We start from the raw sequence: 144,179 nt of genomic DNA, 5'->3' as shown, positions 1-144,179 counted from the left end.
TTCCCCCGGCAATATTTTTTTGATTTTTGTGACCCCACTACAATAGCCTTGTGACCCCCCCCTTTTGGGTTGGGACCCCCAGTTTGAGAAATGCTGAACCAAGCCTGCTTTGGGATATGTATGTGGCCTACATGGCATAATCAAATTCTGCAGTATCTCAGCATTTATTTATTTATTTAAAATTTATTGCCCTCATAGTTGCAAAGATAAACTTCCAAACATGCACCAAGGGTGAAGCAGTGTTGTCTTCCTGAGTCTGCAGATAATCTGAAACAATAACCCTGGCAGCTCTGAGTTCCCTTATCCCCCAGTGAGATTAATGGGGGTGCTGGCTCTAAAGCCTAACGGTGACACATTACTGTGTCATTGCTTATCATTTTAATGACGGAAGGGAGTGGAATTTGACTCTCATAGGTAAATCTACACAGCAAATAAAGGTTTGACTGTAGTGTGGGTAGGCATAGCTGCTGTAGTTTTAATCTAGCCCATGCAGGTAGTAAGAAGTGAAGATGCTTTGGCTCAGGCTAGCTACCTGAGTCTGTACCCAGGTTCCTTGGCGGGCTTATACTAGGGCACTTACCCCACTGAAGCCCAGGCAGTGACATCTTCGCTGCCAATGTTCTCTGAGCTAACTAGATTAAAGCTAGCATGGGTATGCCTTTCTGCATTACAATCACCTCTTCATTTGCTTTGAAGACCTACCCACAGATGGTAGGAATTGGCAGTCACTGCAACAAAAGGAATGCAAAGGGGGGAAAAAAAGGAATGTTTGTGCATGTGCGTATACACACACATAGAAAGGAGGATCAGGAAGGAATGGAAATTAAGGCTGAGCAGTGGTGATACTAATGCTAAGCATATTTTCCTGAGCATATTTTTGAGTTAGTGATGCTGAATGTATCAGTAAGATCTCCTTATTAAATAATAAATAACTGTAAAGTGGGAGTTGTGCTGTAAATTGAGTATATTATGTAAATCTGAATCTCTAACCTGGCTGATGGACCATAATTTAGACCTCAGTGCAGAATGAGTTTGAAACTCTTGAGCTCAGTACTTTTTTTTGGTTCTTTTTAAACTGACAGGTTTCAGAGTAGCATTTTAGCCGTTAGTCTGTGTTCGCAAAAAGAAAAGGAGTGCTTGGGGCACCTTAGAGACTAACAAATTTATTTGAGCATAAGCTTTTGTGAGCTACAGCTCACTTCATCAGATGCATCATAGTATGCTAGTTCTTGACATTTTAGTCTGTGAATTGACACAGTGACTCAAACTACCTTATTTTTTTTAGGTATTGCTAAGGATTTAGATTTTTGACATGATAGACCATAACTGCTTCTTGGAAATCATTATTTTCTCATACCTTCTGGGTCTCACCATTCACCTTGATTAGCTGTTGCTTGAAATCATTTAAATGCTAATATTATTGACAGTTCCAAGAAACACTCAATTGATGTCAAGCCTTTGGGCAAACGTCTCACTTTTTTGGTAACTTTGTGATTTAAGTGTGGTGTGGATGTACAGGGGTGTAAATTAATTGGGTATTCTGGAGTTTGGAACAGTAAGGCCTGGTCTGCACTAGAAAATAGGTCACCATAACTATATTGCTCAGAGGTGTGAAAAATCCATGCCTCTGAGTGGTGTAATTAAGGTGATCTAAGTCCCTGTTAGACAGTGCTAGGTTGAGGGAAGAATTCTTCTGTTGCTCTAGCTACTGCCTCTCAGAGAGGTGAATGACCTATGTTGATGGGAGAACCACTCCTGTAGGCACAGGTAGTGTCTACCCTGAAGTGCTACAGTGGCGCAGCTGCAGCAATTCAAGTGTAGATAAGCTCTGATTAAAATTTCTTTCCCTATCTTAATTGTTGAGGTTTGTCTCAGTCTTGTCATAATTTCATGAGTACTCTAATTGGCATAGAATCTTTTGGGGGTAGACAAAGCCTTGGTAACAAACAAGTAGAACCTTTTTCTTCAGTTTCATACTATCCTTAAAGGAGAGAGAGGGAGGAATCCCCCTTTGCCCCCTCCCCCCTCAAAAAAACGAAAAAACACTCTTCATTCTGTCTTTATACATCAAGAAGCAAAGATCACAAGCCAAAACATTTTTTCTTCTTTTGAAGGTCACCTTTAACCATGTTTCACCCAAGTTTCCATCATGGTTCAGACATGCTTTCTGTAAAGGCATTAAGCTGTTTGTCTAGTATTAGTATTTAAATTGTTTTCATTAGCTGTTTGAGTGAACCTTTTCTGAAAGCCATTTCCAGTAGTGCTTTGATTTCCTAAATGTAGTCAAAGATGGTGTGACAGCTCTTATCAACTGGAAGAACCTTGCTGCATCTTTTCACCTGGGCTAGGCTAAAACACTATTTCTTAGCATAGGTAGGGCTTGTCTACATTTGAAATGCTACAGCAGCACAGCTGCAGCGCTTCAGTGAGACACTCGTAGCAACGGGAGGGGTTCTTCCATGGGTGTATTTAATCCATCTCCCTGAGAGGCAATAGCTACATCGATGGAAGTATTCTTCTGTCGACCTAGCACTATCTACTGTGCTTGTTAGGTGGATTTGTCACACCCGTGCGTGACGTCTGGGTGGACTTAGATTTTGAGTGTAGACCTAGCCTTAGAGTTATGTTGTCCCGTCCATGCTAGCAATAAATGACCATAATTGCACCATTGGTTACTCAATTGGTGGAGTGGCATTGGTTTAAGTACCAACAGTGCAGTGTCTACACTGCTGCTATATTTGAATTTTTGCTGTATCCATGGTTGTTCTGTACTGCACCATTGGAGCTGCAGTGACCCCGGACTACTTATCTTGTTGTTTTTGACACAGCTCACTGATAAGCAGTGACTAGAAAATATGTGGCAAGAAGAGGTGAAACGCCCATAAGTCCTTGGGTGCCAGTGCTATTTCTTAAGTATTTTTCTCAAAATGGAGGCCAGGATGAATGCTTGGCTTTTGCTCTTTAGTTGATAAAAATGATTGCTGCTGCAGTTCTTTAAAGGCATTCAGACAACAGAATGATGGGTTTTTTTCTAGCAGTACCTGTGGAGAGCCAGAGCCCTCAAAAGTTGGAGCTATTACTGTAGGAGTGGTGCACATCTTTTTTCCCCTGCTCCCACTGGTAAGCTGGTTCCATGCAGCACTTGAGGATGGTGTTAACCAGATGGACTTTTATCAGGAGCATGGCTGGTAGGGCTAAGTTGTTCTTGAGATTGGAATATGTAGAGAGCATGGATGGTGGGTGAGTGGGGAAGCACTCTGAGTTGGGTGGGTGTGGAACAAGTGGACATATAGTGGCCATGGGTGGTCCTCCTTTGTTGTCTGCACCATAAAGCCCTTCATTTGTACCCACTACTTCTAGAAGACTCCTTAGCAGCAGTGCCTGTTGTGCTGGTCTGATAGCCTTTGCTGGGTCAACGCTACTAGCCGGTGAAACCATAAAGACTTGTTGGCTAATAAAGTTATCTTAGGAGCAGAGCTGGGAGCTAGAGTTGGTTGAACGTTTTCCCTCAGAATAATTTTCTTATGAAAAATGCCCTTTTTGCAAAACCAAATTTTTCCACAAGAAAATTTTAGTTTTACCAAAAAACTTTAGATCGAGTTGTTTGTTTTTGGTTGGGAAAATTGAAATGATAGAAGATGAAATTGACAAGAGCTACCAGCGAAATTGACAAAAAACTTGCCTAGATGGTTGCCAGGTAGAGAGCCCAGGGCACTCTGCCTCCCTGCTGCCTTTCCCCCAGCTCCAGAGGAGCCGGAGAGACAGCAAAATCCCATGTGTTGGGCTGCTTGAGGCCCGGGACTCCAGTCGTCCAGGGTTTGTATCTTCAGGGCAACCATACCCTTGCAGGACTTCCAGGCCTGCTGCCACAGGAGCATGAGCCTGGAAATCCTGGGATGGGCTCCCAGGGTCTGCACTTCCTGGCTAGCTCCACTGTATGGACTTCCTCAGACCAAGGACCCCAGGGCTTACAGACTCTTCTGCCAGCTGGCACCATCTGGCGCCTCAGAGCCCCTAGTAGCTGCTGAGTGAAATTGACATTCTTGTTGATTTTCAGTGCTGCTGTAGCAGGGAAACACCACAAGAATATCAATTTCACTAAGCAGCTGTGGGGGGGATCCTAGGGAGCAGATGTTTTCAAACTGAAATTTTTTCACAATTCCTTGTTTGTGGCAAATTTAGAAAAATCTGGTTTTGTTCTGAATTGTAGTGAAACCTTGTTTTAAAAAACAGATTTCCTGTGAACTGAAAATCCTGTGATTTGGCCAGCTCTAGTGGAAACCTCTATACTTAAGACAACTTCAGGTTCAAAGAAAAGGAGTATTTGTGGCACCTTAGAGACTAACAAATTTATTTGAGCATAAGCTTTCGTGAGCTACAGCTCACTTCATTGGATGCATTCAGTGGAAAATACAGTGGGGAGATGATTTATATACACAGAGAACATGAAACAATGGCTGTTATCATACACACTGTAAGGAGAGTGATCATTTAAGACGAGCTACTACCAGCAGGAGGGGTTGGGGGGGCGGGGGTGGAAGAAAACCTTTTGTAGTGATGATGAAGGTGGGCCATTTCTAGCTGTTGACAAGAATGTCTGAGGAACAGTGGCGGGGGGGGGGAATAACATGGGGAAATAGTTTTACTTTGTGTAATGACCCATCCACTCCCAGTCTCTATTCAAACCTAAGTTAATTGTTTCCAATTTACAAATTAATTCCAGTTCAGCAATCTCTCATTGGAGTCTGTTTTTTTTGTTGAAGAATAGCCATTCTTAGGTCTGTAATCGAATGACCAGAGAGATTGAAGTGTTCTCCAACTGGTTTTTGAATGTTATAATTCTTGACATCTGATTTGTGCCCATTTTTTCTTTTACGTAGAGACTGTCCAGTTTGACCAATGTACATGGCATAGGGGCATTGCTGGCACGTGATGGCATATATCACATTGGTAGATGTGCAGGTGAACGAGCCTCTGATAGTGTAGCTGATGTGATTAGGCCCTATGATGGTGTCCCCTGAATAGATATGTGGACAGAGTTGCAAGGATAGGTTCCTGGGTTAGTGGTTCTGTTGTGTGATGTGTGGTTGCTGGTGAGTATTTGCTTCAGGTTGGGGGGCTGTCTGTAAGCAAGGACTGGCCTGTCTCCCAAGATCTGTGAGAGTGAAGGGTCGTCCTTCAGGATACGCTGTAGATCCTTGATGATGCGTTGGAGAGGTTTTAGTTGGGGGCTGAAGGTAATGGCTAGTGGCGTTCTGTTATTTTCTTTGTTGGGCCTGTCCTGTAGTAGGTGACTTCTGGGTACTCTTCTGGCTCTGTCAATCTGTTTCTTCACTTCAGCAGGTGGGTATTGTATTTGTAAGAATGCTTGATAGAGATCTTGTAGGTGTTTGTCTCTGTCTGAGGGGTTAGAGCAAATGCAATTGTAGAGCGTGGCTGTAGACAGTGGATCGTGTGGTGTGATCTGAATGAAAGCTGGAGGCATGTAGGTAGGCATAGCGGTCAGTAGGTTTCCGATATGGGGGTGGTGGTTATGTGGCCATCGCTTATTAGCACCGTAGCGTCTAGGAAGTGGATCTCTTGTGTGGATTGGTCCAGGCTGAGGTTGATGGTGAGATGGAAATTGTTGAAATCATGGTGGAATTCCTCAACGGCTTCTTTCCATGGGTCCAGATGACCTCGTTCACCTGCGCATCTACCAATGTGATATATGCCATCATGTGCCAGCCCCCTCCATGATCAACAAAGAGTACCCACTCTAGACTCCTGGCTCCTCAGCCATCAACTCTCTTGGACAGAGAGACACGTCTCCCTCCCTCCTGACCTGGTTTTTTTCCAGATTGCATAGTTCCCAGCCTACACTGTGATATCCCCAGCAAGGCAGACTGCCTCAAGCAGCCAGCATCTGCTCTCTGATTTCTTTTCAAAGGCTGTGATAACTAATTGCCAGCAGTCCCAAGTTACCACACAACTCTTTTTAGAAGGAAGAACATTTATTCTTAAGGTGAAAGCATTACAGAGAGAACTTATTAAAACAATAAAAAATATGTACATGCATTCTAATAAGCTTACCAGGAGTCTGATAGGAGTCAGTCCTTCACAAGAAAACAGCTTTGTGGGGTTTGATTACAAATTCAAAACAGCCTTAGCTCAGAACTAGCACAACCATGAGTAGTTCAGTCTTTTCTTCTTTTACAGCTTGGGTCTTTGGTCCTTGCCTCCTGTAGCAGGTGATCAGCAGACTAAGGCCGACTCCTCAGGGCATAGCTATGAAAGGCTGGGTTTTTGCATAACTGGAGGTGGGGAATATGCATTCACCTCCTCTTACATATTTCCCAGGAAACCCACTTCACACATATTGTCGCAAAAGACCATTCTTGTCTGTGACATTGTTCAATATAGTCCTTTGATTATTGAGACACGCAATAATATATAACCTTTGAATTTAATACAATGGATTCTGAAGATTACTAAGATTAGTTCACTAAGGTTTTTCAAGGATATTGCAGAAAATTGCCCTGTCACAGAGACTTTCTATGGGCTATTACTTGTCCCAGAATCCCTTGTCAGTGCTCATTTGTACCTTCAAAAATCCAAGGCAACTTCAAAGACTGCATCCCCTTTTTAATTTTTATGGAAAGAGCAAATACACTGAGCTACAGAAAAGGTTTTAAAATCTGTCAAAGGGAAAATTTCACAGTCTTAACTTTGTTACCGCTACCATGCCTCCATAATTCTTGACATTTATAATGGTTTATGTGTATGAAGTGCAACATACAAAGGCACTAACTAATCAGATTCACAAGAATTCACACTTAATCGCTTCAGCTATGACTTGCCATATTAATGGAGCATTCTAGTAGATTTTTTTAATTTCAGTTTAGACATAATACCCGTATCCCAGGATCTAGGCATCCAAGCATCTGTTAAAAATATAATGCATAGCATGAAAAGAGAAGCAAACACCTCCCTACTTAAACAATCAGTAAGAGCTTGTCTACCCATAGTTTTTATACTGATTTAACTGTATTAGTTTAGAGACAAATATAGTTGAATTGATGCAACCGGTAATGTGGACATAGTTATAATGGTATAAAGGGGCTTATTCTGGTATGTCTTATTTCCTGGGTGTCTAGGTTTAAACCAATATAATTAAATTGGAATAAAAACTATGCGTTGGGCAATCCTTAGAAAACAAAATCTCACAGGCCTTATCTTCACTATGAAAAAAAGGTGTAGTCTTAACTTGAATTAACTAAGGTAAGGAAAATCATGACAAAGACAAGGCAGTTTGTAGTTTTCACCTGAGTTAGCAGGCCAAGTTGAAGGTTACTTTGGGTTAACTCATGCACACTTTCTCTTCCTCTCCTATCCCCCAGTGAAGAAAAAGACCTATTCCCAAAAGAAACCCTGCAGTCTGTCTACACCACCACTTTACAGCGCTGAAACTTTCTTGCTCAGGGGTATGAAAAAACACAACCCTGAGCGATGCAAGATTCAGCGCTGTAAAGTGGCAGTGTAGACTGCACCAGTGCTGGGAGCTACTCCCTTCATGATGTTCATGTTGTTGTTTGTTTTTTGGTTTTTTTTAAGAGCTCTCTCCCAGCGCTGCACAGCCATGTTAAAGCACCGTGTTTTAACATTGGTAGTGAAGACATATCCTAAATCTCAACCACCTCTGCCCTCCCCAAGTGCCTGTTTAGTTGTGTAAGCAACAGGTTGCTAAGTGTTTTCCCTTTGTGCTGCACTCATTTGATTACACAACTGATCTTTTCCTGAGCCCTGCTCTTGAGTAGTTCAGTATCACTTCACCCAGTCTGACTTCATGTTTGCAGAATGTCTGTCTTCTCTTATCCTCTAAGTGCAACTCTATCACCACCTTTTCCTCCACATTTCCCCACTGCTACTGCACTGGATCTCCTAGTAAATTGGTTGCCAGCTGCCTCCCTACCCAAATCTTATTCTCTTCCTTTCTCCCTGATTTCCCTTAAGAAACCCATACATTTGACTCCCAGTTACAGTAGAATTTGGCCACTTAGCTTTTTTTCAGGATATTTGCTGCTCATCCATCCATTAACTTCCATGTATATTTCCTCGTGATCACCTTCTATAGCAATTACAGAATGGCAGTTTATTACCCAGGTAGGGAATGGGTACATGACTTTACATATGAAGAAACATTGTTAATATCATTAGGTTCTAAAATATCACTCCCTTAGGTTAAAATAATATATTATAGTGTGGTATGTAAGGAGGGCACATTTTGAAAACTAAAATGTGTAAGGATTCAATTCAGAAAATCACGGTTACATGCATTTGGAATATTGAAAAGAAATTATATGTGTGAAGTGCTAATTTTCAGATCTCTTAGGGTGTGTCTGCACTGCAATTAAACTCCTGCGGCTGACCTGTTCCAGCCGACAGGTTTGGGTTTGTGAGGCTCAGGCTAAGGGGCTGTTTAATTGTGGTGTAGACAGTCAGGCTTGGGTTACAGCCTGAGCTCTGGGATGCTCCCACCTCGCAAGGTCCTACAGTGCAGAATCAATCCTGAGTCCAAATGTCTACACTGCAATTAAACAGGCCCTTAGCCTGAGCCCATGAGCCCAAGTCAGCTGTCACTGGCCAGCTGCAGGTTTGTAATTGCAGCATAGACATACCCAGAGTATGATTTTATTAAAGGTGAGTAGAGGAGTGTGTTTATTTTTCTGATTTTTCTTTTAAAAAATATAGTCCTAAACTGCTATAGCAAGTTTTTAGCCTTGAAAATTTTATATGGCAGAACTTAAATAACCAGACAGACTAGGAAGTAGTTATACAGTGTTCTGACGTCAGACCTACAGTGGTAATACCTTTGACCTGGGGTTCCTGCAGTTTTTTGGTATAAGAGTGGTCTCATTTGAGCTCAGTGGGAATACTCACGTAAGTAAAGATTACAGGATTGGGTCCTTGGTCATTATACTGAATCTTCAATTAACTTATCCCTGGTCTATGCTGGGGGGGGAGCGGGGAATCGATCTAAGTTGCTCAACTTCAGCTACATGAATAATGTAGCTGAAGTCGACGTACTTAGATCTACTCACCGCGATGTCCTCACTACGGTGAGTCAACTACTGCTGCTCCCCCGTCGACTCTGCCTGCTCCTCTCACAGCAGTGGAATACAGGAGTCGATGGGAGAGTGCTCAGGGATTGATTTATCACTTCTAGACTAGATGTGATAAATTGACCCCCGCTGGATCACTTGCTGCCCGCTGATCCAGTGGGTAGTGTAGACATACCCTCAGAGGAGTTATACACATTCAGAGACTTAGCTTAAGCCACATCCTTCGCTCGGCTCCATGCAGAACTTCCCATGCACAGCCCCAGTAACTTTACTGAGGCTGCATGTGGATGCAAGTATGTGCCTGCATAAAGCTGCTTGAAGTGTACGTGTAATGTGCAGTTAATGTTTCAGATCTATATTTTCTATAGAGAAGTAGATGCATTGGTAAATATTTTTTAGATTTGATTTCAGACTATAATGTTACAGCAAATATTTGAAGTTAATTTTTGTACTCAACTTTCATTTGTGTGCATTTTTGTTTTGTGCTTAGTAGACCTTATTTTTAATTGCATTGATATTTAATTGCTTCTTAGTCCAGATGTACACTGTCTGCAAAAACTATACCTTTCAATAGTTATAGATTTTTTTTATTTAACTGAAATATTTAATCCTAGATGTTTTTAAAAAGTTGAGTTGACTGAAGAGTCAGAGGATTAGTCAACAGTCATTTGATGTATGCAAATGGGAATGTTGTATAACTACTGCAGCTTTAAACATTTTGTGACATTTCAGACTTGGGAAGTTGGAGCAAATGGCATGCAAGTTGAAGCAAATAGGTTTTGAGATTAAACACTGACCTATTCAAAGAGGGCTTTGTAGAAGGAAAACAACTGTAAAGGAAAATGAGTATTTTTAAAATGTGGTTCAGTATATATTTATTTGAGACAGAGATTCTTGCCTAGACTTGCTTGTCCTCAGATAAGGGCATCATTTTAGTGTTAAAGTATTGTGATTATAAGGAATATTTCTGATGTCTCTGATAGTTGGTGTGGATGACTACAGCTCAGAGTCTGATGTGATTATTATACCTTCAGCCCTGGACTTTGTCTCTCAAGATGAAATGTTGACGCCTTTGGGAAGACTGGACAAGTACGCTACAAGTGAGAACATATTTAACAGGTATGCTTTTTAAATGTCCTCTTTCTGTTTAAAGAACAAGGTGCATATTGTATACTAATCTGATTTAGATGTCTGATTAGAGTTCATCTGTGTGACATGTAAATGTTTTAAAAATTTCTTTTAAAAATACATTGTCATGTTAAAATTCATACGTTAATCCCCCCTCCACATACAAATCTCTTCTCTCTCCCTCCCCGCAAAAAAACACAACAAAAACAAAACATTTTTTACCTGTTAAGTAACCTTAATTCTCAGAGATTCTCAAAGCTTTTCATAAAGTGGACAATTTTCTAATAGGTTCCTGTGGATACTTCACCTCCCATTAACAATCACATAGCAGTAGTTGCCACCAGACTGTCATAATTTATGTGGAAAAGTTATACTAGGAAAATATTATTTATTTAATGAAACGTAGCAGCTGCAAACAAGGAGCGCCAGTGTCAGCTCTCAGCAGACCATCAAGTATCCTGTGGGCCACTGGTAATCCACAGACCACAGTTTGGGAACTGCTTCTTTAGGGTATTAAAACTGAAAACATTTTAAAAATCTAATTTGCTTTTCCCCCTTTTGTGCACTTGGTTTATTTTTCCGACTGTGTGTTTGATGATAATGCAAGTGGACTAGTTATTTCATGTTTTGTTTTTTGTGCAATAGTATTATGTATGCTCTAGTGTTTGGGTTTCACATGCTGCAAGGGAATGTTTGAATCCAAACCAAAACCTCTTTTTTTTGTTTGTTTGTTTGAATTTTAAAAGATCATGAACATTTTGATATTAATATAAGTTACTGTAAAAGTGTTTTTGGTGTTTTATTTTAATAAAGCTTATATTTTAAACCTAAACTACCTTTAATAATGTGTTTAGGTGCAGTTCTTAATTTTTAAGCTTGCTTTCGATATACTTTTCAGTCACGTTGCAGATTAGCCTGTTAATTTTGGTATTTAGGGCCCTGTCCTTTAAAGATTTACACGTGCTTAATATTAAGTATGTGAATAGTCCCTAAAAGTGACATGCCCCCAGACTGGGCCTTCATTTTTCAGACTGAACTAAAGTTTTTAAATGTTATAGCTGTGAAAAAATTTCTTCCGCTTCAAGTGTCTTGCATTTAATAGTTCATGGTGTTAGTTTAGGTTTACTTCTGTGGAGAAATCCCTGACACCCAATGTTTCCTCACAGTTTTGCAATTGAGGGTTGAATCAGCAGATCACCAAAGTAGTAGTTTTTTAAATAAACTTTCTAAGGCCTATTGTATTTTATTGTGATACGTAATAAAAAACAGTTAGTGAGGAAAACAAAACTTTTGTAAATGTCAAGTCTATGAGGTTCAAACTTAATAGGAATAATTCTTTTCTTTTCCCCCACATGCATTCTCAAGAGGTTTTCAACTCCACTTAATAAAATAAAGTAATCTTTTCTTTCTTTTTTTCCCTTCAAACTACCTTCTTCCCTACACATGCAGTATGGGTTTATTTCTCCCTTATCCCTGTGACCCCATTATGGGTTGATAAGTACATTTTCTTATAACTCTAATTAATGTTATTAAGTGTATACATTTCAAATGAAAATTATTCCATTTCTAAGGAAAGACTGCTAAAGTATACTTTATCTTCAAAACATAGACCCAGTTTATATTAGGAAGGTGTGTTGAAATGATGTCAACAGCAGTTGGAGTTATAGATTTACCATTGTTCTCAAGCCTGTGTTAGGGGTCTTAATTTACTTTATAATCACTTCTGATATTTGCCGGGGGGTGTGGGGGGGAGTATTAATCTTTCCATTCGTAGTGGTACACTGAAGTTCAGTGTAAAATTGGGAATTGATGCAGAAACTCTTTTAGGTTTGTTTGACAAATATTTTAATTACTAGTAGTAAAGTCCTATTTTTTTGTAAACTTGAAAAATCTTCCAAATAATGATTTAGAATGCCTGCAGAAAGCAAATGGCAACTTTTTTCTAACCTTCCTTTATTTTTTTTTTTCTAAATGTGTGCTTGTAGGATGAAATTCATTTCTTATGCAAAGCTCTGGTAAAAGAGTCTTGCACCACTTATACCCTGTGATAGAAATTAGGGGAAGAAAGGGATAAAATGGCTGTGCATAGGAAGTCTCTGCATCACCTGTGCTCTGTGGAGAAGTCTCAGTGCTGGTTCCAAATCGGCAAGCGGTTATCTATGGTTCTTCAAGTATATAACTGTGGATCCAACTGTAGGTGCGTACTTGCCTTGTGTGCACAAGATAGGAGTCTTGTGAATAGCCGTGTTCATCGGGGCAGCTGTGGCAGTTACTATAAGAAGGACCTCAGGGCTTCAGGCATCAAGAATTCCAAAGGAGGTGCAAGCCACCATAGAGGACCTATCCTGTGAAGGGATGGAGTTGGTCAGCGATCACACAGACAATGATCTGAATTCTTTGAAGGCTACCGTGTGTTCCTTTGGAATCTATGCACTGTCTCTTTATCAAAAGCCATACTGTTAACACACCTCAGATGAGACGGAAGAGCCTGTCCTATCGCATTAGAGAGCCCAGTTATCCACCAAGGAAAAAAGCCCAGATACATCAGGAGGTGTCAGTCTACTTCTTCTCAGTGACACATTCTGCAACAGTGGCACATCAGCGTATTTGACAGGACTGTTGGGAGCCACATCAGAGCAACTTTAGTGAACATAACCTTTGGAAACCACCTTGCTCCTTGCACCAGTCGTGGTCTGCCACCAGAAAGAAGGGTTTCAGGATAGTTGTTGGTGATGGTTTCTATCAAATTTCATTCCTTAGCCTGCCTCCACCTCATTTCCCTCTCCCTCTTCAGGGACTTCTCTCACAAGAACCTATTACAGGCAGATGTGGTTTAATTGCTTTGTCTAAGAGCCAAAGGAGGTGCAACCCAAATCAGGCGAAGAGGCTTCTTTTTCTGTGTTTCCTCTTTCTTCTGAAGAAAATGACTCTTTGTCCTGTGGTAGATCTATGGAGGTAATACATACATTACCTCAGGTTCAGGATGTTAAAACTTGCTTTCCTCATTCCATCTCTACAAGCTCAAAACTGATTAGCGGCTCAACTTGCAGCACATATACTTCCATGTAGCCATCCATAGGAAGTATCTATGATGCACAATGGGTCCCAGCCATTACCAGTACAAGGCACTGCCATTTGAACTCTCCATGGGATCGATGATCTTGACAAATTGCCTATTGGTATTAACAGCAGTACACTTAAGGAGAGAGGACATTCATGTTTACCTGTACCTAGACGATTGGCTTATCAGAGGCAGGAGTCTAAATCTTGTCTCGTTCCATCACAAATGATAAGAGTTCATATGAGCTACAATCAACTCTCCATTGGTGAAAGCCTGTCTCCAAAGGACAGGTTCCACTCTTTCCGATCAATAATAAACAATCTCAAGTCAAGTTATGACAGTGTAGACTTGCTGAGGTCTACTAGGCCACTTGTTTGTGTGCACATAAATGACACCACTTTCCAAACTTCACCGTAGGTCTCTACAACTTTGACTGAGGAGATAGTACTTTTTGTCCAAACATCACATGAGCAAAAGGGTCACAGTCCTACTCCAAGTTTTGAGAGAGTGCAGTTGGTGGTTAAACCCCAAGAACAGACAAAAGGATGTTCAATACTCTGCCCCCTCTAACAATGATACTCATTACAAACACACCAGGAACAGGATAGGGAGCCCATCTAAACCATTTGTAGATCCAGGGAACCTGGTCCCAAGATGACTTGAAACATAAACATTCTGGAGCTCATGCCTATAGACTGGCTTGTATGGCATTTTCTACCCTCCTATGGAACTCAGTGGTACAGATCTTGATGCTCAATACACTATATAAATAGGCAGGGAGGAGCTGGTTCATTACCCCTTTGATAGGAATCCATCAAGCCGTGACATGCTGCCCAAATGGGATAACTCCATTGGCTCGTTCTCTTCCAGAAATCAGCAACAGCCTAGCAGACTTCTTGAACAGACCTGCAATAGCCAACAATGGGTGGTTGCTGTGGAAATCCATCACCGAGCTGCTATTTGGTCAATTTGAGATTTCTACAGTTGATCTTTTCGCCCCCAAGAACAGTGCCAAATACCCAAACTTTTTGCTCCAGAGGAATAAAATGCCCAGTTTCGTTGCCAGACTGCTTCCTGCAACAATAGACTCAAGTCCTGAATCTGCTTCTGCCAATTTTCCCCCTGATCCCCAGGTTGATAGCCAAGGCCAGAAGGGGCAAGGCCACATTGATCCTCAGAACTTTTTACTGGATGAAGCAGTTTTGGCTTTCAGACCTATTGCAGGTGTCCATTTGGCACTCTATCCATCTCCTAGGCTGCCCAGACATAATATCACAGAATAGTGGTCAGATTCTGCACCCAGACCTACTGTCATTGCACTTGATGACTTGAATATTGGCTGTTGAAGCACTACTGACAAAGACTGCTTCCAGCAATTCAGGAAATTCTCATACAGAGCAGAAAGTCATATATAGGAAAGAGGTGCTCTTTTTGAAATGGAAGAAGTTCTCCATTTGGACAGTCCAGTGCAGTCTGGACCTGGTAGAAGCCACGATACCTAAGATTGTCAACTACATGCCACACTTAAAGCATGCTGGCCTGCTCTCATGGTTCACCTCGCAAGAATATCAGCACATCACTCTGTGGTTCAGTCATGCTCCATTGTTCCCCCAACTGTATCCAAGTTCTCAAAAATCTTCTGCATGCTTAACCACTGGTTAGAGATCCGACTTTGGACCTGCCTATGTGTTCTTTCACAGGGACAAAATTGTGCTATATCTGCATCCCAGGTTCATTCCTAAATTGGTCTCAGAATTCCACCTAAACTATTCAATCAATCTGCCCAAAATCTGACTTGACACAGGATAAAAGAAGCTAAGTACTATGAACATTTCCAGAGGCATACTCTATTATATTGACAGGGCCAAGCCTTTTAAGCCTGTCCCCTTGCCTCTTTCTGGTTACGTCCATCCCTTTTGAAGAACCAGGCCATCTCATCACAGAGAATCTGTATGGATCATGCACTGTATTTCCATCTCTTTTTTTTTTTTTTTTAAATCAGATTTTTGGCCACCCTCTCCTCCAAATGTCAAGGCTCACTCCACCATGGCACAGGCATTGTCTTCTGCCTGCTTCAGGAATATGTTGAGATCTGCAAGGTAGCAACATTGGGCAACTCCCTGACCTTGACTTAGCAACTAGGTCAGATGCTGAGTTTGGGAGAGCAGCACTTCGATCACTATTTGAGTAATATAGCTGAAATTCCTTGTTCGCACCACCCAGTGAGGCCACTGCTTTCCAATCAACAGTTACACATAATTGAAGAAGAAATCACAGTCACTGTAGTTAAGTAACTGTTCTTCCATCCCACTCCCAAGGTGTAGTCAGTGTGGTTCTCGTGACACATCCTCAATACTCACTTTAGGGAGTCCTAAGCAACTACGGGTTTTGAATTGAGGGAGGGTCTTGGCTGTCCTTCCCTTTATGCCATTGTGTGGGACCACAGGGAGGCATAGCGTGCATTCATGGAGTCAAAGGACCCAGCTATTTAGAAGATATTAATCTTTTGTGCATGAGGTGCATGTCCATTCTACAGTAGGATCCACACTGAGTACAATATGTTGAAGAACCATGCACTGTAGGGTAAATTAATCATTCTTTCCCTATGATTCTCTGTCTAGGGTTCCAGTGGTCAATGAAACCTTGGGGAAAGGATGTTATACCAATAAAATAAAAACCAGCAGGATCTTATTAAAGGGGAAAAAGCAAAATACCACATTTATTGTGAATACAGAAAGAATCATAGTTAGCAGTTATAGCTATAACATTCCATTCAATCTCATATTTATTCACACACACACACACACGTTCGGCAAGGTTATCATCATAGTTACCAGCCTTAGAGTTGCTCATGCCAAGCCACTGGTTAGGTGGCCTGGACGTGAGGAGGGAGCAGGGCCTTGTCAGATGTACATCTGATGCTCCTGGAAGTTGGTTTGCAGAATCAGACCCCAAAGTTCTCACTTTCTAGAGTCCATTTTTATAGGAATTTCTTCCTATGCCAGTCTATGGGAATTGCTTCATCATGCTGTTGCTGAATCAATAAGCAGATGGCACATTCCTGACAGCTCCGTGCTGCCAGATGTTACCTTGTTCTTTGGTTCTCCCATTCTTGACGTTGTTGGGTGGATTCCAGTCTTCCCTCCGGGGATCCTCTGGTTTATTTCCATTTGACGTCGTCTTCAGCCGATGGACACTGGATTCTTAGGCTGGCACCTCCCTGATCATTCAGTTGTTATCCACACCAAGCATCCATCCACATACATCCTCTATCTCTATTTTAATCACAATTGTTGTTAAAGCGAGATGAATACAACAAAAGGGTGGGGAGTCTCTGGGTGCTGTTTCTGTTGTTACAGAGTATTGCTTTGAGTCTCTCTCTGTGTGAGTAGTTGTTGTTGTTGTTGTAACAAAGAATTGCTTTGAGAACAGACTCTGTCTTAGAATACGAGGTGCAGATGGATGCCCTAATAGTCGGAGCCTGGGCGCTTGGGACCCCTGCAACGAGCGTGTGCTGTGGGCCTGCAGGATCAGTCGACGGTATGCATGGCTCATGCGGTGCCTCATGGTCCCGGACACAGTCGATGGTCCAGGGACATCTACATCGAACACATCACCGGCCATTGACAATACCAGGAGGTGTGAGCCGGTATGACATCTTGCATCAACAATGGGAAAGGGACTGAGAGACTTTTTTTCCATTGGACCATATGAACTGGAACCATAAACTCACTGAACATTAAATCCCACCAAATGAGGGTAGATCCAGCCTCATCATCGTATCCGCACATTATACTCCACAACGAACATAGTCATTATATGGACAACATAACCCCATCTCTCAATGTCTGTAGTTTGACCTGTTTAAACTTTTACCCCCAGTCGGGGAGATTGCAGATTATGTATTCCTTATGCCACCTGCTCCTAAACTGAATTTCGCACCCCTTGATAATCTCTACCTTATTCCCTGATAACCAGAAACTTCTAGGCCTAAACTCTGTACTGTTTTCTTTTTACTTCAACATTATCTTAATAAAATGTACTAACACAATTAGCAGCTTGCAAGTTTCACACAGAGAGGAAGAGAAACAGTACCAAAGACCAAGAGACCTCTTAACCAGTAATACCCTGGAATTCAAACAATGGGGAATCAAACTCATTTGTGACTTTAATACAGAACTTCTTTAATATGATCCAACAAGGATACAGAGTGGCAGTGGTAGGGCTGGGAGATGGCAGGTGAAGCCTGTTGCTTGCCTGCTAGTTAAAGGAAGGGAGGTCATTTATATCCCTCACAGAGTTTCTTACGCACAAGCTGAGTTTTTAGGGTAAATTTACCCTTTTATGAGCACTACATGGATACTTCTGGTCATTTGAGTATAAAAAATGTGGACAAAGCATGAATCCTGATCAAGCTGGAACTTTTTTGTTCCATTATAGTCAATGAGCATATTTTTATTAGCTGTTTCTCTATTTAGAGATGTATAACACTTTTTTTTCCAGGTTGAAACTTGGCATGGGTGATCTCATTTCAAGAGCAGACTTGGAAAAAGTGAAGCGTTTCTATAGTTTGTTATATTTTTAAAGAAAATATACAAGAAAAGTTTCTTAAAATTTTTTTTCATTTAAAACAGTTTTGCAGATCGTTTAGTGTGTAATATCGTGGAAAAGTTTACCCTTTTTAATTCTAGAAAGTTTTAAATGGTTGTTAATGTTGAGGTTTTACATTCATGGAAATGGTCTGTATTTTCCTGGCTCCAGTTAAATGAATTGCAAAGTTCCTAAGGCCCTGTGTATGTGAGAAATACAACCAGTGTGTGACACTCTTATGTGATGTAGTTTTAATTATGTGGTTGGTTTGTCTATACAGCTGAATTTTTTTCCTGGCCCTCCCATTTGTCAGCAAACTTCTGTCCACAACTACATCACTATGTTTGTACCAGTCCATTCTCGGAATATCTAGGTGGTTATCCCTTACTGTGTCAGGAATGGGATAGGTTGCTTGAAGGACATGCACAAAGAGCCAGCAGCCTGTGGGGGCAATGCACTCTTGTCTGGGATTCCTTATTATATAGAGAGATAGAGGACCATCCAAACTTGTGATAGTTGTGTATATCCCATCTATACTGCCAAAAAGTGCAAAACTGGTTTCAGAAAGAAAATCATATGCCAGTGTAGGCTGCTTACAAGGAGGAAAGTTGGTAGCGGCTACGATTACTAACCAGTCTTTAACCATGTTGTCTGAACACGTGCCGTTTAGAGCCATCCATGTCACTAACAAATTACAATTTTAGTTAAAACTTGGATCTTGTCCTTTAAATTTCTAGTCTAGTCTGTAGTGTCAATATTGAGATGTTTTGGGTTCATTATAAAAATGTTATGAGTTATAAGTAGATAAGGTGGATCTGATTTACATGAATGCTTCATATCTCTTATTCAAGCATAAACAGAGCTGTACATGTGTTCCGTTTATTTTCATAGTACATGTATATACTTTGTGTATGCTTTGCACAAAATGCAGCATTGGTTATCTTTAATTTTGGCTATAGTTAGTCTTTACTGAGTTCTCATACTTTCATTAGCGGAAATAAAACCTGTAGTTGTATCAAAAACTGTTTAAAAGCAAGGGTCTCACCTCACCTTGCCTCAGTCAAGTAGGGGAATTCAGAGTTGAGGAGGAAAATCTGACTTTCAACCCCCAACCCCTCCCCGGAGGATGGGGAATAATCCCAGGTTGTTGACATCCCCTCTGATTTCCCTTGTCCTTGTAAATTGAAGGACGTTAACATTAATTCAACTTTTTATATTTAATGTTAATAGTTCAGATATTTATCATAGCTCTAAAAATCCTTAGGGTATTTTTAAGATTATTTTAACTGAAGTTATTAATTTAAAACTATTTAGATCCATTTTTATCATCTGGTTAGAAAACTTGTTCACCCCCAAGAAATATTGAGTAATCAAAAACGTTATGTTACTGCTTCCAAAAATTGTATGATATTTCTTCTCTTATGAACTAGGCAAATGGTGGCTCGAAGTTTGCTGGACACTTTGAAGGAAGTCAGCGATGATGAGAGAGATTGTATTGCTGTGCTGGAGAGAATCAGCAGATTAGCTGATGATTCAGGTATGTAGTATGAAAGATCATAATGGGCTAATGGGGGAAGATCAAAGCTTTTAACATTAGATCAGTGTGTTTTCTCTCCCTTTCCATATTTAAAATAGGTCTTCAGAATTTCATAATATATTTTGTGATTTTTTTTTTTTATTGTTTGTTTTTTTTTCCTCAGGAGTCTTTCTTCCCCTCCCCTGCTGTTTTTTTCAATAGCGCTTTACCAAAACAGTTGTTAATACGTAACTCATCTATAGTGCTTTTCGTTAGTAGATCTCAACAAAAGTTTATATTATGTAATCAGGTATCCCAAATTTACATGGTACTTTGCAGTTTGTAGATGAAGATACATTCTCTGCCCTAAAGAGTTGTCAATTGAAGGGAGCCTAATCCTGTAAACCTTCTGTGCAAAACTCCCATAGGCTTTAATAGGAGTTTCACAGGCAGAGGACTTGCAGGTTCAGGCCCTGTGTTGGTCAAATCAATCACATTATACCACAAACTGCTGAGGTAAAGGAGGACATGAGAATTGATGAGGTGGAAGGAAGGATTTTTTTTCTTGTAGTAGTAGTAGTAAGGGCTTTAGAAGGAATTTGAAGGTGGGGAGAGGGCTTTGCTGATGGAACATATTGAAACTTTTGGATGTTTGAGATGCGAAGTCAAGAATAGAAGGAAGAAAATGAAATAGTGAGGCAAAAGGAGTGGGAAGAGTGTAGGGAGTGGGGTTGAATAAAGAGAAATGCGAACAGGGAAGTAGGTGCAGTAAAATATATGTGGGGCTTTCTCAGTGAGCATGTGTAGATTTAAATTTGATGTGGTAAGAAACGGAAAGTTACAGAGATATTGACATCTGCAGAGATGATGCTGCGGTTGAATTAACGAGAGGAGGAGGATTTCTGCAGCATTATTTATACTTTACAGCAAGAATGCTGTGGAAGTTTGAGAAACCTGTGTAGATCTAACATGAGGAGAAAATTGCTTTTGGTCTTCACCTCCCTTACTCCTTTTCTTTCTTCCAGAATCACAGAAGAAAGGCAAATGGTTCTACCAAGGGCTACCATGTTAAATTTAGAATGCATGTTTTTGATATTTAGAGGAGCAAATAGCCATTCTGAGTAAAAATAAGATGATCGTATTATTTTAAAATATAATATACAAAATAGTGGTAAACCATTGTTTCTAGGACACTTTCCGATTTGGTTTTGCTTTTGAAATCTATGTATCTATAGGTGCAATTTGCCTATTTTTGTTTTTCCAACTGTGCTGAGCACTAGCATCTCTCAAGCCCTCAGGTTAATTTGGGGTTCTTAGCACATCTGAAAATAGGACAGATGTGTCTGGGGTAAATAGCTTCATGAAGAGCTGTGTACGTTTTGGTGCAGTAATATCAGCAGTCTTTATTGCTATCGTGATGAGCAAGTTTTCAGCCTAAAGCTTTCATGCATAACTGTCAATTTGACATATCCGTTTGTAGAAGAAAGACTGAGTACTGAGACCTGAGCTCAAATCTGCTTTGTTTCCTTTATCAATAGTAGTGTATTTTTGGTCTGGACTGGTATTTCGCTAATTAGCAAAAGCAGCATTTCAAGCTTTTTGTGCACTGTAAAATTTCAGTTTCCAGTGCTACTGGTTTTGTCATACTGTAGGCCTGATTCTGCAGCTGCTCCGTGAATAATACTGCCATTAACTTCATTGTGAGTTTCATGCATGGTACAGGTGTACTATCAGGCTGTAACCTGTTTCTTTAAGACAGTCAATTTGAACATTCATTGTGCATCTTAAAACAAATGAAAAACTTCTGTTACAAACAGAAATAGATCTGTCTTGTTGAAGCTGGTAAAAGAGAGTATGAATACTTGTATCTTTTCAATCTACACTGTAGCATTAAATAACATTACTAATTTTGTATGGTAAGAAGTACTATTTTTGTGACAGTTAATTTTTTTAAACTTGCCTTGTAAAACTTATAAACAATTGAAAATTTTAAATTATTTGTGCTTTGGACTTGTTTACTTTAACTCAAATCTTTTATCTGGAGGTACTCTGGCTTCATTGTTAGAATTATACTAGAACCAATCCCAAGTATCAAGAAAAGCCCATTAGCATGTGAACTGCTGTGAGATCAGACTAAACTAATGTAGACAACTTCTCATTTTTTGACAGCTGATTTCCATCACTGTTACACTTGAACCATGATGATTGGTTTTCTTCTGATTTTTACCATCTGTCAGCTGGCTCAAATGAGAAACTGAGGCAGTTCTTTTTATTGTGTGTATATTGTATAATTAAGTTTGAAGGCTATTCAAAAGGCTATCACGGAGGATTTCTGTGACTTTTGGTGACCTCTGTGACTTCTGTAGCAGCCAGCGTGGCTAGTTTCAGGGCTGCCCGAGCAGATCAGACAGCCCCTGGGCCAACCACACCGGCCACTGCTGGGGCAGTCTTGGGCCACTGTGCCCCTTGTGGCGGAGGCAGTGAGCTGAGGCCCCCAGCCTTCTCTCCTCTTAGGAGCTGCAGGGACATGCTGTCCGCTTTTGGGGAGATGCGCAGAGTCAAGTAGGGAGCCTGCAAACCCTTTTCCCCCAAGGATCAGTGGGGGTCCCGGGCCGCGCACTGTCACCTGCCTCCCCACCAGCAGGGGTCCTGGGCCAACCCACCACTTCCTTCCCCCTCTGCATCACCTGCAGCACCCCGGACCGTTCTCCTGAGAGCACTTGCGGTCCCCCAGCCCAAGCTTTAATTAGGGGTAAATAGGACAAGTCATGGACAAGTCACGGGCTGTGAATTTTTGTTTACTGCCCGTGACCAGTCCATAACTGTTACTAAAAATATCCGTGACTAAAACGTAGCCTTAGCTATTGGTAATCAAAATATAGGTATTACAGCTGGAGTGCTAGAAACATCTATACCAGGGGTTCTCAAACTGGGGGTTGGGACACATCAAGGGGTCGCAAGGGTATTACTTGGGGGGGGGGGTCGCGAGCTGTCAGTCTTCACCACAAACTCCACTTTGCCTCCAGCATTTATAATGATGTTAAATATATAAAACGCTGTTTTTAATTTATAAGGGGGGGTCGTACTCAGAGGCTTCCTGTGAGAAAGGGGTCACCAGTACAAAAGTTTGAGAACTATTGACCTATACTAAGGTTGTCTAATAACTTCCATTACAAACCCGTATCTTTAGATACTCCTACTGTTAAGTCCATTATTGGGCTGAAATTTTCCAGTCATGGTCTCTAGCCTTTTTTTAAGTTTGAACCAAAATGGTTCAGCTGTGTGCCTGCATTTGAGTACAAGAATAATGAGTAAAAATATGATTTTTATTATAAAAATTCTTATTCTAAGAACACAGAAATTGCTATACAAGATCAGACCAGTGATCTGTCTTGTCCAATATCCCGTCTCCAACGGTGGCTAGTAACAGCTACTTTAGAGGAGAAAACCGGGTAGTAGGCTGATGTGTATTAATCTGCCCCAAGGAAAGTTTCCTCCTAACCCCCAGTAGTTTAGAATTTGGTGTCCGTCCCAGAATTTGAGGGTTTCTATTCCTTTCAAAGTTTTTGTTGTTGTTTTAATATTTACTACCATAATTGTGGGGAGGGTGTGTGTTCCAGGCAGAAGGTATTGTTTGTTTTTTGTATCCTGCTAAGCTCTTGACCTCACTGACAATTTGTGGTAAAGAGTTCCACAGACTAATTATACTTTGCGTGGTAAACGTATTTCCTCTTTCGAATTTGCTGCTTTTCAGTTTTTGTCCCCCTAGTTCTTAAATAAAAAGCGCGAATAGCGGTTAATGTGAAAACAAATCTGCCTTGTGTATACGTATGCACTTGTGTGAAGCCCATCACCATAGCATCTGAATGCTTTACAATCATTAATTGATTTATCCTCCCAACATTCTTGTGAAGTATAATGTATTCACCCTTGTGAAAGTTAGTATTGCAGTGAAGCCACTGGACTGGGATTCAGGGGTAACATCCCAGCTTTGCCACCGTCTCCTTTGTGGACATGGACAAGTCACTTGTGCCTCCTTTTGCCATTTTGTAAAATGGGAATAATTGTACTTCTCCACCTCATCAATAATCACGATACTCTCCCTACCTCGGTTATTTTTGTAACATCTTATGTTTTGTTTATCAAACATGGAGCCTGATGCTGCAGGTCCAGTGTCCATGGAGTGCCATTAACTCCCTTTTGAAGTTAATGTTTCAATTCCCATTGAAGTTGTTGTGAATTTTGCAGAGTGCCTGTAGCACTGGGCCCCCTTCAGTTGTAACATCTATAAGACAGGGACTGTATCTTCATCTATTTTTGGAAAGTACCATGTATATTTAGGGTACTATAAAAACTACTAATGTAATAAACCTTTTTAAAGGGCTATGGGGGGAAATGCAGGTTGGAGATGAAAGTCTCCTGCTGGAAAAATATTATATATTTCACCAAACACGGAGATTGCTAGAATACTGTCACCAGAATGACAAGCTAGTTAGTTTTCTAGATACATCTGTCTCAAATACAACTTACTTGATAAACTTAACGTGTTCCAAAAACTTATCATGAGACTAATTTTGAGGCTGTAATCAAGCCTAGCATTCTTTTAACCATAATTAATCAGTAACATATATAGTAAGCCGAATGTAAATAACTTGTCTGCCATCATTCCAGATTCGTGCATACTGTGCATATTATTGCTATGCTCAGAAATGACTTCCAGAATTTTTTCTTCAGCAGATTTATGGGATGACGCTAAATCTTTCTGAAAACATATATGGATGTCAAAAGTAATGTTGAAAAGCCCACTTTAAGTAACAGTTGAGATACTGGCTCATAGCCTGCTGACAGCTTTACTAATGTTTCTTTTAGTCTGCAGCTCACATTGTCCTTAAGATTTTGGAATAACTGAAGTGCTTATGTGTCCCCATCCCAGCTGCCAGCAGTTCCACACCCTTCCACTCCATCTTCAACTTGTCAGAAAGACCTCTTCGTCCCCTAATTGCTTCAGCATCTCCTTCCCCTGCCAAAAGTCCCTCTCACTTGGCAGTTACTAGCAAACATTCTCTCCTTGAATGGGTAATCCCTAGTTTGGTCCACTCCTGGCTGGTTAGCAAGGCATATGAAAAGAGCAAAGCATCACAGCTGGCAGCCTGAAGGGTGACCATTGAGAGCACAGGAAGGGCAGGCTCCTTGACCTCAGTTCTGGTGGCTGGCTCCATTCTGGCTCAGAGTAGCTATTAAGGGGAAAGTGTGACTACTCCCCTGTAGTCCTGGCAGGAGTATGGTCAGTTGCTCTGTGGGGATTGTGCAAGCACGGTCTGATCAGCAGTAGGTTGGAACATGTTCAGTCACAGTCTGGTTAGTGCTCGGAGCTCTGAGAGGCACTAAACATGCTTAGTGAACATGTAATCTTTGATTTTTAGCAGCTAAAAATCTCAGATGTCTGTACTGAGCATGTGCAAACTGAGATTTCTCAAAGGCTCATAATTTAGCATGGATTTTCACAGGGATGGCAAAAGGCACACCACTAATACAAAGGCCCCTTCCCTGCCAAATGTGAAGTGCCTGCCCCGAAGCATGGGGAAGCAAGAGCTTTTCAAAGAAGAGGGGCCAGAATTTTTAACATGAGTACTAACTACGTATTTTCTCCAAACTTCTTTCTTGGAAACAGCTGAACAGTTTTGGCTAAAATTTTCCAAAAATATTCACCCTGAGGAAACAGAGTCTGGTGGCACCTTAAAGACTAACAGGTTTATTTGGGCATAAGCTTTTGTGGGTAAAAAACCCACTTCTTCAGATGCACTCTGAGGCAGACACTCAGTGTATAATTTCATCCCAAAGAGTTCAAGTTTGGCAAAGTTTTATAAGCAATTGAAAAACAGGGTCTCATTATTGAGAAGTATCAGGCAACATCAATAGTAGCTGGTGCTATCAGCTGTGACTATAATGCTACTCTGTAAACTTTACAATTTGCATATACTGAATTTTTTTAATTATAAATTTTAAGTTATTTAAACATTTTGTTGTGCTTGTATAATGTATTGAAATGGATAGTCTCTTTGGCCGCTCAGTTTCTCTTCCTCCTTCTTAATGGCTGCTTGGCTCACTGACATTGTTTGTACTGCCAAAAATGTGCACTCAATCAGTAAACTGAAGTCTAAGCTTTTTTTTTTTTTAATCTGTTAATGTTCACTAAGTCAGTTCTGATGAATGACAGGTTTCAGAGTAGCAGCCGTGTTGGTCTGTATTCGCAAAAAGAAAAGGAGTACTTGTGGCACCTTAGAGACTAACAAATTTATTAGAGCATAAGCATTCGTAAGCCAAAGCTCACTTCATCAGATGCATTCGAACATGAAACAATGGGTTTTATCATATACACTGTAAGGTTCTTGTTAACTGCTGGAAATAGCCTATCTTGCTTGTCACCATGAAAGGTTTTCCTCCTTCCCCCCCCCCCCCCCCCCGCTGCTGGTGGTGGCTCATCTTAAGTGATCACTCTCCTTACAGTGTGTATGATAAAATCCATTGTTTCATGTTCTCTGTGTGTGTATATAAATCTCCCCTCTGTATTTTCTACCAAATACATCCGATGAAGTGAGCTGTAGCTCACGAAAGCTTATGCTCAAATAAATGTGTTAGTCTCTAAGGTGCCACAAGTACTCCTTTTCTTTTTGCAAATACAGACTAAAAGGGCTGCTACTCTGAAAACTGTAAGGAGAGTGATCACTTAAGATGAGCTATTACCGGCGGGGGGGTGGGGGGGAAGAGGAGGAGGAAAACCTTTTATGGTGATGATCAAGGTGGGCCATTTCCAGCAGTTAACAAGAATGTCTGAGGAACCAGTGGGGGGTGGGGTGGGGGGAGAAATAACATGGGGAAATAGTTTTACTTTGTGTAATGACTCATCCACTCCCAGTCTGATGAAAGTTCAGATTTAATACCTCAAAAAGATTTTTAGGGTCTTATTTTTAGGCATTTGTTTGGTTGTATGGTTTTTTTGATTTGTACATGTGTCCAGAGAATCTTCTTTTTAAAGACATTTTGTTTCTCTTATACAAGTGCTTAGTAATGTCATATGAAGAGAAACTAAGCAGCCCAAAACTGTTCATTTGCACTTGTCTTCTTCACTGTCCAATAGTCAGAACAGCCAACCAACTTGATTATTTTGGGACTTTCTTAAGTCCAAAAAATGAATTCTTAGGAAGAATGCACAAAAGTATTTTCTAACTTCTAAATATGTGTAGTACAAAGAAATGTAGTGCTAGGCAGAAATTTTATTATTTTACCACTCAGAACCTTTGCTTCTAATCTACACTATGCAGCATTAGATTTGCTCTATCCACCACTGGATATAGTAGTGCAAATAGCAAATTTTGTCTTGCTCACTCAGGTTTCATTGCAGCATGCAATTAGTCAGTATTAAATATAAATAATATCCTCCCTCTTAGAGTAAGGACTGCTTTTTACAACCACTCTATTTTGATGATTGCTATATGTTATATAATAAGATTTACAGTGAATATGTTCAACAAAATGAGAAAAGTTAGTGCCATATAGGCTTTACCTGAATGGTTCATGTGTGAATTTCTAATAAGGAACAAATGGTAGACTATACACCTATGAAAGAATATTACACAAAGATTTTTAATCAAAATTACTATAATTTGAAGGTATTGTCCTTTCATTATGTGTGATTTTAACAAATCTATTCTCTAACAGCAGCTACAGGGATTGAAAAATTCTGGAGAGGCAGATTTACCCAGTGGTTAAGTCTGAAATAGGTTGTTTTCTAGGCAAATGGAGTATTGGGATTCAGTAATGTCCTACTGTCTATTAAAATCGAGGATATACAAAATACCCAATTTGAATTTGATCTATATATCTTCGGAGAGATGTGAATCCAGTATATGAAGATATTCAGATCAACTCAAGAAGTGTCCCACTTCCTCCACAAAAATGATGTAAATATACTGTAAATGAAAAATAGAATGAATAGCTATTAAACACTAAAAGAATTTTAGAAAAAATGTTAGTAATTGTTGCAAAAATTAAAATTCCAAAAGGAGCTGCTGTGATCATGTGATCACTACTAGATGCTCTGTTGAGCAGGGTCTTATCAGAGATATCTTAAATTCACAGCCAATCAGGTTTTCTTTTCTCTTCCAAATAACTTGAGTGAGTCATCTTGGTGGCGGTGTGTCGCCGTATGAGTTTTGTCCTCTTCCCCCAAAACAAGTCCTCCCTGTCCCACCAGTATCATGGAATTGAAGGGGTTCATGCGCCAATATTTTGAGATTACTAATCAAATGAATGTGTGAAGCAAGAGTGACAGTGTAAATGTGAAGCTTTTACAGTACTCTCGTTTTTGCCCTGATGTGGAGAGGAGTCACCTTTCCATAAGATCTGTTCTGTCACTTGCTTTGAGGAGGTGAAATATCTCTTTCCCATTCCAGCTCACACACTGTATTTGAAAAAGCCTCTTACTAATGGAGAAGGAAGGACTATATATTTTCCCTTCCCATTCCTCAGCTCCCACCATCAAACCTCACTACAACCTAGCTGTCTTGAGCAGAGGTGCCTTCTTCAAAGGAAAGAAGGTTATGAGCAGAGGTGCCTTCTTTAAAGGAAAGAAGTGACTGGTAATTCCATAAAACTTCAAAGGTGGAACTTGAATAGCTGCCATCTTTGGATTTGTGATATAACAGAAAAAACATCATCCACTATAATGTGCTTATAAAGCGCACACGCACAGAGACAGTGCAGTAACTCCTTGCTTAACGTTATGTTCCTGAAAAATGCTACTTTAAGTGAAACTATGTTAAGCAAATCCAATTTCCCCATAAGAATTAATGTAAATAGGGGGGTTAGGGACCTTTTTTCCAGGGACCTTTTTTCGCCAGACAAAAGACTATATTTTATAAATACACACACACACACACACACACACACACACACACACAGTATAAGTTTAAAACAAACATTTTAATACTGTACACAGCAGTGATGATTGTGAAACTTGCTTGAGGTGGTGAAGTCAGAGTGTGGAAGAGAGTGGGATATTTCCCAGGGAATGCTTTACTGCTAAATGATGAACTAGCATTCGGCTGAGCACTCAAGGGTTAACACGTTGTTAATTTAGCCTCACTCTATAAGCAGCGCGAATGGAGGGAGGGGAGACAGCATGGCAGAGAGAGACAGAGACACACACTGTGTGTGTGTGTGTGTGTGTGTGTGTGTGTGTGTGTGTGTGTGAGAGAGAGAGAGATGCGCATTACCCCTTTAAATACACTGATCCCACTCTTAAGTACATTGCATTTGTAAGTAGATCAGCAAGTTGAGACAGCAACTGCTGCCAGGAATCTCCCTCTGTCCTGAGCTCTGTTGTGTCCCCCGCCATGCTCTGTGGAGATGGGGTAAAGGAGCAGGGGGAAGGGGGACACCCTGACATTAGCAACCCTCTTCTCTGCCCCGTCCTTGCACAGCAAGCAGGAGGTTCCTGGGAACAGCTCCAAGGCAGAGATCAGGAGCAGCACATGGCAGTGGAGGGAGGGGCAGCTCAACGCCCAGCAACTGATGGCTTGCTGGGCTGGGTGTGCTGCTGCTGTACAGGGAACTTAGGGGACCAGGGAGCTGATGGGGGGCTGCCGGTCCACCCTGGTTCCAAGCCCCCACCAGCTAGCTCCAATGGGCTGCTCTTTCTGCAAGCAGTGGACAAAGCAGGCGGCTGCCAAACAGCATTCTAAGGAAGCACTGTGCAACTCTAAATAATCATGTTCACTAATTGATCAACAACGTAACAATGTTAACCGGGATGACTTTAAGTGAGGAGTTACTGTACATCAGAGTGTCACATTACCAAAAAAGTGAGAAGCCGGGTACCAAGAAATCCGGGTCCCTTCACATCTTTGCTTGTTGATGGCTTACTCTGCTGTGCTTTGGCATCTATTTTATATTGCTAACAGTACATGTTGGGATCAGAACTGTTGTTAGCTGGCATGCAATTTTGATGCCACCGTGTACCTGAGAATCATAACTGCTATCTGATGACTTGAGGAAGTTCTTATTAGGCATCCATTGGAGTGAAAATGTGGAATTTCTACATTCCTAGTTTTAAATGTATCTTTGCATATTTACTTCTATGGTCTGTGTGCATATTCTGAATGATAGAAATGCTGCTAATCTACTTTTCTCACAGTTCTATTTTTTTTTCTTGGAGTAAACAGGAAAATATAAGCTCTAAAGGGGTGAGTGTGCAGGTGGGATTTATTTGGAAACTCTAATGCAATTTCAGTTTTTTTTCAACAATTAGGTATTTGCCCCAGTTATACTGTATCTTGTCACTCTTCTCCCACTCATTCACAGTATGGTCCCTTAGGATCTTGTCAACTGGCTTCTCACTCACACATGGAATCCTCTGGTCTGGATTTTATTGTTTGGTTAACCGCACCCACAAAGGCTGTAGAAGCTGCTGAAATTTTGTTTGGTGCCCAAACTGTTCTCCCTATTTTGAGTCCTGGAACTGCATCGTGGCCTGATCTGTTTGTTTCTATGCCATAGCAAACAGCTTCTTCTGCACTTGGGAGCTTCCTTCTTCTCTTTTTCTCTTGCCACCTTGCTGTAAAAATCTGGGCCCAGACTGTCAGCAGGTTCAGTGATGCAACCAAAATCTGCACCATGGGTTGTAAAAGGGTAGTGGTCACCTCATCAAACTGTTTTTTTTTAGCATAAATACATTAGGATGTAATTCACCTGAACAGTATTGTAAAAAGAGTTTAATATTATTGCAAATACAATTCCTTTTTTATTTTATTTTATATTTGACATTCTTACAGAGCCAACTGTGCGAGCAGAACTGATGGAACAGGTCCCTCATATCGCTGTGTTTTGTCAAGAAAACAGGCCTTCAATACCATATGCTTTTTCCAAATACTTATTGCCTATTGTGGTGAGATACCTTGCAGACCAGAATAACCAGGTAAGAGTCATTTATAAACAGTGTTATGTTCTAAAATTGAATGGATAACACAATTTCTCAAATAGGATAATGCAAACATTTTACACTAAGTAAATAAGGTTTAGAGCAACAAGAAATAAATCGAAGTCTGAACTTATGCGAAAAATGAGTTTGATATTTTTATAATAGGATCTGAGCTGGTCTTAGGCATCTGCGGCTTCTCTTATGTAGTGCTAAAGCACCACTACCAAAATAAAACGCATCCTTTTATAGGCTTACATATTATAAATTTCTTGGAAGAAAGAGAACAAATTTTTAGTTCATAGAATTTAAGGTCAGAAAGGACCATTATGGTCATCTTTCATTTCCCACATAACAGACTGTAAAACCTCACCCAGTTATTTCTGTCTTAACCCCATAGCTTTCGTTTGAGTTTTAGCATAAGTTTTAGAAAGGTGTCTGGTCTATTTGTAAAGACTTCAAAGGATGAAGCATCCACCATGTTCTTAAATAAGTTCTTCCAGTGACTTATTAACCTCAGTGTTAAACATTTGGGCCTTTTTTCTAGTCTGAATTTATCTAGCTTCATATTCCCATCATTGAATTTCATTATGCCCTTTTCTATTAGATTAAAGAGCTGAATCTCTTCTCTATGTAGGCACTTGAACACTGTTATCAAACCAGCTCTTTACCTTCTTTCAAGAAGCTCAATTTAGTTTCTTGTAGTCTGTCACTGTAAGGCATGTTATCCAGACCTCAAATCATTCTTGTAGATCTTTTTAGAACCCTTTCCAATTTTTCAACATACTTTTTGATGTGTAAATACTAGAACTAGACATAGTATTCTGGTTATAGTCTCACTAATGCCATATAGCCATATACAGAGGTAACATCACATCCCTATTACTTGATATTAATCTTCAATTGCTTTCTCGTGTTCATTCCAATAGGTGTGTGCATGCGCTGCGTGCACAACTGTCTGAAAGTTTTCCCCCTAGTGGTACCCGTCAGGTCTGTTGTGGAGCCCCCTGGAGTGGCACCCTAATGGCGGTGTATATAGGATACTGCCGACACACCGCCTAAGTTCTTTCTTACCACCAGTGACAGTCGTTGGAGCTTCCTTCAGTCTCTTGCTTCACAAGTGCCTACCTAGTAGTTACAGTCTAGTTAGTTGTAAATAGTTCTTGAAAGTTGTAGTTTAGTAGTAGTTAGCCTCTTTTGGGAGGTTCCCCCCCACCTCCATAGCTTCCCTGACCAGGGTATACCTCGGTTTGAGGGGTTTAAGTCCTGCGGACACTGAAGAAAGCCTGTGCCCAAGGGCGATCCGCATGTGTTGTGCCTTAAATGTTGGGGTGAGGGCCATCGAACAGATAAGTGCTTCATTTGCAGGAGCATTAGATCTAGGATGAAGAGAGAGCGGGACTGTTGGCTCAAGCTCCTTTTAATGGAGGCTGCTCTTCACCCTGAGCTGGCACCAGAGTGACACTGGCAACATTGGTGCGGGATGCCTTGGCACCGAAAAAAGGCTACTCCAGGGAGCATCGACACCGCTCCCTGGCTAACAAAGCAGGTTCGAGCATGTGGCATCACTCTCAGTCCCTGCTGCCGCATAAGAAGAAAAAGGCGGACAGGGGTTGGTCCCCTGTCAGGAAACAGCACAAGGATCCCAGCAGAGTGTGTCCTATGTCAGGGCACCTACGGCCTGGCCCTCAGATCCCGGCACCTGCTAGAGGCTCCATCAAGTCTCGTGTTTGTGGACTCTCTGAGTCGGGAGGAATTGGAGGACGAGATTGATCTCCCCACCACACTGGATGCTTTTGAGACTACACGGGACCTTATTGCCATGACGACACAGTCCCTGGCCCTTCAGGCATGAGCACCAGTGCCAGTCCAGGCAGCGGAGCAAGGCCCAGCACCAGTGACGGCGCAGTTTGCTGCACTAACGGGGCAAGCCGAAGATGCTCCTTCGTTGCTCCCCATCACCGCGGTACCATTCCCAGGCACCATCGGGTTCCACCCCTCCATCATCTAGTTCAGGCATTTGTCAGACCCCGATAATGACTCGTCGATATCCCGACATAGTCAGTACTGGTCTCGGTCCCGGCACCACAGAATACGGGATGTGCTGCCACCCGTGGTCTCCTGGCCCCCACAGTGGCAGAGGCAGGTACAATAGCCCTTTTGGACTCCTTGGGCCTACCATCAGGCTCAATGGCAGGACTCCAGGGCCACGTGTCTGGTGTCTGTGCCCCGTGCTCCTTATTCAGCCACATTGGTACCATGCCATACTCCCACAGCACCTGAAGACACCCCACATGACGAGGACCCTGTGTCCTTGCAAGTGGGTGCAACTCTTGGGCCAGCACCCCATGTGATACCAGCGCCACAGTCTACCCCAAATAGGGCAGACATACCCGAGCCATCCTCCAGGGAGCCTGAGGGTCAGGAGGACCCGGTCCTCCGGGCCTCGTCATCCTCTTTGAGGGATGAGGCGGTGGCTGGCACCTCCACCACCACGCTCCCTGCGATGGACAATAGGGTGCACCAGGACCTTCTTAAGAGGGTGGCCCAAAACTTACACCTCCAGGCTGAGGAGATTCTAGAAGACTCAGACCCAATGGTGGACATTCTTGCCCCGGAGGGTCGTTCTAAGGTAGCCTTGCCCCTTATAAAGACCATACAAAACATCACAAAGGTGCTATGGAAGACCCCGGCTCCATGCCTCCCATGGGCAAAGGGGTGGAAAGGAGGTATTTTGTGCCGCAGAAGGAGTACGAACACCTTTTTACCCACTCTCAGTCTGGAACGTTAGTAGTAGATGCGGCAAACCACAAAGAGCAGCAAGGTCAACTGGGTACTGCCCCAAAGTCACGGGACGTTAAGAAGCTGACTCTTTCGGCCGTAAAGTTGATTCGACTGGGGTTCTCCAGCTTTGCGTCGCTAATCAGCAAGCAGTGCTCAGCCATTAAGCCTTCAATTCCTGAAGAGCGCTGGCGAAGTTCCAGCAATTGCTCCTGTCAGACTCATGCACGGAGTTCATAGCCCTTCTTGAGGACGGCAAGGTGGTGTCAAGGATCTCCCTGCAGGCTCCCCGAGATTCAGGTGACTCTGTGGCTCGGACCATGGCCATAGCAATCACCATGAGACGGAGCGCCTGGTTACAGGTTTCGGGCATACCCCGGAGGTTCAGAACACCATTCAGGACCTGCCCTTTGACCGTGTGGGCTTGTTTGCTGAGAACACGGACTCGCACTTGCACAGTCTGAAAGACTCGAGTGCAACATTCAAGTCCCTGGGGATCCACACCCCAGAGGAAACCCTTCACACCCTGGTCCCCCTCCCGCTTCTACTCTGGACCCCGGAGTCAGAACTCAGCCAGGAGAAGGGGCAGGAATAATAGGAGGCGCCAGTCACAGGCACCAAGGCCAGGGCTCGTCCAAACAGCCCCCGGGGCCGAAACCTAACTTTTGAAGGTGTGCCTGAGGATGGAGCACCAGGACTCAATCTGAATCCTTGCCCTCTCTTTGTGAACCAGCTATCCCACTTCTACCGTGCTTGGTCCTAGATCACAACAGATTGCTGGGTTCTGAGCATGGTAGGGGTGGGATATTCTATCCAGTTCTGTTCCCTCCCGCCTTCCCACCCACCTTCCCCGTCCTTCTTCAGGGATCCATCTCATGAGCAACTCCTTCTCCAGGAAATGCAACTGCTCCTCGCTCTGGGGGTGATAGAGGAGGTTCCTCAGGAGTTCAAGGCCAAGGGATTTTACTCCTGATATTCCGTTATCCCCAAAGCCATGGGTGGACTGCGACCTATTCTGGATCTGCGAGACCTCAATGCATTCATCAAGAAAGCCAGGTTTCGCATAGTCTCCCTAGCCTCTATCGTTCCTTCCCTGGATCTGGGGGACTGGTACGCCACCTTCAACATGCAGGACACTTACTTCCATATCTCCATTATCCCAACCCACAGACAGTTTCTTCACTTTGTGGCCAGCAGCTAGAACTACCAGCCCTGTTTGGGCTCTTGACTGCTCCAGGGTGTTCATGAAGTGCATGGCAGTCGTGGCAGCCTTCCTCCGCAAACGTCAGGTACAAGTATTCCTGTACCTGGATGACTGGCTTATGAAGGCCAATTTGCAAGCACAAGCGGAGGTGCATGTGGCCCTGGTCTGCACCATGTTCCTCAGGCTAGGCCTCATACTAAACATGCCCAAATCCACGCTGGTCCCTATACAGAGAATAGAGTTAGTAGGGGCTCTCTTGACCTCTGCGCAAGCCAGGGCATCCCTTCCGAGCCGTGCTTCCAAGCCTTCAGGGACATCATCGAGAACCTCCGCCAGTTGCCCACAACAATGGCTAGAAACTGTATGAAGCTGCTGGGGCATATGGTGGTGTGCACATATGTGGTCCAGCATGCCAGACCACATCTCGGATTCCTCCAGGCATGGTTGATCCAAGTGTACAGACCCAGCCGAGACCCACTGGACAGCATAGTTACCCTTCCCCCTCCCATTCTCGAATCTGTACGCTGGTGGTTACAGCCGCAAGTGGTCTGTGCGACAGTTCCCTGGGCCAAACCGCAACCTACCATGTTGCGGGTCATGGACGCCTTGGCTCTGGGGTGGGAGGTGTACGTAAGCAGTATCAGAACTTGGGGCCTATGGTCGTAGGCAGAACTATCACTGCACATCATGTTCGGGAGTTGAGGGCGGTCCGTCTGGCCTGCCAAGCCGTCCAGAACCATCTTTGAAGCAGATGTGTGTCAGTGCTCACAGACAACACCACGGCAATGTTTGTTTTATATAAATGAACAGGGTGGTGCTCACTCCTCTCCCCTGTGCCAGGAAGCCCTAGAGTTCTGAGAATTTTGCATTGCCAACTTGATACATATACAAGCATCTTACCTCCCAGGGGTGCAGAACGAGCTAACTGACTTACTCAGCCACTCGTTCCACAGTTATGAATGGTCCCTCAGGCTGGACATCACCCTTTCAATTTTTCAGAAGTAGGGCTTTCCCCACATGCTCCATGTCATGAACAGGTCTAACAGGAATTGCCAGCAATTCTGCTCCTTTCTGAACCACAGCCTGGGCTCCGTTGTGGACTCTTTTCTCCTTACGTGGATGAGTCACATGTTCTGTGTGTTCCCACCCTTCCCTCTCATACACAGAGTCCTCCTCAAGGTCCGCCAGGACAGGGCTTCGTTGATCCTCATAGCACTGGTGTGGCTCCACCAGCACTGGTTCACCATGCTGTTAAGACCATTGGTCGACAGACCACAGTAATCCTTCCCTTATGCCCAGACCTCATCACTCAGGGCCACAGCAAGCTCCAGCACCCCAACCTGGAGTCCCTCCACCTCACGGCATGAAAACTCCATGGTTAAACCTGATGGATCTCCAATGTTTTGGACTTAGTGAGACAAGTTTTCCTGGGAAGTAGGAAACCTTCCACCCAAGCAACATATCTGGCAAAGTGAAAGCGGTTTTCTATTTGGTCCCTACAGAAAGGTATCCCACTGCAGCAAGTGCCAGTTCCTCTTGTTTTGACTACTTACTGGATCTGAAGCAACAAGGGCTGGCAGTATCGTCTACAAAAGTGCACCTGGCTGCCATCTCGGACTTCCACCCAGGGGCAGCAGGTAGATCAGTCTTTGGAAACTCCATGGTGGGCCAATTCCTGAAGGGCTTGGACAGGGTTTATCCCCATGTGCGGCAGCCCATTCCCCAGTGGGATCTCAACCTAAACTTGTCCAGGCTATGGGTTCTTCATTTGAGCCCATGGACACCTTCCCTCTCTCCTACCTCTCTTGGAAGGTTGCCTTTATGGTGGTTATAACATTGGCCAGAAGGATCTCTGAGCTCAAGCGCTTACCTCTGAGCCCCCCATACCGTCTTTTACAAAGACAAGGTCCGGTTGTGTCCTCATCCTGTGTTTCTACCCAAGGTGGTCTCCGGTTTCATGTGAATCAGGACATATTTTTACCAGTATTCTTCCCTAAGCCTCATGCCACTTGCAGAGAGCAGATACACCATTCCCTGGATGTCAGGCGTGCCCAGGCCTTCTACATTGAATGCACAAGCCATTTCATAAGTCACCACAGCTCTTTATTGCAATTGCCGGAGGGCTTCCCATCTCATCCCAGCACGTTTCGTTGTGGATCACATCCTGCATTAGAATGTGCTACGACCTGGCCAACGTTCCGCCCCCACCGTTGATGGTGCACTCCAGAAGAGCTCAGGCTTCGTCCGCAGCTTTCCTAACACATGTCCCTGTTCAAGACGTATGCAAGTCAGCAACATGGTCTTCTATCCACACCTTCACATCACACTATGTCAGGGGTCTTAAACACGTGGCCCGCGGAGTTATTTCCTGCGGCCCACCAAGCTCCCCTGTTTACGTTTATTTTTTAAAATCTGTCAGTTAACCAATTTACACTATTAATATGTACATTTTGATTTTTGAATAGTGCTACATTTTTCTTATCAGAAGGCCATAAAGGACAAAGTCAAATGCCTTACAGATGTCTAAGTACATTATGTCAATATAGTTATTTTTATCAACCAAACTTGTAATCCTTTCAAAAAATGGAATTTGTTTGACAAATACTTTCCATAAAACTATGTTGGGTTGGCATTAATTATGCTCTCCTTCTTTAAATATTTACTGATAGTGTCCCACACCAGCCTTCCCATGATTGTGCCTATTTTGCATCACCATTTTGACTTTCAGGAAACATTCTTGCAGTATCTGTAGTATTACAATAATTTACAGTATATAAGTGTTCCTGGACACGACATTTTATTTTTTAATGTTATAGTTTGTAGAAGAATTTAAGAACACGTGCCCTCAACCTTGACGGGCTATGAGGGCGTGTCTGTATATCTCCCAGTGTATATCTAAAAACTGTCTCCTGTAAACTCTGGTTTCCACTTTGTTTTTCCTATGATAGGTGAGAAAAACAAGTCAGGCAGCATTGCTAGTTCTGTTGGAACAAGAACTTATTGAGAGATATGATGTAGAGACCAAAGTATGCCCTGTTCTTATAGAATTGACTGCGCCAGACAGCAATGATGATGTGAAGACAGAGGCTGTGGCTGTGAGTAAATCAGTGAAACTGAGCTTTACGGTCTAAGGTTTGAGTGAACATTTGGTGTTGTAACATACACTCATTCCTATACATTTGCTTTCTACAGCTAACTCTCTGTATAACTTTTCATGAGTGATGTACCTGAGTATTTAGATTCTCCTATCTAAACTGTATCGTTAAATTTATTCACCTAAATTTGGGTTGTTTCAGATTATGTACTATATGTATTTTATTACTTTTAAACCAGATTTTGTACTTTTGGATAATCTAAGCACTATACCAAGATGTACAGACACTCTTTTTTTCCTTAACCTGTGTATTATATAATTTTTAACATTAGCTTTAATAAAGGTACTTGGGTATTTCTAAAGCACTTACTATTGTGATTCCTCAGAGAGAAATGGCTGTCAGTAAATTAATTCTTAGCATTCTTTGCACTATATTGCACATAATCAGGGTCATGTTTGAAATAAATTACTTTACATTCCATAAAAGAAGAGAGACCCAACTGGACAAGAAACTCAGGAGATTAATTGTATTATCTGATAAAGTGTTTTCTATTTTGGGAGCTCCCTTTTATGGCCATTGACAGTTGATTGTTTTTGTACTGTGTTCCTTTCTTTAGTAGAGAATTCTTGGTACATGAATTGTGTTGACCTTTACTTTGTGGGCTTATTCTCCCTTTTATCAACACCAGCATCTCTGAATGTAATGCTCATTCAGACAGACTTGAATGAATTTTATCAGATGGAATTTAGAGTAATGGATGGACTAAGTTCAGCAACTCAGTGGTTTAAACCAGTACAAATTTATTAAACAGTCCTCTTAGATTGTACGTGTTTTTGAAGAATAAAAATTAATCATTTAACTAAACCATTTAACGAGTTAATTTATAATAGTATAATGACACGTGATTAAAATCCTCACCTTCTGCCAAATGCATTGTAAACCACTCTATTCATTCTAGATTTTCTTTTTACACTATAAGAGCATAAGAACGGCCATACAGGGTCAGACCAAAGGTCCACCTAGCCCAGTATCCCGTTTTCCGACAGTGGCCAAAGTGCCCCAGAGGATAGGAACAGAATAGGTAATCATCAAGTGATCCATCCCGTTGCCCATTCCCAGCTTCTGGCAAACAGAGGCTAGGGACACCACTATCCTTGCCCGTCCTGGCTATTAGCCATTAATGGAGTTATCCTCCATGAACTAATCTAGTTCTTTTTTTGAACCCTGTTATAGTCTTGGCCTTCACAACATCCTCTGATAAGGAGTTCTACAGACTGACTGACTGCGTTGTGTGAAAAAATACTTCCTTTTATTTGTTTTAAACCTATTATTAATATTAGTATTAATTTAATTTGGTGACCCCTAGTTCTTATGTTATGAGAAGGAGTAAATAACACTTTCTCCACACCAGTCATGATTTTATAAACTTCAATCATATCCCCCCCCTTAGCTGTCTCTTCCAAACTAAAAAGTCCCCGTCTTATTAAACTCTCCTCATATGGCAGCTGTTCCATACCTCTAATTTTTTTGTCCTTTTTTGAACCTTTTTTTGTCCTTTTTTTGAAACTTTTCAATATGAGATTTACAAGTATCAGAAAAATTCAGGATCATGTGCATCAGGATTTAGCTTGACTGTAGTTACAACTTTAATAATACAAAAAGGTCATTATTTAATGCTTGTGAAACTAGTTTTTCTGTTATATAGGCATTCCTAATCAGTGTTTTCTTTCTTATTAGATAATGTGCAAAATGGCTTCCATTGTGGGGAAAGACATCACAGAGAGACTCATTCTTCCTAGGTTTTGTGAGATGTGCTGTGATTGCAGAATGTTTCATGTTCGTAAGGTATGAATTTTTCCCTGTCTGGTTTGGTTCAGCTGTTTACTTTAGATTTAAAGGCACATAGTCAACCTAAAAACCACATTTGTGTGAAATTATTTTTATCTTCTGTTGTTACCTGAAATACCGAAGATAACTATAAATGAAAGAATGAGCAGGTGTGGAAATTGCTGCAGAATTGTATTCTAGAATCTTGGCTTTTGTTTAAAAATTAAAACTCTGCTTCTAGCCCTTATGGGTGTGGAGATTACACTTGATTCATGTTTTCAAGGTTAACTGATGCAGTTTCGCTTGCCTGACCCACAGCTCTCTGGGAGAGAAGGAAGGGTATATCAAGGCAGAGCTGGCACTGGGCATAAGCGGACCAAGCAATTGCTTAGGGCCTTGAGCAGCTCAAAGGGCCCCCCACCTCACTTTTTTTATTATAAGAACTTGCTTGTTTTAGTGGGTGGGTGGGGGTGTGTGTGTGTGTGTGTGTGTGTGTGTGCGCGCGCGCGCGCGGGCACACAGGAAATATTGCTGCTTAGGGCCCCTGTTTGGGCTAGCAGTGGCTTAATATCAGGGTATTAAAATAAATTAATGCTTCCATGGAATTTAGACATTTCAGCTATGTAATTTGGTTCCATTTTGTACCAAAGAGTACCTGATACTACAGAAGAAATTTTCTCTAATTTTTTTTTTTTTTTTAGTTTTACTGTGTGTATTTGATAACACTTTGGGTATAATAAGTTTCACTTTTTCCTTTGTATCTAGTTAGTGTCCCACATTCTTTCATATGGAAGAAGGGGAGATAAAACATTTACAAAAAAAATAATAAATTGTGATTTTTAAAACCACACAAATTGGCAGGTGTAAGGTGTAGTACCTGAAATTACTACTAATCGTTTTTTTGAAACTGACTTGATTTCAGGTTGACTTTATTATGGGGAGTATATTAAAATTGTGGTTGTGCTGGCTATTACAATACCTTTGCAGATGATGAAACATTGCAATGATCATAAATCAGTTATTTTTAATGAATGTAATTTACTTATCTCTAATTTTTGTCTGCAGGTATGTGCAGCCAATTTTGGAGATATCTGCAGTGTGGTTGGGCAGCAAGCCACTGAAGAAATGCTTGTAAGTCTTTGTACAAAAGTCAGGTTGTTGAGTTATGGCTGTAGGTGTATATATATTCTCCTCACCCTTTCAACACCTTCCTTGCAAATAAACTACCTAAGAGAACTCGAAAGTGGGGAAATGACTAAGTTAAGTTTGCACATGCACCTGAACTCTGTCCTTTTAAAGAGTGTATTGCAATACATTTACACAATTACATAACGTTATTTATGCAGAACCATTGCCTCTTTCATCACTCATTCTCTGAACATTTTGTATTTAATGACTTTCATCAATTCCGTCTGAAGTACATGGTGCTACAGAATATTTTTTTCACCTCTGCAACCTCGGATACATGTGTAAGATGTGGAGTTGTTTGAAAAATAGTATGTGATCATGAAATGATCAAATGCTATCAGACCTGCGCATACGCGTGTAGAGTTGAGGTTGCCTGCATATCCTCAGCTTGGGCTTTTCATGAGTTTTGAGTGCTAGCACAGCTTGCATGTACATTTAATATAGTTTTTAGTAGGGTTTTTTAAAAAAAAAAAAAAAAATGGAGAGAGAAGGTGGTGGGACAAGAAAGGAACTTACGCTGCAGGACTGATAGCTCTTCCAGCTTTTAAAAAATTGGCAGTAGAGTCATAGAAATGTAGGGTTGGAAGGGACCTCAAGAAATCAAGTCTAGCCCCCTGCACCGAGTCGGGATCAAGTGGTTGCTTACCTGAGATGTCAAGGGGTGCAGGTCTTCCCGTATTTTGACAACTGGCTCATCAAGGGCAGGTCTCGGGTACAAGTGCAGAGGAGCCTTGATCTGATGCTTTCCACCTGCCGCGAAGTGGGTCTGTTAATAATAGGGGCACGGCTCGACTCCACGCAAGCCAGAGCCTTCCTTCCGGCAGCATGTTTTCAAGCCATGTTAGACCTGATCTCCCATATGAAGAACCACCCACTCACCACGGCTCTCGCCTGCCTGCAGTTGTGGGGCTACATGGCTGCATGCACGTAAGTGGTCAGTCATGCCAAGCTCCATCTCCGGCTGTGGCAAGGACCCTGGGTTGGTAGTTGAACCCTGGGTTGGTGTTGGAGGAAGCTGCCTTCATGGCCACAGCTCCGTCACTGACCCTGGTCTCTGATGCTTCAGACCTGGGCTGGGGAAACCACCTGGGCGAGCTCAGTACCCAGGGCTGCTGGTTGCGGGACAGTCTGGTCCTCCATATCAACGTCAGGGAGTTCAATGCGGTTTGCCTGGCTTGCCAGGCTTTTTTGCCCGACTTGAAGGGCAAGGTGGTACAGGTCCTGACCTACAATACGGCTACAGTGTTTTACATCAACCGACACAGTGGAGCCGGTTCGTTGGCCCTTTGCCAAGAAGCTCTCTGCCTTTAGGACTTTTGTGTGCGGCATGCCATTCATCTGGTAGCCGCGCACCTACCCAGGACCAGAACATATTAGCAGATCGCATCAGCAGGACCTTCTCATCTCGCCATGAGTGGTCACTCCACCCAGAGGCGATCAGTGTAATCTTCCGGAAGTGGGGGACTCCCTAGGTGGATCTGTTCACATCCAGGCAGAACAGGAAATGCCACGTATTTTGTTCAATCCAGGGGATGGACAGGGGTTCCCTGTCGGATGCATTTCTCCTCCTGTGGTCGGGGGCTCTGATGTACACCTTCCCACCAGTGCCGTTGATTCACAGAGTCCTAGTGAAGATCAAACGGGATAGGGCAAAGGTTATCCTAATAGCCTTGCCAGCACTTGTTTGGCATGCTATTGGATCTTTTGGTAGCTGCCCCACTGCAGCTACCCCTCTGGCCAGATCTGCTGTCCCAGAGCCATGGCAGTCTTCTGCACCCAAACCTGGCAGCACTGCACTTGACAGCATGGCTACTGCATGGCTGAATGTGGACGAATGGGAATGCTCGGCCCGGGTTGGGTAGCAGAAAACCCTCCATCAGAGCGACTTACTTGTCCAAGTGGAAAAGGTTCACGTGGTGGGCCTTGGAATGACATGTCTGGGCTGAGAAGACTTCGCTGCAGGAGACCCTGGATTATCTGCTGCACCTCAAACTCCAAGGTTTGTCTCTGTCATTGATCAAGGGCCTACCGGCTGCTATCTCGGCTCTCCATCCTCCATTCCAAAGCAGGTTGATCTTTGCTCACGACATGACGGGCCAGTTTTTGAAAGGTCTGGAGCGTCTCTACCTGCATGTCTGGGATCCTGTCCCTCCCTGGGACCTGAATCTCATGTTGTTGAGGTTCATGGGGTCTCCCTATGAGCCACTGGCTTCCTGCTCTCTCCTGCTTCTTTCTCGGAAGGTTTTGTTCCTGGTTGCAATAACATCAGCCTGCAGGGTGTTCGAGATCAGGAGGCTTATTTCAGAACCACCCTACATGGTCTTCTACAAGGATACGGTCCAGCTGCAGCTGCACCCAGCATTTCTGCCCAAGGTTGTTTCCTAGTTTCATACTGGCCAGGACGTATATGTACCTGTCTTCTTTTCAAAGCCTCATACATCAGAGGAGGAACGCAGGCTGCACTTGCTGGACATCAGAAGAGCGCTGGCCTTCTACGTAGATAGAACAAGGTTGTTCCTTAAGTCAACGCAGTTGTTCGTTGTGATGGCAGACAGAATGAAAGGTCGCCCAGTGTCTGTGTGTAGTGGGGTGGTTACCCGCTCCTGCCTGGTGGGGCTTAAAAGTAGCCCTGGCAGAGAGCCAGGGCTGAGGGCAAGAGAAGTTAGGCTGATTGGGGAAATGGCCGCAGCGGGGCCATGGCCCAATCAGGCCGCAGCTGGGCCTATAAAGGGGCTGCTAGGCTGAAGCTTAGAGTCTCTCTCTGCATTCAGAGAGAGAAGGGCCTGGCTGCAGGGACCGGAGGGAGTACTTGGAGTGGAGCAGGGCAGGGGAGCTCCGACCTGGAAACCCCCAGGCTGCGAGGCCTAGATTAGGGCCTCCTTAGGTACTGGGGTTGCAAGGGGTAGCCTATCAGTAGACAGAGGCAGCAGGTCCAAATCCCCTTGCTTGTGAGGAGTAGCTGATACACTGCAGTCTGCCCTGTGGAGCAGGGCTAAGCAATAACTGGCAGTAGCCAAGACTGAGGCAAGGTGGACGTAGTGGGTGGGGGTTCCCCAGGGAGGGGAGACCCTCGGATATTGTTGGGGTTTACTGCCCGGGGACAGCACTGGGTCCTGGGAGGGACTGGGGCTGGCGGTAAGGTGGATGATCAGACGGCAGAGGGCGCTCCAGAGGCTGACGAGCTAATTCCCAAGGGCAACCAGCAGGAGGCTCTGTCGGGTGAGTCCGGCTCTATTACACTGCTCAAAGGATTTCGTCCTGGATCACGGCCTGCATCCACTACTGCTATGAGCTGGCAAAAGTGCCTCCACCAGGAATCCTGGCAGCACACTCGACAAGGGTGCAAGCGTTGTCATTGGCCTTCCTGGCGCAGGTGCCAATCCAGGAGATCTGTAGGGCCGCTACCTAGTCTTCTGTCCACACGTTTACATCTCATTATGCACTTACCCAGCAAGCTCGAGACGATGCTGGCTTTGGCAGAGCAGTGCTGCAATCGGCATGACTATGAACTCCGAGTCCACCACCATGGACACTGCTTGTGAGTCATCTAGAATGGAATTGACATGAGCAAGCACTCGAAGAAAAAATAGTTACCTACCTTTTCATAACTGTTGTTCTTTGTGATGCATTGCTCATGTCCATTCCCATTACCTGCCTTCCTGCCCTTCTGTCGGAGTTGCTGGTAAGAAGGAACTGAGAGGGCGTAGGGCCAGTGGTGCCTGATACACTGACGCGTGAGCGCAGCACTCAAGGGGGCACCACATCCAACCCTAGGGATACTGCTAAAGCAAAAATCTCCGATGACCGCACAGTGGGCGCATGCACACCTAGCATGGAATGGACATGAGCAACACATCTTGAAGAGCAACTGTTACGAAGAAATAGGTAACCATTTTTTCTCCCTGAACATCGGGACCAGTTCCAGACTTTTAGAGCAGAGGGTTAGCTCTTAGCAAGGATATCACTGTACGCCTCCCTAGATGAAGCACACACCGCAACTTGTTGCATCTCTGCTGCTGTCGTCATCCATCAAGGATCTTGGCTGCAACTGTTGGGATTTCCTAGGGAGGTCCAAAGAACCAGAGAAGACCTTTCTTTTCGTGGATTGAAACTTTTCAGTGAGTCCACTGATGAATCCTTGCACACCTTGAAAGATTCCAGGGCCACACTCGGGTCTCTTGACATATGTACACCTGCAAGTAAAAGAAAATTTAGCAGGTATGAAATGGCAGAATGGTGCCATCCAGTCCAATTCTCTGGCTTTCGTAGACCTGTCAAACCACTTGAAGGAGACCTTCCACCACGACCACTGCTACCACACAGGCCACCTCCTTATTGAAATGTCAATTTTGAGGGTTTGGTTGAGGGTCCAGAATACCTCCACCTCAGGAATCTTCAGCTGTACTACACTACTCGACCTCTTTCCTTGGGAGATACTCTTTCCCATTTTTGAAGTGCATGGGAGAAAATTGCATTTGGTAAATAAGTTTTGGAGGTTATAACATTTGGTTACTCCATCCATTTCATCCCCATCCTATTCGTCACCCCATCTACTCAGGGACTCTTCTCACAAACACATTTGCCGAGACAGGAAATCATCTCCATTCTATCTAGTGGGGCCATAGACCCAGTTCTAGTTCAGCACAAACAGAAAGGATTTTATTCCAAGTAATTTAGTGGTTGGTCCAAAAAAGAACGGAGACCAAAATTATATTTGAATTCTAAATGCCTTCATGAAACACAGAAATTCAGGATGGTAACTCTCTCAGCTGTAATTCTATCATCAGATTCTGGGAATTGGTTTGTGGCCATCTACCTTCAGCATGCATACTTTCATGTCTCCATTCACTCCCTTGCAAGAGGTTTTTTCATTTCAGAGTTGGCCAGGATGACATCCAGTATCAAGTGCTGCCCTTTGTACTGTCATCTGCTTCAAGATTTTTCTCCAAAGTCCTGGCAGTAGTAACTGCTCACTTCCATCTGTGGAGAATAATAGTCTTCCCCTATCTTGATAATTGGCTCTTCACGGGCCAGCCATATATTGAAGTCTTCTCTGCAGTACAGACAACCGTGAGCCTATTCTGCAATTTAGGATTTCAACTCAACATCCAAAAATCCATTTGACTCCAGTTCAATAGGTAAACTTCACAGGAGCTTCTCTGGATGTCCTAGTGTCCAGAGCTTACCTTCTTGCACACAGATTTATTACACTGACAAGCCTTATCATCAAGATACAAATAAGCCCCCAGTCAATAGCAAGAAATTGCCTTCAACTTGTTGGTGATATGGCAGCTTGTAATTTTGTAACACAACATGCCACAAAAACTTCACTGCTTCTAAGGGTGGCTCAGAACAGTCTGTATCCCAATCAAGCTGGTGTCTGTCCATCAGGCGCTAGACTTGCTCAGTAGGTGGAAGAACCCATCCAGAATCTGTACTGGAGTTCCTTTCACTCACTCTCTTCTACTATCACCATAACTTTTAGATGCATCACTTGTGCAAAGGGACGAACACCTAGTGGGGGACACTGTCCAAGGCAAATAGTTGCCTCCAGAGTGTCTCCTACAGATCAACCTCTTAGAATTAAGAGCAGTCTGGAACACCTGTATCCACATCCTTTCCTTAATCAGGGGCCAGTCCATCAAAGTCATGACAGATAATATAATCTGTACATTCTGTATAAATCGTCAGTGAGGGATATTTGTGCTGAAGCAATAAAGCTGTGGAACTGGTTTATAGCCAATCACACCCTCATTTCAGCCTCTTATCTTCCAGGCATTGCAAAACACCATGGCTGATGATCTGAGCAGACGTTTCTTCCAATATTATGAGTGGGAAGCGGGAACTGGACTCTTGGATTCTCAAGTGTTTTTTTTCCAGGTTTCTGAAAATGGAACTCTTTTCGATGCCTGCCAACAGAAAGTGCAAGAAAATTGTGCTTGAGAGGACTGGGTTGTCAATCCTTGGGAACACCTTTCTCGTTCCTTGCAGGAGAGGTCTTCTCTATATCTTCTGACATTGTGGATTCTGAGGGTGTTAAACAAGATCAAACAAGACAAAGATGGAGTCGTTCTAATTTCACCAACTTGGCTGAGGCCGGTCTGGCATACTTACCTAATTTACTTCGCCTCCTGTCCAGCATTGCAACTTCCAACCACTTCCCATCTGCTGTCTCAGAACGCTAGTTGGACTCCTCCATTCCAACCTGGCCATCCTCTGACTCAACGCTTGATTCTCAGAGAGAGAGAGAGATTCTGTTTGACAGGTCCTATTAAACAGCAGAAAGATCTCTACTAGAGATAATTACTTTCAACAATGGAAGAAATTTCACCATTGGTGTATCCAGCAACTCTTGATCTCTTCATTCTTCTCTTTCCGCTGTTCTTGATTACTGATTGGATTTAAAGAAGTCAGGTCTTTCTGATGAGTTCTGTCAGAGTTCATTTGTCAGCTTTTATAGCCTTTTAGTCCCCAGGGGTTCTCGGTCTTTGCTCATCCCACAACAGCAAGATTCATGAGGTGATTGCTTAAACTTTTTCCCCAAATCAGAGAACCTGTGTCTGTATGGGATTTGAACTTAATCCTTAATTGTCTTATGAAACTTCCTTTTCCGCCACTCGCTGTGGTCTCTGCTGAACTTATCTATGAAAATGGCATATTAGTGGCCATCACTTTTGCTTGCGGAGTCAGGAAATTCGGCACAATGATGGCTGATCCCTCTCCATCCCATCTTACTGTTTTCTTCAAGGATAAGGTACCATTACGCCCACATTCTAAAATATCTCCCAATTTCCACATTAACTAAATTCTTGATCTTCCTGTGTTTTGTCCGAAAGCCACATCAGACTAGTGAGGAAGCTGCCTTGCATACCTTGGATGTTAGAAGGGAGTAGCCTTCTATTTGGACAGATCAGACCATTTAGAAAGTCTACAAGACTTTCAGTTGCAGACAGAACTAAAGGATCCACAATCTCCACCCAAAGATTTTCAAAGTGGGTTTCCAGTTGTGTTCTTGTTTGTTACCAGGCTGCTAAAGTTCAGCCTCCTTTGAGAATAAAAGCCCATTCTACAAGATCCCAAACTAGCTCCATATTAAAAATGTATCAATTGCTGAAATTTGCCAAATGGCAACCTGGGTATCAGTGAACACTTTTTCCAAACACAATATCCTGATATATGCCTCTAGATCAGAAGCTGCTATTGGCACAATAGTCCTTTGTTTATTGTTGGATCCAGCTCCAAAGTGCTCTCCTCCTCCAAGGGATACTCTTGGATGCCTGAAGTGGACTACTGATAGGGACACTACTCGCAGAAGAAGTCATTACTCACATTGTGCAATAACCAGAGTTCTTTGAGAGGTGTCTCTCTAGTTGTGCTCCACTACCCACCCTCCTTCCCCTCTGCTTCAGAGTTTTGTCTCACAGGACGGGTGTCTGGAGTGTATTTTCAGGCCGAACGGGCAGTACTACTGAAAATCTCTGATCAAAGGCACAGGTGCCGCTGAAGTGGAGCACCCATAGGGGGACGCATCTCGAAGAACTCCAGTTACTGCATGAGGTGAGTAACCTCTCCTTTTCTTGCACCAAATGTGGAATTTTTCACAGAAGAACCAGGATGGGCAGTGTTCTATAGATAGGCAGGGACAGGTTTAAAGTCTGATGTTCACAACCTATAAGAGCTAGCAATGGGAGTTTTATATCATTAGAAAGGAGAGATTCTCCATTTTCTGAAGAAGTCCATCATTTGATTTTAACTGGGAATCTTCTCTTTCCAATGGTTATAGTAATCTTAAATGTTTTCCGACAGTAGTAGGTAAAGTTGTCAGAGACTAATGTGATTGTGTCCCTTTTAATATTACCTTTTTCAAAAGGAATTACACAGTGAAGAGTTTATCTTTTGAAATGCTTTTTTAGTTTATGGACAGAGTTATTTGTATATAGGAGAAAGACAGTGGTAAGAGAGAATTAAAGGAAAAATTTAACCGTCAAAAAGAGTGTTTTGCATCCAGGTGCAAACCTTGATGTCCACACACTTCGATGTCCACACACTTCGATGTCCATCCTTCAGATGTAATTTGAGGGGATCTAATTAAGAGGATAGTAGAAATGGCATGCCCTTTTGCTTTGCAAAACCTATATTAACAGATCCTGTTGTGAGCAGCAGGACAAAGAATCTTAACAAGGGAAGTAGTGAGGTAAAGGAGCATAAATTGGAACAAGTAACCCCTATTAAAGCCTTCATAAAAGTTTATTTACTGTGTTTTATATAGCTACCAAGGTTTTTCCAGCTCTGTTCTGATAATGTTTGGGGAGTTCGGAAGGCTTGTGCAGAATGCTTCATGGCAGTTTCATGTGCAACATCCCAGGAGGTCCGGCGGACAAAACTGTCAATGCTTTTTATCAGTCTGATCAGTGACCCGTCACGATGGGTAAGAGTTTTATTTATCAAATAACTGTTTTTCTGTTTGCTTTTTCTTTGATACCCCATGTTAATTTTTTAGAGAGAAATATCTTCTTCGGGTGCATGATTTTGTCAAGTAATTACATATAATGGTTTTGCTGACTGGAGGAAGGCAGTTCTACATTATTCTGGTAAAATGTACTGGACCCTTCCATTGAGAAAAGGTATGTGGAGCTGCAGGCTTCCCTGCTCTTCAGTGTTGCCAAAAGTCTGCTTATCACAAGGAATATCAGAAAATTGCAGATGTAATTAAATTGAATGTATTGAGATTTTTTTTTCTCCATGCTTCACATTCTCTCCTCTCCCCTCCCCCCTTGAAAATCCATCCTTCAAATCTTTGTTAGGGTTGTCAATAGGGTACTCCTTCTCAGAGGCAAGCCTTAGTGCCCCGGATCACCAGCTCTTTGGCTCTGAGAAAGCATGTGAGCCATAATCAGGTAGAATGAAAGAAGTAATAGAAATGGAGGTGAGAGAGGCTCACCAGAAGTAAATGGAATTCAAGCCTGTGGTTCTTATTGAATCAACTTAAATTCCTGACAGTGTAAAATATGGTGTTTCCACTAAACCAGCATTTTTTCTTTCCAGTCACTTGGATCCTCCACTTGGTTGGCGTTCAGACTTACTCACTTTAAACATTGAAATAGCGTGGGAGGGTGAAGCATGCTGTCAACCACAGTCAATGTGAAGATGTGTACAATGATCTGTGAATTGACCACTTTGTCTGCCTCCTGTATTTCATGTCTCACCCCAATCTTTGCCTGCTTAAGGGTTTTTGCCTGGCACTTTCCCATATCCAGCTTATTGGCACTGTTCCCAGATGCAAGTCTCTCCTGTCACTTTCCCCAGTGCCCTTACAACTCTTCCCATTCCTAACAACTGGTGGCGTATTTATACATCAGCTGTATTTAAATTATTTTCTCTGGAACCCATTACTCTAGGTCCGCCAAGCTGCCTTTCAGTCTCTGGGGCCTTTCATATCAACTTTTGCTAACCCATCCAGCAGTGGTCATTTTTTTAAAGAAGAAGAAAGTAAGAACACAGAGGATCATAGATCCACAGAGGAAGATGGGTATGAATTTTCTTGGTTTTGTAGTTTTCATTTGCATATAGATATTGTTGCTTAGGAGACTTTAGTTTTTCTTTTAATTTGGTACCCACATTGGTAGTGAAGACACCAGAACTTTTGCCAAAAAGTGTCCAATGGAACCCTCTTTAGCTAAGTTGTTGTTCAGTTATTTAGGGTACTTCACTTAGGTCAGCTATCCAGTAAGTAAAACTAATTCTATAAATACTAAAATAAGAACATGACTATAAACTTTCATAAGTGTCTAAATTTATAACCAGTATGTTGGGTTTTTTTAAAACTCATGCCTATTTTCTTTGACATCCAACAGTGAAAAGATCAGGGATACAGAAGATGTCACAACAGAGGATGTACATAGCAGGATAGAGAAGCCACCTTCAGATGCTGATTTTAGTGATTTTACAATAAAACTTGAAAACACCATGGAAGACCATAACCCTGTGCCAAGTAATTCTCAGAGTCAAACTGACTACCAGACTGAGACATTCTTATGTTGCACTTTGTCTTCAGAATCTTGTGGGGAAATAGCTGATGAGAATGATCAAAGTTCTAGCTTCTGTAGTATAGCAACGCTGCAGGAATCTGGGTTGAGGTCCCAGGAAACCTCCATCTCAGAACAGGAATTGTACAACTCTTTCCATTTCTGGAGGACTCCGCTTCCTGAAATAGATATTGATTTAGAGCTTCAGCAAACTGATCAGATAATGTCCGACCCAGAAATTTGGGAAGGAACAAAAGACGTGATTGTGCCAGTGTCTTCAAACATTACTACGGCCACAAGGAAGGAGCTGGAAGAAATGATAGAAAATCTGGAGCCTCATGTTGATGATCCAGATGTTAAAGGTATAGTGAAGATATTTTTGTATAGTTAGTGTCTGGAAATGTTTTTGTAATAATTAATGTTTTGCTGTGGAGGTTTTAATTTTTAACCTTTTGAATGAAGCTTTTTAAAAAAATTCAGAATTAATGCTTTTGGAGTTTAACAAAATTGGTTCTAGCTGTTTTAATTTAACTGTGAAAAAGGATGACAAACAAAAACATTCTTATTTTTGAGAAGCAGCCTCTGATTGTACAGATGCAGTTTTGTTCCCATTGTTTATTGCGAGTGCATAACTCAGGTACAATAATTGCACCTGTAATTCTTAGTACTTAGATATCTAGCTATTTGATTTGTCAGTATAATCAGGCAGTCACCTGAGTGCTGTGAATCATCATGCTCAGTGTTGCGTATGCAGTTACTATGTGCAAAATAGGAAGCCAGATTGAGGCGCTTTTGAAAAATCAAGGCCTGAATGTAAGAATGTTTTCACCTTCTGAACAATCAAGTTTATTTTTTAAGAAAATAGCCTTACGGTATCCATGTTTCCAGAACCTCTTCTATAGCAACTTTCATTGCCTGCTGATGTGTGCCAGGATTATGATCAGGACAAGGTTAGAAGTGACCCAAATCTGTCCAACTCTTAAATGCACACAAATCTTGTGAGATTGAAATGTAATGAATGTGCTGTCCCCTACCTTCTTTTTAATAATCTGCTGCCCTTTATGTGGCATCACAGATTTGTTGGGATATCAGCAGTGGAGAAGTCTTAAAGCATGCCAAATTCATAAAGGGTAGCAGCAAATCCGGCACTGTGGCTTGGAAAGTGGCTATGGAGATTGGAGTATTCTTGATCTCAAGAATCCTGCGGGCTAGAAGAGCACGCTCTTAAAAAAGGAGGGAAGTAAAGAGGGGTGGGAAACTCCTGTCAGAATAAGCGGCAATGCTTGGATGCTTTCCTGAAACTTTGGTGTTTCTCCTATCACTAATTACACAGGATACACACTGATGGCCTAACTTTAATTAGACTTGGCCTGTTCCTGTTTAATCTACTGTAAAATCAGCAGATGAAAATCTTCTGCTTTAAGAAAACTCTAGCCCATTGCTCTGTAAGGGGTGGATAAGAAGGATGGGGTCTAGAAAAAATGTACTAGTTCAGTTACTGGTGAGAAGCACATTATTTAAACTTATCTCTTAATAAGCACATTAAACAGTGCTTTTTAGGTTTGACTCTAGAGACTTGTTCTACACAGCTACAAAATGTATATTAAACTGTTTCATGAGGATCTACATAGCTAATGCATTTGTATACTCAGAGGTGCTCGGTATTACAAGATTGTTTCTGAATCTATGCTTTGATGTTGGCTGGTCTCATTCCAGCAATTCCATTGTCTTGCTGCACTTTAGGATGGTATCAATGTAAAAAAGCTCACAGGTGCAGTTCTGTGTGTGTGTCTGTCTGTCTGTGTGATCCAAGAAAACTACATGAAAAGAAATCTAAAGATGCAAAATCCAAATACTCAGAAGTTAGGAAATACCTGAACTAGGGTGTCTGTGCAGTAACAGTTTGACCCCCTTGTTCATATTCATTCTGATACAGTTGTTAATTATGTGATCACATACTATTTTTTTCGTACAGGTCCCCTGCCTCAATCAGGGGATGGGTAGTTACTCGATATTTTCTTTTTATTCCCCTCATTAAATGTATGGCCTTAGAGCTTATTGAATGTACACCATCTAAATCCTGCACTGAATACAAAATTATTAATTTTATGGTCGCTTTCACTATCATAAAAGAGTGTTTTACAAATAAAAGAAATGAATTTATCTTCACAACACGCGTGTAAGAGTGGGTAATATTACTTTCCCCATTTTACAGATGCAGAATTGAGACAGAGAGATTAAGGCCAAAAGTGTCCACTAATTTTAGATGTCCAATTTAAAACACCTGATTTTCCAGAATATTTAGCATTCTCCATGTTCAGAGCACAGCACCAGCCAATTTGAGTCGATGCTCAGTATATGTGCAAATGGGGTTTCTCACGTTGGGCACCCAGAAAACTAGGAAGATGCTATTTTAGTGGCCACCTATGAAAAGTGAGGTTTAAGTGACTTGCCCAGCATCACACAGGAACTCTATACCAGAGACAGGGATAGAATTCAGTACTCCAAGGTGGAATTCAGTTTCTTTAATTGTGACCTGCAGTCCCCTGCTATATCAGACACATTCCAACTTCTGCAACAAATAAGCCAGGGGTTTTATAGACAACAGCTTTATTAACTACCCAACCCTTATTCATTCCAGAGCACTGTCTTCCTATGCATGGAGGGGGCAAAGGTTATGTGGAAAACCAGTATGTCTCAGGAAATTAAAGACTATATCATAACACAATGATTCCCAAACTTTTTATTAAGGTGACCCACTAAGTGCATTTTGCCTTTTTTTTTTTTTTTTTTTTTGTGTGTGTGTGTGACCCACCTAGGCTCCAAAATATGGGGAGGGCCCCAAAATCATAGGCCAGCATCCTTCTCTTCTGCTGCTGTCGCCTCCACCTTGCCCTTCTGAAGGGACACTGACCACCTGCAGCAGCCCCTCCACCCTAGCACTGCAACCCTATCCTGGCCTGGTGTGGAGGAGCGGCCCAGAGGGGTGGTCAGTTGGAGAGAGAGCTCACCTCGCAGTGGCTGGGCTAAACCTGAGTGGTGTCAGGTCCCAATTTCTGGAGTGGGGAGCCAGGTCCAGCACTGCAGGACGGGAGCCACTGCTGCGAGGTGAGTGTGGGGTAAGTGGAGGCTAAGCTCTCCTTCCACCTCCATACCCCTGGGGTCACCCATCTAGAACCTTTACATGACCCATTGGTCATACACATACACACATGGGGGCCAAATTAAGGTTTCACAGGCAACCCAGCTTTAACGTTTTTTAATGTAGTGTTATAGGAAATTTCCTAATGGGGGGGGGAATGAAAAGAGAAATTCTAACACAGGGAACCATATTGACGCACAACTTAAGTATCAGCAGGGTTCAGACCTCTGGACTACAGCATAGCTCTCCAAGCACTCTACCTCACAAAGTAGCTGGCAGTAGTAGACTGTTACCCTCTATTGGACCAGCCAAGAGAGGGGGATGAGAAACTCACTTTGCCAGTAGGTTTCACAGCTATTCACTAACAGCAGAGGAAGGTAGAGATGTAGGACACCTGATTTCAATTCCAGTTTCTATAGGGGAATGTTGTCTAGAGGTTACAGACCATTCTGTTCCTGTGCTCCCAGCTTGTCACTGTCCCCCTCTGCATCTGTGTACCTCCTAACTCCCTCTCAATTGACTCGTCTCCCTCTTCCCCGGGTCCTCCCCATCCTCTGGGTCCTGCAAACACCCCTGCCCCTTCGCATTCCAGTATGATTGCTTCCTCCTTCTCCATACACTGGGGTGCCAGCATCAGAAGTACAGGAGAGAGAATCTCCTGCTCTCAATTCCTGTGCCTGGTGCCGCAGCAGCCGGGAGGAGCAATTGTAAGGGAAGTCCTGCTCAACTCCTACAGCCATGAGCATGCACAGTGCAAACAGAATCTTCAGAGAACTTAGCTGCCAAACAAGCCTCTTTTGAGCATGTGCGAACTGCAATTTTTCAGAGGCTTATAACTTGGCTAAATTTGGGCAAATTTTCATGGGGACAGCAAAAGGCATATACCTGTCAACAAACCAGTCACCCTGCCAAATTACAAGTCCCTGCTCCAAAGCATGGAGGAATTAGAGTTTCTCAACACAATAGTTATAAGAATTTTTTTAAAATATGGGTAAAAACATTTTCCCATAATCTCATTCTCAGAAATGGCTGAATCATTTCAGCTGAAACTTACCCAAAACTTCAGTTTGAAGCAGATACCTGGCATGGAAAATTTCAGCCCCCAGTGAATAGTTTGGCAAAACCCCAAACAACAGAATATAGAGGTTTATAATGGAAAATATCTTTCAACCTTAAGTATGTGTGACTCTACTAGATCCACCTATAATAAATATCAGTTAGTTAAAGTTGGGGAAAAAATTCTTGTTTGTGTGTTATCATTAGAGCAGCCTCAAAGGAATTTGAAATTCCTAATAGGTGTTTCAGGATAGATTTTTTTTTCTTCTTCTTTTTTTTTTTAATACAGTACCTGCACCATTATAGCACTTAAAAGCATTTTTTTTGGTCTGCTAATAATGAGTGAACACCAAGGAAAAAAACAGAAAGCAAAAGAGTGAAAACAAGAGAAGCAGAAAAGAGAAACTGCAGAAAATAAAGAGGGAAGATGTGCTTCCATGTAGACAAATTTTTTTTCTTCTGAGTTATTTATGTATTTTTCTGTAAACACACAAATTTGAAGTGTCGTGCATCTATATACATTATTTATTTAGAAAAAGACCCTTAATGTTCCTTTAATTTTAACTGAAAATGAAAGGCCTATATTTTGATGTTGGTTCTGGTTATGGGGGAGGAGAGGAAAGAGAAGTTCTTTTAAATGTGCAGTGGGATAAAGTTCAGTTGAATTATTTCTCCAGTTTTTTTTGTCTCACAAGAATCAACTCTCCTGAAAATCTGGAATAACGTTTCATGCCTAAATAGTCTGATAAGAGCTAGTCATCGCTTTCTCTTTTAAATTTATAGTAGAAACTCATTCATTTTGTTTATCCATATATCTATTGTTCATGCATTTTAAAAAAAAAGGGGGGGGGGGGTCTTTCCCTCACTTCTCAGTAAAGAAGAGACAACTGAATGCTACTGTGAGGTCTCTAATTATCAAGTTCTCATTAATTTTACAAAGTTTACTGTAAATAACTTAATAGTGTTATATGAAATATGGTATTAATTAAAACTAAATTATACTTTCTAACGAACCTGATGCATTTCATGTCCAGTATTAGTTCTTTTTTGTTCACTTAGTAATTTGTAGTGGGCTTCCTTGTCAGTATGGATTACTACAATCCTACTGTAACTCTTTTCTTTCAAGTATTTTATTAAATGCTTGTCAGTTACAGAAGTGGCTAGGCTACATAATGACCAAATCCTTACTCATTTACCCCTGCTGTTCTTACCCCCATCTAGAGACCATCCCAGAGATATAAGACCACATGTGATGTTACTTACTTGTCCAACACTATTGTGTGTGTCTCAGTTGTTTAGCTGTGTGTTTAGTGTTTAATATTGTTCTGAGTTGTAATTCTGCTTTATGTAACAGTCCATCATAATTGTAAAAAAAAGTTAGGTGTGCCATACAAATTAATCTGTCTTTTGATAAATTCTGGTAGCCTTATGTGAGTAAATTTATGTGCAAGGATAAATGAGACAAAATTCCAAGATGGGAGGTAGAGCGAGGCAGATGATAAAAACAGATGCAATTGTTTAATTTCAGAATGTGTACACAGTATTGGAGAGGCCTTGAAAAAAGGATGAGTAGAGATTTAGCTCAAGCAAGTGGGCTGATTTGGACTGGAGAGCCACTTGCTCCTTCCCTGGAAGGGAGGGAAGAGAGCAGCTCCATCACCGCTTCTTTGACAAGAGCGGAGAAGTGGGTGTGGAAGGCAAAGTAGAGCAATCCCTGAGTCACTTGTTCCTTTCCAGGAAGGGAAGGTGATAGGCAGAGAGCAGAAACGCAAGTGCTGCTGCTCTTTGAGGAAGGAAAGGAGAGAAGCAGGGAAACACCAGATAGTTCTGGCTTCACATCAAGAGAAGGGGATTGAGGAGCCAAATGGACTATACGGAGAAGAGTTGCTGGGAGGCCAAGAATCTCCTGTTTGTCCTGCAGTCCTAGAGAGTGTCTGCAAAGAAATAGAGGACCCAGTAGTTCCTCTGGAGTAGGAGTTGTAATTCCCTTCATTTGGAGGAGAAGGAGAGCCCGGAATTCATCAATAAGATTGGGGAGGTATGAGAGAGAGAGAGAGAGACACACACACACACACACACACACACACACACAGAATTAATTAATTTGTGGTGGGGAGACAAGTGGCAAGAAGGGCCAGATGGAGTGAAATTTCATTTTTATCTGTTTTCAGAGTTTGATCAAAAATTTTTAAGTCCTGAGACTTACAATTTTCAGAGTAGCACCTGTGTTAGTCTGTATTCGCAAAAAGAAAAGGAGTACTTGTGGCACCTTAGAGACTAACAAATTTATTAGAGCATAAGCTTTCGTGAGCTACAGCTCACTTCCTGTGCATCCGATGAAGTGAGCTGTAGCTCACGAAAACTTATGCTCAAATAAATTTGTTAGTCTCTAAGATGCCACAAGTACTCCTTTTCTTTTTGCGAATACAGACTAACACGGGTGCTACTCTGAAAATTGTCACTGAATAACCTACTCTCTCTTATGCTGCGTCTGCATTTCCAGAAGAGTTGCTTTGTTCAGAATTAGTTCAGCATAATGGGACCAGTCAACCTTCTAGCAATTTGCACCGTGGGAGCATCTGAATGTGTATTTTCCAGGACCCCAGACCTACCGTTATATTCTCAGTTGGAAGATTTAGCAATCCTGCTCTCCACTTAGATTTACAGGGATGCAGCTAACTGCATTTTTGCAACTCCTTCATTTAGTCCCCAAAAATACGTTCCGCTGATCTCATAAAATTTAAAAGTACAACTTTTTAAATCAGTCGATAATAGTTTAAAAACTAAAGTCAAACCTATTCCCACCCTTTACTTGCCGTATTCTTTTAACTATAATTGCCAATAAACTGTTGTGTGTGTTCTGCCTGTTACAGATTGTGCACACATCTGTTTATTTACCTAGCCTCAATATAAATAGTTTGTCACATTTTTGTAAAAGATACTTCTTTAAAGATACTGTTGCCTCTGCAGCCTCTCGTTCTTGGGTTTCCTGCCTCATACACAGATATTCTCTTAGCTCCAGTGCTGTTTTGGCCTTCTGAGGCAATGGCAGCTAACATGAGACTCCCTCACCTACCATTTTCGCTGGTTTCCTCTATTGCGGGATTTACTAACCATTGATAATCTGAGTAGGAAACTTTCAGCTTCCCTCTTTGGCTAGTCCATAAATTAAAAATTATTTTTCAAAGGTAGTTGCCATCAGCATTGTTGTTGATGTGTAACCATTCTTTCCACATCCATTAACGTGTTTCACTTTGCATACAGCACAAGTGGAGGTGTTGTCTGCTGCACTCCGAGCCTCCAGTTTGGACCCTCAGGAAGAGACAACGGCAGGCATTGGCAAGGGAATGGACTCTCAAAATGAACTGAGCATCAAAGACCAACTAAATTATAAACTTATTCACGATGATACTGTGTCTTTAATTAGCAACACTGTTGAGGTAAGAGACATGGCTCTGTTTGGCATACAAACAGTTTGATTCAGAAATACAGGGCTACAGTCAGAGAGAGAGCTATATTTTACACTCTTGCAGCAATCATAGCTAAACTGTTCCCACTTCAGGCTGAAATGATGCCAAGTTTTGTTTGCTAATTTTGCAGCTCTGCCTATTTCATAAAGTAAAGTTTATCCTCACAACGTTCTGTATTTTTACATCTGAATCATTTGAGGACTTGAAGTTAAACTTCAGTCCTGACTAATGGTCACTTTCAGCAGACTGCGTTACTATAGTTTGCTGCAGTGAAATAGTCTTACTGGAAACTATTGCCCTTCTTAAAATAAGTTAACTGTTCCTTTTTCTGTTTGGAGAGAGAGATACATTTTGCTTATGGTGGAAACATTTTACTGCAACAGGCAAAACACTTTTACGACCAGGAGACAATCAGGACTTGAGGCCATGTTGCAGTGGGCCTCTGGCAATATCTGGCCTCTAGAGAATGAGGGCAGGTACTACCACTCCAATATCATTTTGAGTTTTTACTTGTGGCTCTTCTTTCCACTTTTTCCCCATCCAATCAAACAAAAGCATTTAGTACTGGTTTTCTGTTCTTCATTATGTGTTGTGGCAGAAATGTTGTGACTACTCCACTCCGATTGGAGGCACAAGTGTGATGGTCTTTGAAACTCCAGTGCTAGAGAAGAAGAATAAAATCTTGATGCAACCCTCATGGATTGTTGCTTGCCAGTTGGCACTGGAAATAGTTTTCAGATTATACTCTGCAGCCATTAACCTGCTACAGTTGACAGCATTGCTCATTGTGTTGATAAGAATCTCCTTACATACATTTGTATATGTGTAAAATCTGACTCTTTAAATTTGGATTGTCTGATGGAAGATGCGCAGATTGCCCTCCTTCCAAAATCTTAGCAATACCACCGTGACATAGATATTGATGTACCCTGCAAGCTCTCTTCTATATTGAAGTTCTTATCTTTTTAAAGTGAAGTTATGTTTTGAAAAGTACCTAGGTAAAAATGGCACCTCTGTCAAAGTAAGTGGGGGGGATCTATCAGGTGTTCTTTGCCCCTGGCCTGAGGTATTGGTGCCGTGATGCACCTTGCCTAGGGAAAACCCACTCAGGACTATGTACCAAGAAAACTTAATCCTCCAACAGTGTAAACTGGCTGGTAGGGGACACTAACCAATCAGGAGCCAGCAGGCAAGTTCAGAAGGCTTGTCTGCTTCTTCCCAGGGGCAGTGATGGGTGGAGCTAGGACAGGAGGGGAGTTCCTCTGTCCTAACCCCAATGAGCCTTCACTGCATCAGTGGCCAGACAGGCTGGGGTTGACACCACCCCTTGTCTGAATGGACCATCACTAAGATGCGTTATCTCCTGGTGACTAATTTCTACTCCAAGTCCATGAACCATACTTTCAATATAAATATATACATCTCTCAATGATTATGAATCTTGACAAGTTACAAGCTTTTTGTAGATCCTTAAATGTTACTCTTTATGGATAAATATCCTGTAGGACATGTTTGGTGCAGTGTGTGTGTCAGGTCTGAGGTGAGCGATGTTGGCAAAGAGCAAGGGACTCTTTGCCAAGGGGTCTCTGTATCTTACCCACCTTATAGTAATTTCATCAGATACCATATTTCCATACTTTGCTTATGAAAATGTCATGTGGACTGTGTCAAAAGCCTTCCTAAAGTCAAGATGCGTCACAACCACTCAGTCAGTAACCTTGTCAAAGGAGGAAGTCAGATTAGTTTGGCATGATTTGTTCTTGACAGATCCATGCTGGCTATTCCATATAACTGTATTATCATCTAGGTGCTTACAAATTTGTTTAATAGTTTTTTCCAGTGTCTTTCCAGGTATCGAAGTTAGGATGAAAGATCTATACTTTCCCAGGTCCTCTTTGTTCCCCTTTTAAAGATAGTTACTGTGTTTGCCCTTCTCCAGTCCTCTGGGACAATACCCATCCTCCATGAGTTCTCAAAGATAACCATTAACGGTTCTGAGTTGCTTAAGTACTCTAGGATGAATTTCATCAGACCCTGCTTACTTGAATACATCTAACTTGTGTAAATATTCTTTATCTTCTTCTTTCCCTATTTTGGCTTGAGTTCTTTCCCCTTTCTTGAGAGAACGCCACGTGACAGGAGTTATTGCTTATTGCATTAATGGAAGGCACTCAGATAATATGGTGGTGGCCATGGTGTAAGAATCTGTATAGAATAGAATATGATTTAATATTCAAAGCATACTCAAGCATCTTTATTATTTTGAATCTAAATAAATAAAAGTTGTCCAATAAGATTTTTATTTTAATTTGGGCTACAGCAAGGATATGCTGAAAATAAAAATACATCTCTGGAATCTTGAAGAAAATACCCACAATGTGAGGCAACCTTTCATGGTATTTAAATTCAGTGTGTGCGTGTAATCCTTGAATGTCCCATTTTGTAAGTGACCTTTTTCCCCCCTCCCCATATGCAGAACATAGATTCTACTCTCCGCTATATTCATAATGATTCAGACTTGAGCACCAATAGTAGTTTCAGCCCTGAAGAGGAAAGAAAGTCCAAAGTACAGGTAAATGAGAATTTTTTTCCCCTTGTAATTCTGATTTAAATTGAAACTTTATAGGCAGAAGATAATGATGGAAGATTCACCTTTAGTTATGTAATCTATTGGCCCACTTTGCTATAGTAATTTTCAGAGGATGTGAAAGCCTCATTAGTAGGTCACTGTATAATCCAGCCTTGAGTTGCTGCAGTGACAGTGGTTATATTGGCAGTTTATTCTGCTGCAATTGACCATTCCAGTCTTTTTTTTAAAGGAAGTAGTGTAGCTTTGACAGTAGAGCTGTTAGTCAAGACTCCCAAGCTATTTATTTTATTTTTTCCTCTGTCGCTGACTTGCTGTACAGCTTCAGTGACTTATTCACAGAGGCAGTTGAAAATTTTCCATTAAGACTGTGTTTTTCAGGGAAAAGCTGTTTTTTTTTGTTTTTTTTATTGAACAGAATTTTTCACAAAGTGTGTTGTCCATTGAAAACTTTGACTTTAGCAGAAAAAAAACAAATTTAGATTTGATACCAGATGAATTATTTTGGCTTAATTTGGTGTTAAACTATATCCTCCTGAACCACGGATGGGAGTTGTAGTGTGGGAATCTCATCCGTTCATACTTCTCTGTGGGCTGGGTTCTACCTCTCCCATGAAGCACTGCAGCAGCTCAGCAAGAGGGGAGAATGTGGTGCATCATGGGAGAAGTAGTTGCAGGCAAGGAGCCCAGCCCATAGGGAGAATCAGGGCATGAGGCACCCAAATGCCATTCCTCTGAGGCACTTCAGCAGCTCAGGCAGGCACAGTTTAATATTGAACTGACCCAAAATGAAACATTTAAATTTAGTTTTCATTTTTTGCCATATGGTAAAAATTTTCTGGAAGATGGGGAAAAACATGTACTGACAAGCATTAGTCATTTCTGTTTATGTATTTTATGTATTTGTTAAACAGGCATAAAGTTTGCCAGTCTCACAGGATACTGAGTTTTTAATGTTTGTAAGAGTGCTGAGCAATGCTATAGAAGTCTAAGTTAAATGGTTTCTTAAGTTTCAAACACTGCTCCTACTGTGTTTCAGTAATGTGAAAGTGATCCACCTGTTCATCCTTGTTACTTCAGTCTGGGTATTTACAAGGACTAATCTACCTTCTCAGTTAGTTATTTTGTTTCTGTGTTAATATTCTTAAGTAACCTTAATATTTGCTTAAAATATCAACTTTAAACAGCTAAAGTTAGTCTGATTTTTGTATATGGTACTTTTATGAATTATTATATTTACATTCTTAATCTTACAGCATTTTTGTCCATTATTGTGAGGTGAGAAAAATTCTCTCTCTTAATATGTAACCTAGTTTTATATAGTAGGTTGTATGAAAATACCTGAAAATGTGGCAAACTAAGGCTTGCTCTCTCTCTAGGATGTTGTACCTCAAGCCTTGTTGGATCAATATTTATCCATGACTGATCCTTCTCGTGCACAGACGGTTGATACTGAGATTGCTAAACATTGCGCGTATAGCCTGCCAGGTGTGGCACTTACGTTAGGTAGACAGAACTGGCACTGTCTGAAAGACACCTATGAGACACTAGCATCTGATATGCAGGTATGTTAAAGCATTTAAACTCAAGCAGTTTTGAAAACAAATTGTATATACACTTTTTTATAACTGTTTCTGTATAATGGGCATTTTTGAATTTATGGTTTTCATATCCTATTGCTGGTGTTGGTAATTTAGTAGGTGATGCTCTTCCTCTGAGTAATAGTTTGACCATTGTCCCAGAACAATGCTTGGGCACCATGTTTGTGAGGTGCTCAGATACTACGGTAATGGGGACTATATAAATACCTAGAATAGATGCATAAATGTTGCTGAGCCTGTCACCTTGTGGGTAGATGAGAAACCAGAGGTCTTGATCACTTCAGGTTGCTACAGTTCTTGTGGTACTTTTAATGAGAATAGGGGTATCTACTTTGATGCACTGGCCAGTTCCTGAAAGTTGGTCATAAAGGATGAACAGTACTGCAGTATCACTGGTGTGTTAAAAACGAATGTTAAAATATTGGAAATGGCTGTTGCTTTCTTCTCTGTTCCTATTTGCTGCTAAGGAAGCAGTTTTCAGTGTATGGACCATTTTATTTTGTTTTAATGTTTTTGTTTTGTTTTTGTTTGTTTTTTAACTTTCCACTCTTTTTTCTTTCTTTTTCAAAGACACGCTTCCTTTTTTGAGTAGTGATTCTTGATCCACTTCACCCTGATAAACTAATTCACTGATGGATCAGACCAAAAACTCACTGACATATATTTTGTTTATACAATATATTCCCAATTTTCCGACTGTTTGGATAATCAAGAGGGCTCTATTTTCCAAACCATCGCATCATCTGAATCCCTTCCTTGTCCCCAACATGAGATACATACTGCAGAGAGCATATAGTTCATGTATCTCATAATGGGGGACAAGGAAGGGATTCAGGTAATGCGGAGCTTTGATAACAGAATTTTTAATAAACTGGAGAATATTGTATATAGTATCAGTCACGTTTCCCAAGTGCGTTACAGTAATGTGGAAAAAAAGTAGCACACGTAATCAGTAAAGAAACTAAAAAAAATAAATATTGCTAAGTTTGCAGTTTGTTTAAAATTACTTTGAGAGTCTGCCACAAGAATAATGTGGGAGAGAACTGCATCACTAAAATAGGATTAAGGTTGGAAAGTGCTGGTCAGAGGGGGAAAGTTAGGTTAAATAACGATACTTATTTTTTATATAATTGAAAATACATTATCCATTTGAACAATGTGTCATGTTCCCTCCCTCTTCTCTTTTCTCCCCCCCCCCCCCCAAAAAAAGACCACATAGAAACTAAAAGGACCTAACACCTCTTAATTGGACCAGTGCTTGTGCCAAGATGTCTCTTGGAACAAAATATTTGATACTGTGTGTGGATGTCAGATGTTGGCTTCCCTGAGAGGGAAAGTCTCTTGTAACTCTCTTGGATTTACAGTTTCCAATCAAAGTATAGCAGAGTACCTTCTTTCTTCTTCTACTTTGTAAAGTGCAGATTACAGAAGCTAGAGAGGAGCAAGAATTATAACATTCAATATGCATAAGAAAAAATTGAAGCAAGAAGAGAACTGCACAAGTGTTGATATCCAACATCATTTTTGTTTTGCTTCTGCTAATTAAGAACACAATAATTTTGTTACTTGTTAAGTTCCTGGATATGCAGATGGAACAAATGATCCTTGAACAATCCCATTCATGTCTTTTTTTTCGCTTTTGAAAAAAATGAGTTCTGTTTTACTTAAAAAAATGAGTGAATTAAGTGGCTGTACTGAGGATTCCAAATATTAATGTTGAACAATATAAGAAAACTAATCCTAATGTTAAAACTGTTGTTTGGAGATAATTTATTAATAAATGCATTTGTATTTTTTTGGCAGTGGAAAGTTCGAAGGACATTAGCATTCTCTATACATGAGCTTGCAGTTATCCTGGGAGATCAACTCACTGCTGGAGACTTGGTTCCAGTCTTCAATGGATTTTTAAAGGATCTAGATGAAGTCAGGATAGGTGTCCTTAAACACTTGTATGATTTTCTAAAGGTACATTTCATGTTTATTTCACTTTGAACGATAATATATTATGCCTACCATCCACTTGTTTTCCCTGCATAGACCTGTGTCCGTAGATTTCACTAGTGTAATCCCTTACAGTAGTCCAGCCAAATGCCTACATGGTACTCAGAGAAGGTGTTGCAAAAGCTTTATGAAGCTAATACTTTTCCTTCTCTGAGCCAGTTGAAGACATAGCAGTTACTTACCATTTACTCTTTGTTATTATTAATTAAAGTATATACAGCATTAAATGTTAAGAATACTCCATTAATTTTGCTGATTTTCTTGCAAGTCACAGCAAAATTTTATCCACAATGTTTTACAAGCATTATACTGTATATATCAAAGGATGCTTTTTTAATCCAAGTAGGTGTTTTATGATGGACATTTTTGTTCCTATTCCATCCATTCACATTAAGTGCTTGCAATATGCACTGCTCTGATTAAATTTATATTTATTGTTCCAGCTTCTTCATCTTGACAAAAGACGAGAATATCTTTATCAGCTCCAGGAATTCTTAGTGACCGATAACAGCAGGAATTGGCGTTTTCGATATGAGCTGGCAGAGTATGTTCATGAGGTTTTGGTTTGGATTTGGATATTTTTTTCTGCTATGTGGATTTTAATGTTTTCAGTTCATCAGTCGATCAAATTCACGAACTATTTTATAGTGGCATTTTGACACGTCTTCATGTGCTCATCTACATGAGCTCACGACTTCTACAACATATACTACTTATGTCTGTGACACACTAGTAATATCTACTAATAATTTAACTCCTTATAAACTATTTTATAAATCCTCTTCAATGTAGAATGAAAATATTAATTGAGCACTTCCACTCAGATTGTTCAAGCAGTAATTATTTTAGTATGCTTGTGGGGGTGGGGAGGCGGGTGGGGAGTGCCTTATACTTATTTTGATCAAATCTGTTCTACTCACTTTAATCAGAAAAGCTATTGATCGTGTTATCTGTACAACCAGCTTGGTCACACTGTAGCTTGCATGTACCTTGTAACGTTGTTAGTTATACAATCTAATGAGTGCAAACTTTTTTATCTATTAATTATTTTTCTTATCCCAGATTATTTTTGCACTCTTTTGTTGATCTCATGTAGAACTAGGGTCATATTTACTGAATAAGTGGCAAATGACAGGGCTGGAATTATTCAGTATTATGAGAGAAAACAATTAACATTTAGAATGGAAAATAGAAAATTTTCTTAGTGTATATGGTTTGGTTTCTGTTATGTTAAATGGCAGGCAATGTTGTGTAAACTGTAATTTTCAAGGTTCAGGATACATTTTTGATTTGTTCTGCTGTGTTATGCTTGTTCTTTCTTTTAGGCAGCTGATCTTGCTTCTAGACCTATATAGTGCCAGAGATGTTTATGACTATTTGCGCCCTATTGCCCTCAGCCTCTGTGCAGATAAAGTTTCCTCTGTTCGATGGATTTCCTACAAACTGGTATGAGCTAAGAAACAAATTTTAATGTAAAATTTAAGTGAATCCAATATCTCAAACTTCTAAGTCATGGTTGGAAGTTGTTGTTTTTGTATTTATGTACTGCTAACTTAACATTTCTTATAGGTTAGTGAAATGGTAAAGAAGCTGCATATGGCTTCAACATCAACTTTCGTGATAGACTTCATGAACGAACTTGTTGAAAAATTCTGTAGATGCCCAAAGTGGTCCGGTCGGCAAACATTTGTCTTTATTTGCCAGGTAAGAGCTTTTATTTATGTATTTGTTTGGGAGAGGGTGGGCAGCTAACTTCCTTATGGATTCATCTGTATTTTCCTGAACAGTTCGTAGAAATCATTGCCAGAGAATCTTTCCTCTGTTGGGAGAAGATGGGGGGCACAATTCATGGCTTTCTTTGCTCAGCACCACTCCATAGAAGGCATCAGGAGATGCTGTAGAAATGGGGCACTTTCTTCCCTACCCAGGAGAGTTTGATATATTACTTATTTCCACAGTCACTCTTGCAGTCTAAATTCTCATGTTGCATACCACTGAAGTTCAGTATACAAACTTCATGTGTTCTCCTCAATATGTTCAGAGAATCAAAATATGGTGTTGATGTAAAACAACAACAAAAAAAGTGGCAGTAAAAAACTAGTCTGAATAACACCTAGGATACCTGAGTTTGGGAATAACTTTCAGCCACTTGTTCCATGGACCGGTATGAAGTGAGCACCCTCTAGTGGTGAGTGATACAGTGCTGGCAGCTGCTTACCATTTACTGAATGATCTATTTAGGCAGCAAGGCAAGTAGGTGTCATTTCCCACACACCCAGCTAGCATAGCATAGGTTGTTCAGAAGCTGACAGAAATACCATCAAGGAAAACAAGCTGGTCTGAGCTCTGGAGGAGGAGTAGACCACAGGTACATCTGGGGTGTCAAAGGAGCAATCTGGGCAGTTGCCCTGCCATGTGGGAAAGGGTTCCCAGAGCGTGGCCCAGAAGGGATATCCCCTCCCTGAGGTTTGATCTTATTTAAAGAAACTTCTGGAGATTTGGATCTGAGGGCTATTGGTAGTGTGCCCTTGTTTCCACAGCTCCGTCCTTCCCCTCCCCGCAGCTGAGGAGAGAATTTGTCAGGATCTCTGTGAGGCAAGTCTCATGGAATTGCATGGGCCATCTCTGGTTCCCCAGTGAATTCTGCCACCAAAGACTACCCACCTGGTTCTTAGTTCACTACTGTTTTGTGTTTTACTCAACTAAATATTGTGCTTTGTTGTTTGGTAGGGGGAGGATTACATATATGGATAAGTCTGTGTGTTATGACAGCTCTTTAAAATATAGGTTATGGTGCTTGAAATGGGCAGTACTTGGAAGGAAAACTGCAGCATACCTATACTTACCACTGCATCTAATTACAGCAGTCTAAATCAGTAAGAATTTCTAAATTATCTAAATTTTTCTCAGACCTGTATTCTGCTTTATAAGGCCTTGCCTCCTACTGGGAAGTACAGTGCCCTGTATCTGTAAAGCATCTTGAGATCTGTAGATAGAAAGTGCTATATGAATGCTAAATATTCTTATATGTTGATTATTATTAAGTTGGTAGGATCCGTAAATGCTCATTGTGGTCTGTATTTGTTTTTAGCTCTCTTTATGGGGAGAAATCTAATGCAGTTGCTTCGTTCTGTTTGACAGACTGTCATTGAAGATGACTGCCTCCCAATGGACCAATTTGCTGTGCAGCTACTGCCTCATTTACTACACTTGGCATCCGATAGGGTTCCAAATGTTAGAGTACTACTTGCAAAAACTTTAAGGCAAACCCTTTTAGAGAAAGGTTGGTGGTACTGGAGTTCAGAATGTCTTGTTTAATAGATGATGAATGTCAAAGATAATTATTGAATGTTTAACTTGTCTCCTTTTTTAGTTAGTTTGCTGTAGACAATGGAGAAAATAGCACCAGTGTGAGAAGCCACTTATGACATTGTACTCTCCTGAACCTTATACCCCAGGGGTGTCAAGGCTTAGCCTGGACTGACCTTTGAGGCCCTGATAGTACCTGCAAGCCTGTTGACAACATCACAACTTCTAGAGCTATTCTATAATGTTGGAGAAATGGATGGATTCATTTTCCCCCTCTTAGCCAATTTTCCTTGACCAGTTTTCCCTTAATGGGCTAGTTTTGGGAAACTAAGGATATTGCTCAGCCTGCATACTGGTGATTCACTGATGTGACGTAGAATAAATGTGTTGTGTTTGAGTCTAAAAATTGATGCTGTATGCAATAAAGGCTGGGGATCAGAAAAACAGACTTCACTGCTAACCCTATCTCTTGCCTCTCTGGGAGAGGATAGGTGTCTAGTGCTGTTCTGTTTTTTCTTTTGGGAGTGAAGGGAGAACCTTTCCAACATTTCAACAAGGGAACTTCTACTGTCAAACTGTAGACTTCCCTTAGGGAAAGCATTCCCAGTGCACAGAAAAAGCTAGCAATGTTAGGATGTTAAGAGTGGGGTGGAAAATACTGGAAATATTATGCCATTATATAAATCAGTGTTGTTCTTTCATCTGGAATACTGTGTTCACTTCTGGTCACCCTCATTTCAAAAAGACATAACAGAAATAGTTTAAAGGAGACAAATAGGACATGATGACTTTGTAAAATAATGAACAATACAGAGGAGACCGTTTCAGCATTCCTATTTATCGTTTATCGATACAAGAACAAGGAGACAGCCAAATAAACTGAAGGGCATTACATTTAAAAATGATAAAAGAAATAGGAAATTTTATGCAACACTTAATTAAGCTGTGGAACTCATGAACTCTTGTAACAGAGAGCCTCGCTGTAGTCAAAAAAGACATTTACTTGGATAATATTCATAGCTGCTTTATAGTTTATTTGTATTATGGTTGCACCTAGAGGACCCAGCCCTGTTGTGTAGGCACTGTACAAATGTATAACAGTCCCTGTCTCACAGATCTTACAATCTAAGTATAAAATGAGAGACAGTGGATAGATTATTCAATTTAGATTTAAAAAATAAAATTAAAAGGTATATTAATTGATATACTTCTGGGAATAAATCAACCACAAACTGCTGTGGAAAGGGAGGATTTTTTAATACAATTGTATCATAATTTTTAAAAAACTGTCACATATTGGGGTTTCTTGCGTACTGTTTGTTCATATTACCATTTTTATTGTGTGGTAGCACCTGTCATTAGAATGAAATAGCATGGCAATTTATTTGTATTACCTTCCATTAGAAATATAAACACATTGATTTTGGGTCTCCTGTTCTTAGCAGGAGTTTTTCCCTTTGCACATGTTGTCTGCCACTTATTACATTGAAGGAATTTTAGGCGTCTTGTACTCCTACATCACGAGGACAACTATATTATACTTGAGTCCTCCAGCACATGTATTAATCACCCAGTATTTTGTTAGTTTGTGAATACATTTAAATGAATACATTATTTGCTTGCTTACAAGGATTGGGTGTGACTGTAGTTAGAGTAGATATTGCCCTAATATTTAATGTCATGAATTAGTATCTGCCAACAGCATAAGGATTAAACTAAAATATCCAAAAACTTTAATTTATTAATACAGAATTTCAGTCTCATTAATAGCCTTTCCATATTAAAACAGAAGCCTCTGTTTGCCCTTGATGTAGAAGTGTGCTCATGTTTTTGAATATAACACTGTAGCATAGTAGCTGGGTTTTGTACCAAAATATTTATATTGTTACTCTTATTTTTCTTATTCTCCATTATTTACAGAATATTTTCTGAATTCTGCCAATTCTCATCAAGAAGTTGTGGAACAGACAATTATGGCCCTTCAAATGGATGATGACAATGATGTCAAATATTTTGCAAGCATACACCCTGCCAGTACCAAAATTGCAGATGATGCCATGAGCACTGCTTCATCGACTTATTAAAAAAAGTTCCTGGACAGTACTATAATCTTAATAAAAAACAAACAAAACACAAACTATCCTCAAATGCTCCTAAAATGGATGATTTAGGACAACCTCTTCCAAAGGAGGAGAAATCTCTTGCCGGACTTAACTACGGGTGGATGTTATCTAAACCTGATACCAGGGATTTTAAGAGTCAAGAAAAAGTAAACATTTCCTATCTCATCTTGACTTTAGAAAAATATTGCTCAGAGGATTTTATTTGCCACCGAAGCCTTAAATCTTCTGTCTTCCTGAACAAATGAAACTTGAATTGGCAGAGCATTTTCATTGTAGAAGAGATGTGATTTCCAGAGACCTGCGTTGTTTCTCCTGAGGAGTTAACTTAGCAAGTTTTTTCCTTAGCAACTGATAGTTCAAATTCTTATAGCCAGAGAGGCAGATTTATATCCAGATGTAAGACCTCCAGTATTAGCTATAAAAGTTTTTATCCATGCAAAGAACCTGATTGTGTGCAGCTGCGCACATCCTTAAGTGTGAATAGTTTTGATGTGTGTAAATGGGGAACAGTAGAAATTTGGATTTCTCTTAAGGGCTCAGTGGTAACACTAAACTAGAATCTGATTTTAATCTTTAAATGCAGCATATTGCTGTACCCATTAGCAGAAAACTTTGCTGAGTACCTGTGTCCTAATTATTTTCATGCTGGTCATGACCTGAAGGAAATTTATTAGCACATGTACTTTAAGTCAGGTATTTTTAACTTGATCATGATCAGCTCTGAGGTGCAACACTTTCTTCATATACTGTACATATCTGTGACCACTCTTGGGAGTGTGCAGTCTTTAATCATGTTGTTTAAAAATGTTGTGATACAAGTTGTTCTCTACTTGTCCAAATAAAATTTATTAATAAGATTGAATATGTTGTGACCTTTTAAAGATATTAAAAGAACAAATTTGAAATGACTTTGTGTCCTTCCTTTTCTAGTTCTTGCATGGATTTCTATAAATATCATTTACATTTGGATGACTTTTTTCCAGAGGGATTTTAATGTAAAAGTTAAAATTTATATTTAGAAAAGAAATATACCACAACACAAAAATACAGTGGTCAAGTTACAAGCTTACAAAAGTACAGAAACACTTTTTTTTTTTTAAATTGGTGAAATAATAGGGTGAGAAATTCTTAACTGAATCTTTATCAAGAATCTCTTTACTTATACTTGGGAGCTGATTGGCTCTCCTATCACCCAAATGCAGAATGACATCTTAGCTGTGGGGAACCTGGACAATCACCTCAACCCAGATTTTCAGGGACCAGGTTGATCAAAATTCCTTCATCCAGCTGAATACAGTTTCTAGGGTTACTAAGAAATCCACTCTGTCCTTGGATATCTACTCATTCTCCTCATAAAAAAGATAACTTGAGTGACTGAGGAGATGATATCTTCCCTTGTGTCTTTTATGGGACTTCTGCTTATAGCTCCTCTCTTCCCACCCACCATAGTGGAGACTGAGGTGGATGAAGCTTATTCTTCTGATGTAATAGAAGTAGTTACTGCAGCTTCTTAAAAGGTTTCTACAGAATGCTGGAATTATGGTACTGTATAAATCATATGGCTAATATCTTGAAAATTTAACCCCGAAGCAGGGGTGCAGGAAGTACGAGTGCTGGAGCTTGAAGTGGTTTCCATCATATACAGGGTTTACACTTTTGTTCAGTGGCTTTCAACACCCCCACTATAAAAATTGTTCCAATGCACTGTGAGCAGCATGTGCATCATCCCTCCCTATCTTGGGAGGTTCTTTTGTTGAAAAGATCTTTCCAGTTCTGGCTTCTGTAAGTAAAATAGTATTAGCTGCATGGCTCTCCCCCAGATTCTAGAATCCTTCTGCTTCCCTAATGGTGTAGACATGCATATGACACCCAAGAGGCCTGCTGTCTGCTCCTAAGATTGACCCTGGAGTAGATTCAGGTACCCAAGTCTTTCATTTGTCTTGAAGCTAGTTTCTCCTGAAGATGACCTTGGGAGGAAAATGGAGTAAGTATTCATGAGGAATTTTGAAGCAGAAGAATATCTGCTTATATTTTCAGAGTCTCTGTGGAATGGACAGTGGCACTTTAGCCAGATTTTCTGTTCATCTTGTCTTGTGAATGGACTAGCAGAAGTCTTGTGCAAGTTCCAGATCTCTCTTAATTCACTTGTGATGTTATCACAGGATGATACCAAGCTGTCTGAAAATACTATGAGCTCCTCATTGATGGGCTATAGCTGTGATCTGGGGACATACAGAGACTAAATTGGTGGAGAACGATGGGGAAAGGTACTCTCCCAAGCTCTGCTCGCAGACCAACATCTCCCTCTTGAGAAAAATGAGATGCAACCAAGTAGATTATGCAAATTTTCATATGATAATCCTTGCTTGCTGTCCACAGCTTAGTGACATTTAAATTACCATTAGGACAGTGGTTTTGAATCTTTTTTCATTTGCGGACCCCTAAAAAATTCAAATGGAGGTTTCCTTTGAAAATTTTAGACATAGTCTGTGGACACCCAGGGATCCGTGAACCACAAACTGACAACCACTGCATTTGGATACATGGTTAACATCACACTGAGATGAATAGGTACAGTTTTCACCTTTTTTAGACTGTCTGCAGACTCTGGCAGAAATCCATATCAGATAATTTTCTGATTATCAGAAAAGCAGGGCTGCAGACTTTTACATCAAATCTTAGATTTTGGAGTACAAAACAGCAGCCTCCCCATTAAAAAAAACAAACACACAAACATATTTAATCGAGCTGCCATGAGCAAACTTAATTCCACTTCTCCTTCTCTCAAAGCATCTTGACAGACATGGGGAGCAGTACAGTATTGCCATCTATTCCTGTCCACAGCTTGTTCCTCCATTAAGCCCAGTCTGGTTATGTCTCTGCATATGATGTCCTGCCATCTAGTTGATGGTCATCCTCTAGGTCTGTCTGACCTTGGTTGCGTTTGCATTATTTTATTTGGCATCCTGTCATCTGTTTGTTTTCTACAGTACTCCACCATTGTAATCTTTTTTGATTGCAGACAGTTCTACACCCTGATTTCATACTCTACTCTTTTTAACATCATTTGTCTTTAAAATCATTCTACTTTACACCTGCCATCTTCCAAATAGCTCATCCCTACCGTCTCCAGCCACCTGTTTCAATGAAACTACTTCCAGACTGTAGAGACGCTGTTAGTACACTTGTTTGCTAAATTTTCACTTTGGTACCAAACATAATGTTTTTTAGTCCATAATTTTATTAACTTCTGTGCAGCATATGTAGTTAAAGCATGTCTCCTTTTAACCTCATCCTTGATGGAACCATTGGCTCTGTTCAAGCTTCCTTGGTACACACAAGATTTTACTTATTCTGTGAGTTCACTGCTGCATTTCAACACTTTATTGATTGTCCTTTTTCCAAGGTACAACCAATGTAATGGCTATTCATGAGTATTAGAACATGGCTGGACTGCTAGCACCATGGCCACTGCAGTGGCAACTCCCAACTTAATGGGCCTTCTGGACACCCTGGGCATATCATCGGAGCCAGGGACAGAACCAGGGTTCGAGGCCCAGATCTGCATTGGTATCGTCTGCGTCCTTCGTTCCTCCGCAGGCACTGCCAGCAGCGGCACCACCAACGCCCCTCCCTTCACCTGCAGTGCCGGCAACTGCAGCGGTGACCTTGATACTGCCAGCATCAGCAACCTCTGCACTGACTACCTTGACACCCATGATCTCAGTTCCGGCAACCCTGGCACTGCAGGCTGCTAACGTGGTGTCACAGCAATACCGGGTGCCTCGTGATCCCGTGGACGCTGAGGGGAGTGAGCAGAGCTCATTGCCAGGACTTTCCTCCCCAGATGAGACCATGGCAGGGACATCGACAGTCCCGGCCTTGGAAGACGACAGGTTCCTACAACAGCTGCTGTGACAGGTGGCCCAGAACCTGGGGATCCAGGCAGAGGAGGTGGTAGAGGACGCCGCCCCTACTGTGCTGAGACCACAAAGAGCGTCTGTTAGACCCCGGCCTCTTTGCCCCCTATGTCCAAGAGAAATGAAAGATGGTACTTTGTCCCCTCAAGGGCACATGAACACTTATATCCCCACCCTCCCCTCCGATTTCCCGGTGGTTGATGCAGCTAATCAGTGTGAGCACCAGGGCTACCAGGGGTCCTCCCCTAAAAATAGGGATGGTAAAAAAAAAACTAGACCTATTTGTGAGGAAGGTCTACTCCACCGGGGGTCTGCAGCTTCGCATATTGAACCAGCAGGCCATCGTGAGCAGATACTTGTATAATACCTGCAGGGTGATGGCCAAGTTTGCGGAGCTGCTGACGCAGGACTCCCCATGTGGAGTTCTCTGCACTGGTGGAGGAAGGGAAATTAATTTCACGAGCTTCCCTACAGGCTGTATTGTACAAGGCAGATGCTGCCTCCCGCGCAATGGCTACAAGGGTGGCAATGAGGAGGAGTTCCTGGTTGCAGGTCTCGGGTCTTCTCCACGAGGTCCAACAGACTATTCAGGACCTTCCCTTTGAGCGTTCGGACCTCTTTTCCAACAAAACGGATAAAGGACTCCACAATCTAAAGGACTCAAGGGCCACCCTCAAGTCCTTGGGCCTCCACACTCCTGCGACTCAGCACAGGCACTGTGAGCCACAGCCTTCCTCATGGTTCTACCAACCACAGAACTGGCAGGATGCTCCTCAGAGGAGGAATAGAAGCGGCAGAAAAACACCACACCAGTCCTCGGGCTTAGACACCCTAACATCAGAGCCCCCTTACAGTGTGTTCTATAAGGGCAAATTTCAGCTCAGGACTCACCTGGCTTTTCTCCCAAAGGTTGTCTCCCAGTTTCACATCAACCAGGCCATCTTCCTCCCTGTATTCTACCCTAAGCCGTACTCGAGGGACAGGGAGCAAAGACTTCACTCATTGCATGTCCGCAGAGTGCTAGCCTTCTACATCGAGAGAATGAAACCATTCTGAACGTCCAGTTATTCATGGCTATGCGGACAGAATGAAAGGTCTTCCTGTCTCCTTTCAATGTATCTCGTCAGGCATTCGGGAGTGCTACAACTTGGCAAGGGTGCCTGCCCCTTGGATCACTGCACGCTCCAACAGGGCTCAGGCCTCTTCAATGGCATTCCTGACATAGGTGCCCACTAAGGAAATCTGAAGAGCAGCGACAAGATCCTCCATTCACATTTTCTCCACGTACTATACGATCACCCAGCAGGCCCAAGACAATGCGGCCTTCAGACGAGTAGTGCTCCAATCAGTGGATGAACTTGGACTTGCGAGTCACTTGAACAAGCACTCTAGGGTGACCAGATGTCCCGATTTTATAGGAACAGTCCTGATTTTTGGGTCTTTTTCTTATATAGGCACCTATTACACTCCACCTCGTCCCGATTTTTGACACTTGCTGTCTCGTCACCCTAAAGCAGTGCTTCTCAAGCTATCTGAGGGGGGAGACTGGCATTTTTTTTTCCAATGTGCGCACAGACCAGCAGCTGATGGCTGCGGGGACCACCACTTTGCGTAGCACTGCACTAAAGCACTCGAAGAAGAAAAAATGGTTACTCACCTTCTTGTAACTGTTCTTCAAGATGTGTTGCTTATGTCCATTCCAATACCCATCCTCCTTCTCCTCGGTCGGAGTAGCAGGCAAGAAGGAACTGAGGGGGTGCGGGTCGGCAGGGCCCTATATTGGGCACTATATAGTGGGCTGTATATTTGGGCTGACCCTAAGGATACTGCATGGGGGAAAATTATCTAGCTGTCGTGCATGCAATGTGCACACACCTGATTGGAATGGACATGAATAACGCATCTTGAGGAACAACAGTTATGAGAAGGTGAGTAACCGTTTTTCCCTGCAGGCTGATCTCCAGCGTTGATGCTGGGCTTACATATTGCCAGCCTAATAGTCAACCAAACCTGTAAAGACTCCCCTGGCGGTAGAGGTGGGTGAGATGGCCCCCTGATCCTGAAGATCTAGAGCAGTGCTTCTCAACCTCTTTATCATTGTGAGCCGAATATAGGGCCTATACAATGCTGCTTCAGCTATCAGAAGGGAGGTGAGCTGTGGTTGGAGCTACTCTCCCTTTTTAAAGCCTCCAGGCTGGAATGAAGCGGGGGTGACAGGTTTAACAGATGCTGCTTATCAGAAGAATCTGTGGCTCACAGTGCAGCTACTTTGGTCCCACAGAGAGAAGCTGCTCAATGAAGAAGTGGAGCTTTCTACTGAAATCTACTCAAATTTCAAAGCAGAAATGTGGATTCCCTAAGATGAGCTAGACAAGTCCCAGAAAACCTATTAGGACTTCCTATCCAGCCTATTACCGGTATAGACGTGGGAGGCAAACCAAGCCCTTCTTTTTTTGGTCCTCTTTGTTACTGCAGCCTACGGATAATAGAAAGTTTGGTTTATTTTCTCTGAACCTTTTATCATCTTAGTGATTATTTATAAGCTGATCAAGGCTCATAGTACAACAGTTCACCAGTAGCAGAGAAAACAAGGTAGACTCTGATAGGTCAGGTGCTAATCTTTACTACACAAAATGATGATCTGGAAATGATTGCTTTTCTTCGAGCCAGGTGCGTAAGGATGGTGTTCTCCTTCCCCTTCCTTTGTGTCATAACTCAGCTTTCAGTAGTTTAAGAGCCAATTGTTTTAGAGCCTGAGCTCTAGTACTGCAAGCCAGAAGGTAGCTCTGGGCTTCAGCCATATCCTTGCTGGTCTCAGGCCAGATTCTGTATGAAAGACCTCATCGTGTACGGGGAGGAGTGCAGCTGACTGCGTAAGGCATGGTTAGTCTTCTCTACAGGAGTTCTCCACCCCCCAGGGGCAGCTGCCATGCAGACCCTCCACCTCCCCTGTGTGGAGAGCATGTGGGGCATAGCTCTACCAGCTATGGGCCTGGTGGGGTCTTCCCTGGTAAAAAGTGGGAGGGCCATGGTCTCCTGCCTCTCCCTGGTCCTGTACCACTGGCTTAAAGTAAGCAGGAGCATGCAACTCCTTCTCACCTGCTAGCTCCCCTGGGTGTGAGTAAATCTCCATTTTTAGTAAAAGTCAGGGACAGGTCATCAGCAGTAAACAAAAATTCACAGGCTGTGACCTGTCCATGACTTCGACTAGGTACCCCCAACTAAAACTTGGGCCAGAGTGCTGAGGTTGGGGGGGTGGGTAAGAGTGTGGTGGTGCGTGACCAGGACCTCCACTGGTGCAGCTGGCAGGCTCCCTACCAAGCTCTGCACATAGCTTCCCCTGACACGGCCAGTACATCCCTGCAGCTCCTAAGGGCAGGAAAGGCCAGGGGGGTTCAGTATGCTGCCCCCACAGCTCCCATTGGCTGGGAACCCAAAGCCCCCCGGGCCCTTTGGAAGTGACCAGTCTGTCCCTGCAGCTCATAGGCAGAGAGCTTCTTCTGACGTAAATGCTGCCCTGCACCTGAGCCCCCTTCCACACCCACACTGCTGCTGTGGGCCTAAGAGTGCCCTTGCAGGGATTGCTGTGGAGGTCACAGAAAGTTACTGAAGCTGTGACAGACACGCAGCCTTAGTCATGGGGGATGCAGCTTTCCTAGGCGTAGGGCTTCCCTTCTGTTTAGTGGCTGGTGAAAGGAGGATGCATTTGGCAGGTAACTGAAATGGATGCAGCAGCAGCAGCTGTTGTTGCCCAGTGCTGGAGCGGCCTTATCTTTTTCCAGGCAAAGCTGGTTGCCGCTCCACCCTGGGAGCACAAACGCGCCCCTTCCAAGGGAAGAGGGAGAGACTGAGACCAGCCCGCGCCCCACTTTGCTAGAACCCAAGATAAGCAATTGCCCCAAAGGCTTTCTTCTCCCCTCCTGCCATTCCTCAGGGGTGTAGGGATGCACAGGTGGATCATCCTATCAAGCCCTGCTCTCTATGTGTGGCTGCTTATGACCATGGATGCCTTTTCCCACATATTTATTAAATTCTCCCCAGGAGGAGTTAAGGCAATTGTGACCACAGCAGCCTGTCCCATCAGCGCACAGGCTCTAGCTGCTGAGCCAAGGCCAGTCACTGACCTTGTGTCTTGTCATCAGCCAAGCATGCTCAATGGGCTGAGCTACTGTCCGCAGTGCAGCCTGTCATTTATTGAAAAAAAATGTCTTTAACATCCTGAAACAGGCATGGGGCTGAGAAGGAGAGCTCAGTTCTACTGCCCTTTCCTAGCTGGGGGAGGCTTCTTCCTTCTCTAATGTGGCTCTTCAGAGCATTCCTCCAGCCCTCCACGCACAGGGTGGGGGTGGGGATCCAACTCCACCCAAGGGCCCGTTGCCCTGGTTCAGAGCCCCTGCAGAAGAAAATCCCTGGGGAGGTTTGGGAGTGGGGTCTTAGCCACTTCTGCCTCTCAGGTGGGAGAATTGGCTTATACAAGGCCTGCCTGAGCCCTGCTTCTGGCCCTGGGGCAGCTCTTTAGGCCACTCACTCAGCCAGCTTGACAGGGAGGGATCCTAGCTGCTCCCACCCTGCCCCATACAAGGATTGTGCCTTTGGTTGGAGTGGATTCTGCAACCTCCACTGCAACCAGTCAGGGTGTGTTCCCTTACTGACCGTTCAGAGCTCTAGTCAGCATTCCAGAAGACAAATTACACCCTTGGCACCTGTGCAAATAGCTGGAGGCTCCTGTGGCATCATTAGACTTGCAGGGTTTTGACTAGGATGGTGGATAGAAGCCAGCTTGACTGTTAGAAGAACAGGAAGAAGTTGCAGGGGTAAGAGTTAGACAGCTTCCTACTTGCAGATTCATCCCAGTGGAGATGGAAATTGAGCTACAGGGCCAACAGTGAACTGCTTTTTCATGTTAATGAAGGAACAGCATCAGCTGTGCATAGAAGTGATTTAAACTCAGCCCTCAATAGGCCCCCAGGGCTGGATTCAGAAAAGGACTTAAAATGGCAATAAGGCACCTCAGTGCCTAAATCTCAGAATTAGCCCCCCTGCAATTCAGTAGCTCAAACCTTGTAGGCAGCGGACATCACTTGGCACTTTGCAGCGAGTTCCCAGTTGCACCTGTGATACTGCCTCTTGGCACACACCAGGCATTCTGATGTCCAAGCCCAGAGCACAGCACAGAGAAGCGAGGTGTGCCTGTACTTAAGGCACCTGCAGGCCCTGACTTGCTAGGTGTGCTCCAACCTCACCTACCACATCAGGCCCCTATAGACAAATGTGCACAAAATGGCTGCAGTAGCGAAACCATTCTCCTTACTTTTAGCCCAGTGCTTAGAGTACCGTAACAGGAATTTGGGAGCTTCCCCACTTCACGTATCTATTCCACCCGAGGAGGAGGAGAAATGGATTTGCTATGTTGCAGGAATGTGCCTGGTCTCCTGGGCATAAATAATTTGAAAAATCAGCTGTGTGTTCTAATCCCCTCCAGTCATTCTCATGCTTGTGTGCTCTCTCTGGCCTAATCTTGCACTATCCACTGTGGATAAACAATTTTCTAGGCACCTTAAAGTGAGGCATAGTGAAGCTTAGCATCACCACACAAGTTTCTTTGGTAATCTAGCCCTTGGGCTATCTGGGTCTTGCAGAGCCATTGCTAAAAGACTGAAGTAGGCACTGGCTGACATTTTTCAGAGTCCTGCCAGGGGCATGACCTGATAAAAGCAGCTGCTTGTTGCTACATTTGACAAACTACTAACTGCAACTTTCATGTAGGCAACAGTTCACTGCAAACTGCTACTTCTCAGGGTACAAACACTTTATTGGAAAAAGATTTGCATTAAAAATAGTTGTCTAAAATAGCTCCATACAGTTGCAGAATTTCAATAAATAGGAGGGTAACAGCCTTCAAAACTTCCCACTTCAGATGCACATAACAGCCTGCTGCTTTACATTGGTTTTCTCCCCACAATTAATTTAATTTTGTTATAAAGAGTTTTACTCACTTGGGTGTATGACTGTTTAGCTGGCCTTTTGAGAGTTCGTTTTGAAATGGCTTGTAAATGGAGTAATTCAACAGAAGCTACTCCAGGCACATGCTGGTACGGTCAACTAAAGTACTTCATGGTGTGGGCACAAGCTTTTAAATTGGATTAAAGAATAGTTAATTAGGTGTGGCCCGGAAGTGCCACCCTTCTGCAGTATTCAGTGAGAGCTAGCATTAGGAATTTACACAACAGGTTACCGGTGTACATGTTTATATTCATAAGATTAGAACAATGGGCCAAGTTAAATCTAGTCAACACACACAACAGATTCATTATTACTGATACAATCGGTGCTCAAGCCATCATGTCCAATTATGACTAGCTATTTATTACATGCATTGTTTGAGTCTGACCCACAAAGGCATAACAAAATGAAGTCTGGTTTCAATTTGCTGGGTCTGATATCTTGTCTGCTGATTCTGCCAGGGCATAAATGCCCAGTAATGCTATTGCATTCCTCATTTGAACAATACTGCCAGGTATGATCCATAGCCATAGTATGATAGCAAGCAAATTAAATGGATGTAATGTACTCTATATGCCAGCTCTCCTCCTGCTACTACTTGTCCATTTTGATTTGTTAGAGTGGTTGTTTATCCAAGTTTCCCACTTAGTAGGCCAGCTAGGTCCTTATACTCTGGTTTCCTTTCTATTTTAAATGACAAATTTCAGTGCATTTTCTTGGATGATCAGGGAAGTTCAGGATTAGGGGCAACACTCCCTTTAATTATACCTCCAGCTGAGCTTTATTGTACAGCAGGGCTTGCTAGTTTTATTGTAAGGCACCTTGGGATGCTCTTCTTATAAGTGAGCTGGGTAGTGTAAAATATCAGACCACTGAAATTACTTTTATAGTTATATTTACTGTCCAATTAAAAGTGATCAGCTCTTTTAACTGTATAATGGCTCCTTCAAAGAGATCACTAACTCATTACATGTGCAAGATACGTATTTGATCTAACACTGCTTTCATTAAGACTTACTTGATCTCAGACAAAGTACAAGTGGCCTCTTAGTGTATCCTGTCTGGACGTAAACTGATGGATGAAAAACCCAACAACAGTGTTACTAAGAACTGAATACATAACTCCACACACCAAAAACTCAAGCACAGTAGCTCCGCTCCTCAGATTTATATTAAAAAAGGTCTATTATGAATTAGCAACATGGATATAATCTGATTTAATTGTTTTTTCAAGAGAATTGAATTTTTTTCCAGAAACTTTCATAACTAAAATTTTTAACATAAGATGGATCAACCAAATTACATTATTACAGAAACAAGAGATGAACTTACTCGCAAAGAGCTGTGTTCAGTCCTATTGCTAGAGGGGCTGGTGACAACCCAAACACCTAAAGCAGTGTAGGTGGTGCAGCTGGTTGGTAACGGCAGGAGAAACAGAACTGAGTGCCTGAATTCACATTTCAAAAAGTAAATCTTTTAGTTCACGTTTTCAGTTACAGCAGTAAAATTAGGGTCTTGAAAACCACAGACCTTTAAATATTTGTTTTGCTTTCCTTTCATTAGATCTAAAACAAGACTTAAATTTTAGCTTTGAACCAGTTTTTTTTCCTCAGCAGAGTTTCATAATAGAAATTCCAGGGTAACTGTCCCTAGAGGAGAGCAATCCAAAAAACTGATTTCATAGTTTAATTGGAATGGGTTTGCTACAAAACAAACCCCACACACAATGGAAGGTAGTTGTGCATGCAAAGTGAGCTACGCTGCTTTCAAAAGATGGACATTTACTGCGAGGTAGATACATTACAAACTATTTTCAAATGGCTGTTGAATTTATTAGCTTGATGAATATGGTCCTAACAAAATAAAAGTTAAATATTAAGAGATTTGTCTGAAGAACACAGATTAGAAAAATCTATGACAATTTGATAGAAATTAGAGAGAATTTAAAGAAAACGTTTAAATATTGCTACCATATATAAAATGCATGTAACAGACAGGCAAGGGAGAATGCTTTACAACTGCCACCTAATCACATTCTCAATCTTCATAAATTCTGTTCTCCAAATTTTAAAAAAATATGAAGTTGTTTTCTATAACATATCAAAGCATTATTTATACAAAATCAAATCATGGCCCATGATTCACAACAGTGCAATAGATAAAGAAAGAATACAACCACATCCAACAGGTGCTGAAAATAAATATCCAGATTCTAGAAACAAGATAGGCTGTGAGCACTCTGTGGAGTTGTTTTCAATATTTTTTGAGTTGACTATTTATTGACTAGTCTCATGACCGTCATTTCATTTGACATATATAAATGAGTGCATTTGAAACATAAAAATGGCCCTACAATGCCAATTTTTATGAAGAACTTTGATTGCTGATAGCACTAAATAGCTGAGTCAAAAAGTAAGTCACAGTTATTGTTACTAAAGAAAAAAATGTCTATTGCTGAACCCTGCTCCCTCCACTGGGCATCTTTCATCAGACTTATCTGAAAAGCATGAATGGCTTAAATTTCTGTAGCTGGAACAATATATTGCTTGGCTAGACAAAGATAACTTATTCTAAGCTAAGCAAACAACTTAACCAATCCTCTTTAATTGCTAAAGCTTCAGTCACTGAGTTTTAACTGAACTGAGAGTTCAAAACACTTGAAAATGGACCTTTCTCTGTACTAAGAAAAGGCTGCAGTTATGTATGCACTAGCAGTCTGAATACAGCATATATGTTATACAAGTATGATGAGGAGGAGCACTGGTTTACAAACTAGCAAATGGGTTCACTACATTGCCAAAAGACTTGACTGGCTCTTGACGAACACCTTCCACCACACAGGGACATACTTAAATAACATCTGTGAGATTTGACATGTATTTTAATACATTTTACAACTGTAAAATGAGGATGTTATTAGGTAATAATGATCTCCTGCAGTCTCAGACATTTTAGCCAAACAGGAAAGAATTTAAAGCTCCTTTGTATATAATCTGCATCAGAAAGGTATCAAAGGCACAAGAAAGAATGACCAGGTAAGCAGAAATGACCATGAATGAGAATGAAGAGAGATTCACAAGGCAAATAATTAATGTTTGTGGATAGGTTTTTGCTTTTTATTGACAGGAAAGAAGAGACCTCCCAATTTTGCTCTGATGAAAACAAATAATTGGTCTGGTTTAAAATAAAACCATTACTGAATTATCTAAAGTCACCTGAAGCAAATCGGTCTCCAATAATCTGACACTAGCTGGAAAACTCCTCTGCACCCTCCAAGCTCTAATTGCTTTGTCCTCCAAAGTAACCTGAGCCTAATAGGCAAAATCCATAATTATGGAGGAGACAAAAATCTCGACGGTTTTAAAAGACAAGATTCTTTACACAATGTACACAGCCAGCAAAGGTTTGTGCCGTTTTAGCCTCTGAATTACAGTAAGTTGCACAGTCCTTGCTAAGTCCAGTTGATTTTATGAATACCCAAGGACCCTGATCAAATTGGAGTTTCCTTCCTGTCTTTGCTTGGTGATGGCTTGACTAGCTCCTTGACCACTTTTGACTGCTCTTTAGCTGCTTTTGTCTCCAGGACACTGTCTCTTTGCTGTTGAGAAACACCCCCACGCTTTTCTGGCTCATCTTCTTCCTGCACCTGCTGCTCTGATTTTGCTCGCTGCATCTGTAGCAGGCGAAGTTGCACTCGCAGCTCAATGATGGCCTCTCGTTCCTCATGAATCGCTTGGTTCAGATGATTGTTCTTTATCTTTTGAGCAAGGGAAAGGAAAATATGACAAAACAGTAACTTCTGTACCTACTGACTCATGAATAGAGTAACACACAATGTAACCTTTGCTGCTAACTTGGGAGAGAGACAAGTGTGTGCACGTGTGCATAAATACACACACAGGAATTAACAGAAATGGAGTGCATGAAAAAAAAATTAACCCCACAAGGAACAGAAGATTTATGGTGACAATGGACTAACAGCTGCACCCACCAAAAATACACACTGAGATGAGAAAATGAGCACTCCTGCCCACCCCTCTACAGAAAGGTTCAGAGCTGGTTTAAGATTTTTGTAAACTATATTTTGAGTTAAATACTTAACAATTAGGTTTTGGCAGATGACAGTTCCTACACGGACTGCAACGAGACTTTACATTTAAATTAGTTCTGGAGCTACCTTGCCCCACCTCCCTCCAGCAGGAATTACTATAAAAATGAGCACAGCAGTTTAAAAAACAAATCTACAGGTTGAGAAACACAGTGAAGTGTCTCTGATGTTATTCTTAGAGTTGGGCTACTTTTAATTTTTTGCACCAAGGCCGTTTTACATCAATTTTTTTGGAGTCTGTTCTTAATCAGCTTCTTAAATCGCTCCCATCTTCAATCTGAGTTACAAATATGGCGTATCAACAGCTAACTAAAGTTACCAGCTAGCTAGTCAGAGCACAGGACTAGAATTCAAGAAACCTAGGATTTATTCCTGGCTCTGCCACAGGATTTCTGTATGACTTTGGGCATGTCACTTAACCCTTCTGTGCCTCACCAGTAATATGAGAACAGTACTTGACAGGGTGTTTGTGAGATGTAGTTTATTAATAACTGAGGAGTATTTAAGTTCCTCAGATGGAAAGCACCACACAGTAGAAGAACAGAGTTTTCTACTGAGAATTGTAAAGAACATTAACCCAGGAGCCTCCTGACAGCACTAGGCACCACCAAGCAAGAGACCAGAATTTATACACCAAGTGTTACATCTTACTCCCAGCCATAGCACTGGGAGAGTGGTGGAGGAAATAAAACTATCCTCAGAGGGGGAAGAAAAGATTGAAAGGACCTTAGAGCTCTCCTTAGCTGGCTAAAGTAACACTATCCATACCCAGGAAAATTATTCCTCACATTAGGTAAGATAATTGCTTCAATCTCTCTTTGGAATATCTATATTTAATTTCGGATACCAATGCCATTCTTTTAAAATGCTCCTCACTTTCCAGTAAGTAACAATTCCTGAACTGGGCAATGGCGCTCCAAGTTTTTTTTAAATGAAGAGTCACAATTCAGACACAATGCATAGGTGAAGAGAAAGTCTCAAATGTTTGTAGGGAGGAAAAAACAGACAGATGCATGAAAGAAATGGAAAGGGCTGTGTGGGAAAAAAAAAAAAATCTGACAAATCCGTTCTCAGGCCCTGCCTCGTGCAGTCATTTACACCTGTGCAAAGTGGTTGTGAGACTCTACTAAATCATATTTGGTAGCAATTTACACCCACTTTGCACATGGGTAAATGACTGCACATGGTGCAGGAGCCCTGGGGAATGAAGTTAGCTTTTAAAAAGAACAGGATTGGTTCCTGAGAATTAAATATATTCCAGAGAGAGACAGAAGTAATCCTCTGTTCTCTCTCTCTTACACGGAGAACAGAATGAGCAACACTTGCCAAACTGCACCTCAGAGAAATTCTTCCACATGGCTAGGAGCCCACTCCCCAAGAAAGCCAGCATGAAAAGCAAAGGTTATTCTGGTAAAATGCACTCTTCTTACCTCTAGTTCCTCATTCTGCCTTTGCAAATCTTCCAAGATAATTTGTAGCTCCTCCTCATCCTCGCTCTCGCTCTCACTCTCAGAAGAATATTCTTCAGTTTCACTTCTACCATGCTGCTGACGACTGAAAGGGTGAAAGAGATCTTAAATTTAAGCCCTGTTCACATGCAAGTTTGCTGGAAATGCAGGAGGTGAGAAAGTAGCTAAATTCTACTCTTGGTGAAGTAAAGAAAAAAAGCAGTTTGTCCATTAAGACAATGGGATTTTTTTATGCTTGAGGTCTTCACAAGTTACTATGATCTAGAAGAAAATATCCCAAAAGTTGCAACAAGGCAATCTGTAATGTTCATCAGGTTCCTGTCCTTTCCATTAGCATTTTGAACTGCACACTTCTGTTTTTCAAAATCCAACCCTTTATAGAGGTCTACAATCACAGCAGAAATTCTTGTAAGAGTTCTAGCCTGGCTGAGGATCCGATGTCAGCAAGCTTTTTCTTACCTTTGAATTTCAGCTATTTCTGCTCGAAGGCGTTCTATCTCCTCCTTCTCAGTGGCAATCTGTCTGCGCAGAAACTGTTCCATCGCCAGTAGCTCTTCCTGTTCTGTCAAGATCTCATTCTCCTGCAATGATCAATTAATTCACCTCATGAGGTCTTGGATTATGATCTACAAAAAATACACTACAGTGTTTCTTCTTTCTAATGCTGCATCCTCAGAAGTGACCAGACAACTTTGTTTTCTAGAAACACTTCAGGTAATTATGCTGAAAGCACGGTTTTATCCTAGTGTGGATGTATGCAGACAGGCTGGCCAACTTTCTACTCCTCTGGTCCATCAGCTCTCACAGCCAAGATTAATCTGGGATCAAGTTACGTCTGCTTTGAGATCTTCTTACTGAACTGTTGTGCGCTATGGCTCACCAAATTCCAGCACAAGCCATATGGTGTGATTTCCTGCTCCCCAGACTCCATTAGGTGCCAAAGCTCAAATCAAAGGGGAAACACTGGGGCCAAGTACAGAAGCAGACAAATCCTAAATTCACCTTGAAAGATAGAAAGTGGGTGGCAAGAATTATGGCAGAAGAGTGTCATGATGGATGGGGAAGAATAGATGAGGTCAGTGGCAAAACAGTGGTCTGGGACAAAGACAACAAAAACACTGAGTACCTCCCTCACTACTCTTTCCACATAACAAACGCCCCACACACTAATCTCTTTCCTGCCAGGCCTCATATATGAGCCAAGGCCTTTGTCTCCATTCACTTGTGCTAGCCTCTGAGTATTAAGAAAACATGTTTCTTGTTTGAAAGATCTGGAAATTCTGAGTCCTTTACTCTAGCCTGCTTACTTAAAACCAATGGATAAAACAAACTTTAAACCTATCCTCCTCTGTGTCAGTCCAAAGAGGCTAGGAGCAAAAACTGCAGAACTGAGAAAGGAAACACCTCCACTTACCTTTTTTTTTTTTTTTTAAATTATACTTTTCAAAAATAACACATCTAAAGGGTTTAAGAAGTCCACAGAACTTATTTGGTTATCTAGCAAGCAACCTATCCAATAAGACAAGATTAACTTATTACATCAAACCTAGTGAGCCTCCTTAAGTGACAAGTTTTTAGTTACCTTGTTGCTGATAACACAGTAAAAAAGCAGGCAAGAATGAGATCTGTAGGAAAATATTACTGAAAAGCTTCCAATTATATTTGGAAAGAGGAACTATAGAGTGTGAGGCATGAAAAAGAGAAGTGAAGGAGAACAACAATATGAGTTACTTGAACAGTAAGTGCTTCAGTCTTGACTCTCACTCAGGCATTCGAGAGGAAGAGAGAGAAAACTAACAACTGGAAGTCTGACCTGACGGGGCTGAAGCCAATGAGAGTTGTGAGTAGCTCATCCCCTTTCATCATGAGCATAGTGTACATCAGACACTGGAGCCCATATTCACGAAGGGACTTAGGCATTGGGATGATCAGTGTTGCAATACCTAACTTTTAGCCACCTTACAAAATTACAGGAACACAACAACATTGTGATTCACAAAGCCTGAGTTAGACCCTAGATTCCCTATATGACGAACAGGGAGATACAGGAGATTTAGGCTGCAATTCACAAAAGCCAGCATGCCAGGCAGGGAACCGCCTAAGTTAGCCAATGGGAGATGCAGATGACAGGAGCTCCTAACTCTTGCCACTCTCAAGGAGATAGGCACCTCTCTCTCAAATGGGAACCCTTCTCCTGGAGTCAGGGAGCTTGGCTACCTAAGACATTTCTTGGGAAAATGAGTTAGGCACCAGTCTAAACCCACACAAAATGGCCAAAAGAGGAGGAAGTGATGGCATCCACCTTATACCCTGTAGCCCAGAGGCACTTGGGATGTCAGACACCCAGGTACAATTCCCCTCTCTGGCACAGAGGGAGAAAGGATTTGACTGGGGTCTCCACCTCTCAGCATGCTCTAATCTCTGAGCTAGTGAATATTCTGATGTGGGGCTCCTTTAAGAGCTCCTGTGGATAAATAACTAAAGAGTCACTGGGCCAGAGAGTAAGAATGACTCCATAGCCTGGTGGTTAGGGCACCCATCTGGGTATTGAGACACCCAGGTCCCTGCTTCAGTACCTAGTTATTAATCCACAGTGGAACAGCTTCAACAGTAGAGACTGAGGGAACCCCAGATCAAAATATCCCATAGCTCAGAGCACTCAGAGGTGGGAGACTCCTGTTCAAATCCTTTTCCCTCCCTCAGGTAGAGGTGGGGGAATTGAGTGCGTGTCTCCCACATTCCAGGTGAGTGCTCCAACCACCATGATAAAAGTTATAAAGTCGGTGCTGCTGCCGCTGCCTCTAGCCACTTTTTGACTGATGAAATAGGTGGCCTCTGAGCACACCTACCAGGTCAGGCTCCACACACACGACTGGCAGGAGAACGCCTACCTTTCCCTGGTTTGTGCATCACACTAGGGCTTAGGCAGAAGGTAGATATCCCAACACCTAGAGGGAGGCAGCAGTGCGCACACTCAGACGCAGAAACCTAGGCACAGAGGGAATTTATACTCTGAAAATGCAGACACCAAGTGAGTTTAGGTGCCTCCAGGGTTTAGCAGGAGTTTTGTGGAACCTAAAACTGGGAGTTAGGTGCCTAGACACCCAAGTGTGAGGTTTTGACACCTAAAGTCAAACTTTTGTGAATCTCACTCTGGGTGAGAAAATAGGTTTTAAACTCTGAATTTCAAGTAGACTGCAAGCATTTGTGCTGGAGTTGAAGTGTTTTTAGGGGAGGATGACTCCTCTGGCTCCAGGTAAGTCAGGAGGATTCAAAGCTTTTCTATAGCATTTAAATTAAATATAACTGTGATGCATCAATGTGAAGTGCTCGGTTAATCAGTACATTTCTATTGTAATGTACATTACACTTTCTGTTAAAAAAAAAAAACTTTCAAAACCAGCCTTATATGTCCAGCCTCACCTCAGCACTCAACTCATCAAAACTTTCACAGACACAATTAAAACAAAACAAAAAAAGGGGGGGGGGGGTCTTGATCTTCATCCAGTTCGGGAACAGACTGGGAGAAAATAGTGCTAGTGTTCTGAAAATTCTTCCCACAACGCAAGCTCCACTTAGAGGTGATCCCAAAATGAGACACCAATCAGACTGTGGAAAACCTCGTAATACAATAACCTCTCCTCTCTTTGGTTAACAGTGAAACAGGTAAAAAAGTGTTAACTAGATTATATTAAGGAAAACTTGTGGTACTAGATATGAAAATGTTTAAATATGCAATAGAAATATGAACGTGAACAGTATTTTTCAGCACCTGTTACAGTGTGTGCCTAGTCTGGCCTCAGGATCATTCCAGCAATCAGCCACCTATTCCTTCCCCATTCTTGAACTTTCTGACCTACCCCTCAGACAATATATCAGGGCTTCCCATGGTGCAAACAAAGAGAATAAGAGAACATTACAGCCTTCTTTAATTGAGTAACTTTACTAACAAGCAAAGGTTTCTTTAATAAACCTGAAATATATTTGCTTCTCTTTAGTCATTGGTGTGTTTTCCAAAACTTGCTTTGCTGGTATATTAACAGAAGGGTAAGAAGAATAGAAGGAAAATAGGATTAAACACACCACCCACCTGAGCGAGTAGGATATTAATAACTTCTTCATTTTCATTCATTTCCTCTTTGGACACATCCTCCTTCGAAAGACTGGCAATTTCTTGAGCAATCTTTGTTTCACACTCCTGCAGTGACAGAAGTTTGGATTAAAAGGCTACCAGGCCACATCACCACATTATACAATATAATCCTGTTCACGTATCTGTCCAAAGCTAGCATTTATTGTTAGAGTCATCCCCAGAGAAGGTTTCTGTTTTTATTTCAAGTTTTTTAAAAACCGTATCTAGAAGTCATTCATCACTAGTCCTCCTTTCTGGGACACATGGTAGTTAAATAAGGACAGTTTTTGGATTTACTTGTTCCAGGGAAGCAGTATGTATAGAGCAGATTGTGAATGTTCCAGGGTAGATAATCAATTGGAGTTGTATGTATTGACTGCTCAGGACATATTGCTTTATGCACACCAGAGTGATGTGTTTGATGAATAGATTCCTAAGGCTCAAGGTCAATGTAACCAAAGACTGAAAATCAAAAACTGGACTGAAAGCACAAACTCAACAACAACAAAGCACTGGGTAAAAACAAATTCAGTGAAATGGAAAAATTCAAGCCCTTTCCTACTGAATGGCTGTGAGCATTCAGAACTGCAATTTTAAATGGACGTCCTTTTGAAACAAATGGACCAGTAGGACTCAGGCACTTATGTGGTATGTTGACATTAGCAAAGTAATTAACTGCTCACCTATTCCTCTTAAAATCCATTTCTGTTCTCACATTTAAGCATCTCTCATCCTTTTGGAACCCTGATTATAGCAAACCTTTTAGTTATCTACTCAGTCCTGCCAGTTGCTTGCATTACACAGCAACTTTAATGTTTAGGAAGTCTTCCATTTGCCTTTTTTAGTACTTACAAGCTAAGAACAAGATCAAACAGACAGGATATGCAGCAAGAAAATCAAACCAAAATCCCATCACAACATTTACCCTTTCTAAATGCAAATCAAACATATCTTAACCCTCTCTTAGAACACCTCCAGCACATTGCAATGAGAGGTCCTGAAGATGAGTTAGTTTCATGTTAAAAAAACAAAAAACAAAAAAACCAACCTGTTCATGTCACTGAAGCTATTACAACAGGAAATTTCAAGACTTCTTTGAACAGGGTCAAAAATATGCCCACAGCAATTACAATCTATGAATTTAAAAGGTTTGGCAATGAACAGATAAAGTGACCCACCTGTCTTTTAGCTTCTCTTAGTTTCCGTTTGAGAGCTGTTAAAATTCTTTGTACCTCCCATAATCTCTCTTCTTTGGATAAGTCTTTTATCCCTGCCTGCAAGTCTCGATGTAAACAGTTCAAAAGGAACTCCTAGAATAACACCAAAAGCATCATATTCACCACTCAGTGCTATACAAGTACATTCTAATAATACACAATACCACCACCACAATCAAGCTCTTATATAGTGTGTTTCATCAGTAAGCCTCAAAGTGCTTTACAAAAGAGGTCAATACATTATCCCCATTTTACAGAAGGGGAAACTGAAAAATACCACAAATCTCTTGTAGACACAAGAACCTGGACTGCAAGTAGGGAACTCACTGGTTTCCTTCTAGAGGGGAAAAAAGCTTAATTTCCATTGCTCTCATAACAACCTTCATTTTGGTTGTGTAAAGCACCCATGGCTAAACAGACATCACCCTACTCCTTCCTTGTCGGATGTTAGATTTAGCCTTTCTTCCACGGATATGATTGTTCCACTGATTCTCTCCTCCACTGCTGACTCTTCTGCCCATCTCCCATCACAAGGTTTGCCCTGCCAATCCCCACCCTTGGGCTGCCCCAAACAGCCTCTTCCTCCAATCCTGCTCTCATGCTGTGGAGCGTCTCTGGCACAAATCCCATGACTCAGCCAATTTTTTCTATTACAGATTCATTCGCTCCTCTTTCAGTTCTGTCATTTTCCTACTAAACCACTCTACTTCTCCAATTTAATTAATTCCATGTCCTCAATCCCAGCTGCCTTTTCATCAACTTTGACTTGCTCTTTAAACCCTCCACTTTCCTCTCCACACAGGATCTGGCCAGTTACTTCCAAGAGAAAATTGACAAAATGACAAGACCTTTCCCCCTCCCCGACAACCCTCTCCTCCTCCACCTCTCGTCACAGGTGCACAAGTTTCTTGTTTGCACTTCTCCTCTAAACCTTCCACTTCCCAGTGACCCTATTACATTTCCTGATCTCCCTTGAATACACTCTGATCCCTTCCCTTACTTTTCTCCTTAATCGTTCTTCCCCCTCTGGCTCTTTCCCCTCACAATATGATCATGCTTTAGTCTTTCAAATCTTAAAACCTGCCCTTGACCCCAGCTGCCTCTCCAACTACAGCCCCGTCTTCCTTTCATCTTTAAGTTCACTGAACATGCTGTTTTCATTCTCTGTTTGGAGTTCTTCTCCTCCAGTTCCATTCTGGACCCTCTCCAATCTGGATTCCTCTTCTTGCATTCCAAAATCATTCTTGCCAAAGTCTCTGACCTCTTCCTAGCCAAAGGTCAGAACTAGTACTCCATCCGTACCTTCCTTGACCTGTCAGCCACCTTTGACACTGTTGACCACGCTCCTCTTCTTGAAATCTTGTCCTCCACCTGGGCTTCCAAGATGGTCTTCTTGTGGTTCTCCCATCTCTCTAATTGCTCCTTCAGTGTGTCCGTCAAAGGATCCTCCTCATCCACCCTCCAACTTTCTATGGGGATTCCACAGGGCTCTGTCCTTGGTCCCATTCTCTTCTCCTATTCTACCTTATTTCTGAGTAATCTCCTCCACAAGCACAAATTCAACTACTATCTCTCTGCACATGACTCTCAGATCTTCCTCTCTACTCCACACCTTTCATCTTCTGTAAAAACTAAAATCTTGCCCTGTCATTCCAACATTTCCTTGGGGATATCAAGCTCTCAGCTCAAGCTCCACAGGGCTAGAAAACATCATTCTTAATTTCCCCGCCCTCTAATCCCTCTCCCTACCTTCTTTCTTAGTGGACAATGCTACCATCTTGTTTGTCACTGACCCACAACCTGGCCATCATCCTTGACTCACAACTCTACCTAGGTCCCCACTTCCAGTCTATATCTAAATCTTCTGATTGGTTCTGTGTAATATCTATAAAGGTATGGACTTTCCTATTCATCCACACAACTGAAACCCTCATCCAGGCACACATCATCTCGCATCTCAATTACTGCAACATCCTTTCCTTTAGCTTTGACAAATGCCATCTTGCCCTGCTCATATCCTTAATGCTGTTGCTCGCATCTCAATTACTGCAACATCCTTTCCTTTAGCTTTGACAAATGCAATCTTTCCCTGCTCATATCCATTCAGAATGCTGTTGCAAAGATCATTTTCTGAGCTTGGCCAGGTCACATTCTCTCTTTGCATCCCTCCCCGGCTCCTCCCTTCCCCATCACATCAAACATATGCTACTTGTCTTCACTTTCAAAACCTTTTACGGCCTATCCCTATCCTACCTATTGTTTCTCATTCACTACTGAGATGTTGATGCCTGCCTACAATCAGCAAATGATACCATTCTTTATTGCCTCCTTATTAAATTTTCAAACAAGCACCTTCTTGCTTTTGTCTGTACTGCCCCTACCATTTGGGAGGAGCTCCCTGTAAACATCCACAAAATTTCTTCATTACCAGCCTTCAAATCCTTGGTTAAAACTCTTCTTTTCTGAGATGCCTGCAAAAAACTTGCCAACAGTTAGGTTACTAGTGTGCCGAGATCACTACCTACCATGCTAACCACATTGTCTCATTGTCTCCTTGTATTCCCGCATCTATCTGTATTCATCTGTTGTGTCTTTTCTTATAGATAGAGTGTAAACTCTTTGGGAAAGGAACCATCTTTTTGTTCTGGATTTGTATAGCCCTTAGCACTGGTTCTTAACTAGGGCTCCTAGGTGCTACAGTAATACAAATAATAAATTATTTACATGGGGCTGCTTTCCCTCACCACCTCAAATTACAGTTCCTTTAATTATAAATAGCAGAATCAAGTTAGGGAAAGTTGCAATTTCAAATTTATTCTTAGTGCTAATTTTCAATAATAAAGACTGCATGCCAAGAATGCATCAACACAGAAAATTATATAAGACACATGGAAGCAGAGACAGACATCAAAATACACAAATCTTTAAAATACAGAGGAAAGTCCATTCAAAAGACTTATAAAATAAGATATCCTTTCCTTCCCCTTATCTAAACTTACTACTATCAAAAGAAAAGATCTTTTCTGGATGTCTTAAGGAATGATATGGGAAAACTACCAGCATTAGCATGGATAGTACATGTTAGAAGTTACATTAACATTGAACTGCAACTTGTCTAGAAGAAAATTCAAATAGTTCTAGCTCCTTTTTTCATTCTCCTTCCTCTATCCAGTGGTTTATTAATGTCCATCTTCTCCCATACTCATGGAAGGTACCTCTGTTTAGCTAGCTCTTCAGCCCTGAACTGAATTCCAGAGCGCTGAACCCATTCCAAAAAACACTTGTAACCAATATCTATTTTCCCAGAAATCCTGGCCCTTATCTTCTGTTTCAGAAGTGTAGTGTACAGCACATGTTAGGAGGAGGACTGGAAAGTTGCCCTTTGAGCGCTAACACCCCAATCCTGAGCAGTCTGAAGTCTGCTGTATTTTAGACCAACTGCTGCAGCTCCCAGACAATGTTATAGCAGTTGGAGTCACCAGTACATAGGGATGCCTCAGCTCCTGCTCCTGCACTGAAAACCAGGTGGTGTAAGAGGTGCTGCAGCAGTTCTACATCACCCACAGATTTCCACAGGCAAGGGGAAATCTTCCAGTAGCCTGGCAAACCAGTTCTAGGAGACTGCTGAGGCAGCACAAAGCAACCCTAATGCACCAGAGAAGCAGTCCCTGAGAAAAGTCACCTTTCCAGTTCCACAAGTTTGGAACTCTGTATCACATCCCCTATTACCACATTTTGTTGGCCTGTTAGTAATGAACTTCAGACACATTTAAATAACTCCTAGAGCATGCTATTAAGGGATATTACACAGACCACTTACCTGCAAAACGTTGTCTCCATTATCCCCATACATCAAGAAAATTCTTGAATAGCTCACAAGGTGATTAGTACAAGACTTGGTTTTTCTATATGCCTCTACAGAAGTACAACATATCTTCCCCCAAATACAATGGGAACATTAACAAAATACCAACTACTTAGCCACATTACTGAGTTTACAGTAAACTGTTACAGCACATGGGAATTTAAAAGTCATCACTACTGTCTATGAGATCTACTTCCATCAGGTCTCAGCTGCCTGAACAAGAACATAATCTTCAGGCCAGACACACTGAGGTAAAGACAAACCTGTCGTCTGATTTCCTCTTTAATGTTTTCCTGTGTTTCTGGCAGTGCTGGCATCGTTGCCATATTAGACCAGCGAAGGGGTTTTGTCACCTGCTTTAGAGTCACATTTCCAAAGAACTCTTGGACGTGTGTAAAAAATACATACAGGACACGGTTGCTGATCTGGGAAGAAATGACAGTGAAAATACTGCTTCAGAAAGTGATTTTTTAACACAATGTCCTTTATTATCAATGGTACATTAGCCCTACATTGTATCTTACTGGACAAAGGATATAAGCTTTTTTCCATCTTTTGGCCATAGCTACAACTCTGTTCAGACAAATTAATCAATACTACTTCTAGACGATTCAAGGGTTGGTTTAAAATAAAATTATGTCTGAAATTCATGATCTGCTGCAAGCCTGAAGGAAGCATGACCACACTGTATTCACTTTGTGGTCTCTCATCACTGTACTCTCTGGTGACCATGACGCATTCTATTTCCAAGCTAAAAGTGGTTGGCTTGCAATAATTAGCTTTATGAATGGTAGACACAGGCCTAACAAGGCACTAGCAAATTTCTTTCTCCATACACAAAAACGTGAAGTCAGTGCTAGTGACAGACAAGAGAGACCTTACAAGAACTGTACTGACCAGTTATGTTTTTTCCCTTTTATCCACCAAGTTGATTTCTCTCTCTAACTTGCTGCAAAATGAGAATGATCATTTGTCATTACATCTGTGCTTAACAGACTTAGTGACTCCTTTATAGTAGACTATATTACCTCATTCAATTGCTAATGTTTTTAGATATCTGTAGGTATGAAAAACTCAGAACCTTCAAAATCTGGAGTAAGCCAGGAACATCAGAAAACTGAGGGCAGATCTACACTTAAAACGCTGCATCGGCGCAGCTGAACCAATGTAGCTGCGCCTCTGTAGCGCTTAAGTGAAGATGCGCCTGCGCCAACAGGAGAACTTCTCCCATAGGTGTAGTTAATGTACCTCCCTGAGAGGCAGCAGCTACCTCAATGGGAGAAGCTCTCCCATCGACATAGTGCTGTCTACATGGAGGGTTATGTCTTTCAGGGGTCTGGATTGTTCACACCCCTGAGCAAAGTAGTTATACTGATATCAGTCTGTAGCGTAGACGGGCCTAACTCTGAGACTAAAGGGTTAAAGAGAACACATTTTGTAACTCTACTAAGCCACATAGCCTAGAATGCAAACATCATGTTTGATAAAATGCTCAGAATGATACCCCCCCTTCCTTACAGATACAGACTTCAGATAAACTAGTATTTACAGTTTTAAAGGATAATCCAATAACAGACTCTGTACAGGGCTGCAAGTAATGTCTACCATATTGTGAAATGTTAAAAAAAAAAAAAAAAAAAAAAAAAGGGAATCATTGAGTTATGCCTACTGAATAACTATTTGCTCTATTTCTCCCCAATATTTCAACAGATTTAAAATATCCTTTAACACATCTCAAATACTTTAAACAGGGGGAAAAAAGCTGGCCACAAAATGTTTTTGAAAGAGCTGCAGTTATATTCATTGCCTTGAGACTAGATTTGTTTTGATACGATCTATCAAATGGAAATTCACTACTTGTGTTGAAATAAGTGACAGTTTTGACACCAATTTTATGTTATTGCCTAAATCTATTTAAGCAACAAGACATGACAGGACATGAGTTATGCTGCATTAATTTCATGCCTATTCTGTTAGGGAGGAGGACAGGACAGTGTAGCTGCCACAACAAATTATCAGTGAGTAAAACCCAACCCTGTTGCCTTATTGAGATTATAAAATCATGAAGTAAGATTTTAAAAAAAACCCAATCACAAAGTGATGCAGCAAAACTCCAATTCTAAATGGTGACTAATTTAAAATATATAAAGTATAATTAAAAATTAAACGGTAATCCAGTTATTGCTCAAAACTCTTACTAGGTCCATTTGATTTCTTCTGATAACATATTAATTGATACTTAGCCAATATACCCAAATAATTATTTCATGAGGAAAATCTGTTTTTATAGAATTGGATTGACTGGCCTGATATTATAAGCAATAATGCAATATTGTTCAATGATAAATCGTTAAACCACCAACTTTAACAAATTCTAATGAAGAGTGTGTGCAACTATAGGTGTCAAAGGTTTCCACTTCTCCTCTCTCACTGCACACTGTTAGCTTACTTGTAAAACTAATCATACAGCACTGTTTATAATGCTTACACTATTTAACTATATTTAAAGGCCAAATATGTTAATCTAGATTTCAGACCAGCCCACATTAGGAATAAGTAAAACCAAAATATGAAGTCCTGAAGAATACATGAAGAAAAGCTATTATTCAATTGCACTATAACATTTATAGTTTGTGTGTACAATTCTAAGAGGAGGACGTTTTAAAGAATCTCTTGCTAGGACTGCAATACAGTTCACATACTTGTTGGGTTGTGCATGTACCTGAACAGTAGGGCTGAGCACTATAGAAATGTTCTGGATGTTCATTTTTGTTTCTAGTTCCTTTGCGATAACATGGTCCATGTGCACAATCAACCAAGAAATTAAGAGATGGTTACACTCTGGCAACTCCTTTAGCAAACGTTGGCACTCCAGAACTTTTTCCCCCTCTGTGCTCTTCCCGCAAGCCTCTTCGAAGCGGGGCATTAGCTCTTTGGTAAGCAAGTTTTCAGGCAGTTCTCGTAGATATTGTTTCAGCAAGCTGGCTATGGTATTCGGCTCATATTCCTCCAAGTTGGGAGATTCTTCTCGATCATAGGCTGCTTTTAGTTCATCCACCTTTGATTTTATTCCTTTAAATATTTAGATTGAAATTAAAGAGACCTTGAAAACAAGTACATCAACCATCTTTACACTTAGGGTATGTCTACACTGCCAATTAACATGTGAATTGTAGCACAGGTAGGCATACCCATTTCATCTAATTAGTGATGGTAACAACAGTAATGAAGATGTGGTGGCACGGGCTTCAGCACAGGTCCTAGTATAAGCCCGTAGGGACACTGGATATACACTCATATTGCTAGACCATGCCAGGGATCGTTCTGCCATGTCTTTATTGCTACTGTTACCCATGCTAGCTAAATGAAAGCTGGCACAGGTATGCCTACCTGTGCTACAACTATTTACACGTTAATTTGCAGTGTAGACATAGCCTTCGATTTACAGGTTTTCTACTACCTTCCCCTCCTTATTAACACACACATACTTTTCCATTTTAGATCCTTTTTTTTTTCGTCTCTCCCCACCAAGAATGAAGTTAATTCAGAAAAATCTCTCAAGGTGACCTGTATGTTACAAAATAAAACCAAGACCAGTACGGTTTTGTGCTCAGTGCCTCTAAAAGCAAGACTAAGAAGGAAATTCATGCACATAAGAGTGTATGTGTTTTGGTTTAGGTCTCCTGAAGTCAAAAAACATTGGCTACTACTCTGATGTGAAAAGGCCATGTAGCTGAAGCAAAGTGCCAGCCGGACAGCATGAGCACACATGTGTGTGGAGGGGTTAAACATGTAAGAGACACTGCTTTACCATATTGGTATGATTTTATAAAGTTTAAATATTTGTATATACTAAAAGACCCACTGCTAAACCACACTATATAGTAAAGCAATGGCACCTACCTGAACCCCACCCCCAAGTAAGTTGCCTGCATGCTTTACCAGGGTTTCATGATCATAGAAATTGATGTAATGTCAGATCAATGTGGGAGCCAAAGCACCTAAAATAAGGGGAAAAGTTTAAGATCACTTGTGTATTTAAACTCTCAGTTGGCATTCAGCATGCATCCCTAAAATGAGTAGTTTTATTAAAAAATACTTGCAATTAACTTTTAAAATTACAGAATAATCTCTAAGCAACAGCCCCCCACAAAGCCAGAGACCTCCTTTAAAAAAAAAAGAACAAAAAACCCCAACAACTCTTGTTTGCCAATTTCCAATCAGTCATCCCTCCTGGGAAGTGTGATATTTAAAACTCTTGGTTCGGGGCACTAATTGTGTCAAAGTGTTTATTTATTGTATGATTGGAAAAAACTATCCAATATCTGAGTAGCATTTTGATCCCCAAAACCAGGAGAATCTGTGTCAGTTTATGGGAGGGCTTTGATACAGTTTTCTGCAGAAATGCAGATGGATAAAAATTGATTATTTTTGTTTTAAATTAAAAAAACCACCTGATTTTATTTAAAAAAAACAAACAAAAAACAAATTGATTTTGCTTTAAAAATTTGTTATTTTACTTAAATCAGATTTTTTTCATTTAAATTAAATACAGGTTAATTTTTTAAAAATAAACCTATTTCAAATTAAATTTCAAATTAGCAATCTATATTAAGGCCTAACCATTTTAAAATCTATTAAAATAATTTAAATTAAGTACAAAAATAATATTAAGCAGTACGTTTGCTGCCAAGTTTTACAGAAGGTCAAACCACTGAACTGGTTGAGTACCTGGAATCAGAGTTTACTAAACCAGCATTTGATAGTAGTAGTAGTCTCTTCTGCAGGAGCAAAGAAAATATTTTCTTCATTTCAGTTTATTCAACTAGTTCAGTTCAATGACTTGTTTGTTCAAAGTTAAGAACCAATCGGGAACTGAAAAAGCAGGGAAGCTGGTTTTCCTTTTCCAATTTATGAATAAAAACCTGGGACCAAGAGGATAAGATCTACTAGTTCTAAAATCTAGAAGGACATGGTGACCAGAAACAATCAGTTTCAATTCATTAACTACAGATAATACTTAGTTTGATAAATTAGTTTTAAATGCAAAATGTGTTTTGATAAAATTTTTTTTGCTTCTGTATTGATCACATTTAAAGTAGCTTTATTATTAAAATATTAAAATGCTGTTTTTGTGAACTTTTAATTGAATTTTCATACATCTAGAGCGTGACAAATAAGTTAAAAAATAACCCTGAATGAATTTCCATTCTTATAGAGCTTGACACAAATCATAAGGAAAAAATTAATCTACTAAATAAAAAATGCATCATTTGCTGTTTTTAAACACAGCAAAATATAATAAGTAAGAATTTGAATATAAATTAAGTTATATAATAATTGCTTAAATAAATGTGAATAATATAGTGTATCCGCCTGGTAAGCAAAAATGAGCACCAAATTTAAGGCTATATTCACTTGCAAATCAACACGTTTTAATTGTTACTAGCCAATGAGAATCAACCTTTCCTTAGGAAGATAATTAAAAATTACAAATGCAAACCACAATAAAAACCGATTATTCAAAACAAGATTTCCTGTGTACTGATTTAAATCATGATTAAAATTGATTATTTAATTCAGTTCAACCTGCAGAAATGTACAGAGGAATCTAAAACCGAGAATTTTGGTATGGCTATAAGGTTAGTGTGGTGGGTTAAATGTGTTTCCCATCAAAAGACCCAGAACTGGACAGCATATTGTGAATAAAGAAAAGGCTATCCAAGGAATAAAGATCATCCTAGGCACAGAATTTCCAGACCTCAAATTATGAGGAACTGTTTTTGCTGTTATGCCCTAGTCTCAAATACAGTATAGGGTGAAATCATATGCAATTGCATAAACTAATACAGCTGCATAGTAAAGGAATGAGGAAATAATTAAACTAATAAGATTAATTTAAATGGTCTTTCACATGAGAGGAGGGGGATGCTGCACAAGAGACTGCCGAGAGAGCTCAAAAATAGGTCACAGAACAAAACCCCACACCATTGCAAAACCCCACCCCACTGCAGGACATTGTGATCACTTGAATGCTCTGAAATACAAGGTCTGAGAAACAGTTTTGACTATTGCCTTATCTTTTCATCCACAACAAATTCCATGCACATCAACTGAATGCAGGTATCTTAATAAAGCCTTTAAAATTACTCCCCGGTGCTGTTTTATAGATTTAGATAATACATATTTTACTTGCTCTAAATGCTTTTTCTTATTTTCTGTCCTTTTTTGTTCTACAACTCAAGTACTTGGAATATTTGCACGATTCATATTGCAGGTGACTTTCACAAATCAAATAAAACTGTATATTTAAATAATGACTAAAATCATTGGTACTTGTATGTAGATCAATGTTATACAACTAAGGCTGCTAATTATCTTGGTGTTACTACCAGTGTGTTTCTTCAAATCCAAGCTGAAATTCTCAACTGCTGTTCTACATTACTAGTGGATTTACTGAAAGAAAAAAAGAAAGGTTTTGTATATATTTAAGTTCTTTTTGGAAGAAAATTAGAATGAAAGCGTATGGGGAAAGCAAAGTCAGGAGTAACCTATTTATTACTTCAACTCCCTACCAAATTTCCATTTTCATTAGCTAAAATTGTATCTTATTTCTAATAAAGGAGTAATATACTCAAAATAACCCCAAGCGCCGATCAAAACATTTTAGCATCTATGGCTTGCCTCAAAAGCATGTTATGCTACATACCTAGTTTCCACCCCATCAAAAAGACCAAATTGTATACCTTTTTGTTGCTACCTTCAGCAAATGGGTGACCATGCTATGGAAACATTGGAGAAGGAGAGGTTCAATACTGAACACCTGTGCATCTGATAAACCTTTCCATCCCTTACACCATGAGACTGGTTTTGTAACTTAACCATCTCCTACTCCACAGGCTAAGAACGTAGAATTTTTTTTCTCTACTATCACGTAAGCTATCTTTCAGGAATTTCAAATCCATAGCTTGGCTTACAATTACATAGTTAATTTCACTGAAATTGCAGTCTTTTATGAAATTAAATGAATAAAACTATACATGTGGAGTGGATGTGTAGAGAAAGCCAAAGTACTACATTCATGTTATTTTTTTGGAAAAATAAAGGTAAAGCCTTGAAAATCTCCACTTAGATGCGCCCATTATACCTGAAACTCTGTAGATGCCTTCGCATTTCATGCCATACTTCTCTATGTAATCTATACATTCACGGAAAACTGCTGGCAGGCGAATGCCATCGTACATCATGGTCCTGTCTGCTGCATCAGCCAAAGGAATCCCAAACACTGGCCTAAGACTTGGAACATCCATCTGAGGTACCTCTGGCTCTGGAGTTGGCTTTTTCTTTTTTTTCTTCTCCTTCCACTGTTTTACAACGTCTGCTGCTGTTAAGTCTTTTGACTTCTTCTCTTTATGTTTTTCTTCCTTGTGTTTGTCATCTTTATGTTTTTCATCTTTGGGTTTTTCTTTTACTTTAAAATCCTTTTCTTTCTTTTTGGAAAAGCTGGGTTTCTTGAAAACATGAATTCCTTTGGACCGCTTCAACTTGGAAGGACTTTCAGCTTCATCACCAGAGCTGTCCTCTTGGAAGGCAGCATAACCTTCCGCTATTGGGAGAAAGAAGAGAAAGCAAGCAGCAGAAAGTTACCACCTGTTCTAATTTATTTTTTTTTAAAAAAGTCTAGAAGGAGAAAAAAAAAGGGGTAAAGGGTAATACTGAAAGAGACACGGTACCTGTCTACAACTAAAAAAGATCCATTTTTCTTTTTACAGCGTTAAGTAGGGCAATTATTAAATCAGCGTTTCAGTTATGTCCAATATGAACTCATTTCATGAATCACCTAAACATTTGGTATTTTAAATACTTACTCAGTATGACAATGTCCATCTTACGTGCTATTTGTCCACTTAATAGTCAAGGAAATGCAAAATAAAACAAACTGTCTGGCAACTTCTATGTTCCTGTAATCAATAGTATAAAAGTTGCTGTTAAGAAAAATCGTCTGCTACACAAGTACAGCTTTAATAAATGACTATGCAAAGGGTGGAGTCACTTAATTGCTCACTCCCTTTCTGAAAACGTTAAGAATGTTCTTAAGAGGAGTGTGAAATTATTACATTTTAGCCTCAGATCAAAATATCATTAAAAGGGGGAAAACTTACTTTTTCATTAGATAAGTAAAGTTGTTCCAACTGTACTGACATATTACCTATTACTGCAGTTCTACATTTGCCTTATGTAGCCTATGAGAGACTGCAACTCCAAAGTCACAGCCTAATAACACCACACTTCAGCTGCAAAATACAAGGTACTGTCTCTGAAATATATGCACATAAGAGTTTTTATAAGCTACACTTCTGCAGCTAGCCCTGCCTATCCTCTAGGCAAGAACAGGAAAATCTTTAAAGGTGGATTGGAAGGGTTTCTTTAAGCCACCTAATTATAGGTCTACATGCTCAATACTCCAAAGAGCTAAAGTAAACAAGAAATGTGTTCAACAAAGCAGAGATTTTACATGCAATATGTGGTTTTTAGGTTCCATTAAAGTTGTGGATAATCAGCTCTATCTCGGATGTGATGCTCCTGAATGAGGTTTTCCTGTTATTGTTCCATTAGTCAAAAACTCCTGGAATATGAAACTGGCCTATTATTTGCATGAGGGAAGGACAGAGTTAAGTCAAGCGCCATTTCTTAATGGACATGGTTTTAGATTTTTTTATTTTATTTTTTTTTACACTACTTGGATTGTAAGGTCCTCGGAGCAGGCACCTTGTGACGTTGTATGCTTGAACCCACAGGGCTAAAATGGATTTAAACCACCTTGTGCCCTTCTGATCCTGGGCTGCTCCAAGGGCTAGAGGGGCCCTAGCATAATTTAGACAGACATGATGGCAGCTTCCCCAAGCTACTCTATACACAGCATAGTTTTTGCAAAGTTTTTATATTAAAATCCCCAAAATGTAATCGGTATAAAATATTTTAAATACACAGAACTGAGGTATACTAAATAAACTGAAAGTACTTGACCAGCACACCCTCCTTTAACTCCCTCAAAAATATTCCAAGCTCCATGTTCCAGGGGGATTAACTGATTAATGTAAAAGCATCAGCATAGTGCAGGCTGGTGAAAGTGGGGTGCCCTGGCTTCAAGGGATCAAACAAAGTCATATGTTAAATCAAGCAAGTTAAACCCATTCTGTGAAGAGGGCCAAATTTCATATTTTAATTTGGCTGTGTATGTGTCAAGTCTCCAAGTTCAGGAACATATACTACCCATGATCCACAGAAGAAATCCCACTGATAACCATGGGAGGTTTGCAGATCTCTCCAGGATAAAACGTAGTCCGTAAGTAGTAGCTAAACTTTAGTTAATAGGATTACTTTATCACATTCACCATTAGTCAAAGAGTGGTTCTGGACACTTTTAGGACAACCACTATTTCTATCCTTTAATCCCTTGGATATATGATTAACCCAATTTGTGTACAGAGTTGCATAATAGTGCAATTCAGGCTAAATCTGACTCATACAGTGTAGTTTATAGGCTTAAATTATAATACTGAGATGAGTGGAGACAGTTAACATATATCTTAGAGCCAATGTTTCAGTTTTTCTGCAGTCTCAGGAAGACAGCTCTTTGTTGGTTATACTCTCCATGTTTAGAAGGCTCTCTGTACAACAACAAGAGCTAAGAGTCCATTTTATCTCTTTAAAGTGAAATCTTGCATTCTATCACAGGGGGCCAGATATACATGTTAAGTGGGCCAGGTGGTTGACCCAACAAATATTTTAAATAATTTATTAGTTGAACAGCCCTCTAATTTTAGCTCTTTGGAGCATTCTGCATGTGTCTCTACAATTAATTGATTTTAAAATATGTAGGTCTGTTTTAAGTAAGCAAGAAGAGGTAGGATGAAAAACAAGTTTAGAACAGAAGGAAGTTATGAGTACACTGATCCTATGTGTGACCCTGACATGAATACACATAAATATCTGTATTTTTATATCTACACAAAAAATGCGTATTTTATTTTTATTTATATATATATATATATATATATATATATATATAATACACACATATATAAAAAAATAAGGATGGAACAGAGATGCATGCATATTTAGCTTCTGTAATGGCTTTTTTCATTCTCCTTCTCCCACCCCAATTTGTCTATTACTAGACTTGTGCCAAAATTTGGTCACGAACAAGTAGGTCACTCCATAATTATGTTATTTAATACATAAAGCCCCCCAGAGTGTAAGTTCACATTCAGGCTATTGCTCTCCCTTGGGTGTGGGAAGCACCAGAAGTTGAAGTAAGTGTTTTGTTTTATTTTCATTGTAAAGGATTTTATTAGTTTTAGAAGAGCAAAGCAGAACCTACATTCATAGCACAATTTCTCCCAGCAAAGAAAGAATGTCACAAAGCAAAAGTACAAATCCACAAGTTCAGGCCTGGTCTACATTTAAAAATTAGATCAACCTAGCTACATTGCTCACAGCTGTGAAAAATGTGAGCCCTGGGCTCGATAGTTAGGTCGACTAAATCACTGGTGTAGACGCAGCTAGGTTGACAGAGAGATGGATTAACTCCACTGCTGGAAAAACACCTTCCATTTATGTGAGAAGCATCTACCCTATGTTGCTACAGCAGCACAGCTGCGGCACCATTGCTGTGGTGCCATAATGTAGACGTGCCTTAGAAGAGATAATGAACGTAAAGGGGTGATGCTGGCAGACCAGGTGCCAGCTCATGCCAAGGCCCCTAGACTTTATTGAACAATGTCAAATGGAGATCTGGAAACCTGTTTGTCTCACCTGTGTGTTAGCATTGTTAATATAGATGTTAAGTTTGTAAGAATGTTTTTAGTGTTTAGACTTGATAAAATGCTTCTTCTGTGCTGCATTCACCGATCTCAAATATAGCATCTGTATCTCATGGTTAAGGCTGCAAGTCTGTGATGGAGGTCATGGATTCTGTGACCTCCATGACTTTTGCAGCGGCTGGTGTTGGCTCAAGGGCTGCCTGAACCAGGCAGCCCCTGGACCAGCAACAGCAGTTTGGGTGTGTGGGAGGGGGCTCAGGGCTAGGGGCAGGGGATTGGGGAGTGCAGGGGCACTTACCCCCCTTGGTGTGGGGGACTCCCCGGCTCCCAATGGCATGGACCCCCTATAGCTCCAAGGCAGCAGATGAGGGTCTACGAGATGCCCATGCCTGCAGGCCCCACCCTCGCAATTCCCATTGGCTGGGGTTCCTGGCCAGTGGGAACTGTGGCAGCTGGAGCTTGTGGCAGGAGCAGGGGAGCCCCCTGCCCTGGCCCCTGCCACTAGGAGCTGCAGGGACACAGAGCCAGGTAGGAAGCTCCTGCCAACCTTCCCCACCTCTCAGTACCTGTGGGGGTCCCAGGCCACCTCCCCCAGACCCACAGTGCTCTCGCCCAGGAAAAGTCATGGACGGGTCACGGGCCCATGAATTTTTGTTTACGGCCCGTGACTCATCCATGACTTTTACTAAAAATACTTGTGACTAAAACGTAGCCTTACCCATGGTATAAAGCTATATTAAGTGCTTGCACTGTAAACCTCTGTAACTGGGTAACTCACCAAATAGGAAAGAAGATTAATTAATGCAAAGTGCTGGTCCTCCACACAAGAAGGCCCACTGAAACCAAACGAGCCAACATCAAAGGACAAAGACTTCGCTGATCCCCCCCAACACACACACCCATGAAGAAGATACAGGCACAAAAACTTGCACATCAATTTGAATTCTAGGGGAAGGGTATGAAAGTCCCAGATTAGAAGGAACTATCACTATGCTGCTTGGCATTTGGGCAATATTTCTAAGCATAAGCAAGGGATCCCCAAGCTGCTTAGCTCGGGTTAGCTCTCAAGGACATGCAAACCTTGCATATTGCAGCAGCTTCTATTAGTCTTAAATTTCAAAAAGTATCTCATTTGTGTGTGTATGCTTACCTGCTTTAACTGTGTAAATAACAGTTTATTTTCCCTAGTTAATAAATCTTTAGTTATTTTATTATAGGATTGGCTACAAGTGTTGTCTTTAGTGTGATATCTGAGGTACAACTGACCTGAGATGACTGGACCTTTGGTACTGGGAATAATCTAAATATTTTTGGTGTAAGGAACCATCTATCACAAAGGTAAATTTGCTTGGGTGGCAGATAGACCCAAGTACCCAAGGGGACTGGTGTGACTCCTTGTTACGGCTGTTATAGTGTTTGAGGAGTTCACAGTTGATACTGGTTGGTGAAACCTAATTATAGAACTCACAACCAATTTGGGGTTTGTGCCTTGCTTCTTAACAGTCTGCCCTCTGGTTGGCACTGTCAGTCGTGAGCCACTCTAGACAGCTTGACACAGGGTAAGAGAATCCTAGGGACTTTATATCTCACAAATCGGAAAAAGTATACAGAGCTTTTCACCAGTTCAAAACAACATTGGGTTGGCAGAAATCAAATGTTAGCTGAGCAAGCTGGTCTCATTCCAATTCTTAATGGACAAGTGTCCTCCTCAAAAAACCTATCATTATAATGTCCATCTCTGTTGATGCTTTGCAGAGAGATCAAGGATTGAATAAGCTTGCAGAGAGAACTACTCTTTCATTGCTTCAAGAACTAAACTCAGGGTGGAATGGGGAAAACTTCATCTTTGCCAACTGAAAAAAACCCCAGTTACTTACTTTCTTGTAACTGTTGTTCTTCGAGATGTGTTGTTCACGTCCATTCCACATTAGGTGTGCACGCGCTGCGTACACGAGCATTGGAAACTTTTTCCCTTAGCAGCTCCCATCGGGCCAGCGGGGCCCCCTTTGTGGCGCCACTGTGCCGTGCATATATATCCCTGCCGGCCCGACCCCTTCCAGTTTCTTTTTGCCGGTAAATCCGACAGAGGGGTAGGAGGGTGGGTGGTAGAATGGACGTGAACACCACATCTCGAAGAACAACAGTTACGAGAAAGTACGTAACTGTTTTTTCTTCTTCAAGTGCTTGTTCACGTCCATTCCACATTCGGTGAATCACAAGCTTACCTATGGAGGAGGGTAAGAGTCACGGAAAAACTGCTCGGAGGACCGCTCTGCCAACCACCGCATCCTCTCTGGCCTGCTGGTTGACCGCGTAGTAGGTTGTGAAGGTGTGCACCAAGGACCAGGTGGCTGCTCTGCAGATGTCCTGGATCGGGACCTGTGACAGGAAAGCCGTGGAAGTTGCCTGCACCCTGGTTGAGTGGGCCGGAACACCTGCGAGCTCATAGAATGCCCAGATGCAGGTTGTAATCCAAGATGAAATCCACTGCGCCGACACCGGGAGGCCTTTCATCCTCTTGGCTACAGCCAAACAGCTGCACGGATTTGCGAAAGGGCTTGGGGTGCTCCAAATAGAACGCCAGCACTCAACGCACATCCAGGGTGTGCAAGTTGCGGTGACTTGGGTCCATATGGGGTTTCGGGAAGAACACCGGCAGACAAACGTCCTGGCCCAAATGGAATTGGGAGATCACCTTAGGGAGGAACTTGGGGTGTGGCCGGAGCTGCACCTTGCCCTTGTGAAATACTGTATACGGTGGCTCAGATGTGAGGGCCCTCAGTTTGGACATCCTTCTGACCGAGCTAATGGCAACCAGAAATGCCTCCTTCCAGGAAAGGTGGAGGAGAGAACAGGAAGCAAAGGGCTCGAAAGGGGGTCCCATGAGTTTAGAGAGGACCAGGTTAAGATTCCATGGTGGGACTGGGGGGTGAGAGTATGGGAATACCCTCTCCAACCCTTTAAGGAACCGTCCCACCATTGGGTGGAAAAACACCGAGCCGCCCAAGAACCCCGGATGGAAGGCGGAGACGGCCACCAGGTGCACTCTGAGTGACGACGGGGCTAGCCCTTGCTGCTTGAGGTGCAGGAGGTACTCCAGGATGGCCTGCACCGGGGCCTGGCCCGGCCGCACCTGTCGGAGTTCACACCAACATGAGAACCTATTCCACTTGGCCATATAGGCCACCCTGGTAGAGGGCTTTCTACTGCCAAGCAGAATCTGCTGTATGGTAAGGGAGCACTGGCTCTCCAGGGCATTTAGCCACAGAGCCTTCACGTCGTCAGGTGCAGTGACTGTAGGTAAGGGTGGAGAAGCCGCCCGCCGTCCTGTGTAATGAGGTCTCGGTGTAGGGGCAGGACTACTGGGGCCTCCACCGACAGCTCTAGGAGCTACATGTACCAGTGCTAGCAGGCCCAGGCTGGGGCGATGAGGATCACCGCCGCCCCATCCCTGCGCACCTTGAAAGGGACCTTTTGCACCAAGGGAAGCGGGGGGAAGGCATACATCAAGCCCCCTCTCAACGGGATCGCAAACGCGTCCGTGAGCGAGCCTGGGCTGTGGCCCTGGAACGAGCAGAACTGTGGGCACTAGGCGTTGGCCCTGGTGGCAAACAGGTCTACCCGGGGAAACCCCCACCTGCAGAAGAGCGAAAGCACGATGTCCACCCTGAGCATCCACTCATGCATGCGGTACAACCTACTGAGGGAGTCCGCCAGCTCGTTCCGCACCCCCGGGAGATAGGATGCCTCGAGGTGAATTGCATGGGCTATGCAAAGGTCCCAGAGGAGGAGAGCCTTGCGACAGAGTGGCGAGGAATGAGCCCCGCCCTATTTGTTTATATAAAACATGGCAGTAGTGTTGTCTGTCAGAACTGTCATGCTGTGACCATTCAGAGTGGCATGAAAGGTCTGGCAGGCAAGATGAACTGCCCTGAGCTCCTTCACGTTGATATGGAGCGACCGCTCTGCTCTGGACCACAAACCCTGTATCATGAGGTCCCCCAGGTGAGCCACCCATCCATGGTCTGACACGTCCGTCACCAGCATCAGGTCCGGTTGTGGGGTGGCAAAGGGGATGCCTTTGCAAACCACTGGCTGGGACTGCCACCACAGCAGGGAGTCCAGCATGTCCCTTGGGGCTGTCGCTACCAAGTCCAGGGGGTCCCTGCCTGGGCGGGACACCCAAGCGAGCCACACCTGCAGTGTCCTGAGTGTCTGGCATGCCTGACCACGTGCGTGCATGCTGCCATGTGGCCCAGCAGCTGCAGGCAGCACTTGGCCATTGTCGTTGGAAACTGGCGCAGGGAGGCCACCGCTTGTTGGATAGCCCGGAATTAGGATACTGGAAGGCTTGTCCTGGCCTGCACCGCGTCCAAGACCGCCCCTATGAATTCCACTCTTTGCGTGGGTACGAGCATGGGCTTGGGGACATTGTTCTGCAAGCTAGGGCTCCTGGTCAATCTCAGGGCCACCTCCATATGGCCCAGCACTTCCGCCTCGGATCGGCCCGCCAGGAGCCAGTCATTGAGGTACAGGTAAACCCGGATTCTCTGCCTCCATAAGAAGGCAGCCACCACCGCCATGCACTTCATGAACACCCTTGGGGCCGAGGCTAGACCGAACAGGAGAACCACAAACATGTAATGTTCTTGGCTCACGGTGAAGCATAGGAACCACTGATGTGCTGGGTGGATGGCGATATGAAAGTATGTGTCCTTCATGTTGAGGGCAGCGTACCAGTCCTCCAGAGAGACCATGCGGAACCAGGCCTTGACCAGGAACTTGTTGAGCCCGCGCAGGTCTAGGATGGGGCAAAGGCCCCCTTTGGCCTTGACGATGAGGAAGTTCCGGGAGTAGAAACCCTTCCCCCTTAGGCTGTGTGGCACCGCCTCTACCGTCCCCGCCTCTAGCAGCGAGTGGACCTCCTCCTCTAGGAGATGCTCGTGAGAGGGGTCCCTGAAGAGGGACGGAGAAGGGGACTGGGAGCAGGGGGGAGGCGAACTGCAGCAAGTACCCATTCCGCACCCTGTGTAAGACCCAATGGTCTGACGCAATGATGGACCTCGCATGGGAGAAACAGGACAGGCAGTTCAGGAAACAAAGGTACGGATCTGGTGACTGGTCTGGTACGCTGCGCTCAAGCGCACCTTCAAAAGCCTGGCTTAGTGCCCGGCTGGGGTTTGTGCTGGCCTTGGTTCTGGCCTGGAGCATTATTGTTACTATTGTTGTTGCGCCGTTGCCTGTTATCCCTGTCTTGCCTACGGTAAGGCTCATGCTTATGGCGAGGCTAGTACTGGTGTTGAGGGAAGGCTGAGGCTTAAAGAGCTTCCTCTGGGTCGCCAGGGTGTGCATACCCAGCAACTTAAGCGTAGCTCGCTAGTCCTTGAGGCTGTGAAGCCTCATGTCTGTCTGGTCCGAGAACAGTAAGGATCCTTCCAAGGGGAGGTCCTGGAATATATTCTGGACCTCAGGCGGCAGGCCTGACTCCTGGAGCCACGCCAAGCACCTCATTAACCACCCCGGACGCAATTGTTCTAGCTGCCGCGTCCGCCGAATCCAGGGAGGCCTGGAGAGGTCTTGGCTACTGCCTTGCCCTCGTCCACCAGGGCTGTGAGCTCCTGTTGGGAACATTGCAGGAGGTTGTCCTTAAACTTCCCCATCGCTGCCCAGGAGTTGAAATTGTGCCTGTTGAGGATGGCCTGCTGGTTCGTAATCTTCAACTGAAGGCCCCCAGATGAGTACACCTTTCTGCCAAAAAGGCCCAGACATTTCGCCTCCTTAGCCTTAGGGGCCGGGGCCTGCTGTCCATGGAGCTCCCTTTCATTTACTGCGGAGACCACTAGGGAGCATGGACTTGGGTGGCAGAACAGGAACTCATAGCCCTTAGAAGGAGCAAAGTATTTATGCTCTACTCCCTTGGCCACCAGAGGCCGGGGTGCGCCACACAGTCTTACAGTTGGACTGAATGGTCTTAATGAGTGGGAGCGCTATTCTGGATAGACCTTCTGGGCTCAAAATGTCCACCATGGGGTCCTCTGCTCAACTGTCTCCTCTGCCTGTAACCCCAAGTTCTGGGCGACCCTGCGCAGCAATTCCTGGTGGGCTCTATGATCTATCGATGGAGGGCTGGACACCTCTGTACCCGCCACTGCCTCATCTGGGGAAGACGAGGAGGTTAGCTGCTGCTTGACCCCCTCCAGTTATCCTCCTGCTCCCCTTCTCCTATGGGAGGGGCCTCCAGCTCAGGCTGGGGCGGCAGTCCATGGGACGGCACCAGACTAAGTGCCAGTCTCTCCCATTTATCCTGGGGGGATGCTGGAGGCCTGGATACTGTAGCCTCTGGCACCATTTGGCTTCAGTGTGGGGACTGGGACTGCTGCACCAAGTAACTTGCCTTGGACAGGGCCTCTTGGCACTCCTGATAGGCCCAAGGGGTCCAGAATCCCTGCTGAGGATCCCTGCTGTCCGGGGCCCGTGCAGGTAGCTATAGCAGCTGGAGTCGGCGCTGGAGTGCGGCGACGCCGATCGCAAAGGCCATGGCGGTGCCAACGATCTGCGCCGGTGGGAGAACAAGCGGCTCCTGGCTGAGCTGGAGTGGTTCTGGTATCCCCAGGACCGGGATCTGGACTGGTTCTGGTACCGGCGTTTCCTGGACTGGGACCGTCTGCGGGAGTCTTCTGGAGAGGGCCATCTCGACTCCTTCTGGTGCCGGTCTCTGGATGGTGCCGGAAAGTGGCGTGCCCTTTCCGGTGCTTCCTTGTGCCGACCCACTGCCAGTGCTGCAACCTCCTTCTGGGCCGCTGGCAACTGTGAGTCCGTGGAGTCGGAGCTCGACCGGGACCAACTCTGGGAGCGGTGCTGAGATAGAGTCCTTGAGCAGCACACCATTGCTGGCTTACCCCTCAACGGCACCCAAGGCATGGGTGCTGAAGGGTTCTCCCCATATGGGGGCGGCTTGCCACCGACAGCTCGATGAGGTCCTTTGCAGCCTCAGGGGTGCCAGGCGTGGAGGGCTGATCCGTTATGCCCTCGAGCCCATCGTCCGCACTGAGCTCACTTAGGTCTGTGCTCAGTGGCGCTTGTGCTGCTGGGACCGTTGGCGTCAGCGCCAGTACCGTGGCCTTCCCGCTCTTATTGGCACTCAGGACCTTGGGAGGCGCTGGCCTCCTGTGCGGGGAATGACCACACCTTCTTTTCGGCTGCGCTGGGGGCCGCACCAGGGAGGATGAACGGTGCCGGGGCCTAGCCTGGCGCTTTGGGGCCGACAGTTTACGGTACTTGGCCGGTGCCGGGTCTCTCAATGGCTCCAGGGCACTACGCTCCGAAGAAGCTTGAGCCAGCGTCAGGTGCTCCGGGCCTGGCGGCTGTAATGCAGCCTCCATCAACAGCTGCTTTAGACAAAAGTCTATTTCTTTCCTTGTTCTTGGCTTAAACACCTTGCAAATCCTACACTGTCCAGTTTGATGTCTGTCCCCCAGGCAAAATAGACATGGGGGGTCACTAACTGGCATAGGTTTGCGGCACGTGGTGCAAGCCTTGAAGCCGTGGGCCTGCGGCATGCCCCGCAGCGGGCGCTGGAAGCCTCCAAACACCTAATGACTTAAGTGTCCACAATAGGTATGTTAACAAACTGATAACAGCTTCTCTAAAGGCTAAGGGACTGCTCTTTTACAAGAGAGAGAGGTTGTTCCAATGTCGCCATGGACTGTAAAAAGGAACAGGAGGGGGTCAGGCCGGCAGAGGTATATATGCACAGTGCAGTGGCGTCACTTGGGGGGCCCCGCCGGGAGCCGCTAAGGGAAAAAGTTTCTGATGCTCGTGCATGCTGTGCACACACCTAATGTGGAATGGACGTGAACAAGCACTCGAAGAAGAATGGGCCTGTTGCTTCTCCCTGAAGATACTGAAAAGAAGGAGTTTCAGATCACTGGGCTTCCACCCAAGGTGACAAGTGGGGGTAAGAGGAAGAAAGGGAACACCCTGCTTGTGGGAAAGGAGACTGTTTGGGGAGGGGAAGAGCCTCCAGAAGATCTTCCTGTTAGCTGAACCCTACAACCTTTTGGTTTTGGCCTTGAGAAGGGAGATACTTTATAAGGATCTAACAATTCTCAAGATGCATATGCAAAACCCCCACACTCTAAGAGTCCAGTCTACAGAAAATTATTGGGAGAATTCTGAAGTGTTTGCACCTGGTAAACATCCACACAGCCTTAACTCTGTCCTTTTTGATCAATGCCTCATACATCATTCCCATAACACACACACTCCCACTCTGCCTCTTCACTGTAATGGACTGGTGCTACCTGCACCTCTCTTACACTTAAACATTGAGCCTACTCCCCTGACAGAATACCACCCTTAAAAATTTAACAACCACTTCATACCTTCTTACAACCCCTTCACAGGATACTACCTAAACCTATACCTTCCCCACCCATCATTAAATCCACAGATTGCTCTCATATCCCACCTCACTACTGACAACACCCATGGCAAGAAGACCCCAGTGCTCTGCTACTGAAACAACTTATACAGTTCTATACTGAAATAATGCAGGCTGGAACCTCAAGATACACTTGTACCTCCTTCCTTTGATAATGCACATGGGGGACTCAGACCCAAATCTCCTCATTTCAAACAACAGCTCTTCCAAGCAGCTCCACTATTCCCTCCACCATACAGCTATATGTCACATAGTGAATGCAGCTAGATTGCATGCAGACTCTGATGCTGGCAGACCAAATACCAACTCAAACCAAAGGCCCAGGGCCTCACTGAACACTGACAAATGCATAGCTGAAAACAGTCTGGCACATCTGTGGGTTAGTACAATTAAAAGATATATTAGTGTTATAAGAACATGTTTAATGTTTAGACTTTATGGAATGCTTTCAGGATGCTGCGTGTATTAATTTTACTTATAATATCTGTATCCCATGGTATAAAGTTATACTCAGTGTTTGCATTGTAAAACCTCTAATTGTGTAACTCACCAAACAGGAAAAGCAGCATTAATTAAGGGAAAGTGCTTGTCCTGCACACAAGATGGTCCACTGAAGGCAAAGGAGGCATCGGGTAGCATCAAAGGACAAAGACCTTGCTGACTGCATTCCTCGCTCCCTCCAGGAAGGGGAGACATGCACATGAATGCACCTCATCAGTATGGATTCTGGGGTGAAAGGGATAAAAATCCCTGACAAGGAGAAACAGGATGTTTATGTTGTCTGGACTCTGAAGGGCAAAGATTCCTAAACAAGAGATTCCCATGCTGCTTGGCATGAGTCAGCCCTAAGGACATACAGCGCTGCTTATTATAGAAGCTTATATTACCTTTTCAAATCTAAGACTAACTCATTGGCATGTATATGTTTCCTGTTTTAACCTTGTAACTAACTCATTTTCTTAGTTAACAAAGCTTTAGTTAGTTTATAACAGGATTGGCTACAGGCATTGTCTTTGGTTTGAGATCCGAGTACAATTGACCTGAGGATAGTGACTGAGAGTAACCTAAATACTGTTATTTTTGGTGTAAAGTGATCATCTATCACAGGGGTGGGCAAACTTTTTGGCCTGAGGGCCACATCTGGGTATGGAAATAGTATGGTGGGCCATGAATACTCACGAAATTAACAATTCATGTTCCAACAGGGACAACACAAGTTTGTTTCAAAATCATTATTAAAATAATTCTGTTAAAGAATGTGCTGCTAGAAAAGTACATTACTGAGCTTTTTGTTGATTTTACCACAACATTTTGCTCCTGTCTGAACACAAACTGTATGTTAGGGCCTCATTTTCAAAAGAGCTGCAACAGCGACGTGTTTTTTTAAATCAAAAAAGGCATGCTGCACCAGAGGCGTAGCCACAGGTGGGCCGAGGCCCACCCACTTATTATCCAGGCCCACCCCATTACTTTCCCCACTCCGCCACCCGGTGCTCCAGCTGGGGAGCAGCATCAGGGCGCAGGGGCTTGCAAGCGCTGAGCAGGTGGAGCGGGGCAAGCTCCCAACCCCGCTCCCCAAGGGGAGCAGGGCAGTGGAGCTTGAGAGCTGGATTAAAAGCTCTGATGGGCTGGACCCAGCTCGCGGGCTGTAGTTTGCCCACCCCGATCTATCACATAGTCCAGCTTGCAGCAATGGTAACATAGACTAGAATGTCCAAGGGGACTGCCTGTAACTCCATGATAAGACTGTTACAGTGCTTTCGAAGTTCACACTTGTTACCAGGTTGGTGAAATCTAATTATAGAACATACAACCAGTTCGGGGTGTCCGTGCCCTGCTTTTTGACAGTCTGCCCTGAGGCTTGTACTCACGGTCATGAGCCAGGCAAGGCAGCATGACACAGATAATTCCCAGTGGCTACTGCCAGCTCCAGAGGGCAAAAAGTTAAGATTGCATGGGAATTTACCTTAACTCTAAATTTTCTAGGTTTCAGAAGTTTGAGTTTTGCTGAATTCGACATTCTGGAAGAGCACGTGCTACCACTGGGCTACCTTAACTCTACGTTAACGTTTTTTGCCATTTAATTAAATATGAATCTGAATATTACAAGTACAGTAGTCCCTGGATGCTTTTTAATACGAGTTGACTGTACTTGATACTGTCTTCATGTTTTCAATGACAAAATATAACTGTGAGTCATAAGTAGTCATTGGTGAAGGCGATGCTTTTAGCACCTAGGGCGGTAGTTGGGGATTGTGGAGTAAGAACATTAGTTGGATGTTTCTGACCAAATGACCAGCAGTGAATAGTTCCAAGTGTTGACATTTAAACTGTCATCTTTAAGGTTTCAGACTTAGCAATATGTTGTGGGGAGTGAGGCAGTTAATCTCTCTCTGAGCCACTGCTTTAGGCTGTCGGAAAACTCAGAAAGATATCGCTGTACCAAGTTTACAATCATTTTGTGTTTTCACAGTTTTCTTCACAACTCTAAAGATTAGAAACAATTTTTGCTGTGAAAGCTGCAGTTTTTAAAAATGATTTTGTGGCAGGAAATGCCACAGCACCACTTTCCCCCTCCCTTTCTCAGTCTGTTTTTTTAACATGCTCATCTTACAGTCTGCTTGTTCATTTTGGGCATCACCAAAATATACATAATAGTTAATATGGCATTTCATAATCAGGCCCATAATTTGTGGCTATGTGACTAGGCGTAACTAAGTAACCATAGTGCACATTTCACTACACCTCAAAAAGCATACAGTACGCACAAACAAGCCTTGAGTGATTCCACAACAAAAAATTACATGATTAAGTTAATTTTTCACCCATCTGACTTTAAAAATTATAGAAATAATTTAAATCTAAAAGTATCCATTTTTGGACAATTAAACAGATTTGACACCAAAGCGCTTTGTTTTACAGGCATGCAGCTATTATGTCAGAACTTGGAAACATGCCTGGGAACTCCTTTCTCAAGGTACATCTTCACTGCAGTTAGCCCAAACTAAGGGAACATTCAAGGCAGAGCGGCCTGAATACCTGCTAACTACTTATGCTAAAAGAAAAGCAGTACTTATGGCACCTTAGAGACTAACAAATTTATTAGAGCATAAGCTTTCGTGAGCTACAGCTCACTTCATTGGATGAATTTGGTGGAAAAAACAGAGGAGAGATTTATATACACACACACAGAGAACATGAAACAATGGGTTTATCATACACACTGTAAGGAGAGTGATCACTTAAGATAAGCCATCACTAGCAGCAGGGGGGGAAAGGAGGAAAACCTTTCATGGTGACAAGCAAGGTAGGCCAATTCCAGCAGTTAACAAGAATATCAGAGGAACAATGGGGGATTGGGTGGGGGGGAGAAATAACCTGGGGAAATAATGACAGGTTTCAGAGTAGCAGCCCTGTTAGTCTGTATTCGCAAAAAGAAAAGGAGTACTTGTGGCACCTTAGAGACTAACAAATTTATTAGAGCATAAGCTTTCGTGAGCTACAGCTCACTTCATCGGATGCATCCGATGAAGTGAGCTGTAGCTCACGAAAGCTTATGCTCTAATAAATTTGTTAGTCTCTAAGGTGCCACAAGTACTCCTTTTCTTTCTGGGGAAATAGTTTTACTTTGTGTAATGACTCATCCATTCCCAGTCTCTATTCAAGCCTAAATTAATTGTATCCAGTTTGCAAATTAATTCCAATTCAGCAGTCTCTCGTTGGAGTCTGTTTTTGAAGCTTTTTTGTTGAAGGATACCACTCTTAGGTCTGTAATCGAGTGCCCAGAGAGATTGAAGTGTTCTCCAACTGGTTTTTGAATGTTATAATTCTTGACGTCTGATTTGTGTCCATTCATTCTTTTACGTAGAGACTGTTCAGTTTGGCCAATGTACATGGCAGAGGGGCATTGCTGGCACATGATGGCATGTATCACATTGGTAGATGCGCAGGTGAAGGAGCCTCTGATAGTGTGGCTGATGTGATTAGGCCCTATGATGGTGTCCCCTGAATAGATATGTGGACAAAGTTGGCAACGGGCTTTGTTGCAAGGATAGGTTCCTGGGTTAGTGGTTCTGTTGTGTGGTGTGTGGTTGCTGGTGAGTATTTGCTTCAGATTCGGGGGCTGTCTGTAAGCAAGGACTGGCCTGTGTCCCAAGATCTGTGAGAGTGATGGTCATCCTTCAGGATAGGTTGGGGGTTGGAGCAAATGCGGTTATATCGTAGAGCTTGGCTGTAGACAATGGATCGAGTGGTATGATCTGGATGAAAGCTAGAGGCATGTAGGTAGGAATAGCGGTCAGTAGGTTTCCGATATAGGGTGGTGTTTATGTGACCATCGCTTATTAGCACCGTAGTGTCCAGGAAGTGGATCACTGGTCCAGGCTGAGGTTGATGGTGGGATGGAAATTGTTGAAATCATGATGGAATTCCTCAAGGGCTTCTTTTCCATGGGTCCAGATGATGTCTACAGCCAAGCTCTACGATATAACCGCATTTGCTCCAATCCCTCAGACAGAGACAAACACCTACAAGATCTCTATCATGCATTCCTACAACTACAATACCCACCTGCTGAAGTGAAGAAACAGATTGACAGAGCCAGAAGAGTACCCAGAAGTCACCTACTACAGGACAGGCCCAACAAAGAAAACAACAGAACGCCACTAGCCATCACCTTCAGCCCCCAACTAAAACCTCTCCAACGCATCATCAAGGATCTACAACCTATCCTGAAGGACGACCCATCACTCTCACAGATCTTGGGAGACAGGCCAGTCCTTGCTTACAGACAGCCCCCCAATCTGAAGCAAATACTCACCAGCCACCACACAACAGAACCACTAACCCAGGAACCTATCCTTGCAACAAAGCCCGTTGCCAACTCTGTCCACATATCTATTCAAGGGATACCATCATAGGGCCTAATCACATCAGCCACACTATCAGAGGCTCCTTCACCTGCGCATCTATCAATGTGATATATGCCATCATGTGCCAGCAATGCCCCTCTGCCATGTACATTGGCCAAACTGAACAGTCTCTATGTAAAAGAATGAATGGACACAAATCAGACGTCAAGAATTATAACATTCAAAAACCAGTTGGAGAACACTTCAATCTCTCTGGGCACTCGATTACAGACCTAAGAGTGGCTATCCTTCAACAAAAAAGCTTCAAAAACAGACTCCAACGAGAGACTGCTGAATTGGAATTAATTTGCAAACTGGATACAATTAACTTAGGCTTGAACAGAGACTGGGAATGGATGAGTCATTACACAAAGTAAAACTATTTCCCCATGTTATTTCTCCCCCCCACCCCCCACTGTTCCTCTGATATTCTTGTTAACTTCTGGAATTGGCCTACCTTGCTTGTCACAATGAAAGGTTTTCCTCCTTTCCCCCCCCCCCCCCCGCTGCTGGTGATGGCTTATCTTAAGTGATCATTCTCCTTACAGTGTGTATGATAAACCCATTGTTTCATGTTCTCTCTGTGTGTGTGTATATATAAATCTCTCCTCTGTTTTTTCCACCAAATGCATCCGATGAAGTGAGCTGTAGCTCACGAAAGCTTATGCTCTAATAAATTTGTTAGTCTCTAAGGTGCCACAAGTACTGCTTTTCTTTTTGCGAATACAGACTAACACGGCTGCTACTCTGAAACCTGTACTTATGCTAAACAATCTGTTCCACTTGCATTTAGTTGTGACTCTCTGAATACCTGACCTGAAGAAGAGCTGTGTGTGGTTGGAAAACTTGTGTCTCTCACCAACAGAAGTTGGTCCAATAAAAGATATTATCTCACTCATCCGGTCTCATTAAGAAATTCAGCCTGCAAACCAAAGCAATTCACACCTAATGGACTGACTTCTCTGCCTCTCCATTTCTTTCCCATCCACTAAACATGTGTCATTTTGCATACATTTCCCCAAATTACGGATTTTAATCACACAAACCCTTTACCAGAGGGCTGGTGTCAGCTTCTGGTAAACTGGCAGTACAGGAGGAGGATTTCTCCGATAGCATAATCCGTTCAAATGCAGCAAAAACGGAGCAGGTACACATGGGATTAAAAATACAGTGCAGAGAAATGGAGGAATAAACAAGAAAGTATAGCCTAGAGGGAACTGTGGGACTGGATTAGAACACTAACAGCAGGTGGGTTCCTGGACTGAAGCCAAACCCAAACTCATGCCTACGTGCTCGGCTGTGGCTGCTAGTTTGGGCTTAAAAGTGCCCTCAAACCCAGGTTAGACGTTTTTCTTTGTGGACAGAACCTTCAGGGACAACACATGGGCTAACTCTGCAGTGAAGACAATCCCATTTTCTCTTCAGACTCTGAGGGATGTGTCTGAAAGAATAGAGAGGAATGAGAAGAACCCACTGCCAGGCAATTGACTGAGCAATATCTTGAACTTTGGATAAACCTGCTCATTGGCTTTCCTAGAAAGAAGATAGATATTTAAAAATAAAAAAGTTTTTATTTTTTTTTTAAATGAGAGACCAGCATAGCTCAAAATGTAGGCATGAAAAGAAAGAAGGAGTCAGAGCAGTGTTTCTCAACCTGTTTGTGTTGGCGGCCCCTTTTGGATTTAAAAAAAGTTGTGGACAGCACCCCCCGCCACACACACACAAATTGCAGCCCCCTATCTCAAACTCAGGGCTCCAGGCTTCAGTCCCGCAAAACATGTCAATTAGCTTTGCAGGGCCGCCCGAGGCAATTGCTCCGCTTCCCACCCCCTCGCGCTGGCTCTGCTCGTAACCCCCCCCAAACCTGTCCCAGACTCCCAAGTTGAGAAACACTGAGTTAGAGAGATCATACACATGGAATAAGACTGTCTACTCACTTCTTTTCTCCTTTTTCTTAAATTTTCCTTTCTTCTTCCCATGCTCCTTTTCATCATCAGACACTATATCTGGAGGCTCATGTAGGTTGTCATGAGGTGGTGAAGGCTCACCAGTCCGGTACAATCCAGGGAATTTTGTAGGGCTGATTTCTTCAGAGCTGGGGGTACGGGCAAGAACCCCACTGTGTTCCACTCTGCGATGTTCACTGGGGCTGCTGGTAGGAGGCAGGAAGCACTCAGTCATTCTGATTCCCTGACACAAAATGAAAAATCTGTCACCTGTCCATCACACCTACAACAGAAAAAACAAACAAGGTCTCCAAAATGCTCCAATCAATGTTTTTAAAATAACCTCCTTAGACCTCCATCCTACAAACAGTAGCAATAGTAATGTTTATTACAATGAGACAGTCAATGGGACCGCTCATGGTACTATATTCAGCAGCAAGTGTCTGCAGGATCTGACAATTACTGAACTGCAGCCTTGTTATACAAATGTACTGAGGGATCTATTAGATAGTTAAAGTGGAAAAGGCTAAAGTATTTAAGATTTGCCATTTCAAATATCAATAGATTTGAATACCTGTTAAAAAAATTATCCTAGAAGCTTCTACTTCTTAAATTAGGTGGTGATTTTAGTTCTTGTTTGTTTGAAAGGTTTACTGGAATTTACACTTCTAGTTTTCACACAAAATTACTCTTGTATGAGAGCTGGCATTGATCATGAGTACCTTCTACAAGTCCCACCACTCCCATCCAGAGCTCATTCTCTTCTCCAATTTATTATCTTGCCTACATGCAAACGAGAATTTGCTTTTCCTGCTCCAATATTAAAAGAGTGAGGTCAAATTAATCTCCAGCTTATGGTGGTGTAAGTGGGAAGGGAGGGAAGGGGGGAGAGAATCAAGGAGGAGGGGGTTGATCTAGTGCAAAACAACCACAACCTCGCTTACAAAGGATAGGGGCATAATGGGCTAGCAGAACCCAAAATTTGGGCAAGCTGCCTGTTAGGGAGACATGGCCAAGGTAGCCATGAAGTCCACTAATGCAGATGCTCCCTTCAGAGGTTCCCTATAGCAGAGCTCCTGGCCAGAACTAAAACTCTTCCAAAAACAGCACAATCTCAGAGAGCAGCTGCAGAAACTCTGCCCTCCACAGGAGTGAGTCATAGTATACTCTATAGTATCTCCTTGCACCAGCTTTTGCTGAATTTGGGCTCTTGAATCTAAATGGTCATCCTGAAATGTAACCTTTCCATTTTACTGCTTTCCCTGCTTCCCCAGTCCAGGAGGCTCTCCATTCCTACACCTACGGGTGTGCTTGGACAAAGGCTCAGAGAACAGAATTATGGGTTTACAATGAAATGTGAACAGAGTCATGATGAACTGACTTCCGCATGAAGAGTATGCTAGTTGCCAGAGGAGTGCTTCCAAAAATTAGCATTTTGGCTTCAACGTAACAAACTCCATGGAGTCAGCAGATCTGGAGCTCCTGCTCAGTGATGTACACACACACACACACACACACACACACACACACACACCATAGCAGGGATCTCAAACTCCAATCACCACAAGGGCCACACGAGGACTAATACATTGGCCTGAGGGCCGCATCACTGAAACCTTTTCATAACACAATACAAAAGTATAGTCAAAAAGGGGGCGAGTGGAGCTTGGCGGGCCGCAGGAAAAAACTCCGCGGGCCGCCGCATGTTTGAGACCCCTGCACTATAGTGAGAAATCCCCACCACTCCAATGTAAGCAGAGAACAATCCCATTTAAAAGTAACTAGATAAACCTTCATTCAGGGGAACAAAATGTACAAAATTATCTGGGGGTTAAAACAGATAGATGATCATACATGTTAGACTGTATATTCTTAGCCAAAGGACACAACTAATTTTTCTTGTTTCAATGGTGTTATCTTTCATAACTGTTTCCTGTTTGTCTTGTGTTTTTCTCATTTGAATTAGGGATATGAAATAATCAAATCCCCTCAATAATTGTTGGGCTAATTTGTTTTTGTATGTAAACAAGTGACTGCTCTCCTGTAATAATATATACTCTGTAACAGGAATATTTAGGAGTTCCTGGGATTTAAGACTTGTGACCATCCAAAAACATTTCCAGCATCATAACTTGCAATCCATAAAAATGTACTTGGTATGAATAATGACACTGCCTTGTACTCCCACTCTTTCAGTTGTGCATCTCAAAGTGCTTTAAAAATGCTAGAAAATTAACCTCATAATACCTCAAGTGACAGGAAAATCACTTAACCCACCAATGAAATGCCGTCATCTATAGGGTGAAATACAGTAGCTGTTTAATAGAGCAGAATCTAAATGCAACTTTTAATTCTCAGAAAGAATCTGGCCAAGACACCAGGATTCACATCCCTACTCTTGTGGTCAGGGCATGAGTTTTATATCTCATCCAAAAGATGGCACCTTCCACAGCACAGTAACCCTTCATACAGTGCTGAAGCACTGATTCAGTAATAACTTCTTTTAAATCACTTAATGCTACTCTTAAACCTCCTGTACCACTTGCATGTTTTGTTAAGGTTGCACAGGCAACCTGAATTCTGACATTTCCTAACTTTTGAGTGCTTAACTTTACAACCTTAATAATGTTTGTCATAAACATACAACTAAGGGTAGCATAACCCCTTACAGGTAAAAGGAGGGATTTTAAGAAGCTCAAATAACCTGGTTGGCACCTGACCAAAAGGACCAACAAGGAAAAAAAAAAAAAAAAAAAAAAACCTTTCAAATTTGTGGGGGGAGGTTTTGTTTGTGCTCTTTTTGTTTGTCTTCTCACTAGGACAAAGAGGGACCATCTCCTAAAACGCTACCTGAAATAAGCATCTAAGATTACAAAAATTATAAGTAAAGCAAGGAAATGAGTTAGATTACCTTTTGTTTTAGCTTGTCAATTTTCCCTATGCTAAGCGAGAGGTTTATTCCTGTTTTTTGTAACTTAAGTTTTGCCTAGAGGAGAATCCTCTGTTTTAAATCTTATTAAATCTAATTACCTTCCATCCTGATTTTACAGAGGTACTTCTTTTACTTTTTTCTTTATAATAAAGTTCTTCTTTTAAGAACCTGATTGGTTTTCAGCGTCCTAAAAACCCACGGATCTGGTCTATGCTCACCTTGTTTACCTATTTGGTTGGCATATTATTCTCAAGCCTCCCCAGGAAAGGAGGTGAAGGTGGTTGGGGGGGATATTTTGGGTGAGGAGATAATGGAATTATGATTAGAAGCCTGGGTTGGAAACTCCAAGTGGTCCTTTTCCTAAACCTTTAGGTAACTCACTTGGTGGTGGCAGCAATACCGTCTAAGGACAAGAAAGAATTTGTGCCTTGGGAAAGTTTTTAACCTAAGCTGGTAAAAATAAGCTTAGGGGGTCTTTCATGCAGGTCCCCACATCTGTAACCCAGAGTTCAGAGCGGGGAGGAAACCCTGACAATGTTCTTTTAATGTAGTTGTGTGGGGAATTTCCTAGGTTTTTAAAAAAGCAAATTGAAAAAAAAATCCATTATGTTGGGATCATATTGACATCCACCTGGGTCATCAGCAGAGTTAGAACCTTTATACTCACTACAAGAACCTCTGCCACTTGAGCTAACAGCATAACTGATGGTAATAGTAAACTATTGTCCTTTATGTGGACTAGGATGAGGGGGATGGAACACTATGCCAGTGGGTTTTACAGATATTTGCTGACAGCAGAGGAATGGTGAGACTCAGGAATCTTGGGTTTTATTTCTGGCTCTGGAGGAGAGCATACTCTAGTGGACACAGATTTTTTTGACCATTCCACTAAAGTCTGACTTCTTCTACCCCACCCTTCCCAACCTGTCCGAGTCCTCTCTCTTCCCCAACCCAGGCTCCTAATCATAATTCCATTATCTCCTCACCTAGCCAGACCCACTCTCCACTCCTCAGACTGCTCATCCCACTCCCTTTCTCCTTGGCCAGCCAGTTCTCCTCTCCCAATTCCTAAACCAATCTGTCTCTCCCCATCTCCCCATCTCCCACCCCCCAACCCCCCATCTTGGCCTCCAGTTGCTCTCCCCATCCCCACTCCGTCATCCCTGTCTGCTCTGGCTTCCAGTCCCAATTTCCCTCCCCTGGCTCCTCATCCCAGTCTTTTGTCCAGCCAGTCCTACTTCTCCTCCCCAGTATTTGTCAGATGTCTCGCCTACCCTATACCTCCTTCCTCCTGCTCCATTGACTCTCAGTCCATTTCCTTGCCCAGCTAGTTCCAGACTCCTTCCTTGCTCATCATCTTTTAGTCTCCCCACACCTACTGATCCCCAGTCTCAGTCTCCCTTTGCCAATTCCCAGTCTCAATTTACCTGTCCCCACACTGCCAGACTCTTCCCACAGCCCCAAGCTCCTTGTCCCAATCTACTCTCTCCTTCCCCCAAAGATCCAGTCCTTGCTCCCTCTGCATTCAGATAAGGCAGCTTCCTCCTCTACACTGCCTTGGGGGTTGCTGACAGTGAAAGAGTCACTGACAGCAAAGGCAGATTAGCATTTTGTGGGGCCCTGGGCCAAAGCAAGTAGGGATCCCTACCGCCCTTTTCCTATGGTCCTGCTGGAGAGCAGGGTTGGGGAGCTTCCCCCTCCCACCCGGTTCTCCAACCGGGGAGTAGGGTTGGGTGCAGAACTGCTTCCTCTGCTCTGCCCAGTGCTCCTACCGGGAAGCGGGGTCAGGGCATTGGGGCTCCCTCTGCTCCCCAGCAGGAGTGCAGGGAGGGCAAGGTAAACCCCCATGCCCTGCTCCCTGGCAGGAGCGCCAGGCAGGTATGCAAAGCAGGGCAAGCCCTAGCAACCATACTCGGCTTGCCAGCAGGGAGCTCTAGGTGGGTGAGGGAAACCCCCATGCCCTAACCCTGTTCCCCAGCAGGAGTGCCAGGCAGGCGGAGTGGAGCAAGCCCCAGTACCCCAACCCCAGTCCCCAGCAGTAGCGGTGGGTAGGCAGAGCAGGACAGGGGCACCCACTTTTCCGGGGCTCCTGGACAACGGGGCTCCCGTTGGCCCAGTGGCTAATCCACCGACTGACAGCATAAGAGAGAGTCTCCCTGCTCTCAGCTGAGGGGCCCAGACCCGAAACAATTTGCAGCAGCCCAGAGCTGCAATTGCAGGGGAAATCCTGCTCAGTCCTGCGTGGATGGAATCTCTGAGGAAATTAGCTGCTCAAATGTACAGGCTTGTCTAAACGTCCCTGCAATGCGGTCTATGAAGGCATAAGCTGCAATGCATACTGAAGTGTGGTGCTCTAACTGCCTCATGTATCCCCCACTAGCATGAATTAGACACCTAGTTTGTATTAATGTAGTCCTTCCAAATTTCAAGTCCCTGTACCAAAACATAGCTAAAGCTTTTAAAAGAAAAGGTCACCTGAATGGGCCAAATAAATGTATTTTCCCCTAAACTCATTCTCAAAAATGGCTGAACCATTTTGGCTTACGTTTTCCAAAAAATTTGGAATCTGAGGCAGAAATATTCCATCCCAAGTGTTTAAAGTTATAAAGAAAATGGGTCTTATAATGGGAAGCATCAGGCAATCAATAATAGGCGGTGGTACCAACCACACATAACAACATGGGTCATGGAGATTGAAGCTCTTAACCATACCACATTCAGGGCTGGGCCTGTCTTCTGCACACCACACACACTTTCGGCACAGAATGCTTCATTATTTCTTTTTGCTGAGCCAGTCCCATGCCTTTATCCTGAACGCAACAGGGGCAACTGAAAAGAAGTGATTGCACACTTCACTGCTATTCTTCAGAACAACTGCTATGTAGAGTGAAGTAGATGGACAGGTAAATTGAGAATTTTTACTATAGTAGCAAGTACTCTGCAGGTCTACATCAGAAGCACTGCATATGGCCTCAAAACTTAATGTGTTTTCTCCATACTCTCCCAAATTCTAGTTGTTACAATGAAAGAGTGCTAAAAGCGAAGAAGTCAAGAGACAGAAACGAAGTGGGAGTATTTTCCCAGGCTACCAACCACCCTGGGATACCTTGTTTAACAACTGCTTCACAAAAACAAAACCCAGGGTACAGAACGTACTCATTATCTTAGGCCAAAAAGACCAGGACAAATTAAGGAAACAACACATCCCTCAAGGAAGTAAGGAACACTGTTCTCGGAACGAAAGCACTCTAGTAACAAACATCAGCTTCACTTTTAAACAAACAAGCAGGAAGAGAAAAAAACCTCAAAGCACTTTACAAACATAAGTATATTAAAGCCTTACAGATGAGAAAACTGAGGTACGGAGGAGTTAAGTGACTTACTTAAGGTCATGACAGCGGGAAATAGAACCAAAACCTGACTCCCAGGCCAGTACTTCAACCGCTAAGCTATGCTTCCTCTAAGGGGGAAAGATTGTGAAATCTTTGCCAAATCTAATCTTTCAACAGTAAAGCAGATGACTGTCAAATCTGACAACAACTTAAGCAAAAAACAAGCAATAATTTTACAGTTTAGTATGATTTAAAGCTAAATGATTTTAAAGTATTACAGCATAAAATGCAATAGTTCGGGCAACTACATATAAAATACATCAAAATAATTCTTAACATTCTCTTGAAAGAAACCCAAGCTGTATTTGAGATGAAGCTATATACTGTATGCAAACTGGAAGGCCCTTTTGCTGGTTTAATTACGTATTCTTTAAAGAGAAAAACATCATCAGAGCCAAGTAATATTTAGGTTTGGAAGGATTCGATTTTTATTGGTAATATGTCACCATTCACCTGCGAGCTGATGAAAAAAGATTTCCATCTATAATAATTGAAATGTACAGATAGGCAAAGTAAGAAAAATGCTGCTTGAAAACTTATTATTATACCCCCCATAATTTCCTATAACTGCAAAAGTTTAAAATGGATAAAAATAAAAAAATGCCTCAACCTATAATTTAATGCAACTGAAAATTTAAAATTGATACAAATAAAGGCTTTAAAGTAAACACATATTATCCATCAGATGAAAATTAAAAAAAAAATCAAGTTCTGCCAAGCCTAGTTTTATTAATAAAAAAAATCAGTATTCAGTTGTGCAAAAAGTGCATCCTTGTTTTTCTGTCAACGTGATATGCCATGAAAACAGAGAAAAAGACAACGATGTGGAATCCAAACAGCTTTACTGACTCAGTGTAAAGCACTGGGATATACAAAAATAATTTTATAAAGGATAAACTTTTGCCTACACATGTAAAAGAGAAGTGTATTTCTTTCTAAAGTTACCTACTTTAGTCTCTACAAGAAAGTCCTACAAAGCAAGTTTTAAATTCAGGAGTGGCATCTGACCAAAGATGATACTAGTTAATTGCGAAAACAAGTATCTAGTTTTTCTCTGCCATTTATACAAAGCTCACTCATCTGGATTTTACATTCTTGTGCTGTTTTAAAAACACACTAAAGAGCTATCTTGGAGAAGTGTATAATTTTTCTGCCCTGATCCCCCAGCATGCTGATCTGCAACAACAGAAACAGGTAAAACAAGCTTAAATTTCACAAGTCAGAATAATGGCATGACTGATCAGCTCATCAAATAATTCCCATGTGAATCACATACTCTCCACAATTACTGATAATTAAAGTTTTAAAAAGGCCCTCCTTGAAATTTCACAGATGAAGATAAAATCTGTATTAAACAACAAGGTTCATGCTCTCCCATAAGAATCCTATAATGTTATCTATTTTAAAATTAAAAACTTATTTTGATTTAAAATGTGCATATTTAGCAAAATGATTATCTGCGCAACTTTAAACTATCAGATCATTAAATGAATTATTAACCTGATCTTCAAAATAATACTAGCCCCAGCCCAGCTTTATTAGTATTACACATATAAAAATCTGTAATAAAAAAAAGTTACTAAGTTTGCAAAGTCAAGAACTCATAAATTAGGAAGTGCCAGAATTAAAGTAGCCTGTGCAATCTTAATCTTATGTGTGCACATTACAATAAAGGCTTTAATTATATGATCATACACTATTTTTTCCACAGGTCTCCTACCTCATTTAGGAGAAGATATTCAATATTTTGATTTCTCATTGTTGTTTACTGTGTAGTCCCATTCCTTATTTACTGCAGGTTATTCAAATCCTGCTCTGAAGACAGAATTATTAATTTCCTCAAAGGGTTTTCTATAGAGTAGGGATTGGCTGCGGGAAGCGGCAGCCAGCACATCCCTCGGCCCATGCTACTTTCCGCAGCCCCCATTGGTCCGGAGCGGTGAATCGCGGCCACAGGGATCCGCGAGCGGCCGAACCTGCGGACACGGCAAGTAAACAAACCGGCCCAGCCCTCCAGGGAGCTTACCGATCCCTGCTATAGAGCTTATCACTATAGCAGGAATGGCCAAACTTACTGGCTCTCCGAGCCACATATGACAATCTTCAGAAGTTCGAGAGCCGGGGCATGCCTCCTAGGGTTCAGGGCTTGAGCCCTGTGGCGGGGTGATGGGGCTAGGGTTCAGAGAATTTCAGGGCTAGACCCACAGGGCACACCTGCCAAGGCTCTGGGCTTCAACCCCACTCCCGCTGAAGCCCCGAGCCCCAGCAGGCACCTCCCGTGTGGCTGAAGCCCAGAGACCCCCCCCCCTCCAGGCTGGGCAGAAGCCCCTAGTCCCGTGTCAGGGCAGAAGCCCCAAGCTCCCACAAATAGTCTGGTAGGCAGAAGGGTGGGGGGGGAGGGGCTCTGAAAGTCACACTTTAACTGTAAAAGAGCCACAGGCAGCTCACAAGCCTCGGTTGGCCACCCCTGAACTATAGTATCTGAGTGCTTCACAAATATTAATGCACAATACTCCTGTGAGATAAAGCACAGAGAGATTGAGATTAAGAGTATCCACTAATTTTGGGTGCCCAATTTGACACCCCTAGGGCCTGAATGTTTAAGAATATTAGCATTATATAGAACTTTATAGGTTTGTTCAAAGCACATTCCATTGACTTCAGCTGTGAGTGCCCAGCCAGGTGTGCTGCAGAATTTTTTGAAAAACAACATGTGAGAACAAGGGGGGGAGGGGGAAGCTCCCTTCTGATTGGCCATGTACCTCACAGCCCTGCCTCCTTCAGAGATGGAGAAACCAATCAGAACTCAATCTTCTTCTCTTCCCTCCTGTGTGAGCAACAGGTTGGCTCCTCTGCCCATCCCCTTCCTTCCTGCACCCGCAGCCCAGGGACGGGTGAAAGAGCCCCTGAGCTCAAGGTGTGCCACGGTAGAGAAACGGTTGGGAACCACTGGTCTTAGTGACTTGCCTAGCATCCCACAGGAACATGTGGCAAACTCAGGATAGAATCCAGTTTTCCAGGGCACCCTTCAACTGCCTGAACTATGAAACCATCCTTTCTCTTCCTGCAATCTGCTGCCTTATTCTGCAAGAAATGAAGCAGTGGTCCCACAGACAACAGTCTCCTTAACTACACAATCCTGATTCATCCCCACAGCAGATTCATCCTGTGAACTCAATGAGGCAGCAGTCCCATGAACAACACAGTCTTTTATGTATAGTGATCACATACTATCATAATTAGGGTTGCCAGGTGTCTGGCTTTTGACTGGAAAGTCCGGTCGAACAGGGAAGTGTCCGGTCAGATATATGAAACGGACACTAAAAGTCCGGTTACCACAGGTGGGGAGGGAGAAGTGGCAGCCTGTCGCCAACCCTGAAGCAGCAGCTCCCTGCAGCAGAGGACAGAGCGCGGGGACCCATGGTGAGTGGGGTCAGGGGCTTCTAGTAGGCATGGAAGAGATGCGAGCTGCCCTGCCAGCCAGAGCTTCCCCTGGCAGCTCTGGCGTGGGGAGGAGGGCTACTGGGCAGGGAGCGCAGGGGGAGGTGGAGAGCTGCTCCCTTGTGGCCGTAGCACTCTTCTGACCATTGAACTTACAAATGGTATTCTATTATTTAACGGTGCAATTAAAACTGCGATTAATTTTTTTGACTTAATCGTGTGAGTTAATTGTGATTAATCGAGAGCCTTAGATATAATAATTTATCTGATCATGCCAAATCCCCATCCCCACTTTTCTGGGGCTACTTTACCCAACTGCCAAAACCCCACACCAGGTTTTACACATACCCAGAGGCTCACACACTTTTTAAACAATTTGAAATTTCTGAATAAGTCTTCAGAAAGTATCCTAGATCACTACAAGTCTGTCCAAACAGCAATCAGATTGGATTATTCTTGTTTTCTTACACTTTCAGCTGCTGAACTGGGTTTTTTTTAGATGAAGAAATACCACTTACCCAGGTCTCAATTATTCCACTATTTAATAATCACAAGTGCACACTGGAACCTTCACCTCTGTATTTAAAGCTCTAATGGCCTGAAAATACCAGAGTTTATGTAGGACTGTACAGTTACTCTAGTAAAAAGAAGAAAAGATTGGTTTAGCTAAACGTACCATAAAATTTAATTCAGAAAACATGTCTAAAGTACCACAGTGGAAATAAAATGAGCTGAATAAAGCCAATGGATCCAGCACTGAGTATTTTATTTGAGTTTTGAGCAGTTCTTGTTGCTCTTTCAATTGACACTATGCTACTATTCATTGAACAGGATAGATAAGAAAGCAAAAGAATTGGAACTGATTTTCCATAGCAGGAAGAGGAACAAGAACTACCAGTTCTACCATCTGGGTCTGTGATTTAAGACCTAGAATTGAAGGTGTGATGTTAGCATGTGTTAGATGTTTTAAAAGTCTGTAGCAGACAAGGCACAATGCCTTTAACATACTATCTTGACCAGTTTAGCATGTGTTAAAGGCAGCATGCCTTGTCTACACTACACTTTTAAAACATTTTAGCTAACGGTGCTAATATCACTCCTTAAATATTCTAGGCAAGGATTAATAGATATTGTCAGCTAAACAGGTTTAAGCCCTATTAGCAAGAGGAGGCGACACCATCAAAGTAAAGCCTAAATGCTAAGTAATGTTACTATTACAATGGACAGCACATTTCCTTCTAATCCATTACTTAGCAGCAGGAGTCTGAATGAATCAGGGACACTGTGCTTCTACCTAAAGGTAGCATCTTTTAGGTGGGACGTATAAAGTGTTAAATATTTTCATAAGAGTAGGGATATTAGCTCTGTTAAATACTCCAATTCAGACATAAGTCTTCCAAACTAAAAATTCTCTCAAGTAGTTTCAACTAGATAGTTTATTCTTTACTTTCCCCCTCTAGAAAGCACTGCTAACAGAACTGAAAGGATGCCATGCTTCTCCAGAGAAGTGGCTTAATTTCATGTATTTTCAATCTGGAAAGTGCTCTGGGTCCATTTTATGAAAGCTGCTATATAAGCGTTCATTTGAGAAACTGGTGTAAACAATCTAGCTTTGTTTGATCCAGTTCTCAATACAAAAAAAACCCGAAACATCTAATAGAGGCACTACAATCCACAACAGCAAATATCTTCTGACATTTAGAGGAGGCTACACAAACCTAACACTTCCAGCAAATAGTAATTCTCCCCCCAGGCTTGATATTATGAGTATACTTGTTTCTACACTTCCTATTCAATTGCTGCCGTACATAGACTGACGAAGGGCTGCATCGTTACAACGCAAGCTGTCATTTGCATTGACAAATCTAAAACAAAAAAAGCTGAAAACAGCTTTGCTCTGATTCCTCTTTGGGGTAATAAATAACAGAGCAGATCAACTTGAAAGTTATTAATGAAATTGTAAGACATACTGCACTGGATGACAATGCCATATAAATTAATCTCAGCATCTTCTAATGAACATTTCATGACCTCCATATGATTAAAATGGAATTAGCAGTTGTGGGGATGAACTCCATTCAATAATGGCACCAGAAGGGAAAGGAAGACTGTAATTAAGCTTATGACCTAGAAAGACTGGTTATTCTTCCTATATACCACATAACAGTTCTTCCAGTAGATAAGGGCTTTTGATGAGTGGAAAAACAAATTGTGCCCTAACTTCGATGGAGGAGTTACTGCGGGTAGAAAGCCTTGTGCATCATCATACTGTTATTGGGTCTAATCCAGTGGCTCCTAAACTGGGGTTCGCGAAATGTTACAGGGGGTTCTCGGAAAAAAATTCCCTAATGGCGGATAGAGCTGTCCCTAAGGACCCCGGGCAGCACGGGACCAGCAGCCTGGAGCCCCGGGATTTCCAAGAGATAGAAATGCTTGCTTTGATCTGCCTAACACACTGAGATTTAAACTTCAAGACTCCTTATAAGAAATGAAAAGGGAGGTGGATATTTTTTGCTGTTTTTAAAATTATTATGAAGAACAAGTTTAAGCTTTGTTGTAACATGTGTTGTTTGCCTGGACTGCTCAAGACCTGAATGCTTGTGTAGAAAGAACTCTCTGAGTTGGCCTCATGCCGTTTTACTCCTTGATGAAACATAGGAGCCTTGTCATATAACAGGCTTATTCAAAGTGATACAAGCTATGAAAGTGAGATCTTGGAAGGGTGTTGCCGTTTTCATAATGTAATAAAAATACTGTAATGATAAATAATAATTAATACATAGTGTGTAATAAGTGTGTCATAAAAACAAATTTTATATTTCCAAGATCACTGCTTTTATAATTTATACTCGGGTAAAGGAGAAAATCCCTGGAAATATTCATTTTTAGGAGGGGGTTTGCAAGACTTGACATTTTAGTGAAATGGGTTCACAGGTTGTTAAAGTTTGGGAACCACTGGTCTAATCCAATGCCCATTAAGCAAATTAAAAGACTCCCACTGACTTCAACAGTACTGGATCAGACCCATTATGAGAAAAAAAACTTTAGGGATGTGAAGTCTTGCTGCACAAAAGGTGGACCTTTTCATCAAATTCTAGTTTAAAGTGAGCTGTAGCTCACGAAAGCTTATGCTCAAATAAATTTGTTAGTCTCTAAGGTGCCACAAGTACTCCTTTTCTTTTTGCGAATACAGACTAACACAGCTGCTACTCTGAAACTAGTTTAATAATGTAATCCTGAATTTGGCTGTATGGCCAGAAGCACCTGCAGTGCTTTCAACACAGAGCAACATTGCAATCTCACACCATCCAGTTTCTTCCACATACCCAAAGGAATATGGGACTCATTTTCTGTCCTAAAAAAATATACTGTGACATACTGCACCTCAAAATGGCACCCTATAACCTCCATAATAATCATTCATAAATGGTTGTGATATTTCATACAAAACATGCCATGTAAGATATCAAATGAAAGATCATGATCTCCTGAAACCCACTGTTCTGTCAAAACACATATGGTTAGTGTGTATCAAATTATGAGATTTTGCTGTATGGTTGTTACTGAAATATGTTGCAAGTTTGCTAGTGACATACAAAGAAGGCAAACCACTCCCAGGAGAATGCTCAACAACCATCAATCAGCAGGGTAGGTGTCATCAAGGGATTTACAATTCAATGAGGGCTGCAAAAGCACCACATAATGGAGATTGATCAACTCTATGACTCAGTTTCACAATACCACATCAGGGAGATTGCCCAGCGACTCAGCAAAGCCCACCAGGACATGTCTGGGCAAGTGTCTTGCCTTCTAGGCACGTGGACTAAGGATATAAAATGGGAGACTATAGCATCATGCTTTTGCCCTTCTGCTCCCCCACCTATGCTGGAAGCAACAGGAACGCCAAGAAGATGAAAGTCATCTGAGGAGATAGGTCCAGGTTTAAGGAGAAGCATTAAGAACTGTAACATCCAGTGGGGTGAGAAAATTGCTGATCTAAACAAAGCCTAGTATCATATGGTTTAAGATTGTGCATTTATCTTTTTTTCCTTTAGTAACTTTCTCTGGTCTTTTATGCCTACCACTTAAAATCAACCTTTCCGTAGTTAATAAACCCATTTTACATTTTACCTAAAACGGTGTGGTCTGGTTGAAGTGCTTGGAAAATCTCAGCTCAGGTACAAAGGCTGGTGCATGTCCTCTCCACATTGAGTAATAAACTTACACTGGTTAGGCTTCTGACCAGGGCAAGATGGTATAGTCTGGGGATGCAAGGCTGGGGGGGGTGGGGGGGTGAAATTGGCTGGTGCCTTTCTCTGTGTGATTTGTGAGTGGCTTTGGGAGCATTCATGCAATCGAGCTGGGTGTGGGGCTCCACATGCTACTGTCCTGAGTGACAGCAGAGCCTGTATGGGTTTGCTGCTTGTTACTAGCAAAGCACTGAGAGAGACAGCCCAGGCTGGAGGCACAAGGGTGCACAGCCGTACCCCATTTCCAGGACGCACCCTGTGGATCCTGTCACAGTGTTAAGTGAAGGGGTAAATAATACTTCTCTATTCACTTTCTCCACACCATTCATGATTTTATAGACCTCTATCATATCCTTCCCTCAGTTATCTCTTTTCTAAGATGTATTAAGAGTTGGGATCATTTTTTCCTATGTGCATTACTTTGTATTTATCAACATTGAATTTCATTTGCCATTTTATCATCCAGCTTTGTGAGATCCCTTTCTTAGTCTTCACAGTCCTCTCTCTTTTCAGGACTTTACTATCCTGAATCATTTTGTATCATCTACAAATTTTGCCACCCCATTGTTTACCCCTTTTTCCAGATTGTTTATGAATATGTTGAACGCCACAAGTTCCAGTACAGATCCTTGAGGGACCCCACTATTTACTTCTCTTCACTCTGACAGCTAACCATTTATTCCTAGGCTTTATTTCCAATATTTTAAACCAGTTGCTGATACCTGAGAGAACCTTCCCTATTATCCTACAACAAGAAAAGGAGTACTTGTGGCACCTTAGAGACTAACAAATTTATTTGAGCATAAGCTTTCGTGAGCTACAGCTCACTTCATCGGATGCATCATCCGATGAAGTGAGCTGTAGCTCACGAAAGCTTATGCTCAAATAAATTTGTTAGTCTCTAAGGTGCCACAAGTACTCCTTTTCTTTTTGCGAATACAGACTAACACGGCTGCTACTCTGAAACCTATCCTACAACAGTTTACTTTGCTTAAGAGCCTTTGGTGAGGGACCTTGTTAAATAAAGGCTTTCTGAAAATCCAAGTACACTATAATGACTGGATTACATGACATGTTATGACATGTGAGAAAGACAAGATGGGTGGGTGAAGTTAATTTAGTAAAAGATATTACCTGACCCACCTTGTCTCTTTAATATCCTGGGACCAACACTGCAAACAAAAGATACATGTAGCATTTATAGATACTGGAATTAGTGATAAATTTTTGTATCTGCCACATCCCAATACAATAGTCTTTTGAAATTTTCATGCTTCCAAGGTCTCAAATCTGTCACGCAAAATGCATCATTAATTATGATTAATGTGAAATGTTAATACCTACTGTGCAAGGATGTTGCAAGACTTAATTAAGCCTTGCAAAGTGTTCATGAAAACATACAAGCTCAGACATAAAATCTACTAATCCATCCCTTCTATGATGATATTTTACTTGCCCCATCAAAAAGTGACTTACATCAGGCAACTAGAATTTTTCCTATATGACTTAAATTAATAAACGTGCTTTCGTTGCCTGAATGAAGACTGCTATAAAAACTCAAATTATTTGTAAAAATGTACCATATTCTATATACGTATATAAGACTTGCTATCAGGTGCTTGTACCTTGCATGAAGGTGCAGTAGAATTACTATGTCATACCTGGTTTCAGAGTAGCAGTCATGTTAGTCCGTATCCGCAAAAAGAAAAGGAGGACTTGTGGCACCTTAGAGACTGACAAATTTATTTGAGCATAAGCTTTCGTGAGCTACTGAATGCATCTGATGAAGTGAGCTGTAGCTCATGGAAGTTTATGCTCAAATAAATTTGTTAGTCTCTAAGGTGCCACAAGTACTCCTTTTCTTTTTATGCCATACCAGTAGCTATATTCATTTAATGCTAATTAAGACATAAAGGGGATAAACGGAAGACATAAAGAAACTCTCTCAGGGGCATGGAACTAAGGTCTGGTACAGAGAGATTCTGGGAGTAAAAACCTTAGCCCCAGCCACGTTTGGACTGAAAGTTTTGGCTGTAGAACATGTTTGATTGTTCTTTGAGATTCAGTAAAACAAAACCCCTGGAAGGGAGTAGACATGGATTATACAGAGCATATACACATACACACACGCTTTAGGAGAAGGCCTTAAATAAAACTAATAAATATTTACACTGAATACATTGGCAATGTGCTACAAAAACAACACCACACACAGAAACCTATGGTACAGAAAATATAATTTGGGTTTGTCCTACAGGCTGCAGACTCACAAAACAGTCCCACACAAGGCTCAAGTGAAACATTAGCAGTGGTACAGTTCTGTGGGGTGACAGAACATCTTTTTAATTTCAGATTAAAAACTCACATACATGACCATATTTTTTCTAATATCAAGTTTGAAGTCAACAGCGTTACTTACCACTGATATACTTTACATCTTCGAAGTGCTATACAAATATTGACTCCTCACTGCACCTGCGTGAGTTAGGTAATTGTCCCCATTTTACAGGTTGGGGGTGGGAGGCAAGAGAGCCAGCCAACCAAACAAAAAAAAAACCCAATACTGAAAAGTTACATGACTTCCCAAAGCTACGCTCAGAATCAATGTCTGAGCCAGTGTTGGAACTTGAATTTCTGACTCCCAGTCCCATGCCTTGTCCACTCTCTCTTATCTGTGCAATTATGGTGATGACCAAAGAGAACCACAGTCCTGTAATACTCTATGACTAGACCACAGATGAAGTGGAAAACTACAACCTGAGAAACTATAGTGTTCACGCTTGCCGTGGTAGTTTCATCATTTAAAGAATGGAATTGTACTAAGACTGTGAAATCGGCTCTTGCAAACAGATGTATTAACCAAAATATGTAAATTGCTTTTTGATATAACCACAACTCTGATAGAATAAGGTGTGTTGTGCAACTAAAATAAGAAAGTAGCTAATACTGAACAATTAAGATATATCATATATTCTAAATTGCAGAACTATGAAATGTATTCCTGCTAAGATTAGTGTGGAAAACTATTAGTAACTAAACTGTTGCAATCTGTTTTTGTACATATAGTTCTGTTCTTTGTATGTACAGAATCTGTCAGAAAATAAGACGTATGTTCTGGTGAGGCTTGTAAGATATGCACCATCTGCAAGTTACTGTACTGCATCTGTAATGGGTCACATTGATACAGACACCTCTGTTTTGCAAAACATATATGAAGCCACATAAGAGAAAAGGGTTGTGCTAATACAGAGTATTTTTTTGATTTTCCATCGGTTGTAAACAAGCAGGCTATAAACCAAAATTCTGTAATCATTTTGGGACAGGCTGGATGCTGTAGGACTGTTTCCCAGAGATTAGGAATGTATAACCTCTCTGCATTGTGCTGATTTATCTTTGATTAATAAAATGATTGAACCTGGGTTATCTGATATTTTATCAATAAAAGAATATAACTCATGGGTATCATGTCTTGTCTACACCCGAAAGCTGTACCACTGTAACTATACCAGTATAGTTAAAGCAGGTGGCATGGTCTCTCAGCATGGACATATTGGTATAAACACGCTTAAATCAGTATAGCGTATTCCCATACGGAAAGGAGAATAAGCTATCTTGGTAAAATGCATGTTTATACCAGCCTAAGTACTAGCAGACTAGGGATTGTACCAATATAATACAAACAAAAAAACCAAAACGAAACAGAATTACTTCCCTGGCAGTTATGATACAAAAAGCGTGTGTAAACCACACCTGTATGATATATGTTTGACTATACTATAGACATGGACAGTAGGTGGAGCCCCCTTTGGGGAGGCTAACCCCCGGCTCCTCCCCTTCTGCCCGCACCCTCCCCGCGGCTGGAGCCTCAGGACTCCCTGCTCCCCTCCCCTCCATAGCCAGAGCCACAAGCCCCACCCAGAGAACCCCCCACTTGGCCACAGGAGCCCCAGGCCAGCCGAAGCCCTGAGCAACCCCCCACTTGGCTGGAGGAGCCCTGGGTTGGCCGAAGCTCTGAGCGCCCCCACCATACTGGAGGAGCCCCAGGCTGGCCAAAGCCCTGAGCCTTCCCCTCCTCCCGACACCCAGAGGAGCCCTGGGCCAGCCGCAGCTGTGCCTCCCCTCCCCAGACCCAACCCGCCTTGGGGAAAAGTGTCTGTTAGAAGACGCTTTCGATATGCCACATTTAGGTTTTGGGGGGGCGGCGGCGGCGGCATGTGTGTCCGCCGCCGCCCAGGAACCTGCATGGGGCATAATAAAGCAAAGCTTCGCCGCCAAACCTCGCGACCGGGAGTCCGGCAGCCGCAGCAGCGCCGGAAGAGGCAGAGCCTCTCCTGGCCTATTATACCTGCCATCCATGACCGCAGATGTGTCTGAAGTCTGAACTGAAAGCATCTTTTTTTTAAAACGTGAAATTTCTGGGGTTCTTTAAAGTTCAGGACTAAAAGCACTAGGTAAAACAAAGCACAGGATGGGTGTACAGTGGGCCTCATGTGTGACCTGTGAACGCTCTGCTATTCCATTTCCAGGCTATTTTTCTGAAGAGACTACAAATCTTATCACGTTCTGAGTTGCTTCTGTGATATGGCATCATTTCCACATTCCCATGAACTACAGTGAGACCATCAAATTCATCCTCTTATGTGACAAAGTAGGATTTGAATCCAAGACTCAATTCAAGAGTTACATTACCCATCTAGGCTCGCAGTCAAGACCTCCACCCAACTGTACTTCATTTCCTCTAACAACTTTGTAAAGCATTTTCAGAACATTCTTGAGAACAAGCCAAATAAACTCTATGATCAAGCGGTCTTTGAGTTGCTATGTGAACTGAGAGCACTGTACAGCCAGATTTCAGGATTAAACATTTTAAGAAGTACGCCACTTGCTCCTTGTGAAAGAACTTTTCAGTTGAGATTAGTCTGGAGGAGACTAGCAGCAATATGAAGCACACTTTGTACGGAATTTATAGAGGTAAAAATGCCTAACGAACAGGAAATGTAAAAATCATTAGATTTAAGTAATCCACTGAATTTCTGAAACATTCTGTCTTACTTCACCATATTTAAAACAGACCAGATGGGTACTTATTTCTTCTCCCCACCACTACGATCAATGTAATGAATGCATTTATGTCACATAATTATTCTTTAGTTATAATTATATTACATTATAATGCCATTATAATATAATGTATAATCTATAATTATCCCATAATTAAGCAATTAAGGAATTATTTAACGAGTCTTCTTGATACAGTTCAAACTAGTTAATTTTTACTAATTTAGAGAAAACACACACTACACATGAACCTAAGAACTTTTACATTTACTTTTACCCACAGCAAAAACATTCATCACCACCAGCAAAACAAGAGAGCTTCTCTGCTGGATGCTTAGCTTTGGAGATTACTTTGGAGGGGTGCAGGGTGTATGGGGGGCTCAGGGAAGAGGGTTGGGGTGCAGGAGGAGTGCGGACTGTGGGTGGGAGCTCAGAGCAGGGGTGCGGGGGGGGCTCAGGGCAGGGAGTTGGGGTGCAGGAGGGGTGCAAGGTGCAGGTAGGGAGTTGGGGGGATGGGGTGCAGGAGGATTTCAGGCTCCAGCCCAGCGCCGCTTACCTAGAGTGGCTCTGGCGTGGCAGCGGCACACACCGGGGCCAGGGCAGGCTCCCTGCATGCCTGCCCTGGCCCCACGCCACGGCGCTCTGGGAAGCGGCCGGAAACCCCGTCCCTGCATAAGAAAGTTAGTGTTTTTGTTGTGTGGTGTGTAGTTGCTGGTGAGTATTTGCTTCAGGTTGGGGGGCTGTCTGTAAGTGAGGCCTGACCTGTCTCCCAAGGTCTAAGAGAGTGAGGGATCGTCCTTCAGGATAGGTTGTAGATCCTTGATGGGGCACTGAAGAGGTTTTAGTTGGGGGCTGAAGGTGACGGCTAGTGGCGTTCTGTTACTTTCTTTGTTGGGCCTTTCTTATAGTAGGCAACTTCTGGGTAGTCTTTTGGCTCTGTCAATCTGTTTTCTTCACCAGGTGGGTATTGTAGTTTTAAGAACTCTTGATAGAGATCCTGTAGGTCAGGGGTGGGCAAACTACGTCCTGCGGGCCAGATCCGGCCCATCAGGGCTTTGGATCCGGCCTGCGGGATTGCTCCCCGTGATTCCGCAGGCCCTGTGCCGCTCTCAGAATGGCCGGCACCACGTCCCTGGGGCCCGAAGGCAGGGGGGGCGGGCAGAGGGCTCTGTGCGTTGCCCTTGCCTCCAGGCACCATCCCCCGCAGCTCCCATTGGCTGGGAACGGGGAACTGTGGCCAATGGGAGCTTCAGGGGAGGTACCTGGAGGCATGGCAAGGGCAGCACGTGGAGCCCTGTGCCCTCCCCCACCCCCGGGACCATGCAGGGACGGGGTTTCCGGCCGCTTCCCAGAGCGCCGTGGCGTGGGGCCAGGGCAGGCATGCAGGGAGCCTGCCCTGGCCCCGGTGTGTGCCGCTGCCACGCCAGAGCCACTCTAGGTAAGCGGCGCTGGGCTGGAGCCTGAAATCCTCCTGCACCCCACCCTCCCAACTCCCTACCTGCACCTTGCACCCCTCCTGCACCCCAACTCCCTGCCCTGAGCCCCCCCCGCACCCCTGCTCTGAGCTCCCACCCACAGTCCGCACTCCTCCTGTACCCCAACCCTCTTCCCTGAGCCCCCCATACATCCTGCACCCCTCCAAAGTAATCTCCAAAGCTAAGCATCCAGCAGAGAAGCTCTCTTGTTTTGCTGGTGGTGATGAATGTTTTTGCTGTGGGTAAAAGTAAATGTAAAAGTTCTTAGGTTCATGTGTAGTGTGTGTTTTCTCTAAATTAGTAAAAATTAACTAGTTTGAACTGTATCAAGAAGACTCGTTAAATAATTCCTTAATTGCTTAATTAGGTGGCATACTATTTTAAACATTTGTTTAAAAAACATATCATATCTCTAACTGAAAGTTATACTAGTACTAAAACTGTGTGTTGAGCAAGCCAACTTCAAAAATCTTACAATCTAAATAGACAAGTCAAAGGGTGGGAGAAAGGAAGTTTTATTATTCCCATTTTACAGATGGGGAATTGTGGCAAAGAAGATTAAGTTACTTTCTTGGGCAACACAGGAAGCCGTTGGCAAAACCGGAAACTGAACCCAGATCCACACTAATTTGTCATACTTTTGGACCTAAATAGCTGAAATGTATGTTTTTTCCAGTATATTATTTCTCTCATGGTGCTACAAAGATTTGGAAGGGACTCCCTCTAAACATCTGCAAAGCTACCTCACTATCCACTTTCAAATCCCTCCTCAGAACTCCCCTTTTGCTGTGATGCCTACAGAAAACATGATTATGGTTAGGCTGCTAGTGTGCACAGACCACTGCCTACCATGCTGATCAATACCACCTCATTGTTTAATTGTACTCCCCCATCTGTCATCTCTTGTCTCAAACTTAGACTGTAAGCCCCCTAGAGCAGAAACTGTCTTGTTGTTATGTCTTTTGTACAGCACCTAGCACAATGAGGTCCCAGTCTATAAACTCTGGCCCCTAAGCATTACAAATACTAAATAATACTGATTTATATATTACTACACTAGAAGTCAATATAAACATTAAAAAAGTTGAACTGCATCATGCAATAAAGGCTGTATCCACACCGGTATGGTTATTAAGATCCTATAACATCTTTGTAAGAGTAGAGATTGACCTCAAATGCTCTAATAATTTCCCCTCCTTCTTATTCTACATCTTACTACATGCCATCTGACTGCCACCTTCAAGCTTATTGGCAAATGTATTTTAGGGATGCTGTACGTGTATTCTTTGAAGTTGTTCAAGAGTGTTCAGGATGAAAGGTGCTACATCTGGTTGATCATTATCTTCACTCTATGTGAGCAGGTCCACTCTGTTCCACTGCAACAATGGACTTTGTCAATCTCAAAAAAAAAAAAGAGGCTGATTTGTGCAGAAGGTAGAGCTTTCTTAGCAAATTACCAAGGACTGTGGAACTCCTCAGAATGACTACAAACCTCAGTGTTTCCAGAACAAAACGTTTTTTGACCTAATCCACTTTTCCCGTGTTCTGTTGTCCCCTTCATTGCATTTTGCTCTAATGGATAACAAACACTTTGGGACAGGGTCCACCTTTTTACTTACATAGAAACCATGCACAGCTGTAACAACAAATATATTATTAATGGCTGGTATTGTGCACAGCATAGTAGGTACTACTTTCCAAACACACTATATATAAGAGCATGATAGCAGTTTTGTTTCTTTTATGATCGATTTCCACTTCAAGGAAATAAAGGGGAAGTGGATGAAAAAGCCAGGACAGTAATATGTAGCAGCACCACAGCCCTCCCCATTGGTGCAATATGCGAAGCACAGAATCTCATGCGTTTCACAGCATACAACCATTTGGGAATACGTGGGGTGCAGGGAGCTTGGTATCTGCCACTGGGAGGTACGATGCTCATCCTGGGAGAGGAAAGCAGGTGCAAAAGCTAGGTGCCTCCCCCAATCCCTGAGGGCACCGGGCTGGGGTAATGGGAGATGCTGGCACACACAGCCCCTGTCACTGTTGCGGGGGGGGGGGTTCCCGCTGGGCTCTGCCACACCCTTGCCCAGGAGACAGCACGGGCAGCAGCAGCCTCGAGGAGGCGGTGGTGGTCCCCGGTGTAAACGCCTCTCCAGAGAGGGCGCTGGGTGAGGGAGGGTCCCTGGGGGGAATCCCTGGTACCGTCCCTCCCCCCGGGGGCCGCACCCTAACCCCCCGACCCGGAAGTCACTCCCCCCCCCGGTCGCCCCACACTGGGAAATGGGGGCAGGAACCCCCCCCACAGACGCGACCCCAGCACCGACCCCGGGTTTCCGCTTGCCTGCAGGGCGGCTCGGCTCCGCCTCGGCCTCACGCGCGCCCCGCCTCGCGCCCCATTCCGCCTCCGCCGCCCGTTTACAAGGATGGGTACGGATTCGTGAACACAGCGAGCCTGCCACAGCGCATGCGCCGCCACCAGGCTTCCCCCCCCCCTCCGACTGCCCCCGGCAGCGGTAGCAGGAGGGGTGCGCATGCGCGTAGCAAAGGCAGCCGCAAGAGGCGGGATGGAGCTGCGCATGCATATTCTCGGTGAGTACGCGACGGGGAGACGACGGTGCGCTTGCGCGCGCGCGGGTGGCGACGGTTAAGTCTCCGCCTAGTGGGTGTTACCTGGCCGCGTGGGGCATGCTGGGAATTGTAGTTCCATTCCCTTGAAGTAGAGGCCGGGACGGAAGGAGGTTGGACATCGGAGGGTGGAACGCTTCGCGCTGTGCCCGCGTCCAGCTCGCGGGCGCCCCCTGGCTACGGCCCGCCTTAGCCGCCCCGTCGAGCTTTTCTCTGGACACGGGACCCAGGCGGGGCCGGTGCCAGCTGCGCCCGGAGCGGTCGGCTAAGAGCGAGTCTCCCAGCCCCGCTTTCTCTTTGGAGCTTGGCTGCTCCCAGCGCTCGGACCTCTCCGCGGCTACCCCGAGTGCCTGGAAATGGGGGGGGGGGCGGAGGTCCGTGATC

At 42.6% G+C, this 144,179-nt stretch overlaps 2 protein-coding genes across 9 annotated transcripts; one reads left to right on the top strand and one right to left on the bottom strand.

Annotated features, from left to right (window-relative positions):
* The first annotated feature begins 8,004 nt into the window (after positions 1-8,004).
* PPP4R1 (protein phosphatase 4 regulatory subunit 1) lies at positions 8,005-70,688 on the top strand. Of its 5 annotated transcripts, XM_038389924.2 has the most exons (19): positions 8,011-8,142; positions 10,085-10,220; positions 19,311-19,417; positions 30,229-30,371; positions 37,305-37,451; positions 39,189-39,296; positions 40,344-40,409; positions 48,736-48,894; positions 49,865-49,995; positions 50,321-50,853; positions 57,954-58,129; positions 60,636-60,731; positions 62,126-62,311; positions 64,151-64,312; positions 64,792-64,892; positions 65,674-65,794; positions 65,918-66,052; positions 67,490-67,631; positions 69,578-70,688. In XM_038389924.2, exons 1-19 carry the CDS (start codon positions 8,124-8,126, stop codon positions 69,739-69,741), a joined length of 2,832 nt encoding a protein of 943 aa, XP_038245852.2. In that variant the 5' UTR covers positions 8,011-8,123; the 3' UTR covers positions 69,742-70,688. The 5 variants fall into 5 exon arrangements, with proteins under 5 accessions (XP_043364043.1, XP_043364041.1, XP_043364040.1 ...); XM_043508105.1 differs by lacking the exon at positions 40,344-40,409 and having other exon boundaries at positions 8,009-8,142; XM_043508106.1 differs by lacking the exons at positions 60,636-60,731; positions 62,126-62,311 and having other exon boundaries at positions 8,008-8,142.
* An 8,803-nt stretch (positions 70,689-79,491) lies between these two features.
* On the bottom strand, positions 79,492-143,853 carry RALBP1 (ralA binding protein 1). 4 transcript variants are annotated; one of them, XM_043508109.1, is made up of 11 exons: positions 143,495-143,707; positions 126,225-126,361; positions 120,611-120,902; positions 101,642-102,100; positions 97,217-97,566; positions 94,758-94,919; positions 90,591-90,722; positions 89,371-89,478; positions 85,740-85,861; positions 85,242-85,365; positions 79,492-83,460 (listed from the first exon to the last, which is right to left on the bottom strand). In XM_043508109.1, the coding sequence occupies exons 3-11, from the start codon at positions 120,852-120,854 to the stop codon at positions 83,194-83,196; spliced, it is 1,968 nt and encodes a 655-aa protein (XP_043364044.1). In that variant the 5' UTR covers positions 120,855-120,902; positions 126,225-126,361; positions 143,495-143,707; the 3' UTR covers positions 79,492-83,193. The 4 variants fall into 4 exon arrangements, with proteins under 4 accessions (XP_043364044.1, XP_038247255.1, XP_038247256.1 ...); XM_038391327.2 differs by lacking the exon at positions 126,225-126,361 and having other exon boundaries at positions 143,512-143,853; XM_038391328.2 differs by lacking the exon at positions 126,225-126,361.
* Between the last annotated feature and the right edge of the window lie 326 nt (positions 143,854-144,179).

This window comes from Dermochelys coriacea, chromosome 2 (genome assembly GCF_009764565.3).
Source record: "Dermochelys coriacea isolate rDerCor1 chromosome 2, rDerCor1.pri.v4, whole genome shotgun sequence".
NCBI classification, from domain to species: Eukaryota; Metazoa; Chordata; order Testudines; family Dermochelyidae; genus Dermochelys; species Dermochelys coriacea.
The sequence above is the reverse complement of the archived record's forward strand: the minus strand, read 5'-3'. Positions and strand labels throughout refer to the sequence as shown.

Excerpts from the sequence above, each read along its gene's own strand:
- PPP4R1 (XM_038389924.2), top strand. Across the intron at positions 30,372-37,304 it reads TTGCAGACCAGAATAACCAG|GTGAGAAAAACAAGTCAGGC; the intron begins GTAAGAGTCATT and ends TTCCTATGATAG. Across the intron at positions 67,632-69,577 it reads GCAAACCCTTTTAGAGAAAG|AATATTTTCTGAATTCTGCC; the intron begins GTTGGTGGTACT and ends CATTATTTACAG.
- RALBP1 (XM_038391327.2), bottom strand. The coding sequence starts at position 120,854 with ATGACTGAGTGCTTCCTGCCTCCTACCAGCAGCCCCAGTGAACATCGC. Across the intron at positions 97,567-101,641 it reads AGGCATCTACAGAGTTTCAG|GAATAAAATCAAAGGTGGAT; the intron begins GTATAATGGGCG and ends AAATATTTAAAG. Across the intron at positions 85,366-85,739 it reads GAAATAGCTGAAATTCAAAG|TCGTCAGCAGCATGGTAGAA; the intron begins GTAAGAAAAAGC and ends TCACCCTTTCAG.